At 46.2% G+C, this 121,896-nt stretch overlaps 9 protein-coding genes across 12 annotated transcripts in view; 4 read left to right on the top strand and 5 right to left on the bottom strand.

Annotated features, from left to right (window-relative positions):
- The first annotated feature begins 2,843 nt into the window (after positions 1–2,843).
- ube3a (ubiquitin protein ligase E3A) lies at positions 2,844–11,353 on the top strand. The gene is made up of 11 exons (XM_084444950.1): positions 2,844–3,027; positions 3,634–3,675; positions 3,832–4,142; positions 4,284–5,506; positions 5,613–5,757; positions 5,902–6,107; positions 7,055–7,219; positions 8,731–8,886; positions 8,980–9,053; positions 9,172–9,315; positions 10,126–11,353. Coding segments are annotated over exons 2-11 (2,547 nt in total). The 5' UTR covers positions 2,844–3,027; positions 3,634–3,673; the 3' UTR covers positions 10,247–11,353.
- Positions 11,354–13,683: 2,330 nt separating this feature from the next.
- cnga3a (cyclic nucleotide gated channel subunit alpha 3a) lies at positions 13,684–17,688 on the bottom strand (the record flags this gene model as incomplete). Its single annotated transcript, XM_084444806.1, has 6 exons — positions 13,684–15,074; positions 15,186–15,292; positions 15,374–15,475; positions 16,925–17,098; positions 17,277–17,396; positions 17,591–17,688. The coding sequence occupies 6 exons, from the start codon at positions 17,686–17,688 to the stop codon at positions 13,684–13,686; spliced, it is 1,992 nt and encodes a 663-aa protein (XP_084300932.1).
- A 3,125-nt stretch (positions 17,689–20,813) lies between these two features.
- Positions 20,814–37,318, bottom strand: LOC311313758 (von Willebrand factor A domain-containing protein 3B-like; the record flags this gene model as incomplete). Its single annotated transcript, XM_084443938.1, has 20 exons — positions 20,814–21,124; positions 23,236–23,364; positions 25,181–25,187; positions 25,488–25,625; positions 26,052–26,176; positions 26,444–26,570; positions 28,846–29,038; positions 29,330–29,451; positions 30,390–30,546; positions 30,766–30,826; positions 31,236–31,305; positions 32,061–32,243; positions 32,476–32,574; positions 33,199–33,330; positions 33,438–33,576; positions 33,675–33,829; positions 33,956–34,100; positions 36,656–36,906; positions 37,004–37,092; positions 37,258–37,318. The coding sequence occupies 20 exons, from the start codon at positions 37,316–37,318 to the stop codon at positions 20,814–20,816; spliced, it is 2,694 nt and encodes an 897-aa protein (XP_084300064.1).
- Positions 37,319–38,761: 1,443 nt separating this feature from the next.
- On the top strand, positions 38,762–66,407 carry tmem131 (transmembrane protein 131; the record flags this gene model as incomplete). The annotated part of the gene is made up of 41 exons (XM_084444815.1): positions 38,762–38,897; positions 42,807–42,868; positions 43,432–43,472; positions 48,764–48,832; positions 50,507–50,627; positions 51,330–51,446; positions 51,566–51,688; positions 52,740–52,820; positions 53,160–53,310; positions 53,434–53,490; positions 53,912–53,973; positions 54,068–54,176; positions 54,556–54,664; positions 54,807–54,960; positions 55,081–55,251; positions 55,615–55,725; positions 55,839–55,973; positions 56,251–56,355; positions 56,470–56,556; positions 57,007–57,159; positions 57,254–57,329; positions 57,768–57,882; positions 58,501–58,636; positions 58,725–58,834; positions 58,922–58,994; positions 59,259–59,410; positions 59,876–60,018; positions 60,504–60,690; positions 61,572–61,757; positions 62,593–62,748; positions 62,864–63,339; positions 63,467–63,651; positions 63,873–64,003; positions 64,109–64,233; positions 64,341–64,496; positions 64,809–64,962; positions 65,084–65,199; positions 65,327–65,399; positions 65,498–65,601; positions 65,865–66,016; positions 66,138–66,407. Exons 1-41 carry the CDS (start codon positions 38,774–38,776, stop codon positions 66,405–66,407), a joined length of 5,418 nt encoding a protein of 1,805 aa, XP_084300941.1. The 5' UTR covers positions 38,762–38,773.
- Positions 66,408–67,533: 1,126 nt separating this feature from the next.
- Positions 67,534–71,291, bottom strand: LOC311314455 (inosine-uridine preferring nucleoside hydrolase). Its single transcript, XM_084444812.1, has 6 exons — positions 71,245–71,291; positions 70,792–70,992; positions 70,062–70,244; positions 69,847–69,958; positions 69,610–69,746; positions 67,534–69,121 (listed from the first exon to the last, which is right to left on the bottom strand). The coding sequence occupies exons 2-6, from the start codon at positions 70,972–70,974 to the stop codon at positions 68,759–68,761; spliced, it is 978 nt and encodes a 325-aa protein (XP_084300938.1). The 5' UTR covers positions 70,975–70,992; positions 71,245–71,291; the 3' UTR covers positions 67,534–68,758.
- A 282-nt stretch (positions 71,292–71,573) lies between these two features.
- LOC311314453 (basic immunoglobulin-like variable motif-containing protein) lies at positions 71,574–75,194 on the top strand. 3 transcript variants are annotated; one of them, XM_084444808.1, is made up of 10 exons: positions 71,574–71,706; positions 72,196–72,770; positions 73,263–73,392; positions 73,603–73,698; positions 73,820–73,924; positions 74,021–74,115; positions 74,209–74,341; positions 74,487–74,570; positions 74,667–74,763; positions 74,870–75,194. In XM_084444808.1, exons 2-10 carry the CDS (start codon positions 72,287–72,289, stop codon positions 75,176–75,178), a joined length of 1,533 nt encoding a protein of 510 aa, XP_084300934.1. In that variant the 5' UTR covers positions 71,574–71,706; positions 72,196–72,286; the 3' UTR covers positions 75,179–75,194. The 3 variants fall into 3 exon arrangements, with proteins under 3 accessions (XP_084300934.1, XP_084300935.1, XP_084300936.1); XM_084444809.1 differs by having other exon boundaries at positions 71,615–71,646; XM_084444810.1 differs by having other exon boundaries at positions 71,643–71,706; positions 72,303–72,770.
- Positions 75,195–75,622: 428 nt separating this feature from the next.
- LOC311314456 (homocysteine S-methyltransferase YbgG) lies at positions 75,623–79,989 on the bottom strand. Of its 2 annotated transcripts, XM_084444814.1 has the most exons (9): positions 79,752–79,989; positions 78,129–78,196; positions 77,860–78,032; positions 77,406–77,509; positions 76,983–77,144; positions 76,606–76,811; positions 76,304–76,380; positions 76,115–76,211; positions 75,623–75,670 (listed from the first exon to the last, which is right to left on the bottom strand). In XM_084444814.1, the coding sequence occupies exons 1-8, from the start codon at positions 79,845–79,847 to the stop codon at positions 76,129–76,131; spliced, it is 969 nt and encodes a 322-aa protein (XP_084300940.1). In that variant the 5' UTR covers positions 79,848–79,989; the 3' UTR covers positions 75,623–75,670; positions 76,115–76,128. The 2 variants fall into 2 exon arrangements, with proteins under 2 accessions (XP_084300940.1, XP_084300939.1); XM_084444813.1 differs by lacking the exon at positions 75,623–75,670 and having other exon boundaries at positions 75,998–76,211.
- Positions 79,990–85,922: 5,933 nt separating this feature from the next.
- Positions 85,923–87,689, top strand: enc3 (ectodermal-neural cortex 3; the record flags this gene model as incomplete). The annotated part of the gene is made up of 1 exon (XM_084444807.1): positions 85,923–87,689. One exon carries the CDS (start codon positions 85,923–85,925, stop codon positions 87,687–87,689), a length of 1,767 nt encoding a protein of 588 aa, XP_084300933.1.
- Positions 87,690–111,283: 23,594 nt separating this feature from the next.
- The window catches only part of arhgef18b (rho/rac guanine nucleotide exchange factor (GEF) 18b), a gene marked incomplete at both ends in the record, with an annotated part of 62,485 nt that continues 51,872 nt past the window's right edge, over positions 111,284–121,896 (bottom strand). Inside the window, 5 exons of the mRNA XM_084443937.1 lie at positions 111,284–111,516; positions 112,090–112,230; positions 112,761–113,145; positions 119,803–119,952; positions 120,314–120,446. Of these exons, the coding sequence (XP_084300063.1) occupies positions 111,284–111,516; positions 112,090–112,230; positions 112,761–113,145; positions 119,803–119,952; positions 120,314–120,446 (1,042 nt within the window). The remainder of the gene's footprint in view (positions 111,517–112,089; positions 112,231–112,760; positions 113,146–119,802; positions 119,953–120,313; positions 120,447–121,896) is intronic.

Raw genomic sequence — 121,896 nt, 5'->3', positions numbered from 1 at the left:
AATCATAGAGCATTAGATGTAAAATCCTATTTGATTCATTTTCTCAATTTGAGGAGCTTTTCCCATCAACCAGCACATCTGCTCAGGTGTCCTGATGTGAACTGTCGGGGCCCCATGCTGTGGCCAGAGAGACCACTTATTCTGACACACGTCAGATGGTCAGTCAAAGTCAGAGTGTCATGACATGACAACATCTGTTAATGTTTACGCTGCAAACCAAACAGCATGCTGGGGGATTTCTGACATTTGTTTAGTCTCTCCTCCAAAGATCACACACACACACACACACACTCTCTCTCTCTCTCTCTCTCTCTCTCTCTCTCGCAAATTAATGAAGACCCTCAAATTAAGAAAGGGACATTGTGTTATGACATAATAGTGAGCAGTGAAATGTGATTTAGCAATTTCAAAGCAATTAAAAATGGACCTAATAACTATAAGATTATTTTTTCCTAAATATGCTTTGCAAAGCAAAAATATTATTTCTAACATCAATCTTTAGGGAGAAACTGATGATGCGGGTGACTTGCCAGTGAGCTTGGAACAGCTCTTCCCTGTGATTGCAGAGACTCCCAGTGTTAGTATGGATAACTACATGTACTGTAGTTGGATGATTTACAGTACAGTGCCACGCTCAAACAAAGGGGACAAGGTTTTACGTTGTGTTCATTTGTCGTCTTTTTATTCTGCTCAGACTAAATGTGCGTCTCCCAGGTGATATGTTCACCCCTCTCTTATAATGTCATAATTAACAGGCTATTAGAGCCCTATCTAGAAAATGAGTTTTTGACTTACTGTCTGCAGAATGGCCCCACCCCAAATCACTTCTAATCCAATTGTGTGCTCAATTACACAGGAATTCTTATATTGTTGTAATTTCAATGTGAAATGTGGCATGCATCAAAACTGTGTTTTAACTCCCTATGACCTCTCCCATCTCACTGGCATAATGATTAAATGACTGAACCTTCCCTGTGTCTGTGACACAAGGGACTGATGGCGGCTGAAACAAATGCCACCGTAGATGTAAATCTCCATCTTACACTAGCTGGCACGCATACAGAATTATTAACATTTCCCAGCACCCTCAATGGGAGAGCAATGCACATTAAATAATGCATAATTTACAAGGCCCCGTTTCAGAGAGAGATGCCAAGGTTTGGAGCACCAGCAGCAACATGTCAGTGTTGATTTATGGCAGGGTTATGATTCTGATTGCACTGCCTCTCACTGGAGAGAAGCAAGGGAAATGTCTGTAAGTGTTCAAATATGATAAAACCATCATAAGCCTCTTAAAAATACTCAGCTGATAATCCTGTTCCATAAAGCTCTCAGAGCGGCTTAAGGTGTGAGCATTCCCTACAGCTATGCCTGTCTTAGCAGACACACAAAGTGAAACCTATTAATTTATGCAACAAGTGTGAGTAGGCGTCTTCTGTCAAAGACACCTATTGAAGCGGTTATCCCAGTCAAAGTAAAGGTGGAATTGTCCCTGTGGTTCTAGGATAACCCATGTTAAGGGCTTGCCCAGTGAGGTGGACACGCTGACAGTTGCGCCAATAGGGACATTGTTCTTGAAGGGACTGTTAGCATTCCTTACACTAGGCCTTATAATAAATCACTCGGCCATTCTGCTTAAGCCTTATTATCACACTAAAGTGAGAGGCTCTTATATTCTACAGTACCTAATATTGCACCTGTAAAGCTTTTTTTGCACAATCTTCAGCCATTAGGTTGTGATATACAGTGTTGATGTCACACTCTCAGGATGTAAATTAATTGGATGTGGGGACGTTGAGGCTGGGGGGGGGTGGTTGATTGATGAAAGGTTGTTCGTCAGTGCCATTTAACTAGATCCTAAAATTGATGGAGAGGAAAGGCATGAGGAATGAGCTGTCTACTGGATGCATGCTTCAACAGCTCAGCCACTTTTAAAGGGCTCGTCCTGACAAAATGTCCCCTCTGCTTCTGTCTCCAAAGATAAGATTGGCTGGCTTAAGTGAATTCTGCTTAACTGATAAAGGGACTGGATACCCAAAATGTGCAGAGTGCAAAGTGTCTAACTGTTTGCTCAAAAAAATCTGAAACGATCCTAAACATCTCACGTTTCATTTTACACAGATTTTACTCAGCACTTTTGACATGACTCAGCTGTTCAGAACGTCCAACTGAAAAGGTCTGGCCTCTCTATTCTCACTGACTAATGGTCAACAGTAACATTTTTCAACATTAATTTATTTATGAAGGAGAGAAAAAGGAATGGTGGGTTGTCAGAAGAGATTTCCTGAGGGAGGCTTTTGTGTCTCTTCCCATCCTCTGACCACAGCCTGATGAATTCTTTCAACGATGCCACCAAGATCACACGTAGTCAGGGGCTTTGCCAGGAATTTTGTGCCCAATGAAAAAGATATTCCACTGGGCCCTTTATGATATAGGCTGTATTCATCCGATTGAATTTGAAGCAGCATTGGTCATTACTCATTAGTAGCCACTGCCATCTGCTGAATATATGAAGTACTACAGATTGAGATCATGATCAATTAGCCTATTCTGAAATTAATTTTACGAATTCATAGGAATAGAAAATCTCATAAATATTATCAAAACATCTGGATTATTGCATATTTACATTATTGTAGCTAAATGTATATAATCAGGCTACTATAGGAAATTCCTGTCACTAATGTATGGTCAGGTTTTAATCAAATCAAAGGATAAATCCTTGGTCCTGACCTCCACTGCGTGTCATCGTGACATGATTTCTGATTGGACGTTCCTTTTTTGACAACCGTCGTGCGCTGCATGCTGGGATATCTTCGTGTTTACTCAAAATGGTAGGGGATAATTCGTGACTTGACAGTTCAGGCCCCAAAACGATATTACTATAATATATAAATTAAATATCTTTTATGTCAGATTGAAATAAAGTGAAATAGCAACCCGGATCGAAAGGACACTGAATCAGGGACGGCGGAGGACTGTCAAGGGGAGGAATTGCGCACCGCTACAGAAAAAGCACAGTGCTTGGTGAGCGAAGCTCCTAATTTGACAGCTCGGTAGAAAATAATGCGCATGGTGTAACGAGTAGTATGATCTATCTACGTGTGAACAGAAGAATGTTAAATTAAAACGATGCCTCCCATGTAAATATTTGTCATTTTTGTGCTTTGTTGTTAACGTTAAGATCTAGCCTGCCGGGATATCGCTAGATAGCTGGAAGCCCCCGATACTGTGCCCTTGCCCCCTGGTTGACAAATCATGCACGTGCGATGTAAACAAGTCCCTGTCAACATGGTTGCATCATAGTGGCAGCAGCATTAGGCAAGACGGCAGAATGTTGCCAGGCAAAGCTGAATTTAACAACCAGAATGACAGTGTAGTCAGTGCAGTGCTAACAGCAAGTCGAGAATTATTGGCTGCTACACTATCCCTAGGCTGTATTGAAAGGCCATCACCTCATACTGTAGTCTCAGAGAACCTAGTAGGACAGATAACGCACAGAAGCACCTAGTATCTAATTGGCCATTTTAACTTTACATTCCAATTGCTTTCTTCATCCTATTCATAAAGTGGTCATAGCTAGGACTATTATGATGAAATGATACATCTTGACTTGCTTCTTTGTGATTACAGAGGACCATAGAGTATTACTGGAGACTCTGAATCAAGCCGAATGTAAGTGTCTTCTCTGGCATGCTACTAGGCTACTACTACTAATCTCCTCACACTGTGCCTCAGTGCCTCTTCCCAGGACACTGCACCATGCCATTATTTCAGTTTCTTACAGGCCATACTAAATATTTCGACTTCCTATTTGAATGTTTTGTTCAGGAAGAGAGCGACTGCAAAGCATCTTATTGAGCGCTACTTTCGGCAGTTAACTGAGGGCTGTGGAAATGAAGACTGCACGAATGAGTTCTGTGCCTCGTGCGTGGGTTTCCAAGCCGTGGATAACAACTCAGCGGCTGTCCAGGCATTGGAGCTCTATAAAGCTAACGCCAAGCTCTGTGATCCTCACCCATCCAAGAGAGGATTGGACGCCGCTCGCCCAGACAACGGCGCCAACGGGATCCACCCTGCCTTAACGAGCAGAGACGAGATGGACAGTAAGGATCTGTTACCCGCTAGGGAAGAGTACAGAGGTAAATCTGTAAATGATTCTAAATAAATGTGCTACGTAGCCAAGCAGCCCTTTTTCCATGTATGACCTTTACGATGCTCATGGAGGCTGCTACAATCCATTCATTCACTTTACTGGCATGTGTTTGTTTTTTTTACCTCAGATGTGCATTACTTGACTGAGGACAATGTGAATGACATCCTGAGAGTTTGCGAGGAGAAGGGAGATTACTCCCCCATGATCCGGGTCATCGGCAGGGTCTTCTCCAACGCAGGCGCCCTGGTGAAAAGCTTCCGAAAGGCCAGGAGCCACAGTAAGGAGCAGCTCAAGGCCCGCACCTCGGACGAGGACAAGGACGGGGATGAGAGAGAGGGAACCACGTCCGGGGACGAAGAGGAGCCGGGGGCCTCCGCCTCGGCAGGGCCGTCCCAGGAGGAGAGCGGCGCCCGGAGGCCCCACCCCGACGACGTATCTGTGGACATAGACGCCGTGAGGAGAGTGTATGACAGACTGCTGTCCAACGAGAAGACCGAGTCGGCCTTTCTGAACGCGTTGGTGTACCTGACGCCTAACCTGGAGCTGGACCTGACCTACCTTGACATGTACGAGACGGACCCCAATTATTTAAACATCTTCATCATAGTGATGGAGAACCGCAACCTCCACAGCCCCGAGTACCTGGAGATGGCGATGCCGGTCTTCTGCAAGGCCATGAGCAAACTGCCTCTGCCAGCGCTCGCCAAACTGACCCGTCTGTGGTCCCAGTTCACCAGCGCTCAAGTCCGCCGGATGATGGAGACCTTCCAGCAGCTCATCACCTTCACGGTCATCAGCAACGAGTACGACGGTGACAACCTGGTCAACGACGACGAGACGGTGGTGGCCGCCACCAAGTGTCTGAAGCTGGTGTTCTACGCCAACGTCCTCGGGGGCGACCTGGACACCGGGCACAACGAGGAGGAGGACGAGGAGCTGGAGTCCAGCGAGCTGACCCTGCAGGAGCTGCTGGGGGAGGAGCGCACCCACAGGAAGGGCCCCCGGGTGGACCTGCTTGAGAAGGAGCTGGGGGTCCGGACCCTGGACTGCAGGCGGCCGCTCATTCCCTTCGAGGACTTTGTCAACGAGCCGCTGAACGAGGTGCTGGAGATGGACAAGGACTTCACCTTCTTCAAGGTGGACTCCGAGAGCAAGTTCTCCTTCCAGAGCTGCCCCTTCATCCTCAACGCCGTCACCAAGAACCAGGGGCTGTACTATGACAACCGGATCCGCATGTATAGTGAGCGCCGGATCACCGCCCTGTACAGCATGGTCCAGGGCCAGCAGCACAACCCCTACCTCCGGCTCAAAGTGAGACGAGACCACATCATCGACGACGCCCTCGTCAGAGTAAGCGAAGTGAAGCCGCAGCGGTACTAAAATGATTGGGATTGTGGGGTCTGCTACTGAGAGAGTTTGTACCGTCTTTCTGAACATGCAGGTCTGTGTGTTTCAGCTGGAGATGATCTCCACGGAGAACCCGTCGGACTTGAAGAAGCAGCTGTTTGTGGAGTTTGAGGGAGAGCAAGGAGTTGATGAGGGAGGAGTCTCCAAGGAGTTCTTTCAGTTGGTTTTGGAGGAAATATTCAACCCAGATATTGGTGAGAGAAAAACTGAAACGTGAAAATCTGAGACTTTCTCCGATTTATCTTATTTATCTTATTGTCCTTCTGTTCTTATTCTGTTGGTTTCGTACATCAATATTCTAAACTCTTTCCATGTTTTCTGTTATGTCTCCACCATAGGAATGTTCACATATGATGATGACACCAAGACCTTTTGGTTTAATCCGTCCTCGTTGGAGAATGAAGCCCAGTACACACTGATAGGCATTGTTCTTGGACTGGCAATATACAATAACTGTATCCTAGATGTCCACTTCCCAATGGTCATCTACAGGAAACTGATGGGCAAGAAAGGGACTCGTCTGGACCTGGCAGATTCTCATCCAGTACAGTAGCACTCTTTAATCTTGATTACTCTCAAATGGTACTCAGTTGATATTGGCACTTTTCAGGGTCAAATGATATTGAACCCACCCCTCCACACGCACACACACACACTAGGGCTGTCAACTGAGCTCAGAAATTATATACGATATTTGACTTTCTCTCTTAAATATTTTCTGAAAATCAAATATATTCGATTATTGGTATTATATAATTAAGCATAGAAAATTACGTATACAATGGAACCACTTCTAACCACAAGAGGGCGCTCGCTGCCTATTGTCATGAACAAGCATCAACAGAACTTTTGTGTCAGTCTGTGTTCACAGGATTCAAGTAATGCCAATACCCAGTCAACATGGGTTATATTTAGTGCAAACAGGGTCCTTTTATCAGGCCTATATCCTAGCCAACTGAAAAAAAAAACAAAGAATAGCCTATAGTGCTAGTCCACTTGATCATATTCAGTGCTTGTTTACAATGTTGCCTGCCGGCTGCCGAGAAGACATGCTTGGATTTTAAGGAAGTAAGGTATTTCCTCGCCACCTAGATAGATACTGTAGATACAGTGGTTTTGCTGTTTTTGGTCACGTTGAAAAGAATGAATACTAATCTAATGTGTTTTGGCATGATTAGAAGATGAGTCTGGGGGCTGTGTGACACGCGCTGCTTTGCGGTAGCCTACTATTGGAATCTGCATTTTGAAGATCGATTATGCATTTTTTTACCCCCAAAGTCGATGAGTAGTCGAAGTTCGAGTTTACTTGTTTATTAGTTTATTTGACAGCCCTAACACACACACACACACTCACACACACACACACACACAATTTATTATCTGTCTGTGGCACAGTGAGGGGTGCTTGTTGAAGTGTGTGTTGCTGCCTGTGTGATTGCTGATGAGAGGACAGAGTAATTCTTCTGACAGCTGTGTTGTGTCTCTGGTCAGGTTCTTTACAAGAGTCTGAAGGAGCTACTGGAGTACGATGGGAACGTGGAGGAGGATATGATGCTCACCTTTCAGATATCACAGACAGACCTGTTTGGAGAGCCCATCACATACGACCTGAAGGAAGACGGAGAAAAAATCCCTGTTACGAACGACAATAGAAAGGTGAATTAATAGACTCATCATATGTTATACAATACAACTTTACTGTCCCTTGTTACATTACACAGATAGATAGATAGATAGATAGATAGATAGATAGATAGATAGATAGATAGATAGATAGATAGATAGATAGATAGATCATTGAATTCAGGTGTTTCATTCAGTCCCATTGCCTCAGGTCTATAAAATCAAGCACCTAGCCATGCACTCTGCCTCTACAAACATTTGTGAAAGAAGTGTGGTACTGTAATAGGATGCCACCGTTGTAACAAGGCAGTACCTGAAATTTCTTCCCTCCTAGATATTCCCTGATCAACTGTAAGTGGTACATTATTATTGCAAAGTGGAAGCGTTTAGGAACCACAGCAACTCAGTCACAAAGTGGCAGACCAAGAGCGGGGTCGCCAAGTGCTGAGGTGCATAGTGCGTAAAAATCACCAGCACTCTGCTGACTCAGTAACTGCAGAATTCCAAACCTCCTCTGGCTTTAACATCAGCATAAAAACTGTGCGCCGGGAGCTTAATGACATGGATTTCCATGGTCAAGCAGCTGCATGCAAGCCTTATATCACCAAGTGCAATGCCTAGTGTCGGTTGTTGTAAAGCACGCCGCCACTGGACTCTGGAGCAGTGAAAACGTGTTCTATGGAGTGACTAATCACGCTTCTCTATCTGCCAATCTGATGGATGTGTCTGGGTTTGACGAATGCCAGAGGAACATTACCTGTCTGACTGCATTGACTACAGTATAAACTGTAAAGTTTGGTGGAGGAGGGATAATGGTCTAGGGTTGTTTTTCTGGGGTTGGCCTAGGCCCCTTAGCTCCAGTGAAGGGAATTAATACTTTAGCTTACCAAGATACCAACATTTTGGACAATTCTATGTGTCCAACTTTGTGGGAACAGTTTGGGGAAGACCCTTTTCGGTTCCAGCATGACTGTAACCCAGTGCACAAAGCAAAGTCCATAAAGGCATGGTTGAGTGAGGTTGATATGGAAGAACTTGACTGGCCCACACAGAGCCCTGACCTCAACCCCATCGAACACCTTTGGGATAAACTAGAATGGAGACAGACAGACAGACAGACAGACAGACAGACAGACAGACAGACAGACAGACAGACAGACAGACAGACAGACAGACAGACAGACAGACAGACAGACAGACAGGCAGACAGACAGACAGGCAGGCAGACAGGCAGGCAGACAGGCAGGCTGTTTCAGCAGTGAGAAAGTACATCATTAGGTTGGAATACGAATATACACAGTAGCGAATATACATAATAGAGAACAAGGAATATATACATAGTCTGTATAAATGTGTATAATAATACTATAGAGTAATATTTTGCAATGAGGGGAGGGGAAGAATAATTATCAAAGACATTGAGTTACCCAGCTCATTCACACACCCTTCTACAGTGAGTGTTGTGGCTCTAATGTATCTAGTGTTTTTGTTTCATGTTTATTGTTGTTTTTTCTTGCTAATTTTCATGTATTTGTCGTTACCAGGAATTTGTGGCTCTGTATGTAGAGTATGTACTCAACAAGAGTGTGGAGAGGCAGTTCCGGGCCTTCAAAAGAGGTTTCCACATGGTGACTAATGAGTCGCCGCTCAAGTGTTTGTTTCGTCCGGAGGAGGTTGAGCTACTTATCTGCGGAAGCAGGGTAAGGAGAATAATCTCAGAGAAAAGCAATTTTTGTTGTGTTTTTGCCTCCACTTCTGTGAGCATTTATTAACTACACCCATTGGCTTCACAGAATCTTGACTTCGAGGCACTTGAAGAAACAACAGAGTATGATGGCGGCTACAACAAAGATTGTCAAATCATCAAGTAAATATGTTTTTCAAATTTCTCTTTAATGTTTATTTCCATCATGTCTTAATATAACATTGATTTATTTTGTTGTTACCAAAAACATGGGGAAAATGTCTATGTTGTGTGCCTACAGAGACTTTTGGGAGACGGTACACTCATTTGGGGAGGAGCAGAAGAGACTTTTTCTGCAGTTCACCACAGGTACAGACAGGGCGCCAGTAGGAGGTCTGGGCAAGCTGAAGATGATCATCGCTAAGAACGGCCCCGACACAGACAGGTAAGCTGAGTCTAACACAGACAGATGAGCAGACACAGACAGGTGAGCAGACACAGACAGGTGAGCAGACACAGACAGGTGAGCAGACACAGACAGGTGAGCAGACACAGACAGGTGAGCGGACACAGACAGGTGAGTGGACAAAGAGAGGTGAGCAGACACACAGACAGGTGAGCAGTTACACAGACAGGTGAGCAGTTACACAGACAGGTGAGCAGTTATACAGACAGGTGAGCAGTTACACAGACAGGTGAGCAGACACACAGACAGGTGAGCAGACACACAGACAGGTGAGCAGACACACAGACAGGTGAGCGGACAAAGAGAGGTGAGCAGACACACAGACAGGTGAGCAGACACACAGACGGGTGAGCAGACACACAGACGGGTGAGCAGACACACAGACGGGTGAGCAGACACACAGACGGGTGAGCAGACACACAGACGGGTGAGCAGACACACAGACGGGTGAGCAGACACACAGACGGGTGAGAAGACACACAGACAGGTGAGCAGACACAGACAGGTGAGCAAACACAGACAGGTGAGCAGACAAAGAGAGGTGAGCAGACACACAGACAGGTGAGCAGACACACAGACAGGTGAGCAGACACACAGACAGGTGAGCAGACACAGACAGGTGAGCAGACACACAGACAGGTGAGCAGACACACAGACAGGTGTTGCCACTACAGGCCTGCCTTGACCCGATGAATGCATTGTTGTTGTTGTTGTTGTTGTTCTTCTTCTTCTTCTTCTTCTTCTTCTTCTTCTTGCTGTTGTTGTTTTGACTTTCTATCTCTCCTCCAGGCTACCCACCTCTCACACCTGCTTCAATGCTCTGCTGCTCCCAGAATACACCACCAAGGAGAAACTGAAAGAGAGACTTCTCAAAGCCATCACCTATGCCAAAGGATTCGGGATGCTGTGATAGACAGGTTACCCCGCAAAACACTTCCTAGCTGCAGATGTTTGTCTTTAGGAGAGGACGTTTTTACAACATCGCATACGGTGGAATTAATTGAAAGACCTGCAGTGACTCTGTGCCTGAACACTCCCAACAGTCAGTCTGGCCCCCCTCACTTATCCTACAGTGTGCCCCCCTCGCACCACGCCTCCTGCCCTATAACCCTCTCCTACTGCTTAGAGGTTTTCCAAAGAGTTTGATAAGTTCTTACTTGTTGCTTTTCTTCTTCTTTTTAATAGAGGTTTAGATTTTTGATGTGTAAAAACCTTTTTAGCAAATACGAAGCAGATTTTATCGCATCTAATTGTTGTGAAACTGTGAAAGTGCACTTACTAAGATACACAGAAAGTTAGTGACTGGTATATACAGTATATGCTATTTTGGGACATTGTCTTTGTTTTGTTGATGGAGCTGAGGTCTTCCCCGTCTGTTTTCTGTAGTCAAAGGCTGAGTGCTGTTCTAACCAGGACACAGACACTGATCCCAGAGGTCTCTATGTATCATGGTGCTGCGTCTGTTTTGTGACTATGGCGAACCAAGCTGCTAGTCTTGGCTGGAGTCCTGCATTTTACTCTAGCAAGCACTAGGTTCCCTGATGTATTGATTAGTGTACGATTTATTTGAAACCCATTTGTTTTTCTGTGTGAGGATTGTTTTACAGCACCGCACTAGTCCAGACAGTGTTTTCTATCTTGTTTTATGATGTCATAACCCGATTGATTTGACTTACTGTACACTTAACATCATACGTTGGTCGCCTCTCTATCCTCCCTGCACAGTTTATCAGATACCACTGTGAGGCTTTCAGAATGTGCATTAACTTAAAAACTGTACTGAAGAGACCGCTTCACATTCTTAGGAACTTTGTTTTTTCAGTTTTTTGGTATTATATTGTTTTTAATCTATTGTGATGATGATCATTTGTGTTATGCTTCCTCACCCTGCACAAAGAGACACTGTGTACACTTGTCATGACATGGAGATGTACAGTAGCTGTTTTATTTGGTCAAATGACATCTCAGGAGAGAAAAGAATGTGCATTTCAAACCCTGAAACACCTGTGTGTACAAATGCTGCAAAATGAATTAAAGTGACTTTGTAACTGTTGTCGAGTCAATGAGAGAATGAATGAGAACACTAATTGTAACCCAACACCATGCATTCTGGGATAGAGCATCACAATCAACCTGTCATGCAGTTTGGGGTTGTAGTCACTTTAATATTCACACACATAAAACATTTTAATAACACAAAGACCAACAGTGATGCCCAGGAGTCGGGACTCAAGATGCACTTTGCCAAACTGGGTTGCCAACCACAATAAACATTACAGGAGAAGAATATGCCTGTGATTCAATAAGGGTTGTTCCCCTGCCAGTTCCTCTCAACCAGGTTCTCCTTAGTGAGCAGGGCGCAGTACTGCTCCATGACCAGGAGGTCTGTCAGGACATCCCCAGAGAAGGAAGATTCATCTGGTCTCTTCAGAGTGAGGCTCCTGGAAGCTTCCTCCTTCCCCACCAGGACCCACTCCTCCCCGCATTCAAGGGCTGTATCTTCTCTGAGTCTGGTCCCCGGCTCCAGCCTTTGGGCATAGAAGTCCTCCAGTAACTCCCCCTGCTGCTGCTGCCTCAGTATATTCACTCTGTCTATGAATACACTCATCCTCTCACTAATGCTGTTTGCTTTTCTTGTGCTCTCATCTGTCCCTTGACGGGAATGTCCATATATGGAGGAACATTTCTCAGCATGGCTTAGAGGGTCACCGGCCCTACACTGCTGTGGCCTGCGGCTTAACATCGGGGACTTTAGGAGGGACTCGGTGACACTTCTCGAAGCTGCCGCTGACATCCCCGACCCCGGTTTGAAAAGGTTATCTGGGAGGAGAGGTGCCCCGGATTTAACCGACCGCGTTTGGAACTCGAACCTTGAGCGGGTCCTCTCCTGCCGGCTCACAGCCCTCACGCGTGACCGGTGATGACTGACTGGGTCAAAAGCCGCGGGCGTAAGGCTGACCTTGGACAGCGCAGAGGCACAGACTCTCTCCTCCCGCCGAAGTCCGCTCCGCCCGTGTGGGTCTGCCGTGTCCGTGGCAGACGGGACGAAGGTCTCCCGACTGCGGAGCAGCTGTCGGCCCCCTGAGAGCCTGCTGCCGTGGTCCACCTCCGTCCGCTGGAGCCTGGTGAGGAAGCGGAGGCAGAGGGCTCTCTGCGCCATGCAGAATGAAGCCTCCGTCTGCCTCCTCATCTTCTCCAGGGAGCTCAGCTGCTCCTGCAGCAGGTTGGCCTCCCTCCAGTTGTACAAGGTGACCCTCTGGGACAACTCTCCCACTCTAAACCCGACCGGCATAGCTGTCCTCTGCTCTCTCCTCTAGGCAAGTCGGTTATGAAGTCATGAAATCTAGAAATGCAGCCTTCCCCGTGGTAAGCTGTGTTGTTGACACCCTTGAAAGTCAAGACATGGACTGTACTCTCTGTTGTCAAGGAAGAAGCTAGCTGGTATGTGGCAACACGATTTAATTGGCTCCTTTCACCATTTAATTGTTTTGTCCCTAACAACCTACACACACACACACACGCACACACACACAGGAAGATATCACTACAACTGTATTATGTGCTTAGGCTACATTAACATTTCAGTTGAAGTAAATGAACTGACACAAGAACAGTGCTGTTTTTTGTGTATTTAATATTTTGATTAGATGGCCAGCTGTACCATACAACTGCACATTTCTGACATTGTTCAAACACTTGATCTTTAACACGTCAAGCAGCATGCTTTGATGACTCTGTACGTTTGTTTGTGATACATGCAGTACGCTGTTAGTCCTCGGTTTTGTCCCAACATAGTTAATTGAGTTTATCTCATTGTCAGCCTGCTGCCCTAGTTGAAACGGTCACTTACCAGCACATTGTGTCACCATGAGCATTGGTTCAAACATGCCACGCTTAGTGCATTGACAGAGAGTAAATTATGAAATTATACTATTCTCTGTGAAACACCACATTCAACACTAGACTCATGAGACATGAAAATAAAATAATATAAACCACTGAGGTTATCCAATGAAATTGCCCTTCACATATAATCTTTCTACTGATCAAATAAGTGTCTCTGAACATAGGTTTCCAGCAATTCTAAAGATGGTGCTTGTAACCTCTCAATCACTGCATACATGCAAAATGTATATGCACTGCATACACTGTGTAGGAATATTTTGAGACATTTTGACACAAAGAACAATGCATTATGCAAGTATGATCATGTACAATGTATAAATGGATATAAATGCGGCAACAGTTGAAAAATATCAAACTACCAATGTAGGTATTTTACAAAACCCCCCAATTTTTTTTTTACTATCAAGTCTCTAGGTGAACTGCACAAACTGCGGTGTGAAATTACTGGGTCTTTTTGTCCGCAACCACTTCTGACAGGTCCTCCGGTCGTACAGACCTGACCTGCGCCTCCATGTTGGTCATCCTCTGCTTGATCCTACTCTGGCTGGAGTTGAACTCGGCCATGAACTTGCCGAACTTGGACTGGATGATGTCCAGGTTGCTCTCCAAACGGACAATCTTCTCCTCCAGATCCTTGGGGTCCGCCCCGGAGTTTGCCACCGCCTCGTCGATCAGGTTGTCCTTCATGAGGATGGCCTTTCCCTTCTCCTCCAGGGCCTTCTTGGCATCGGGGTACTCAGTTAGGGCCTCCACCAGATCGTCTTTAGACAGGGCGAAGAGATCTGAGTAGCCCACGCTTCTGATGTTGGCTGTTCTTCTGTTGCCAGCCTTGCTCCCCTTGATGCCCAGGATGCTGATCTCGCCGAAGTAGGCCCCGTCGCTGAGCACCACGAACTGGGTGACGCCGTCGTCCGCCACCACGGCTAGCTTCCCCTCTTTGATGATGTACATCTCTCTGCCGATGTCCCCCTTCTTGCAGATGTAGTCTCCTGGGCTGAAGACCTGAGGCTGCAGCTTCAGCACCAGCTCGATCAGCAGGCCGGCTTCGCAGTCCTGGAAGATGCGCACTTTCTTCAGCGTGTCCAGATGAACGTTGATGGCGATCTCGGCCCTCAGCTTGTCCGGCAGGTTCTTCAGTGTCTCCTTTTCGTCGCAGGTCTTCTTCTCGGTCCACAGGTAGTCAAACCACTTGATGACCCTGGCCTCCAGCTCCTTGGAGACCTTTCGGAAGTGCATGTACTGCTTGATGGAGTCGATCTTGGCCTGGAAGTCGGCACGAGACTTGTTCATGTTGGAGATCATGGCGCCGACGTTACCGACGATTGTGGCGAAAATCAGCACACCAATGAGGAAGTCGGCGACCACAAACAGGTACTCGATGTCCCTGACCGGAGGGGGGGTCTCCCCGATGGTGGTGAGAGTCAAGGTGGACCAGTAGAGACAGTAGATGTACTTCCTGGCCAGCCGACCGTACTCGGGGTGACTGATGTTCGGATAGACCCAGGTGTCAGAGCCGAAACCAATGGTCTTGGAGATCGCAAAGAAGATGCAAGCGTTCCAGTGAATGATGATCAGGATGTAGAGCACGAGATTACTGATACGGAAGATGTTAGGGAAGTTGGTCCTGGTCTCTGTGCGGTCAAAGAACTCAGACAGTCGGGCCATTTTGAAAAGACGGTTGAACCTGAGCTCGGGATGGTTGTAGCCCACCTTTAACATCACTATATCTGTAGGTATCATTGCCATCATGTCATATTTGAATTGAGGGGTATTTCTGTATCTCTCTCTCAGTTTCTTGCCATCTTTCACAATCAGGCCTTGTTCCAGGAAACCTTGAAAGTCAAGAAAATTAGGCATGTCCAAACATGATATTGAATAACATGAATTCAAATTTTCCTTCAGACAGTACAGATGATGAATAAACTGACAGCACGGAACTGTACCTGTTCTTGACCTGACAAACGTGTCTGTCAAGTAGATAATATCTGAGGTGAGGTCCAGGAACATCCACAGTTTTGTGTACGTGTTTTGGAGATCATTGAAACAAGACCTAGAGAAAACACATTCAAATTGTAATCACTATATTCAAACCTGGTAGATAGAGCACCAAACAAATCTGAAGAGATCATACCTTGTTACAAGTATCATAAGGTTATAGAATACTGGTGCTGCAATGACGGTCAGCCATCTGTAGTACATGTCTGCAGAGGGGTCCATGATCCAGATTTCTTTCCTAAAAAAAAACTTTGGGTTAATTTGCTATACAGTATGAATCATTACTCTCTATGAATCATTACTGTTCACTGTTTAACAAAAGAGTTTAAGTGACCCATGTCTGTTTCTCTGTGTTATGAAATCACATGATGACCTCGATAATATTATGGCTGTTTATTATGTCAGGTGTGTTTTCTGTCCATTGACATACTCACAGGGGCTCCTCTTTCTTTTTATCATCTTTCTTATCATCCTTCTTATCATCCTTCTTTACATCTTTCTTCTCATCTTTCTTCTCATCTTTCTTCTCATCCTTCTTTTCATCCTTTTTCTCATCTTTCTTGTCTTCTTTCTTGTCCCCATCTTTTTTCCCATCATCTTTCTTTATTTCCTCTTTCTTGTCTTCTTTTTTGCTATGGACAACATGTTTGTTTTTCATGTTGTTGAGGACTGAGGTGGCCTACAGTACAAGGGGCTATTGGTGGAGGCAGAACTAAAAAAAACACAGTACTGGACAAGCTAGAGGGGTGCAGGAACTAACCAGAACATGGTGGAGGCTGGTTGTTCTAATCAAGTTCTAATCGGATCAGACAGTTTTAAATATGAGGGTGCAGGTTATACATGTGCCCAGTAGATGGCGACACAACTCAACTTGAGTGCATGCCCATTGCGATATATTGAACATTTTGCGCAATGGTTTCATAGGCGCAAAGATGTTTTTGGAGATTTTATGTTTTCTTGTTTTACACATAGGTGGCAATACAGTATAACCAGCAATGTAGTCTTAAATGAGACAGGGTCAAAGTTATCTACAAGTAAGGATTTGTATGGGGAACCTATCAAAAGACAACTTACCCATATCATTTGATAGGTGTTCTAATGCTACAATCTACAATCTCACACTGGTTTGTATATTAGCTGTTATATTACAGTTTATAGCCAGTGCTTTTGCTTTCTGCCATTGGTATCAACAGATTTCATGTCTCCTTGACAATAAGACATTCTACAGTGCTAGTGTCTACAGCGTCTAGAGTTTATGAATTCTAGCTCCTTTTCTAGTGTCTACGGTATATGAGTTCTAGTATGACTTATCAGTGCCACTACTGTATCGTAGTAGTTGACCCAGGATGGGCACACATACTTATCTGTATTGTTGCAGTTGTTTATATTGTAAGTAACCAGGGGCCAGTGACTGACAGCGCTTGGAGAAAGAGTGGGAATGTTTAGTTAAGTTAGTACTTACCATACCACAGAATTAAGTGATATATATGAACCTGACAGCCATTTTGACTCTGAATGCAAATTCCATTGTCCTCTAATGTCTGTTGTGTTATGACCCTTTTAAGTCATCTGGAGAGCAGTTAATAACATGATGAAGTCCATTCCAAGTCCAGTTGTAGCTTAACGTTGTGAAGGTCCAATCAACCCACCATTTTACACTGACCCTCGCAACTTTGCGGAGACTTACTTCCGCTTTCGAGGGCGGTCAGGGTGACCCAGTGACTGGGTGTTGCTCTCTCGGCTGGAGACCTCTTTGAGCTCGGGACCCCTGAATCGCTCCAGGAACGAATCAGGCCTCTCGACCTCGCGGTGCATTCTATGGGACGCCCAGTTCCGCAGCATGAACAGGAAGTGAGAGAGCCTAGGAGATCAGCAGGAAGTAAAGAAATTCACGGTAACAAACGTGTCTGGCGTTAGTCTTATGGTAATATGCACTGTATCCTTTGGTTGGTGTGAGTTTGATGGACACTCTCATCAAGCGAGTAACAAGCTGCATGAAGATCAACAACATGGCGGTAAAATGGCGTTCTGTTGGATACCTGGCCATGCCTCCGGTACGTGCAAATGAGCTTCTGCGAGACTCTTCAGGAAGTCTGCTTGTAGCAACTGACACGACCCCCTGCATCTCTGAGGAGCTGTCCTCACAAAGAGAGTGGCCCCTGGAGGAGAAAGAGTGGGAGAGGATAAACAAACGACAACAGAACCACATGTTACTTCTGAATGCCTTCATTTCCGATTCCTGATTCTGATTCTGATTTCATACACATCAAAGATTCAAATTGAGCACGACATCGTGAGATCACTGTACACATTCCGGGTTGACCCTTGGAGCGCATCCGTGTTGGTAGCAGACCTGCTGACGGCGTTTTCAATGTCGTCCAGCTCATCGTTAGGTGTGCGGATGGGCAGTCGTTGGATGGGATAAGACTGCTCCGTACAGATTTTTGCCATGCTCACTCGTCAGGCTCTGATGACCAGTGGCATCCGGCCTCTGAAACAACACTGAAGGTAACACCACAGTCAAACCTCACTGCAGGTAACACCACAGTCAAACCTCACTGCAGGTAAAACCACAGTCAAACCTCACTGCTGGAAGGAGTCAAGTATTTGTCGAGCCACGAACAGAGCAGCCATCCACTTCTAACCACCCATCTTTCAGTGTTCTTTGTTATGTTATGTTTTTGTTTTGAAAATGCAGAGGGCACAATGAGTGACAGTATAGAGAACAACTACTATTACTATAAATAATACTACTGTATACTGTACAATACTATACTATATTATCGTGAAGATTTGACTGAGGGCAACAGACAGTATGTCTAGGAAAATGTTCAGATGTCCTGTCATATTCTGTGAGGATGTTCTATTTCCCAAATCCTACTCTGGTCCAGGAATGTTTTGGTGCTCTTGGTGCCAGGGTACAAAGGTAGGCCCCTCTTCTAGCGTGCTATCTGTACTATTATGTTCCGTTGGCCTGTCCACCATAGCCTATAAGTTCCTCCTCAAGGATCCCACCCTTCTCTGTCTGTCTGCCTATGTGCAATTGTATGCTTCATACAATCTCTGTACAGACACAGGCCTGCTAATACATTTATCTGTATTAGACTTTTAAGTAAGCATCCATGTATTTCCCTTTCTGCAATTCTTCAATATCAGAATATCATCTTATCAACTACTGTATACTATACTATACTATACTATACAGCATGTGTGTGTGTGTGTGTGTGTGTGTGTGTGTGTGTGTGTGTGTGTGTGTGTGTGTGTGTGTGTGTGTGTGTGTGTGTGTGTGTGTGTGTGACCAGATCTCTTACTGTGGGACTGGGTGAAAATGTCAGGAAATGACACAGTGTAAAAGGATGACTGGAGATTGTAGACTGTGAGACATGTTGTTGTTGTTGTTGTTGTTGTTGTTGATGTTGATGTTGATGTGGTTCCTGAAATGTTCACTCTGATAATGTAGCCATCTGAGTGCCAAGCCTAAAAATACATCCTGATTATGTCTTAAACACTAAACAAGATCAGTGACCTGTCACTCAGAAAGATCACCTCAGCCTGACCTCACCTCAGCTAAAGTAACTAAGCCTATCCTTGCGTATACAAGTAAGGACACATAAGGATGATGTACACATTTTTGAAGAACAGTTTGTGATTATGTCCATGAATAATGTCAGGATTTGAACAGTATGGAAGAAATCTTATTCTATTTTAATTTGGTAGTGTTTGTACTGTGGATGTTACTGTATACTATACTGCCTACACGTGCTGTATTTGAGAGCCCTGCTCTGGTTCTATCAAACAATGCTTTGAGTTGTCTTGGTATGGGATTGAGTGACTTGCATTTCATATTTAGAACAGACAAATCATTTGAATAATTAATCATTGTAATAATAGTTGCCTGTAAATGGGTATATAGTACATGTACGTATCCAAAACATAAAGAAGGATAAGATAATTCATTAATTATCAGTTTGTAAAATTGTTTGCGAGCAAAAGGCCCTAAGTAACATACCCTAGCAGAGTACCCATGGACCAAGAGCCATATTCTTCTTTTGCATAATCTCATACTCATACTTCTCATACTCATACTTTTGATTGTATACTTCAATAAGGTATTAAGGTAAGGTAAATTGCCTCTTCTGACATATAATGTATTGCTCATTACGAAGGTGTTGCTGTCTGATTTGTATGTGTGTAAAAGATCACAGTTGCAACACGTGTACATGCAGATTAGCCTAGTGTTAATGCCGTGGGGTTAAGCCTCTAAATAAAGTCTTGGTTAGGGATATTTTATGGAGACAAATAGGCCTATAGCGCAGGGGCAAAGCCCTCTCATCAAATACGCTGGATGCCAGTGCCGTGAACAGAACACATTGGGGAACCCAACTCTGTGTTCTCACACACACAAACACACAACTATTATTTGCGTATATTCACTGGAAGTATCTTTTCTAAAAGAAAATACTAAAATAATTCATTTGAATCAAACAATACAAACTTTTGTCATTTGCACTAGCCTGTCTAAAGAAGCTCACCTGAATGTAGCGTCCTCACGCTGTTTTGCGTAAATCGACATTACATGTAATTCCTCTCATATTGGCGTTGAATAATTCCATTTTTAGAGTAGTAATCCAATGATCTGCTGATGAGTATTTCCTTGGTTCGTTGGGAAAATGTTCACCGTTCCATTGTTGAAAAAGTCTTAGAATTTGTGAGTGACTTTCGTATTCACCTTCACCCTGGGGAATCTCCAGCACCGCAGACACCGGACAGTTCACCGCGCGATCCCCACGAAAAGGCGGAGTCTGTTTCGATTGCTGTCCTGCACTCATAAATATTCATTAGCAAAGAAGGGAACGCTCTGCCCAACACTACTGAGGTGTGGGGCCTATTTGCTTTGCAGTTGTGGTTTCCGGTCTATGTGGAAACACAAGCCTACCCATAAACCTACGATGCGATGCAGCAAGAACTTCTTCTGGAATAGGCTACTTCGTTTAGTATGTCCATGTTTTATTCTAATTCGTTGCGACTGGCGAGACTAGGCTGCTGGAGACTAGGCTGCAAGCATTTGTGTGACATACATGTGACCTAGTTATCTGTTGCATTTTAGACACAATCACTTGACATTGATATTAATTAATCAAGCAGTCAATTAATGAATATGTGTGTATGTGTGTGTGTGTGTGTGCATTGCCGTCTACACTTGTGATGTGTGCGTGTGTCTCACTGTGACAAATAAAAATGTTTGTTGCTTGTCGTTGTTGTTTTGACAGGTCGGCCTACCTTAATATAGACTCTACAGTGAAAACAATTAGGCCGATGACCACCCCCACCGGAAGATTTATTTCAGTACATTGAATCATTTAAAAAACATTAAAAACATTCTTAAAGCACTAAATGAAATGCCAAGACATTAGAGAATCTGGTAGAGATACTCTCAATTATGTAAATGATATACACTATAAAACGGTTTGATTTCATAACTCACTAATACATACAGTAGAGCATAATTACATCACAATAGAGACATTATTGACGCACAAATAATCACTCTCTTTTAAACATTAGTTGTTTGTTTTTTATCTAGGACTCAACCCAGATGAACTGGTATCAGTTGAGAAGGCTAACTCCTCTATTTCCTCATCTATGTCCTCCTCTTCCTCCTCTCCAGCCCTTTCCTCCATCTTGTCCTTCCTCTCTTCTTCCTCCTCATCAGCAGTCGTTCCACCTTGCTGCCTGCTAAAAGGTGGGATGTGCTTGAACTTGACTTCCTGTTTGGAGTCTTCTTCCTCTGCGAGGCCGTCCTCTTTCTGCGCCTTCCTCAGCTCTCCATCCGGGGTCTGCAACAGGAAGCTGTCTTGGTCCCCCGGGCTCTCCGAAACCGCTGCACCTGACAGAACACACAACCAGCTGTCAACCGCACTCAACACAATCTCATCCCTCACAGCCGATTAACGGAGCCTTGGAAAAACCTGTCGGTATCATCAAAGAGTTATGATAAATGATCACCTGATTCTGAGGCTCTGGCATAACAACTGTATACACTTGGGATAGAGTATCTTTAAACATTTCGTGTTAATTCGGCGAGAATTCCTATGTGATGATGGTTTGTAACCTAATATTGATGGTCCAATATGATTTGTGTGTCTATGTCACTGTGTAAACTGCATACAGTATGTACAGTACACAGTAGGACCGTCTCTACTTTGATCACTGACTGGTTGTAGGTTTTCTGAGTTGCTATCCCCAGCTTGTGATGAGACAGCTATTTGGACGATTAGGAGCAGGATGAGAAAAGCACCATTGGGCTCAAGGCCCAGATCACAAAGTATCACCCAAGTTGTGGCATCAACACAGCAGACAACCCCCCCCCCCCCCCCCCCCCCCCGTCCTCCCAAAGAGTCCTGAGAAATCCCCCTGGCAATCTGCAGAGCTGCACCTGTAATCCCATCTTAAACCTGAGGGTTCCTTCTGAGCCTCCTAATGCTCTCCTCTTGGACGTGGTCACTCAACAGGGCCCCGGAGATCACAGCCCCGCGGTCAGGACGCGGTCAGGGATCACAGGACCACAACGTCCATCACAGGCTTGGCGTAGAGGCCGTAAATACTAGGTCTAGTAGTCGAGAATAGAGACAGTCCATCGTATACATTCCTGGACTCACTCACTGTCCATCAGACTGTAGAGAACGTTACAGATAACTTCGCCATGGACCTTTGACTGGATCTGACAATCCTAGTGTACAATATAATAATACCTTTACAAAATGTGTCAGTGCTCTCATCACGTGATTCTGAATTAAAATGTAGATAGTTTCTCAAAGCTTATCCCTATACGCCATCTGTCTCAGAAAGTACATTTCATTTGGGATCCGAAGATGATGGAGAAATGCTATCAGAGACCTAGAGTGACTGCTACAGTATGTCAAGTATTATACAACAGGTAGAAGTGTACAACTACTTCACCATCAGTTCTAAAAGCAGAGCCAGATAATGATTTAACTCCTTGTCCACAGTGTTCTGAGAGAGGAGCAAAAGGCTTAAGACCAGAATGCACTGCTTCCCTTAGCTCGGCGGGGATAAGCATCAGCTATTAGACCGCTGGTAATCTGTCAATGACATGTGACAGTAAATGAGTCTGGCACAGCATCTTTGACTAGACAAGGTGGAGCACTCTGCACCCGGTTAGACAGAAACCGTATAAAACTGCAGTACAGGGCCAATATCACCGGATAACCAATCAGAGGCCAATATCTTGCTCCATGCCTGATTCAGTATACTGTAGATATAGTCCATTCAATGTTGCCATGGTGAAATATTGAATCATGTAACAAACCACACACACTTCCCCTTTCCAGGCTCAATTGTCCAGGTGTATTGAGATGATACTGAAAGCCTCTTTACACAAGCAGCCAGGAGACAAATTGAATTCCCCTTGGGGGATAAATAAAGTTAATATCTATCTATCTATCTATCTATCTATCTATCTATCTATCTATCTATCTATCTATCTATCTATCTATCTATCTATCTATCTATCTATCTATCTATCTAATTACTTTATTCTAAACCAACAGCTTACTAGGGTGCAACACTTTGGAGTAACATTACTCCCATCACAGACCTCTCTCTCTCTCTCTCCCTTTCTTTCTCCCTCTCCCCCTTCATCAATCTCTGTCCCTCCCTCCCTCTCTCCCTCCCTCTCTCTCTCCCTCCCTCTCTCTCTCTCTCTCTGTTTCTAAATCGATCAGTGTCCCTCCTCCTCTGTAAACAGATGAGAAAAAATAGGTCAGGTGACATATACAGTACTGAGGGAGATTAAAGACTTCAAGGTGTGAAGAGGACGAGGCAGAGATGCTCTATCACTTTCACATTCTCCACTTTATTATAACAGCGTCAACGGCACTGTGATCATCACTGTCCTCTACCCCTTGAGAGGGGCGTAGGACATCCCTCAGAGACCCAGACTCAACCTGTGGTCTGTGGGGGGGGGGGGGGGGTTACCTAGAGGGTCGCCGTGGTCCGGGCGCAAGTCAGACGAGGAGCTGTAGACACTTGATAACTTCCTGCTGTGTAATCTAGACTGGCGGGCCTGTGGAGTGGCACCCTTTTCCTGGGCCTGGTCATCTGTGTCTGTGAATGTCAACACAAACTGACATAGGGTTTATTTATCACCAGACAGGGCATGTTCTTCATGGCAGAACGAGACACGGTACTAAAACCAAGACACCTGGATCAGGCAGCAGAGAGAAAACATGAGGTCTTCTCATTGGCCCACAGACCCAAAAATCATCAGTGTTTGAACGTCGTGGAGTGCATCAGAGTCAATCTTCAAAGACAGAACAAGATAAATCATCAAAACACTGGATCAAATGACACAGGAGGTGAAATCGCAGATGGGTGGAGCGCCAGCGACAGATTGGGCTTTTTTTTTATGGCAATTAATGTATGCAAATTAAAATTTCAAGACTTCAAAGGCATGAAGACAGCCTGGTCGAAACCTTCAGTGGAATGAGATTAAGAAAGACAGGTCCTTGTTTCTATGCCTCTTTTCAGTCACCGTGTGGGTCACTTGAGGCCCTGAGAGAGACCAGTCGTAAGAAAAAGAGGGGCCGATACTGATGAAATAGACACTCTGACATGCTCCTTTCATCCATAAGGTAAAATGAGCAAAAGATCAGAAGCTTCATTTGGATAAGAAATCATTTGTATTATCTTTTATTTATTTATCAATCTCAAGGATGTCCCACACTAACGTACGTGGACGTACGAGAGATAGAGGGCCGGAAAGTTCCGGCGAGCTAGACGGATGTGTGGAAGATGGAGATGACTGGAAACGCCGCCGGGGGGCTCATCTCAAGACGACCTGGATTTATTTTGTATATTAGGCAGCACAAGTCAATGCAGTGGGTGAAGGCGACACACCACACTATTGATCTTTTAGCCAACAGCCAGTGTCGGCGATTCTGGATTCAGCACCTGTTGTTGGTCTGCTGGATACCAGTGTAATGCTCCCAGCAAAGCCGTCCCAGCAGCATGTGATAGTTTGGGACTCTGGGAGGGGAGGGGCCAACTACTATAGAGTACAGTGCAGGTGCGAGCATACACAAAATCCAATCCATGCACAGAAACACAACCGCGTACACACAACATTTGAATGCAGACACACACACACACAGACATATACACATACAAAGTTCACGTTAAGCCAGAGGTTAATGCTCTACTGATCACATTACACCCTGAGCCATGGTGACTGATGACTGTGCTGTCAACAGGGACAGGGGCCTCACCTGGCATCTCCCTGCCAGCCTGGTAATCCTCCTGAGCTCACCTTATTGGCCGCTGGGTCGGCCAAGGATAGCTCATCTTAATGGCTGGACAGACTGCCAGGAATAGCTCCCCTATAGGGGGGTTGGGCTAAGGTTGGGTGGCTAATCTACAAAACTCCTACTCCATGGGTGTTGCTATGTGGCTGACTGTGTCTTGCCCCCAGCCTGATGTGTATGTCTGGGGTGTGTCTCTGGTGTGTCTCAGGTGTGTCTGGGGTGTGTCTGGGGTGTGTCTGATGTGTGTTTCTGGGGATCTGGGTGCATTGAAAGCATCGTGCAGCGCTGACCTGCTGAGTCCTGATCTCCCTGCGATGTGCTGCTCCAGGAAGGCCTCTGGCACCTCCAGGACCGCGTCTCTGGCTCTGAAGCAGGTCCTCTCTTTGACGGACGTTCAACCTGACTGGTTCTGGAAAAACCACCAAACAAAGCAAGAATAGCAAGGCCAACTTACAGATGATGTAACATGAGATGTGACAAAATTGAGAGAATCACAACAAAAAATAGCCAACTATACTTTTCCGCCTTGCTTGGCTGTGCTGCTAGGTGGCGCTGTCTCAGGTCCAGGCACGTTTGTGTGTACCTGCTCCCGCTTATCTTCATCATTTTGACCCTCTCACAGTGAACCTGAAAGTGGGCGGGCGGCAAAGAGAACACGTCACAGTCACACAACTCAAATGTCGAAACGAAGAAAGCCAAGGAGCAGGTCGGCAATCACATAAGATTACGGGCAGTCATGTGGTGGTGATTACAATCACACAGTAACGGGCATGCATGTGTGAATGTGAAATCTCATTGGAGGAGCCAGAGGACAGGCTCTCAGATGTGCCTCAGCTGAGGACGTGGTGATAAGTGGCCCTGCGGGGCCTCTTGTCCTGACGAGCGCCGGTCTGCTCATCAGGGGAACGCCTACGCGGACCCTCGTACCGTCTCCCGGCTGGACTTGAGGACCGAGAACAGCCTGTCTGCCTTTTCCAGACGACAGGGGGTTGCTATGACAACCCCGGGGACGAAGCGCTCCCTGGCGTCCGCTGTCCTGGAGACGACGAGGACAAAATCCCCTTCCTGAGGAGAGAGAAGCCGTCGGGAGGCCTTCAGCTGCAGCACGTCTCAGGCGTTTATGGAAGTCATAAAAAAACATGATCTCTATGCCCACCAGAGGATAATGGAGGATATGGATTATAAATACCTTTCTGCAAACTAGCAATGATCTAGCCGATGCTTCAGCATTGTTAATTGATGATGCCTGAGAGGATAGTGATCATTGTTGTGTAGGGCTATACAGAGGACAGGTGTGTAGCTGTAGAAGGAGGAGTGGGCAGCAGTGTGTAGCTGTGTCTAGGAGGAGGACTGCTGTAGTTGTTGTGTGTAAGGGCAGCAGTGTGTACTGTAGCTGTGTGTAGTGTAAAGCAGAAGTGTGTAGCTGTTGTTGTTGTTGTTTTGTTGTTTTTGTGTGAGGGCAGTAATGTATCAAAGCCAGGTTGGTCTCACCGTTAGTGGAGGGCACGGCTGGGCTCCTCCCACAGTGAGAAGGAACTCACGAGGAACTACCTCACAACCTCCCCTGGTGAAGTCCACCATTACTCTGTTCCCATTCACTTGCTTCCTCACCATACCTACGGCAATGATGAGATACGATAAGATTTAATGGCTATTTGCATGGAAGTCATTCCTGTGAAGCGAGCAATGCATCAAACACAACCTTAGACATACTGTCCTGGGATAGACATGCAGTACAGCATGTTAACAACAAACACAACACTCAACAATGGGATACAACCACAGACATCATATGAATTACAGGCGTAATATTGTGGTGTTCTTTATACAGTGCTGTTGTTTCAAGTTCCTGTTCCAGTGGGTCTAGGTCAGGGGTCACTCACCAGAGTAGTAGCATCCATCAGTCTCTGACCTGGCGATGACCCTTTGTCCTCTGAGAGGGTCAGGAGGTCTCTTGGGTGGTTTGCTCACAATTTGGGTGGATGAGCTCCCACTGTTGCCTTTTGGATCCTGTGTAAGCAGATATATCATGAAACAACTGATTCATACACATAACAGTCTTTTGACTGGGCCAGCTTAACACTGATCTTATCACACCATCCAACTCAGTACTTTGTATTGAACAGGCGTTATTGTATATTAACAACATCTTTTTTGAAACTGGATGTACTGTAAGGTGCACTTCTATGCAGATGATACAGTACTTTACACATCTGCTTCCTCATTAGAAGGAGCATTGTTTGCTTTGCAGACAGCTTTTGACTCTGTCAGCATTTACTTCTAGACTGTAGGCTTGTATTGGGTAGGCTTGTATTGTATTGAATAGGCTTGTATTGAAACCAAATATATATCTTTTGATCCAGTTTATCAAAAGATACTGGTTTAAAAATCTGCTCTTTGCATGGTTCTGATATTGAAACACTGCCCTCCCACAAATACACTGGGATATTCATTGATTAAAGGTTGTCTTTTAAAAAGCATGGTTGATGAGCTAACTAAAAAGTTGAGCGTAAAACTCTTCTTTTATAGAAATAGATCTTGCTTTTCATGTGAAAATAGGAAGCTTTCAGTACAGTACATTATGGTGACATGACATATACACCGGCCCTATCACTTTGAAACAGCTTGACACTGTCTATCATCAGCACTTCATTTCTATTACTGGTGATCATTTTAGAATGCACCACTGTAATTTGTATCAGGTTGACCGCCACTAGCTGCTAGCACAGTGCAGCACTAGCTCCTGTACTGTAGGTGTATAACGTTATCTTACAAAAGCTACCTAACATCCCGTCTTACATGACATTCAAGCAATTACCAGACAAGGTCTCAGGATTGGTTGGCTCTTGAGGTCCCTTGACTCAAAACTGAACTAGGAAAGATTGCTTTTAGTTGTGGTGCTCCTGGAGCATTGAATAGGTTTCAGGAGACTTTTAAATTGGATGCCTTAGTCACTTTGGACATTAAAAAAAATATTCAGGAATATGCGGTCGAGGTCTGTGTATGTATTGGATAATATTGTCATTGTATTTAAATGTGTAAAATGTATGAATGTAATTTTTGTGAATATTGAACTATCCTCGAAATGATGGCAGAACATCAAAATAAACCATACCTGTAAGCAGGGATGAGGGGGCCAAGAGGCAGTCTGCAGGGCAGACTCCATGGCAACTTGGTGTGATCATGCAAAAGGCATGGCCATAAACACTGGTAGAGGTTTTATGTGAATTGCAAAGAGCAAAGATTGGGTTTAACTGAGATATGACCTCGCTTCGATTGGCTGTGACCGGCGAATGCTTTTGAAAATTAAAAAATCCATCTGATAACTTTTGCGATGCTTGGTCTGAAGATAATCTTTGACAATTTTGGTGAAGATTAGAGAACAATTGTGGCCTGTGATTTTTTTTTTTTTTTTTGCAAGATACCTTATTTTTGATAGTATTTTTGTACTGTATGTTGGTGGTGCTAGAGTGTTTGAGGTGTTGAGACTTGGTGACAAGAGTCATGGGACTGTCCCAGATCAATGTGCCAAATTTCACAACTTTTCACCATACGGTTCTATAGGCTGCCATACAATCTCTATGGTGGCCTACGCAGCTTTGCTGCTTGGCCCCCAATTACTCTACCATGACACGCCAGATGGTTTTCTTAGCATAACCATTTAGGAACTCTCTATTGGAAACTGTTTGGAAAAGGGCAGGCACTTTCAAAAATACTCGGTATTACATAATACATCCAATTATCAAAGTCTATAACTTCAGCCTCTCTTCCTGCCTAGTGTAGCTTTTGTATTTCAAATTCCTCAGAACCAACACTGATTAGCGAGATCATTTTCTGATCTGCCACCAACGGATCTCTATGGAGGGTATCCAGACTGATTTGTGAGAGAAACAGAATGTAAGCTAGATAAATGTGCCAATTTCACATCCCCCACTGGGCCTAATTCTACATTCCACTTCCACATCAGTCTTCAATCACGAGTTGATTACACTGTGCGTGTGTGTGTGTGTGTGTGTGTGTGTGTGTGTGTGTAAGTGCATGTGTGTGTGTGTGTGTGTGTGTGTGTGTGTGATTGTGTGTCCATGTGTGCATGTGTGTGTTACCAAGTAGAGGCTTTGGTGATACACTGCTTGCCTTTGATTACAGAGCTGTAGAGTGATTGGATTAATAATCACCTCTCTTGACCCACTCTCAAGGTCAGACGAGGAGAACAAAGTAATCACGATGCAGTGTACTGCTGTCGTCCTGTCGTCAGCTGCACTAAAAACAATAAAGTAGATCTCACCGTGTGAGTGTTCCTGGCTCTCTGTCGGGCAGCTCCCTGCAGGTCCGAGGCCTGCTGGAGGAAGGAGAGGCCCGTGTGGATCTGCTCCTCCAGGAGAGCGATGTCCTCCTGGGCCACAGGCCACCCAAGGAGCTCCAGGGCCTCCAGCAGTTGCTCCCGCTGGTCCCTGAAGGAGACGGGCTTCCTGCCAAACCTCCAGGTCACAACACGCAGACAGGGTGACAGACAGTAGGCTCCTGGTTGGCTACAGCTCTCATCCCCCTCAGTATTGAGATTTTTGATCATGAGTCAGACTAACATACAGTGATTTACTCACTTGTCTCTCTCCTCTTGGGGCAAAGCTCTCCACACGACACTGTTCAAGCGTCTGGTGAATGATCAAGAAAATGTTAATACATGCATATGCGTTCTCTTTGAGAGGACCAAATAAAGGTAATAACTTTACAGTGTTGAGGTATTCACAGACTTGTATAGGTGCTATGACCTTTCATAGGTGTTCAGGGCCTTCTCTAGCTTAGCCTTGTAGTCCTCCAGGTTCAGAGCCAGAGGGTTGATCAGACTCAGGTGTTGCTTACTGCCATTGCTGAGGTGGACCAGAGGGAAAGCCTAGGAGTACAAAAAAAAACAAAAAAACATACAGAACACACATACTGTACACACATAATCCCAGTAGTGAACATCTTAACAGACGAGTGTGTGTGTGTCCGCGCGCGCTTATCATAGTCAAGTTGCCATGGCAGCCTCTTTTGTCTCTTTTGTCTTGTCTCCAAACCATTGGGTTTAGAGTGTTGTACAACTGAGATCATTATTTGACATACTTGTGTTTTGCTTTTTAAAGTGCACTCATTTGTGGCAATTCTCTCTGCCCAGGCTGAAGGAGAGATATTCATCTGAATAAAAAAAACGTTCAACAAGGAACGCACTACAGCAGCTCCTCTTATTGCTCAGTACAATGGACCACTGGACAAAGGGAGAGCGGAGGAACTAGGCTGCTGCAGCGAACACCTGCCAGTTCAATATTTCAGTGAATACATAAACATCATCATCACAATATAGGCATACAGTATGTCTGTACATACAGATGGTCTGCCTCTTGTTGCTGGGTATAGAGTATGATGTACATACAGAATGCAGAGAAATAGAGAGGGAGCTGTTTCGCCAAAGAAATTCAATTCTAAAGATGTCAGAATGAATCATATGAATTACGGTAAGAGAATATTTGTATAATTGAGGGATTCACACCAATATGATCATGCTGGCCTTGAAAAATTTCCCCTCTAGGCTACTCTGCTTCCTGCTCAGCTTCCTACTCTGGTATACTGAGTAACCGTGGTGACGGGACAAATATTATTACGTTTCTGCCCCCTGCAGGACGCTAAATGTAATGCAGCCATGTAAACCATACTGTAAAGAATGACCTTGTCCAGATTTTACTGCAGTAAATGAACCATGAACAGATCATACAAAAGAATAGCCAACAGTATACTATAATATTTATGATCCTATAATTTGTAAGCCATTAAAAGTCAAATTATACAATGTACCTCATCAAACACCCTAGAATATACATGCTTCTCTAGTAGAGGTACTTCTTTGGGACTGTGAAGAATGGCAGTGGGGGCCACAGCATCTACAATGGTGAGTCTCCTGGCAGCGAGGCTATTCGTCCTGAGCCACTGAGCAGAGGAAACTTCCAAGGACCTGAGGCACAGAGGACACTCGTGAGGTTTAGCGACAGATCAGTAAAGACTCTGCACCATTGAGGTGCACGGTGTATCATTCCAATTTGAATTCAGATTTAGAGGAAATTTTGGAGCAAAGCAAAGACAAGCAGTCATGATGACTAGCGGTAAAATAAAATAAATAAATAAATAAATAAATAGATAGATAGAAAAAAAACTATGATGACACAACACTCACTCTTTTGGTACCCCCCTTTTCTGACTCGTGTGGTTTCCATTTGAGGATGCCAGCCTCATCTCTGCAAGTCAGACAAGACAAAAAAGACCATATTTATGCACTAAACAAAATTGCACTCCAACCTTGCACTCATTGACAATTACCGCTCATTATACTTCAATGGGGGCTCTGGGGACTGCTATTTCAAAAAAAATGAGTGAGGAATCAAAATTCTATTGTCATCTGATAAATTTAACCAGTGAGAGGGCTCCTGGGTATTGCAGATCCTGACTGCAAGCCATAGAAGACACTTGTAATCAGTACCTACTTTGTCTAGTAGCCTAATCCCCCACTCGCCTGCCTCTCCTCTTAGACTGTCTAGGCCCCACGCCCTTGACATGAAGACAACAAAATGTTTCTTAGAAAATACATTTAGTTGCATGGAAATAAATGGCCTTTTGGGCTTCTTAGTAGACAATGTAGAGACTCACGTTGGAGGACATGCCTCTGCTTCTCAGAGTTCCTCTGGAGGAGCTCCTGTGTTTCTGACAGCACCCAGGTCTGAGACGTGGGACTGGGAGAGTCGTCACTGGGGAGACTGCGGTCCTCATCACACACTGGCACACTGCTGGTCAGAGGTCTCAGACTGGCCTTTGTTTGCCCTTGACAAGGTAAACAGACACTGACACTGGACTTCTACAGCTGAGGACTTTTGTCATGGATACATATGAGCATCATGTTGGATGGTTACTGGTTAACAGTGTAATGACCTGCATGTGTCTTCGATTTCGACAGGTGCGGCTCCTGATCAGCTCCTATAATAGCAGCACTTCCCTGTAAATTGTCCTGCAAGTGCTTGGTGCCGTTCTGCAGAATGGGGGCGCTGTAACACTTCTGACGAGGCCTCCCCCTGAGGAAACAGCGAGAATCTCTTGCCTGCATCCTAAATCACCCTGTCTGGTATCAAATTAGAGGAAGTAATCAGAGGACAATCTCACCTATTGGTTCCTTTATTGCCTCCATGGTGGAAAATGTCCAACATTATACAGTCAGCATGGAGGCTCCGGGCCATCTGAAGATCTCTCTCCCCTCTCTCAATCTCACATTTCAGAAGCTGGATGTCCTCACTCTTCATTGAAAGATATGTTAAGGAGAAAATGTCAAACTTGTCTCAAATATTATTCTTGTAATCTTTTGAAAAGGTTCCGGTCAGTGTATTATCCAGCATAGTACAATATATACAGTAATACAAACATTGTTCAAGTGATATTTCTTTGATGAAGGGACATCAGGCAAGCATGTCTCTTTTGGCTAACCTCATTGAGCCAGGAGAGAGGGGAGCCCTGAACCATTGGATGATAGCAGTGGAACCTGCCATTGGTCTCTCTGGCCAGGTCATATAGGAAGCAGTTGGCCTCCAGGTCATCATAGTTGAAGGAGATTGTGTGAACTGGTATGAGAGTCCAAAGCTGAACCTGCTCCAGAATGCTCCTGATTGGCTGAGGGGTGTTTGAGACAAAAGGGTATGAGCACAAAGGTTAAAAACCTGAGGTAAAACTATTTTGGCCATTGAAAGAACTGAAACGCTGTCACTAAAGTGTCAGGTCAATTGTCCACTATATGAAAAGAATCACTGATCAACAGTAAAAGGGGTGTGTTTGAACTTTGACCTTGTCCTAAGATAAGCATTTACAAAGTGTGATCTTTGACCCCAGTGAGATTAGGCCATACCTGGTCAGGCCTGCCGTCCGTCAGGAGGTATACAGCCTGTGTGTCATGGTCTGCGAAGGCTTGTCCTAATGCTCCCAAAGTGTTGCTTGAGCCTTCAGCCTAAAGAAATTTACTGTTAGTCCGGGAGCCATAGTGTTAAACCTGGTATTGTCAGGGAACGTTTTTTTTCTCTGCTTATTCTCTGCTTCAAAATAGATGATAGCCCTTGATCCTTTTCAGATATTAATATTCATTAGTTTGGAATCAAATACATTGTACAGTATAAGATTTCATTTACGAATAAACATTGGAGAAAGCAAATGAGATGCATTTGATTTGAGTATTTTTCATGAAATATTTTTGGTGCTTAAGCATAAAGGGGTTAGTATCTGAAAATGCTCAAGGGATATCAGCGGGCACCCTCCTATATTTTGAATGGGTACCCCCAAGCTACAAGTCTCCTGGACTATTTTAGCCAATGGATTGCAGTCATATTATTAGCAAATTATTTAGTTCTTCCCTCCCTGAAATTCCATCAGCCTCGAGGATAGAACTCAGTATTTCCATATTATCTTCACATATTAGCAATGTAACAATTGTTTCACTGTTGACAGTCAAGCATAGGCTGCATTGTCTCCATACATCACTGTGAACCCACAGCATTACTAACTATCCTTTTGGATGATCACAAGGCTTTAGACTAGAGGATTCACAGTCCCTGTTCCAGAGCCTGTCCCAGCTTACCTGCAGCCCTTTGACCCACCAACTGACACTTTCCAGACTTTGAGCGTTCACATCTGTGAGGCTACGTCTCCAACACGACACTTGTGACCCAAATGCCACCATGTTGATTTTTGTCTTATGGTGAAGTTGTTCCTAAGGGAACAAAATTCATATGAACAGGCACTGATCAACAACATAATGATAGGCTAAGGATTTTCACTTGAACCATGACAAAGAGGGCAGAGATATAAGATATTCACCTGTATTAGTTGATGTATCTTATCTTTGAGGCGAGGCAGTTGGTCTCTCATCGACTCAGAGGTATCAATGAGGAGGTAAAGCTGATCTTCTAGAACAGTCCCAAACAATTCTCTGCTTCCACTTCTCAACCACTCTATCCTGAGCAGAGACAATAGGACAATAAAAATCTTTCTGCTAAGATGGTGGTCTGCTATGACAGATGGTGGTCTTATGAAGTTTATTACAATAACCATTACCTTCTCCTGATGTTCTGAAGGGCTGTGGTCATCCTCTCCTCATACCACTGGAGCTTCTCAGCAGGGATATAGACATGGACAAGAGAACCATCCCTCCATTTCATGTGAGCAAACTCCTCACAGTACTTGGCATTGACCAGCTTCTTTCTCGTCCCCTTTGAGAAAACGGCCAAGTTAGCTGCATAGTCAGGGAAAGGGACTGAGAGAATAATAACAAGCCATTTTAGTCAGACTACAGTATAATAATCATAGACAGATCAACAGCTGCAGAATTCTCTCACAGCATTTGATTGGATGGCCTCATCCGCTGGCTTGTATTTGATGTCCACCACGCCATCAGAGTGGCGGAAGGCGCAGTCCGTCAGGGCCCCATAGACATCCATTTTCTGAGCTTTCAACCCAAACTCCGACAGCCATACTCTGGAGCTGGTACCCTCAGCAGGTGAACACTCAGTTGGACACATGGAGTCTGTTCATATTGAATAAAGATGGTTATGACAGCACTTATTCATATCTGTCTGGTCAGACTTGATTACTCGCTTAACCAATGGCACTGAGCTCTCACCAGGGCGCGGCTCTGGCGTGCTGATCTGTCGCTGGATGTCCTGAAGCACGTCTATGGCTCGCAAAGCCTCTTGCATCTCCCACCACACTAGATACACGTCCTCTCTGATACCACCACCTCAAACACACACACACACACACACACACACATTTGAATCATTTATTTATGTCCACATAAATAGAAATACAAAGGACATAACAATGCCGTCAGACATGAGGAGTCAGTCAGTTTCATAGGCCCCTAGTTGACAATCACATTGTTACATACCGTACACAGATGACAATGACAGGTCACAAGGACACTGTAGCCTACTACATGCGTACAGAAAACAGCGCCTCCTCCATTTTGAGTGGTCCCAATAATTCAATAACCTTTATTTAAACTCGAAGGACACTGAGGTTGCCCTCGTTTACAGTGACGACGAGTAATGATCTGAAACTGAGCAGTACCTCGCTAACTGCTTGGCCCTTCTCCACCACCACCTCACACACACACACACACACACACACACACTCACACAGCAGTGTATCATCAGATAATCACTTACGCTCACAATTTTGAGTCAGAAAACTAAACTTGATTTATAATGACTCAAATGGATCTCTGCCTTGATGGCCTAAAAAAAAACAGCTTCAAGGACAGCCACCAGTCATGTGTCAGTCCAGGGGAGCAGCACTACCTGGGGGGTCATCTGCAGGCTTCAGAGGCACCACAGGACCCACGCTGCTGCTCTGGCTCCCTGCAGAGAGTAATGGCTTGTCTCCGCTATCTCTCCTGCTCTTGAAGGCATGAAATCTAGAGGATCGAAAGAGAAAGGTTGATGAGCGTCTTCCACTGTGGTTCAGCTGGGTGACCTTCTGAAGCCGACTGTAGAGTTCCTTTCATGGGTTGATTGATGAGTTTGCTGCTCTTGTGGTACTGCAGTAAATCTACACTAGGAGATAATCTTGTTGAGGCAGAATGCTTTTAGCTGGAGAGCAGCCTTCCCACTACTTCCCACTATTGGAGTCAATACCAGTGATCTGATTGGCTGACCTGTTTTGTAAGTATTGATTCCTGGAAATTTGAGAAACATACTTTATTGAATTGGATTGTTACTGATGGATTTTCTACAAAAAATCAGGAATGGGAGAGTACACGGTGCATGCAGATAAATAAACAGGAAGACATCGCATAAATCCTCGCTCATAGATCAAGAAATGAGACAGGTCGCAATGTGGCAGCATTCTGAAGGAGTCTGGTAGAGGCTTGTTGCTCACCTCCCAGCAGTGAGGTAAGATAACCGTCTCAAGGCCGAGACGGTTCCTTCCTCTTCGGAGTGGAATGATACTGTATGGATTGGCTGCAGACTCCCCAGCAATCTGTCTTTCAGCACGTCTGTAACATTTTCTTTGAAATCCCCAGCAGCAATCAAGTAGACTGACTGAGTCTGTTGGAAGATGGTAAAACTGTTTTAGGAATATACTGCATGTTTCAAGTACCACTTTGGTATACAAATATAGTTGCTTGGGGACAGTGTGTCTCCTGCAAGTAAGATTTATATTGTCTATGTGTGGCGACCCTCACTGTAGTATCCTCCATAGCTCTCAGCAGGGCATTGGTTGTGTTGACCACAGTAGACTGCTGCGGTGGTAGGACAAGCAGCCACTCCTCAGCAGATGAGAGGTTGTCCTCTGTGGTACTCACAGCTCTCTTTCTCCATGCCTTCACAGATCTTCCTGAGCTGTGGACACCAAGTAATAACCATCAACGTGCACAAGGCGGTGTAATTAAACGTAATTACACTCTTACGATAGGGATATAAATGATCCTCATGTAACCTTGGAGTTTGACGCAACAATCATCTTGATATTGATCTGTGAGAGTAAATGCATATCAGTGAGGGAGGTTTGAGTGAATGGTAAATGGACTGCACTTATATGCGCTTTTATCCAAAGTGTTTTACAATGACCTCTCATTCACCCATTCAATCAATCAATCAATCAATCAATCAAAGCTTTTTTTGTATAGCGCATTTCATACCCAGAGGCAACAGAATGCGCTTTACATTCACACACACATTCACACACCAATGGCGGCAGCTACCATGCAAGGTGCTATCCTGCTCATTGGGAGCAATTTGGGGTTCAGTGTCTTGCCCAAGGACACTTCGACATGTGGACAGGAGGCGGGATACGATCATTGGATGACCTGCTCTACCTCCTGAGCTACAGCCGTCCCATCAAAATAAAATGTCATACACGGTGAAGGTCATACTGTATACTGTGTAGTCCAGGGTATACAGAGGTGGAGTCGGACCCACTTCTTTTCCCATGGACATACAGTGTACCTCTTACAGTGTACTTCTTAACCACTGCTGATGTGAAAACAATATTTTGGGGGGCAAATTATCTTTTAGAGTACACCCACTACTCACCAGACCAGGTTGAACTTAGTGATCTGTTTCACCTGCTCTCTGATGAGCCTGCAAACAGCTTCTTTGCCCAGCTGGTGCTGAGACCTCATGCCACTGCCAAAGTCCAGAATCAGGGTGACAGCATTCTCCTGGATCACACCAAAGATCTTCCTGCTGCCTGTGTTGAGCCAAACCATCCTACGATGGTAGAGCTGGGCTTTCTCCTCTAACCTGCAGCATAGCTCCTGCAACCGCTGTGGTGTAGCTGTCAGCTTTGGGGGAAAAACAGACATAAGCGACATGCAACAACGCTTGTCAATTAGATAAAAATATAGGTATGGATATGTATGGATATGATAGTGCGCCTACGTTGTAATCAGCTCCGTCCTTGGAGAACTGTGGAAACAAACCGTCTCCATACTGAGAGGACACAGACTTTCTCAGAGCCTGGACATAATCTGGGGGGGCAACACAAGAGTTGAATTTGAATAGAATGTATTGATATAATAATTGAGATAATTGGTATAATGAATGAATTGATATAACAGACAAAGACAAGGGCAGACTGCAGCGCATCATCCGCTCCGCTGAGAGGGTGATCGGCTGGAGACTGCCAACCCTACAGGACCCGCACGCCTCCAGGACTATAAAACGATTGTGGCTGACCCCTCCCATCCCGGACATGGTCTCTTTGACCCACTCCCCTCTGGCAGAAGACCGCGGTCTATTGGGACCCGGTCCACGTGCCACAAAAACAACTTCTTTCCCCCGGCCATGAGACTCATTAACAAGGCTTGTGTTCCCCCACTGACGCCCCCCCCCCAACACTGTTTTTATACCCCTGTTCCCCTACACGACCTCTGCTTGTTCCTCAATAGCACACACATTGCACATAGGCCTACTGTATACATAAAACATCGCTCATCTATCACACACACTGTACATACACTCACAACACTCCAATCTCTATATATTACGTTAATTTCATTTATGCAGCCCTTTTTTTAACAGTATATCGTATTTAACATATTGCACTGTATTTTGTTTGCATTGTATTTTCTATTTGCACTGTTTTTGTATTGCTTTTGCACTGTCATGTATTTGCCCTGTCCTGTCCTGCACCCTGTCCTGTCATCTGCAAATGGTAAATGGACTGCACTTATATAGCGCTTTTATCCAAAGCGCTTTACAATGAAGGCCTCTCATTCACCCATTCACACACACATTTACACACCAATGGTGGCAGCTGCCATGCAAGGCGCTAGCCTGCTCATTGGGAGCAATTTGGGGTTCAGTGTCTTGCCCAAGGACACTTCGACATACATGAACCACCGACCCTACGATCATTGGACGACCCGCACTACCCCTGAGCTATCAGCCGCCTAGGCTATACCCTAGACAAATTCCTAGTATGTGTGTACCATATACATGCCCAATCAAACGGATCTTGAATCATGAATAATGAGTTGTAATTTACCTTCACTGTGCCTGAAACTGATTTGCATGATGATCTTAGAGAGGCTTAGATTGTCCTGCTTTAGTCCATGGGTTCTCAACCACACAGATGAAGAGGTCATCAGCTCCACTTGCTCCATGCTATGATTGTTCATCCTAATCAATCTCACTCAATGATCAAGCATCATACGAAGTGGTTCTCTTGTATCTTAACCACACTGTGAATTGTCACCGAAAAGCAGGCTGCAATACAGACAAGCTTTTGTTGACATAGTAACAGTGAAGTTGCTAGGCTTTGTCCAATTACCCCCCTCCTCTCTCTCACGCACGCTCGCACGCACGCGTGCGCGCACTTGGCATAAATGTCAGAAACCCCCAGAACTAGCATTTTATTTCTTAGAGCTTGACATATTTCTGATGGCATCGACGTTGAGAAATGACACAGGCCGATGTAAGCATTGTCTTAACTAAATTGAATTAATTCAAGTAACAGTCTACATCAGTGTGGATATAGAAAACTGTGCACGGATCCAGACTGTGGAGCAAAGCGCATACTGCCAGCATAGCGCAGAGCATTGTTCAGAGTTGTGCCATTGGTCGGGCCGGTCGGGACGGTGCCGTGTTTATAATACAGGCATGCAGGCAGCCGCAGCAGCACACTGATACCAGCGACCGAACAGCAGCATGGACAACCAGAGAGGAGTACAGAGTTTACTTCAGTCATCAATAACATCCAAAATATCATGGCTTGGATTCCTGCGGATTTTATTTATTGCTTTCATCCATGCGGCGCAGGCGAACAAACAAGGTGTGTAACGTTATGTTGAAAATAGTCTTCATTTCCATTTTCACTCTTGACGTGTGCAGTTAGCTAACGCTTGCTAGCTTACTCAACAGTCTCAACTGGCTAGCTAGCTTGCTTGTCATAACCAGTAGCTAGGCTAGCTAGAAGTCTATACACTATCTCTAATTAACGGTAGCTGGTGAATTGAATGGACAACCCGGCTAGCTAGCTGGCTAGCTATGTAACTATGTCCTAACTTGAAAAACATTTAGAATAGCTAAGTATTTTACAACAAACCACTTTTTTTGCTAGCCAGCAAGCCACGGCCTCTCAATGAGCAGCATTCGAGCTAGCTGACTAGCTAGCTAGTAGTTTTGTTTGGGGAACAACACAGCCAACATGGCTAATAGCTCCGCTATAACGTCTACTCCAGCTGGAGCTCGTGCTTAAATGTCTGATTCTAGCACGTGTTTCCGATTAATTTAATTAACGTTACTTTGCTATGTAGCTAGCCTGCTCATTTATTTGAGCTACATGGCTAACGTTAGCCGGCTAGCAACATAGAACCTTCCATAGAGTGTTTTCGTCCCAGGGAGTAAGTCTGATGAGAGTCTGTGAGACGGCTAGCACCAGCTAGTTCAGGCAATAAAACATGTCATCATCTTTGAAATGTTTCAAGCAGGCGTCTCGAGACATTGGCGTTTGTATCTGGGCAGCTCTGTGGTCCAAACATTGCCATTTGGCAAGATACCTGGCAGGACCGGCCAGTAAACCCATTAAGTTAGCTGGCTGGCTAACAAGCTGAGTGGCCGCCTGCATCACCCGGTTGAGCCATTCAATTTAAAGCCCCGGCTCCAATGATCTAAGCAGGCCCAAATGTCAGAAAGCAAGCACAGTCTGTGCTTCAGTTTACTATCTCCCTTACTGAAAAGACTGCAGTTTAAGAGAATCAGCTTGCTAAATGTTCACTGTAATTGTAAAGCTAACAATGATGACAAACTGCTGAGGAATAGATAATACATATATGGCTGATAGTAGATAAACTCCCAAGTACTGTATGAAGTTGAACAAGTGCTAAAGGCAGTATAAATCTTCTGGAACAGTAGTGTGGGCTTTATATGTCTTTACGGAGAAATTAACTCCCCACTGACCCCAGAGAGTCAGCCAGAGAACTGGACGTGACTCTATTGCCTAGAGGCCTATATTTTTCTCTCATACTTTATCAAATTCAGGTGTAGCATTATCACCAAGGGAAAGTTATCTTCGCCAGCAGTGTCCCGTTAAGTCAACGTGATTTGCCTCTCTTGTAATGACCAGCACAAGGCTTTGAAAGATCCTGTCTATGTTTTGCTCAGATGATTCATACCATGCATATGTGTATGTATTCCTTATTTACTGTCTGCTGTAGTTACAATTGTATTCATTGTTAGTACTGTCTGCTTCAGACAAGGAATGGGGTGTGATCCTTGACCTAACTACTGTCACTTTGTATGGTTTAATCCTCCCAGGATTACTCTGGTTGTGACTCATGTCCACTTTGAGGTGGCTTCCTCTAATCATAGCCTTTATGGAGGTGTGTCTTGGTCCTGGATTAGTCTTTTTGTTGTTTTCAGATTATTAGGCACAATGGTCATATCATGAAGCAAAACGTTTACAGAATCTAAGACCAATGTATTCTCAGATGTCAAAGCTGAATTTCATGATGGTGTGACCGTAATTATCTTTTGATATTGTTATTGGGACCTAGTGATGCACCCCTATCTATTCTCTGGCTTTGTCAGTGTGTAGGCTATAGTCAGCAGTTAAACTAAACACCGGAGAGACTGCTATAATATAGTGTTATAACATATGATTATAAGAAATTAGCAATTATTATAATAAAATAATGTATTGCCATTCAGACTGCTAATTGATAAGCTAAATCGAGTTGTTAAACCCCAAGGGCCCCATTAATGTCTGTGGTGTTCCGTGCAGTTTGTACAGCAGAGGCTTAGATCTAAACCACTCTGTGTAGTGAACAAGGCCATGACTTCCTGTTTCAACTGAACTTCATTTCAATTTCAAACCTTTATTTTAACTCGTAAGGCACTGTGTTTTCCCTCATTTACAGTGAGGCGTGTAAACAAAGACATAGAAATCAGCAATACATTCAATAAACAAAATAAATTGGAATAAACAATAAAAGTCTAAAAGAGCTACAGTACAGTGATGGATGAACCTCCAACGTGAGTTGAAGGACATTCCATGCGTTTCAAGCGTCAAAGGAAAAGCGTCAAAGTTTTCCAACTTAAGTGCACGCTTGAGGGATCCTAAAAACAAGCCAGTCATTGGATCAAGCCAAGTAGGGTCTGTGTTTCTACTGTAAGTAGGCTACAGTTAAAATATTTGAATTATTTAGGCTAGGCCTTATCAGTCAGGTAATGTACAGGTGCCTGATTATTTATGCACAATACCGTGGGAGTTCTGATGTTTGTGATGTTTGTTATCTCTTAAGTGTGCTGAGAAATGGCTTCCCTCTGTAGGTACCTGCTGATAAATGCCAAGCAACAACGAACTGTAGTGGCAGTTTGTGGTGTTTTGCAGATCTCAGCACATGGCCCACAACCCACACGCTTCCTCTGCTGCAAAAGAAAATTGTGCATATTGCAGAGAAATATATTTGTTGCGTATATCTTTTTTTTTCTTGTTAAAAAAAGTACGAAGTAAAGTAAAGTCACATTTTACAAGTCACCTGGGCTAGAAAGGCTAGATAATTCCTAATTGCACGCACAATACTTGCCTGCAGCTTAAAGAGGAACCTTTGATATTGGGTTAGCCTATCTGTCCTGAGCGAACGTGGTGTGCTTATAAGGAGGATGTCTGATAAACCCACAGGTTAGGTACGCTAATGTGATAAAGACCCAAAGTACGTATTTCCTGAGAAGGAGCCTTTAAGACTGAAGTTTCTCCATTTAGTGTTACTAAAAAAGTGAGAACCGAGTCCTAGTCTAGCGGCTTGAAGCAGTAATGTCTAAATGTGATAATCAAGTCAACCACTACCAACATGTGAAGACAATTCCCTAGATGTTTGGCTTTCTAATGCTTTATCAGTCAAGTCGATGTCAGCTTTTTCTTTCATTTCCTGAATGGAATCTTGATGTGTTTTATATCAATTTTCAAACTTGACTGCATCCATGGTTACAAGCAGAGAGATCACAACCCTGGTGGAGTATGATTTTACCTGACACTGCTACTGCTCTGTCAACTCTAGTATTACACTCTCTCTGCCTAATAATAGCTACTGCAGTGAGGTCTGAGAGAGAGAGAGAGAGATGAGTGTGATCCCTTCACTGGCACAATTTAGAGGACACAGCTTTTGTAATTGTAGTCAGCTCACTCACCTCACGTATCAGAAAAGACGCTGTATCTAAAGCCACAAGTCAGGGCTACGAAGTGAATCTGGTTTCAAGTTATGTAATTGAGAGCGCTGCAAAAAAATATACAGTTTTATTTATACTTATTATACGACCACATGTTAGTTCTACAACAAACACAACTTCGGTGAATACCTCTCTGGAAGTACTGAATGAGAGCTTGTTGTGTTTCAGAAGCCCCGGACCTACAGTAGGCCCGACTCCTAGTCTGAGATTGATTTTTTCATTGTGTTTACCCATGCAAAGCAACTTCACTATTCTCACCCACAGTACTTAGTATAGAACGAGATGACATCATGCAAACCATCCTGAGGCAGTATGTAATTGAATTATTGTCTCTTTTTCCACAGCAAACAGTTCAAATAGGCTGTATTATAAGGAGCAGCTAATCATGAATGTCCATTTCAGATCCACATCCAGAGGATTTGTTTCTGTCCAAATTGCTCCCCCAGGAACTCCATATATCTGGCATGTAGTCTGACCCTAATCTCACAAGACATTTCTGTTCTTGTCTCCACAGCATTCATTCAGTCAGATACTATTCTAGAAGTGCTACACTTTGGTGAAGGTGGCCTCTTGCAGGTAAGATGACACAAATGTGTTGATTTCTTGTTGGATTTTAACCAACCAAATAATCCACACTTTTAATCTAAGGATGTCATTAGCAAGCAGGACCCTTAGATAGTCTGTTTGTTGTACTAGTGCAGTGTTTATTAACAGAGCCAGCAGCTCTGCCTGTGAGGATGTGCTTCTGTGCTCGTGGCAGGGCTTATTATAGACCCGCTGGACTGGTTTTTGCTGAACCCCGCTTGTAGGTGGTGTCTATAGTGTTTGGCTCACTTGGCACTGGCAGGTTGATGAGGGATTGCACCACACACACACACACACACACACACACACACACACACACACAAGCAGCCACAAACCTTTGCAGATGTCTTTGGAAGCCAACATTTAGTCATGGATTTGTTATTGTTAGGCTACTTCCCAAATTATCAATATGTGTTTTCCATATAACTGAATTCAATCCTTTGCATATCTGTGTTATTGATGTAGTCTAACACGTCTATTGCAGTGGTGAATAAAATTGTTGATTCTGTATCTAGTCTTTTCACAACTTTCACAATTTTACTTTCTTCTTGCAGACAGAGACCGACATTGATCTTAGTTTATATCATCAAAAAAGGTATGTCTCTGTTTTTAATTGTTCAATACCTCCATTAACATTTTTGTTTATGTGCCATCAGTATCTGCTTCTATCCATGTCCTCTATTCTATTTATTCGTTTATTTGTCAGGGACAATGCAGAATACATTGTACTAAGTGTAACAGGTTACAATAACATGAAACAGATGTGTTGCATTATGGGATTTCTAGCCCAAGCTAATTTGTGACCCCTGTCCATGGTTAGGCTTTTGTTCTTTCTTTAAAAATGACATCATTACCAAAAATATGTTTACAATGAGCACATAGTAAGCAGTGACATTTTTTACATACAATAATTACATCACATTACAGCCATTTACATTTGTCATGTATGTGTATGTGCACACATACATGCGCACGTGTTTATGTTCTTAATTTATTGCAATATACAGTACATGTATGTGCACTATGTTTATAGGTTTGTGTCCGCGTGCATGCATGCGCACAGTCTCTGAGTATGTATTATCTGTGTGTCTTTTCCTCATCTGTGTGTACATGTGCATGTGTGCGTGCACAAGTGGACATTGAGTGATTAATGATCACAGGTTAGGATTTTTTCAGCCAGTGATTCACCATTTTATTAAATGTTTTCAGATTAATTTGTGTTTTCCTTTAAGTTGATGGGGCATTCCAAAAATGCATCCCTTTTACACAGAAACATGACTGACCAAAAGTGGTTTTGCGCTGTGCCACCCACCCTGCAGTTGCCATTAGCTGATCCAATAGTGGCAATTCTATTGCTGTTTGTTTTTGTCACATATGGACAAAGTACAGCTGAGGCAAGATTGTTCACACATTTAAAAATCAATAAACTTGATAAAGCTGAACATAACTGAACAACTTATACTTTATCATTTGTTTTTTGATCCAACTTTATTTTCAGTGCTTGTTTGTACAGTGATGTAATCTAATACTTCTGGTGTGAATCAACAATGATGCAAATTGGACGTGGCCATTTCCTGGTTTGTAACACAGACTACTATCAGTGCACTGTCTGCAGGGCTTGTCTGCTGATTTTTACTTCCTCAAGCCTGGTAAACAGCCTGCTTTTGACGCCCATTCAAATTTCTTAACCAATGACCTGCCACCATGTAAGCGCTGGCTCTCAGCTGTCAGTAGGCACCTGCTAAGTGTCCTGCTTTGATTGGCTAGCCTGTGCTGTGCTTGAACTTCTGTGCAGCCTGATATAGACACGCCCAAAAGACAGAGGCTCTCCAAAAGCGGTGACTTCCACTGCCAAGTCAGCAGAATGAGTATTGAGGAAGTGACAGCCGTAGCCATGCCTTTATCTCTTACATGATCATAAATAATGGGCCTGTTCTTTCTAGATTTTTGTGTTTGTGACACATGCCCTTGAGCCAGGCACTTAACCCTGATTGCTCCCATAGGCCGCTCTGGATAAGAGCATCTGCTGAATGACTACATTTTAACACTAGTGTATTGGGCTATACAATAAACACTGACTAAACACATTGGGCCAAATCCACAAAAGGATTGTGTGGCTTTTGCACCGGCAAAACCCGTGAAAATGCGACAAAAAGGAGCATCCAATCCACAAAGCACACGCAAAGGGTGAAAAGTATTTCAAACTGCACCGATCAGCAAATAGCTTCACGGCTGCACCAGACTCATTTGAATGTATGTAAATTGGGTAATTCCGTGCTAAATTGGACCAAATAAGCCTTGTGTCTGATCAGACCATAAGCTAACTGCCACACGGGGTTAGAGAGGTGCAAATACTGCTTTTGAAAAGCTGGTATTAACTGCAGCAGACAGCGCACACTCTCTCCTTCTGTCTCTCCTCAGAACTTGTGAGGTTTGAATGATATTGAATTGATATTGGATGATATTAAGGGTGAAACATACATGGAGGGATTTAAAAATAAGTTCAGCCAGCTGTGATGCACAGCAACAAACAAGATATTTTCTGCAAAAAGTGCAGTCTGTCGTTTTCATTATGAACCAAGCTGTGTCCTGAAATATGGAGAAAAGCTCAACACTGGGGAAAGATCCCACTATTCAATTTATATTTGGGCTTTCCCTCTCTGCCATTGCCATGGATATTGGCACAAGGCCAATATTTACCACATGGCTAATTGCAATCATGGGCGTAAATTGCACACGGGTAGGAAATTTGTGGGCGTGTTCGCCTGGGCATGTCATTAGAGCAAAATCTTTTATGTATATGATGCTAAACTGGAGCAGATTGCTGTTGCAATTGCTGTGCAAAATATTGAGGAGCTATCCATTCTTTGTGGATTTGGGCCATAGCGTATTGTTTATTCCAATATATTCACTCCGTCATAACCAGCCTGCATCAGCGCATTGGTGGGTCTGTTCTATAGATCTGATGCACAGTGTTTATCTCACATGGTTACAGTGTGTTTACTCCCACGCCCAGCCTGGGGTGGAGGCCTGTTGCTGCAGTGCCTCTCTGGATCATGAGTCTCTCACTCTGCTGTTGGGACAGCAAGGCTGAGCAGATCCTTCACAGCATGATGGAGGCTGACGATGAGGTCGTCGGGGGGGGGGGGGACTTTTCATGAGGCGGGCTCTGGAGTCGGGCTCATCTCTAGAGCCAGACAGGCCTTGTTACTGTTAAGCTGTTATGCGTCAGTCTTAATTTGGTGCTGGTTTTCAGAGGAAGATGAGTAGATGAGCAGATGACCTTCTGCGTCAGCACCAGTGATCTTGTCCTGCAGTTCATCTATATCTCTCCATCTCTCCATCTCTCTCTGTGTCAGTTGAGACTCAGGGAAGTGGTTTGTGCCAGGAGGTGGATACTGGGCTTGATACTAGCATGTCAGACCGTCTTCCTCTCTATGTGGTTTCACACTCCCCACCCCCCTACCTGAAATCTACTCGCAACACCCTCTTATCTGTCCAACGAGGCGCTCGCTCTCTCTCTCTCTCGCTCTCTCTCTCTCTCTTTCTCGCTCACGAAGACAAACCTAAAGCTTTAGCACGCGCGGTCTGCCTGCCTGTTCACTCTACAGATGTTTTTTTTTTCACTGCCCGATTAGAGAATGTGTGATGTGTTAACCGCCCCCAGGTTACTCTGTTACCCGCTAGCACCCGTTTGGGACGTTCTTGGAACAGAGCTCACAGCACCTGTCTTGACCCCCCCTCCCTGACAAACTTGCGTCATAGCTCTGTGAGCATGACAGCCCCATCCCTGTGTTTGGATGGCTGGCAGGCCGTGTGATTTACTCAGCCATGCCACAGGTCAGCTTGACACTAGACACCGCAGACACAGAGCACATGCTGGTCAGGGGTCAGGAAACAGGATGGGGCTTGGATAGGAAGGCCCTCCCCGCCGACCGCTCCTGTGGTCCACTGGGGGAGACCTCCGGGAGCTAGCTAGCTACTGTATGAGGAGCTCAACAAGACCACACTGAAAAATGGCTGATCTACACCCGAAAACTCATTGCTGGAAAAAAAAAAACTAAGAGAAATTGAATCAATGAGCCATTTTCATGCAAGTGCATGTTCCATCACAATACTCCTGAACATGGAATCGGTCTTTATCACGGAAGTCACATTTTTTCCAAATGAATGTACAGTGTTTTAGAGTGAAATATGGGTGGTGATTCATCATGGAAATGTCACCATAAGCATAAGAAGATTCTGGGAAGGTGAGCTGAGCCGAGCTGTATTAGTCCTGACCTTTCATCAGACTCGAGGGCTGTGGTCATTGGTCAGTGTTGATGAATATTGAGTAAGGAAGTTCTCCTCCAGATGACGGTGTCAAGACTAGAACTAAAAATAAAGTTGGTTCAGCGCCGCCTGTCTACAGTCAGCTAGTCTAATTCTCAGATGTCTACACTAGCATTAATCGACCACTACAGCAGGGGGAAATTGTTTTACAAGCGTGACAACAAAGTTCAGTCAAGTTTCCCAGAAAAGTAGTGTTCAGCCCAACTCTGTTTAATACTGTAAATGGGATACACCCCTTAATGATCCATTTGTCAATGTAAAAGTTTGTAGTAGGTTTAATTGATGATGGTTTGTTGTTGAAAATAAAGTTTTGGGAGCATTGTACTTAAGTTGCGGTCCCTCTTTAAAGAATTGAACGCCATTTGTCAATGTAACCATGGCATTACATTTCGCCACTGAACAGTCTGAAGAGCTAATGTTCACCCTTCTTATCCATCACTGGATGATTTGATCACTCAGTCAACCTTCAAACTCAAAAAAGTCTATAGTCAGCTCAGCCTGTCTATCGTCCACTCAGCTGGTCTTCAGTCAGCTCAGCCCATAGTGGAGGCTGTCTTTGTCAACAACACCTCCTCCCCCTACACGGCAACTTGGCGCTAAACTGGTAAAATGATTCCTTGTTAGCTAAATTGCGTAACCCCAGGGCAATGTCGGAGTAATTATGTTGGAGTGAGCTGTGCAGGGAGAACCTGAGCCACCGGTAGTACATCAACACCCATGCAAAGAGACAATAATTGGGAGGATGAACGGTATCAAAAATATTTAGGTGTGACTTGTGACACAGGCAGTGATGAGAACACTCCTACAGCCATGCACGTTGACTGTTTTGGCACCATTCTTCGTCAGTGTGACTTTCGGCACGGAGTCTGGACAAATCGACTGGCTTCGTTCAACTCCAGGCGTACCTATTCCACATTGTTCACCGTGCTTTATTTGCATGACAGATTTACATAATGGGTTAGACAGAGATCTCCGTGGTATGATTTTCACCTCCCCATTCAGTGTTGGCCCCCGGGATGATTCAGGCCTGGATGAGGAAGGGCTTGTCTCCCGGTTGAAACACACACCTGTTGTCAGGCGGGTTTGGTAGGCCCCCCCCACTGCCTGTTCCCTAAGCTCACACCTGTGAACCTGATGCTCACTGTTGGTTTTGGCCTGCTTACATGTGAGAGGGAAACACTACACTCCAGGTTGTGACTAGGGGGAGAAAGAGAGGGGGTGTGGGGGAGGGATGGGGGCGGGGGAGTGGGCTCTTTTGTCTGGCTGCTGTCTCACGTCCATGGACCCGCGCAGAGCCTTTCCACGTGGAAGCCGCGTTCCACAGGCGACAGGCTGTTCTCCGAGTTTCCCGAGCCACGGCCGCGTCTTTCTCGGAAGAACGGGGGACGAACGGGGAGGGTGGGGGGGGGGGGACATGAACAGAGTTGATGTCTCCGAGTGCGTCCGTGTCGGTGTAGCGCGGGCAGACTAACTGACCATGGACCCCATGCTGCTGCTGCCCTCGCTGCTGCTGCTGCTGCTGCTGGTGTCTCACTGCCCTCTCCTGTGTTGCAGTGCGTCCCCACACCGAGGGAACTGCAGGCCGATACGCTTCGAGCCGCCCATGCTGGACCTCCATGAGCAGTGAGTACTTCTCTCTCTCCATCGCTTCTTTTTATTATTATTATTATTATTTTTTTTAATTTAATTGTATTTAATTTATTTATGTATAGCCTTTATTTAACCAGGTGAAAGCCCATTGAGACACTGGGTCTCTTTTTCAAGGGTGACCAGGCTAAGAGAGCAGCAGTCAGTCATAAAAAACTAAATGCAATATACAGCTCAATAAACACGATTAACACTTCAATACATCAATACAGCAGACCCAGCCTAACAGAAACAAACAAAAAGCATCAACAGCAGCAGAATCAGCTAGACGAAACATTTACACTCCTCCTTAACAGAGCCCTGAGCAAGACTAGCACTAGTGTCCCCTCTGTGTCCACCCCGTCTTCCTTTTTTAATAAGCGGTTGTCACAACCTACTGACTGTGATGAAGGTTTTTTATTTGTACGTATTTTCTTTGAGCCGTGTTAAAAAAAACAATCGCTGTACAGTTTCCAATTTTAGCGTGAAACATTCGTCTTAATTTAACGTTACTCCCCGTTTTCAAACTGTTTACTGTACCTGTCCATGAAGAATAGATACCGAAGAGGGTGTAGCCTACAAATGGTTGGTATGAACTGAAGCAACACATGTATTAAAATCTACAGACAACACCCAGGTTAACAACCAGATTCATTATGGATTTTATTCCACATTGACGATGGCAGCGCGCCACCCATGTAGTCCCGCAGGGTAGCCAGCCCTGTCAGAGAGTGATTCAATGTCACAGAGCAGGGACACACAGGCCCCCCCCCCCCCCTTCACCCCCACCACTCCAACCAGCCCAGCTGTCTCAGCCTGTGTCTCCGTGCTACTTTCTCAATAAACAACCCCCCTTATCAGCTGTGCTTGTTTGTAAGGAATCAGCATGTAACGTTGAGAAATTTACTCTTCGGCACCGACTCACAGCAACAGAGGCACAGTTAAAGTAGCGCTACCTGAATAAATCTGCCCGCACGGGCCAATCTCCTGCAGATACGCCTGCTCTTCTCTGGTCTGGAATAACATTAGTGAGCTCAGAGGAACCTGGTTTCTGGTAGAAAGAGAATTTAAAAGAGTGTTTTTTGGATTTGCATCGCAGCAGCCCTTTAGGAGGTTGGGGGGCATTGAACCTCTTTAGTGAGTGTCTGCATAGACCGTGCCCAGATTTGAAACCAAATACCCTATCGCTGCTGATTACAAGCCACTGGAGGGAGGTTGGCTTGGACGTTTCAGCCAAGCCTCCAAGCTCCTTGTCAGATGGTGAACAAGATTATAGAACCTTCTGGTGCTATTTCACACCAACACTCTAATGATGTGCCCGGTTTTAACATCTAGCAAGTCTACCTCCACAGACTTTCCCAGCCTGTCTTGATGACCGTGTCGTTGTCTTTCCTTGTTCATGTGCTGCTCATCCTGAATTCACCTTAAATAGTTTTGCTACCATGTAACCCTACTGCTATTGATTAATCTGTGTTGGTCTTTGTTCAGTGACTACTAGTTATTCATAAATGCATACCTACCTTTGTCATCTGTATTTGCAGTATTGACTGATTTATAAGGGGACATTATGTGCATGATGTGATAAGGTTAACCCTAACACCGTCTAATGCAGACACCCAATCAGTCTCTCTTTCTCTCTCTCTCTCTATCTCTATCTCTCTCTCTCTCTAGGCCTGTTGGGATGCCAAAAATGGAGAAGGTTTATTTGCATAATCCTAGCTCAGAAGAAATTAGTTTGATATCAATATCAGCAACAACAGCACATTTTCATGCATCCTTTTTTCAAAATAGGGTAAGTATTTGTATTTGTCAACTGTTCAAGAACCACATGCCTAACATGTAACTATTTTGGGCATTGAGATGCTTGATGATGTCACATTTCCTGTTATGTTAAAAAAAAGCTTCCGGAAGGCTGAGCTTCCTCTTGTGAGACTTCATACCCTTTAGATTGCTGTTGGGGTGTGACCCTTACTTATATAACTGTTACATCTCATCTTGGAGTAGAGCAGGGCTGCACAAAATATCATCAGTACTCTTATTTCTTGGATAAAGAGGAACAAATGTTTTGTTGTTTTCATTTTGGAGTAAAGAACAGAATCAATTCCTCCCATTCTATAGCGGTGAAGGGCAGCCAGTAAAACAGCTAATTAAAGGGGGCCAGAGCCGTGCTTGCAACTGTAATAAATTAAGCACTTCACACACCTGTTCCTGACACCCTCGTAAACTGCAGCCTCGGTGTGCTCCTCAGGTGGGGGCGGTGTAGGGGGGGGGGGCTTGAAGTCTACCCTCCATTTACCCTGCTGTTACGTCAGGATGTTTTACCCCACATTTAATATGCCTATTGCCCCATGTCCTTATTTACTTCCACGGGGGTAATCTCATGCCCACACAATTCTGTTACTGTAGAAAGAACCTTGAGAGGTTTCCCAGTTTGCATCATGTGGTCTTTGATCACGCGTAGTCCTCTGATGGTGATCTTCCCTCTCTTCTACAGATAATCCCACCGGGGGGAAACACGTCATTTGATGTTGTGTTTCTCGCCCGAGTAGTAGGGAATGTAGAAAATACTTTATTTATTAATACATCGCATCATGGAGTGTTTACATACCAGGTAGGTAACAAATGTTTTTTTATTGTATTATTTTCTATTATTTTAATCTAAACTATTCCCTCAAAACGTAATGCTAATTGAAGTGAACTAATGTTTTTCATGTCTCCTTCCTGCTCCAGGTTTTTGGTGTGGGTATACCAAACCCCTACAGACTACGGCCCTTCATAGGGGCTAGAGTCCCAATAAATAGCAGCTTCTCACCACTGATTAACATCCACAACCCACACAGTGAACCACTGCAGGTAAATCACTCATCTACTCCAGCATTGGCATTAGAAGCATGGTGACTGATTAGAACATTCATAGCCCCATTTTGAACGCATGTAGGCAGTCAAGCTAAGCCCTTTTTATTTCAAAGAGACAGGCATTCATTTATACTAAAGCATTATGGAATGAGAAGCTGTGGGATGTCACGGATATTGCCACGGCTAGCGGGAGTGGTTAGGCACGACGCGCAGCGGAGTGCCGTTACACCCCGCTAGCCGTGGCGATATCCGTGACATCCCACGGCTTCGAGTTCCATAATGATTTTATACAACGGTTGCCACATTTATTCGTCAATATTTCAAAAAGAAAGACAATACGAACTTTAAAACGTATTTTTAATGGAACTATTTGTTAATCATTTGCGGATACTTCCGCTGAAAAAGGGAACATTGCCAGGCAACGACAATGCTACAGCACATCTTTGGGTGCGTTAAGTAGCTGAGCGCTCACTCTTAGAATGCTCACTTTGAGCGCTGAGCGGTTTTTAAAACCACATAACGGTCTGCTCTAACCGAGTGCTGAGTTGCTAGGAGACAAGAACTTTTCACCTGTTGTCAATCATGTGTGATTAGCGAGCAGCGTCCCAACGATTCCCAAGCCAAAACGTGTTTTTTTTTTTTTTGCTCAGGTGATGATGATTATGACGTGGTGTTTGGCTCAAACAGATCATAGTTCAAAATTGCTCACTTGTGCTCTGAGCAGATCAGTCTGAGCGTAACTGAGCAACCCGTTAAGTGAATTCTGATCACTGAGCGCTCACTGAGCGCTCAGCTACTTAACACACCCTTTGTAAACATTGATCTGGACACTGCCACGGCTACTAATAAGAGGTGGATTGATATTAAAAGATGTGCGAACATTCCATTTTAGCGTGGGGATATATCGTGGTTATCGCCACGGCTGGAATGCAAACTGACCAATAGAGACAATGGACCGGATCTATACCGTTGTATAATAAACGATATGGTACTTTTTGTCACGGTGCCTGTTTAATACACATTGGGTACTACTTTCATCTGCCCCCAGGTCGTGGAGATGTACTCCAGTGGTGGTGACCTGCATCTAGAGCTGCCCACGGGACAGCAAGGGGGCACCAGGAGACTATGGGTTAGTTTGTTTTCACCCATCCTTCCTCAGACCAGCCCTGTGAACTCGCTGTCGGAAAGATGAGGCTGTGGCTTTCTATGCAGCAGGCTTGGGGTCAATTTGTTAATCGAGATCATTTTAGAACGTAAAAATCTAAAAACGTTTGATGCAGTAAACGCTGTAAGTCGCTTTGGTTTGGATAAAAGCATCCACTAAATGTCTAAAATATAAAAGGAAACACCTGATCAGTCCCATACACAAGCATTTGAAATATAATTAATTTAGGGAATTGTTAATTCATGTGAACTGACTGAATTGACAACCCTGCTAACTGTCTATGGTTCCTGACTAACCTCTTAGGAGATACCCCCGTTTGAGACGAAGGGCGTGATGAGAGCGAGCTTCTCGTCGCGAGACGCAGACAACCACACAGCCTACATCAGGATCAAAACCAACTCCCCCAATGAGGAACAGGTCATCATCCTCCCCATGGAGGTGGAGGTCTCCTCAGGTTGGTCACTTTTGACCTCTGACCCTTTTGACCCTCCGCCCTGCACGTGACCAGGATGTAGTGGTGGAGTCTCTCTGGTTTGTGTGGCTCATCTGCTCTTTCTCTTTGGTCTTGTTGTTTCAGCACCTGGTATATACTCCTCTATAGAGATGCTGGACTTCGGTACGCTACGATCACAAGGTAGCTGGCCCAAAATTAATCAATCAATCAAAGCTTTATTTGTATAGCGCATTTCATACCCATAGGCAACACAATGCGCTGTACAGAGAACAAGGGAGGTGGGCATACGACCCACTCTCTACATATTCCAGAGGGAAGCAAAAAAACAGTAATCACCCGGGGACCAGATAAGTGAGCTGTAAAAAATTCTCCCCTGACCCCTCTCAACAAGGCGATCGAGCAAGCTCCTGGAGTATGTTTGTCTACCGGCTAAGAGCATTTATAAAGCAATACATTACATTCAATTACATTTCAGAGTAAGAGAGGCCACAAAGAGGATGTAACCCATGGAAACATGGATCACATAGGCTATTGACTAACCCCCATTCCCTCTGTCCTTCCTCCTCCTCTCTTTCTCCTTGTCTCTGATCATTTGTTGCAGATCGTCCGAAACAGTTGAATTTACATCTTCTGAATTCAGGAACAAAAGATGTTCCAATCACGGTAAGGCTGACTTTGCTCTGGCGTGTTTTGTGGACTAGCAGAACCATGGCCTCGCCTGCTGTAGGGCTAATTCTGTGTTTTCTGTACTTTCCAGAGTGTACGGAGCACACCATCGAATGATGCGGTTACAATAGATTTCAAAGCGATCACGCTAAAAGCGGGAGAGAGTAGATATGCCAAAGTTGCAAGTATTAGTTTTGATGGTAAGTTCATCGAATACCGAAATGTTGAGCAAGTGTATTGGGAAAAGTCCTTTCTCAGAACATGACTTGGATGCAGATTTGAGAGTTGAATTATTTGATTTGCAAATTGCTAACTTGATGAGGATCACATAGTGTAAATCGTATTAAATTATCAGATGGTGACCTTTCAATTGGTGTCATGGGTTTGATTAACATTGGGGACTTGGTTTGCTCAAATCAGAAGCACTATCTGAAAGCTGTCCTTGTTTCTCCAGCCTGTCTTTTGTGTCTTGTTGTTATGACTTCATGTATAGACTGACTTCATGTATAGACTGACTTCATGTATAGACTCCCCATCAGTCAAGGGATCAACATTTTGTTTTTCTTGTTTTTTTCCCAGCTTCAAAAGCACGAAGACCATATCAGTGCACTGGTAAAATAACAGTGAAAGCAAAAGAGAAAAGCTACTCTAAACTTGAAATCCCATACCAAGCAGAGGTTTTAGAAGGGTAAGTTAGTGTGGTAATTATAATTTGAGCATTAAAATCCAAACTGGTTCAGGGTGCGGTTCTAATACATTCCTGTGGAATGGAAAGGCTTTTCCTTCTGATGTTAAGTCCTGTCTGGTGTCTTCTCTCCTGCCGTCGGTAGATACCTGGGCTTCGACCACACGGCCACCTTGTTCCACATCAGGGACAGCCCTGTGGACCCTGTGGACAGACCCATATTCCTCACCAACACCTTCAACTTCGCCATCCGCATACACAACATCTCCTTGCCAGAGGAGGCCAAAACCATGTTCAACGTGAGTACGGCGACCTGCTGACGCCTAACAGAGGTTGTTATGAATCCTAGCTCGGGACTAAAATGGTTTATGGGACGAGCAGCAGGATGACGGTTCTGCCTCAACGTCTTGCTGTGTCAGGTGCAGAACTTCAGCGCGCCCATCCTTGTACCTCCGCACGAATCCCGGTACATCTTCTCACTCCTGTTCCGCCCAGTCCGACCGTCCATCCACATCGACAGCAACATCCTGCTCATAACCAACGCCTCCAAGTTCCATCTGCCCGTCCGCGCCTACACCGGCTTCCTGGAGGTACGGTACACATGGGGCAAGGCTGGAGTCACACACACTGTATTTACAGTAGCTGTCCATGAAGGAACATACCGAAGCAAGCTAACGTACAGTACCCAGCGAGGGCTTCCGGGGGTTCTCATTACAAGTCATGGATTTGGAAAACGGTTATTAGGCATAATATATTAGGCATAATCTGCCTTACTGTACAGCCATGTGAAAACAAACAATCACTTTGAGAACAATAAAGATCTATCTGTCTTTATCTACTGTAACCAACCATCCGTCCGTCCCTCCATCCATCTGTGTGATGCTCAAGACGCATCCAAGGCCGCACTTTCTAACGTGTAGCCGTCTGTCTCCCATGTGCGTGCGCCGGAGCAGCCCCTGGTCCTGGCGCCCAGCCTGAAGGAGCACGCGCTGGACTTTGGGGTCCGCAGCGCCACGGACACCAGCAGCATCGTGTTCGTGGTGGTCAATAGCAATCCCATAGAGGTGAGAGCTCTTCACCGGACCCCCCCCCCCCGGTCAGCATGTCTCTGGCCTCTATGCCCCTGACCAGCTCTAAGTGACCCCTCTCTCTCTCTCCCCCCCTCCCTTCTGTCCAGCTGGAGGTCAAGTCGTGGCTGGTGACGGGGGAAAGCCTGTCCATGGAACTGCTGAAGACGGAGAGAGGAAACAGGACGGCAGCTCTGGGGCGCATCAGAGAGCTCCAGAACACCTCTGCCTCCCCTCACAACACTGTGAGAGCACACACACACACACACACACACACGAAGAGTGATTCATTTTGTCTCAAAACCGTGTGTCCCCAGCCAGAGGTCATTTGACTCAATGTCCCGTGTTGTGCTGCGTAGCAGCTGTAGTAAGCACGCAAACTGTCGCTGTCAACAGAGCAGGGCGGAGTACCTCAGCCCCCCTATTTGCATAAATTCAAAGTGTATGGAAAGTATGTTTTTTTTCGCTTATGGCGCAAAAAAAAAAAAACACAGGCTGACGTTTTGGCGTTTTTCTCCTCAGGTGATCCTAGCGTCTGGTTACTATGCGGCATTCCGTGTGACGCTAGTGGCCAGGGCCCTGGAGGGGACGTACGACGGAGCCGTGCACATAACCACAGACTACGAGGTAACGCGCCTACGCGCTCGCTCACGCTTTCCCGCATTAGCGTCCCCCCTGTCCCCCCCCTGTAGCCGGCCCTCACCCACGCCACGTCATTGACCGTGCGTCTCTCCTCCTCAGATATTAACCATCCCGGTGAAGGCTCTCATTGCCGTGGGGACGTTAAACAGCTCACCCAAACACATCGTTCTGCCTCCCTCCTTCCCAGTAAGTACAGCCCCCCCCACCCCAACCTCCTAACATCACGTGTTTGGCATGGCTGGACGGGGAAATAAGCCGCACGTGTTTTTTGAATGACTCGAGGGCGTGTGCTTGCGCCTTGAAAGCCTCTCCCTGAGTCCGTCTGTCGTTGTGGATGATTGTGTTGGCCTCTATGCGGAGAGCCTTGTGACGGCGGTCCACCTGTTAGATGAGTGAGGTGTCGGTAACACGTCCTGTGCTAACAACAGGAAGATGATCAGATGTCACACAATAGTAATACTGTACCGTCACACAATAGTAATACTGTACTGTAACAGAACATTCTCACCTGAACATTCTCACCACAAACAATGGGCCCTCTCGTTGTTTTGCACACCGTACACGTGAGAGAGGCTAATGTGTGTGTGTGTGTGCGTGTTTGCGTGCGTGTGTGTGTGTCCTCTTCTCTGTCCCCAGGGGAAGGTTGTTCACCAGAGTTTAAGCATCCAGAGTTCGTTTTCTCAGAGGGTGCGCCTGCAGCAGATCCGCTCGCTCACAGAGGACGTGCGCTTCTATTACAAACGCCTGCGCAGCAACAAGGACGAGCTGGAGCCCAGGAGGAAGTCCAAGGTGAGGCCGCCTGTCCTGTCCCACAACCCCCTGGGCCTCGCCGCGTTCGCTGTCGGCAGTCACCTAAGAGTGTTTTTTCCCTCTGTATTTGCAGGTGGCAAATATCTATTTTGATGCCAGCTTACAGTGTGGCGATCACTGCTATGTGGGTTTGCCGTTCGTCCTGAAGTGTAAGTATCAGTCTGATCAACCAACAGTAGTATTCATTGGTTCACCACACCCCCAACCTCCAAGCTCATCTCACACAGACACGTTTACATTACTTTGGTTGCAGCCCACCAGGCTTTGGTTCTGCTGTATTCTGACTTGTTGTATGAGATCTATTGTAGTGAACCTGATACCTTGGCCTATAGTCAGAGGCAGTGTTGTGTTAATATTGTGTTGCCTGTGGAAACAGCGTCAGCGTCCGAGAGGCTGATACAGTTGAAGCTGTAAAAACCTAAGACTTAAGGCTGAAGACATAAAATGTAAACATGCCATGTCTGTCCTTTATACCTTTAGGCTGTGTTATGTGTTCTATATCTAAATGTTTTCTGTCAGGCACTTGGAGTAAAGTATGATAAATAAAATGCACTATTGTTCATGTTGACGTTGAGCTGTGTTTCCAGCGGAGGCCCGGCCCCACGGCCTGGCCCTGCAGGAGGACATCTGGGACGCGGACGTGGACCTGCACCAGAAGCTCCTCAGACGCTGGAGAGAGCTGAAGGAACGCTCTGGCCACCAGTAAGTCACCTGACTCCCGTCTCTGAAGTCCAGGAGATTTTGGGGGTCGCTTGATCCGATCCGATGTCGGAGTGTCTTATGCCGGTCTTACACCAACCGACTTTTCAACCGATTCCAATGTCGGAATAAAATCAGGGGTTTTGCTAGAGTCGGATCGCACTCCCGCCATCTTTATCGTTTGGTGTAAGGTGGTAGTCCGAGCTGTCTTAAGTCAGTCTTTTTCTCGTCTTGACGTTCCGATAAAACAAGTTTAATTATTGTACGGTTTTAGTCTTGGCTCAAGCATGACGTGAATATCGTCAACAACCAGGTGCTCAACTCATCTCATCAAACCAGATAGAGTAACGCGACAGAGGGGAGATGGGGAAAAACTGGACAGAAATTGCTGCAGCCCTCGAAATGTAGGCGAGTCTTGATCCTGCAAGATCCCAGTCTTTGCGAAATCTTATAGTCTGTGACTAAAAACTCATTTTAGATGTGAGAGGGTGTCAGACACACAATCTTTTCAAAGTCTTCTAGTGTATGGTAGGCATTAGTCGTTCCGCTGTTTGAAACGTTTGATTAAAAAACAAAAACATCATGGGATGCTTTTTATTTGTTTTTGTTTTTGTTTTTTAGAGTTGAGGCTGTCTTTGAAGTCAACACAGATCTGCAGAAGAACGTTCAGGCTAAGATCACAGCACAGCTGGCCTGGCCCTCGCTGGTCAACTCCTCCAGAATTATGTTCCCCCTCACCAACACCAACAGCTCTTCTGTGAGTAAATAAACAAACAAACACAAATATAAACACAGGCTCTCTCACACACATGCCAAACCCTAACACCTGTATGTGTGTGCTGCAGGAGGAGGAGGTGGTTCTGGAGAATCCAGCGGATGTCCCTGTCTATGTGCAGGTTGTCCCCCTGGCCTTGTTCCCCAACCCCTGCATGTTCGCAGGGCAGCTGGCCGAAAGGTAGGAACCCAAACCCGCAAAAGCCCTTTCACTTTGAAAGAGACAAAACAATGGGTAAATGGTAACTCTCTTCTCATGCCTCCCCAGACTCCCACCAGGAAAGTTGTCTAATCTCAACATTGACGCAAATACACTGGAATTCCAGGTCCACAGAAACATAGTAAGTACCACTGACTGTTATCCATTGTGTTGTTTCGTTTAGATATATTTCATTCAGAGTAGCTATCTGCAAATACAATAGTTGGCTCAGTTAGGGGTCAATCATTGTCAGTATGTTCAAGAATTCTTAGAATCTGCTAGATGGCATTTAATTTAGTGCTTAGCCAATTTAATTTAGTGCCTGAATGGTGCAGCTGAGATGAGGGAGCCGTCTGTCTGTGTCTGACCTATTTGTGTGCACGCGCGTGTGCGGTGTCCCTGGCAGAGTCCAGTAATGAAGAGCAGCACAGGCTTTGTGGAGGGATCAGCCAGACCCTTTGTCTACAACCTCCTCCTCCAGCCTGGGGAGGTGAGGTCCTTCAGCCTGAGGTTCACTCCACTCAGCAACCGCAGTGTCGCCTCGCTGCTCATAGTCAGGTATGTGCAGTTGTCACACACACGCACGCACGCACGCACCTGCAGGTCACACTAAGCAAGTTTTACAGGTCACACAAAGTAAGCTACACTTCGCTGTACTCACAGTTACCCCTGACTGTTGACCTTAGGCTGTGTTCACACAAAGCTTCTTTTTTTGGGTGGGGGGGTATTAACCGCAATCACCCTTTTGCAATTGATATCAACGGGGAGTGGTTGCAAGATAATAAAACACTAAAACGCCGTGCCCAGCTTGTTTCTCGGGGCGGAACGGAGAGTTTTGTTGTAAATAGTTGAGCTGTTGTTGTTGTCCAGGCCTCGCTCGCCTCAACCTTCTCCACAGAAAAACACCATGGCGCACACAGCCTCAGGCTGCCTTTCATAACCAAGCTTTTGTCTCAAGACCTACAGATTGCAGAGCGGTACAATATGCGTCGTCTTCTGACTTGTGAAAATGCGGTTTGGCAGGAACAACTTGACGGTGATGGACATGATCATGGTGCACGGCCAGGGAGCCACAGAGAGCCTGAAGGTGGCTGGGAAGCCTCCTGGACCGGGCAGCTCGCTGCGCTTCAAGATGACCGAGGCGCTGCTCAAAGAGTGCACCGAGAGTGAGTTTATCTCCCGACTTATCACTGAGGCCCCGCACAACGGCTCCACACACACACACACACACACACACACACGCACACACGGAGTGCTGCGCAGACAGAATGAGTTTCCCTCCAGCCTGAATGAGGCCTCTAGTTAAAGACTGGGGGGATTGAGTTAATAAAATGCCCCCCGGGGGGGGTTCCTGATTTCCAGGTACACAGTAGCTCCCTTCAGCGTGCAGTTCCATCCCACCCTATTGATATTCATCTTGGTATGCAAGTTATCCACACAGATATGTTCTTCACAAAGACTAGCTTAAGGGACTGTTGTCGCTGTGCTAACTTGGCCCTTAACCCTGCTAAAAAAAAAACACAACAAAAAACGGCTAAACGTCGATGAACACATTCCAGTGCCCCTCCTTCCTAGTTCCTACGCTGCTCACAGCAGTGAGCTGACATGACATCACTGAGCTGACATGCCGTTTCCTTCGTCCTTTGCTCAGAGACTAAATCGAAGGAGCCGAATCTCACTCTCAGAAGGACGTTCAGAGTGGAGAACACGGGCTTGCTCCCCATCTACATCCGCTCGGCCCAAATCAACGGACAAGACTGCGGAGGATATGGATTCAAAGTTCTCAACTGTCAAGAATTTGCGCTTAAACCAAATTCTTCAAAAGACCTTGTCATATTGTAAGTGAGTCCCCAAAAGAAATGTCATGTGTTGCGTGGGGACGCTAAGATGTCTTCGTGTTGATGCATGAAGATAAATGTGTTGCCTTTGGCTGGCTGTGGTCTAAGTAGGTCAGCATCGGAAAGTGGAAACCACAATATTCCGTGCAAAGCGGTGTGTGTGTGTGTGTGTGTGTGCGCGCACACACCTGTGTGGGGGTGTTTGTGTGCGTGTCTGTGCGTGCCTGTGTGTGTGTGTGTGCGTGTGTGTAAGCTCTCAGTAAGACGATGAATCGGCCCTCTGTTCCTCTGCGGCCTCTCCTCACCCCACACTGCTCTCATTTTCCTTCAGCTTTTAAACCCTGAATATGAACTCCTGCCTGTCAGGAGCAAGGTGTCTCTGGAGGCCTTGGATGAATAATTGCAATTGAGATAGAGATGTACTAAGAAACAAACTTGTGTCATCAATGGCAAAACAAATGGCTCTAATCATTTCTCCGCTTCACTGTAACAAGTGCTTGTCAGCATGAATAATGACAAGCAGTAGTCTTGTGTTTCCTTCTCTATAAGTCAGAGGATGAATGTCAAGGAGCAGTCAGCAATCATTTTAGTGATTTGTAAAACTGAAAAACCTATAATATAAGTTAATCTGATCTAGCCCTAGAACAACCTAAACGACAATTTCAACTGTCCTTAGAGAGGCAGTTCGTGTTGCTGCCTACAGTACAGCAGGAAAAAAACACAAGGTTAAGAATAGGTATCCACAACAAATACAATAGTGAAAGTAATGTAAAAGTCTTAGCTTGCGTCTGTAGCATAACATTACTTTTCTTATCACCTGTGTGTAGGCCGGCCATGTTGCAGCCAGTCACTCAATGCGTTTCTCTCTCTCTCTCTATCAGGTTTACACCTGATTTCACCTCGTCCCGGGTGATCCGGGAGCTGAAGCTGGTGACAGCGGGGGGCTCGGAGTTTGTGTTTGTGCTGAACGCCTCGCTGCCCTACCACATGCTGGCGGCCTGCTCCGAGAGCCTGCCCAGGCCCAGCTGGGAGCTGGAGCTCTACGTCATCGTCTCCCTCATCATGAGGTCAGCATCAGTTACAATTTGGTCATTTCAGCGGATGCTTTTATCCAAAGCGACTTGTTTTGTTCAAGGACACAATGGCGTCAGCCAGCGTAGGGATGTAACAGTATGAAAATTTCATACCACGGTTATAGTGACCAAAATTACCGCGGTTATTGGTATTGTCATGTTTGTTTGTTTGTTTTTTTAAATATGCTGAAAATGTTCAAGTACTGATAGGCAGTCTGGCATTTCAACAACTTTTATTTTTTAAAAACACAAATAACATAGGGAAAGCCAGGCCTCTCAACGGTTGAGAGGGCATCATGTCCTTTGCTATGTAACATGGAAGGGCTGCAGTGAGGTATTTGGCATTGGATGTGGGTGCGTAAGCGTATCATTTCCTCTGAAGTGGAAACTGGGAATGACGTCGGACTGTATGTCTATAGCCTATTTACCATGGTTATTCAAAGCACGGTAATCGAACACAGTTTTAATGATAATTTATTTTGAAACGGTAATACTAATCGTGGGGAATTTTCACCGTGGTTTACCGTGAAACCGGTAACCATTTCATCCCTAAACCAGCGTTCAATAGACCACAAAAATATTTTGGTCAGATACTATAACTGGGCTACCTACTTCGCATACCTGCCCAAGATGTCCATATGCATAATATAATACACAACGTCAACGTATATAATAGTCCCATTTTCCACAAAGGAGCTCTTTCTACCTCACTGGTCCGATGTTCAATACTATATCCTGCAGTTGTGTCAGGTCACTTGTCCGATGTTCAATCCTATATCTTGTGGTTGACAATGCCGGTGGTTAAGATCAGGTGTTTCTCTCCCCTCAGCTCCATGTTCCTCCTGGTGATGGCCACAGCCTACCTGGAGGCCCAGGGGATCTGGGAGCCTTTCAGGAGACGCCTGTCTCTGGACTCCAACACATCCATGGAGACGGGGAGACCCTTCGATCTCAGGGATATAGTACGCATTCAGAGTGACACAAAGTAAGTCTGAGCGAAACCCCCGTTTTATTCATGAGAAAAGGAAAACTGTTCTGATTGAGTTTGTTGTTTGACTGTATTTGTTCAACAGAACTTTTTCCTCCACGTTATGTTTCAGCTTGAGTGACTTCGGGGACCCGCACCATAACTCCACACGAGGCATGTATGGGTCTGGCGGCGGCGGTGGCGCCGCCTCTCGGGTCACGGGCCGGCAGGGGTGCGGCCGGGCCTCCTCCGACCCAGACAGCCAGAGAACCAGAATGGGCTTCGGCCGCTCCACTATGCAAGCTGCCTCCTCCTCCTCCTCCTCCTCTTCCTCCCAGCTCGTCAGGGGAAGCGCCGTTCCAGGAGGTCAGGAGAGCGCCGCGACCGCCGCCTGCCAGCTCACCAGCCGGAAGGCCCGGGGCTCCAAGCCGCAGCCGGAGCTCCAGGGTCAGGGCCCAGCGGTGACCTCTCTGTCCAACAGAGGCCTCTGCCCAGACGACGCAGACTACGCCAGCCTGCTGGGCGCTATGGACAACGACCTGGACCGGCCCGAGTCCCCCCCTCCGGACGCCTTACAGGAGCACGGCTCGCAGTCTACACATAGCAAAGGTACCCGCAACGGTCGCCAACAGGACCGCTGTCGGCCCCGTCCGTAGCGGAGGGGAGTAGGCCGTCGCGAACTGCGGTCGCAAAAGTCCTGAGAGGTCTCTGTGTGTTTGTTGTCGTTTATCCGCAGTGCTGGAATTTAAAGGGAAACTCCGGGGGAAAACTAAAGCCCAGAAGAAGAAGGAGGAGAAGGAGAAGAAGGCAAAGGGGAAGCCTCCGGGAGACGAGCTGAAGGACACGCTGGCCGACAACGACGACAGCTCCTCCACCACCACAGAGACCTCCAACCCTGACCTGGAGGCCGGCATCAAAGAGGTGCATACCGTAACAATACCGCCACTGTGCTCAGGGGCCACAGCGAGAGTACCGCGTACGAGTTAGAATCACGTGCTCGCTTACAGGTAGCATTTCATTGTACACGCGGCTACCTGTATGTTGTACATGACAAGTAAACATCCTGGAACATAGACACGCGTCTTTCTCGCACACTCACTCACGGCACATGCGGTTTGAATGTCTCGTGCCCCCCCCCCCAGGAACCAGTGAAAAAGAAAGGAAGAACATTAACCCTGGAGAAAGAGAAGGAGGAGGCTTCTGCCTTCCTCGCCAAACCCAAGAACAAGAAACAGGCGACTACAAAGAAAGAAACCCAACCTGATAAATCCAGGTGTGTTGACCTACTAACAAATTGCAGCCATGTTCTCATTCACTCTCAATGCCGTCCCATTGACTGAGGTGGTGCCCTGCTCACTGTGGCCCTTCTTGTCCCCAGTTCCCTGGAGCTACCATACGTCACTCCCCTCGAGAACAAACAACGCAAGACCTTCACGTCCAAAGCCCTGACCCACCCGGCTCTGCCCAGTGTCCCCAAAACGAGGACCCTGCCGAAACAGAGACGTGAGTTTCAGTTCCGGTCTCGCATGCTTTGACGTTGAGACGTTTTTTTTTCCGACGGAGACGCATTTCAGGCTTTTGACACAGATGGTCCTCTCTGTCTGTCCCAGTGCCTTGTGGGAAGCTGGAGGATGGGCGTCCCTCCCCGCTGGCCAAGCTTCTGTGTAACGGCTCGGTCCCGGAGCTCGGCCACAGCAGCAGCTCGGAGGGAGAGAAGGAGTTCGCTGCTCCAGAATGGGACATCCCGCTCTCCAAAACCTGCAACCGTGAGTCACACCGGACCCCTAGACCAATCCCCCATCTTAATGATCCATATTCATATGAGCCTTCATTCTGTATTCTCCGTTTGGATCCCTGTTAGTTGCACCTTTTACGGGCAGATACAAACACTAGACATGACGGATGAACGCGAAGAGCATACAATAGAAAAATATTTTTGTTAATGTGTGAAATAAAACAAAAGTTACAGATATTCACACGTGACCGTCAGATCCACAAAAGACTCGCTGTACAAACATACTGTAAGATGTATGACAGCCTCTTTCCTAATTCTTTCCTCTCTTCTCCTCTGGTTCCAGCGGCAGACAGCCTGCAGCAGATCTCACTGCAGACCATGAACGCAGACCCCTTCCTGAAGAGATCCATCTCAGCTAGGACCTGCTCCCCCCCACCGCCCCCCTCCCCCTGCCTGGTGGCCCGAGGCAGCTACAGCAGCGTGGTCAACGCCAACAGGTATCGTCCGTCCGTCCGTCCACGCTCAAAACACAACTTCGACCACCATTCTGGAAAACCATGGCCATGGAGATCAGTCCACACACGCCTTTTAACTCCTCTATATATTTTTCATTTGCAGTGAGACAAACCTGAAGAAGGCCCCTGGGAATAAGATCGCTAAATCCACTAATCTCCCGGGCAAAAACGGGAACCCTACGTTTGCGGCCGTCGCTGCCGGATACGACCGAAGTCCAGGTCAGCTGCCGACCGAAACGTCTCTCACTCTCTGCAGCGTTTCACCACGGGTAGCGTTGGCTGAACACCACCTGTGTGTTTGTGATATGTTTGCGAGCTATAAAGTTGTTGTTGTTGTCGTCGTCAGGTGGCTCCGGCCCCGGTAAGGCTGACAAAACTCTCGCTCACATGACGTCGGTGGAGAGCGACAGCTCTGACAGGTAACATTTCCGTGTGCCTCCACACTACGTCGAGTGACTGAAACGGTGGTAGAGCAGCACCCATCAGTATGCGATTACAAATCATCTCTCCTTTCTAGCTCTGGATTGTGGAGTCCCATTGACAACACCAGCAGCCCGAGCTTCAGCTCTGTCAACTCCTTCTCCGCGTTTGGACCCAACAACTCCTTTAACCTAACCGGAGGTTAGTGACTGGGAGTCACGAGAGAGCGTTTGTTTACGCAGCACACTATTTATTATTTATTGGATCCCCATTAGCTGCCACAATGGTGACCGCTAGTCTCCCTGGGGTCCACACACACACACCATACATGAAAGTCCACGACTGTTGCGGTTGGTTTATTGGCTGCGTCTAGATCGGATCTACCTGGGGGGCCGCCTCAGTCTATTCACCTCCCACCAGGATTCAGGCCTGTTTTCCCATGGGTTCTCTCTTTGTCTTTTCAGTTTTCAGCGGAATGACGTTTCCCAAAACCGCCGAGCCCCAGCACAGCTGGCCCGAGTTCAGCCCCGTGTCCTCCTCCATCTGGGACACCCCGAGCAGTGACCCCCTGCCCTCCTGGCCCCCCACCTGCAGTCCTCCCACGGCCCCCACCACAGTAAGCCCTCCTCTGCAATCGCTCAGCGCTAGATAGCCATCTATGGAGCTAAATGGCAAAAAGAAGTGGCGCTAATGAAATCCCTCCCAAAACTTTGTCTTATTTTGTTTTTTTTTCTCAGTCCATTTTGGGAAACACGCGGAACCCCTGGTCCACCACCACGCCTTTCAGCAGCTCCATTTGGTCCACCGGCGGCGACTCCGCCCTGCACTCCTTCACCCCGCCCGCCAGCTCGTCCGCCCTCACGGACCTGGTCAGCAACCAGTCAGCCCCGCCCACTCCCGCCCCCACCGAGATGAGCCGCACTTACAACCCCTGGAACATGTGGCGTCCCACGCTGAGCAGGCGGAGCTCCGAGCCCTGGCCCAACCCCTCCGACAGCAGCAACTGAAGAGCAATAGAACTCAGAACTCAGCCTCACTCCTCCACGGACGGACATGTTATGGTTTCGGTTACTCGGTACTTTGTATACACTTGAACATAGAACTCTTATCATTGAATCCCCGGATGGAAAGATTATTATATAAATGTGACTTGGTTGCCCGAAGGTAAAGGGTACCAAGCCCATGTTTTGTTCCCTGCAGTGAGTTCCCTGCAGTGACAAAATCTTTATTTGGGTTCATTTTAGCAACGGCCGTTAATATTGGAGCATCTTGATAATTTGGAGTTGTCAGCGCAAGGCTGTCTCTCCGATTTCAGATGATTCATGTTTTCTGGGTGAGGCTGCACTTGTGTGTGGAAAGCATGTGGCTCAGTTCAGTACTGTTTGAATGGGCACATGCTGTAAACATACTGTGTTTCCATTTTTTATATATTTCTGGCACCAGTGTATTTTGAAAGTGGGTTACATTCAGGACAACTTTTCATAAAGTATGCCGGAAATAACATTTTATGACCAGGATATAATTTAAGAATTGGGAGTTTAATGCCCTCTAAGTTGTTTCCAGGATCGCCCACGGCAAATTTAATTTTAAAATTGGATTCTGCTGAGAGGAAAAAAAAACTTGTTAGAATTGATTTTAAGTTGGTCAAGTTAAAAGGGATTAAATTAAAGAATACTTGATTAAGTTTTGAAGTTTGGGTAACACTTATTCTTAAGTGCACATTAATTGTCTAACTACCTAGCAATACCTGTATGAACAATTGTTACATAGGAACTGCTATGTAATGATGTGGTATTAGGGTTTAGCGTTATAGGTTACTGCACAAGTGTACCAAGGTATAGGGGCGCAACAGGGCAGCTGAAGGTTGTTACCTAAACAATATTAGCATCCACTTACCCCTGGTTCACTTGTGTAATAACCTGCACCTCTAAATCATACCATGCAGATCCTATGTAACTACAATGTAGTTACTACAAGTATTATACTACTAGGTAGTTACAGATAATTACTGTTAACTAGAGGTAAAGTGGGACCAAAGTTTATACTGTTCGCTGCTTACATTTGTCACCAAATTGAAATAAAAGGCATCAGACAAGTGAAGTGCATTTTATTAGCCTAATACAACTGAAACTGACATTCTTAAAGGAGTAGTAAAGGGAGAAATCATGTTTAGCCCTGTTTTAAGGTTACTTATGATCATATACAATGGTTCAGATCTGACATCAAATTCGCCGCAAAGTATGAATCCTGTAGGGTTTTATTGATCATTTTATGAAATCCATTGACTTGGATTGAAGCGACAGTTGTAGATGTGTAGATCAATATGCAGAGGGGATTCAGGAAGTGGAACTACTTACGGTAGCTACTGTTATTGTTTATGTTGCTAGGCTACCTAGTTTGCAGAAGTTTACACCAAGGCTCCGAACCGGTTCAAGGAACAGAAACAAAAAACGAAAACGAACGGTTTTACGAGGAACAGGATCGAAAACGAAATGGTCTTTAATTGTTCCAGAACAGAAACATTAATTAGAAATCTTTAAAACCGTTCTTTGTAGTAGGCCTATATAACTTTATTTGTATTTTTTTAAAGAAAAAAAAGCTGAGCCTTTTCCCGGTTGTATCGTTCCCCCGCGGAATACTGCTACCCGATTGGTTCGTGGAGCGCACGTAGCCGCGCCCTGACACAGAGCCGAAGGCTCTGCTATAACTGTGGGCTCTGCCCTGACTGACATTGAGTCCCTACTGGCTCTCAGAGAACGGCTTTGCCCTCGTGGGCCGTGGCTAGCCTGGCTCGGCTCGCAACAAGTGCGGAACGGTGAACGGAATGTTATTTTTCGTTCAGGAACGGTATGTTGGTGGCGGAACACAAGAACAGAAACGTTAAATATGCTGGTTCTGCTCGGAGCAAACAGATTTAAAAATAATTTCGTTTTTAAGACCTGGTTTACACATGTATGTGCTGCGACTAAATAGTTCTATGCTAAACATTTAAAAAAGCCTTTCCAGATTAACTAGAATCTTACTTAATGGCGAATTATATGTCAGAATGCCAACTAACACCTCAGTGAGTTTCTTGTCTTTGAAATTGAGTTTGACATGTTTTTTGAATGATTTTTCAAGGTGCCCACCCACATCCATTGTATGACCAAAACGGTGGTAGAGCAATTATCACACTTGTCAACTTTTTGATCTTGTATATGATCATAAGTAACCTTAAAGCAGGGCTAAACATGATTTTTCCCTTTACTACTCCTTTAACATAATTTGCATTGTGTGGATTAATCCTGTATGGCATATGGCACATAACATGGCTCACAAAGTCTAGTGTACTACACTGCTACAACTAATCCTTGGTACACTATTTAAAAGGTAGTCTGAGAGAAGCCATGAGTAACTGACTGAACTTGGCAAGATCACATTTCTTCATCAGAAACACACGGTTGCTCTTCTTCAGCGTGTTAGTCTGATCCACTACCATCATCCCCCGGGAGAGCGCCCCCTGCAGCTCCACACGGACAGCGCACTCTATTCTCTCCGTAACCACACTGCTGTCGATGCATGCTGCCACGGCATAGGCGTCATAGGAGACGAAGCCGGGCCCAAAGTACACATCCCTCTTGTTCATCATGGCCTCCCTGGAGTAAGCCCAGCACTTAGAGGTGATTTTCTTCATTAGCCGTGCTGTTGGAGCATCCTGGTTGATCAACTCCTCAAAGAATTCCTACTCAACGCAACACAGACATGAGTTGGTTAATGATTATTGGTGTGCCTGTCTGCACAGGGTGGTGAAGTAAGCAGGTTTATGAGCAATCTCTACTGCCCTCGGCTGGTGTGCAACGGTATTGGTCTAAATCTCTTTCTACGAACGGACACACATGGACACACGTCCCGATGAGGCTGCACCGTTTAAAAGGGTTTTACATAGACCATTTGTAAGAACCCTTAGGAAAGAAATGTTCCTTAATATTCCCAATAGAACCTTTTCAGCTCTGTAAGATGCTTTTTGGAACCATAAAGGGTTATTTCTGAAAAGGGCTCTACAGTATATGAAAATTTATAAAAGGTTGTATATGGAACCTTTTCCCAGAGGTTTCTATTGTTACAAAGGGTTCTATCACTCTTATTTTTAGAGGGTGTCATTCACAGATGTCACTGTTAAAAACCTGTGGTAAGTAGCTAGCTACAGTAAGTGTTGATTTTTTTGCTTACCCATGTAAGTTTATTTCTGCAAGAATATTCCCATGATGCAATGTGTGTTGGGCAGAGGAATTCTTCCAGTACAATGTAGGCAGATTCTGGATCCATCACAAAGTTAAATTCCCCGCATAATGTCACATTTCCTTTCCCTGCAAGGTGAAACAGTGAACATACTGTATGCAAGTCTTCTGGAGATGGTGACAACCTTACTTTGACTGTAATTGCCGATGTTGTAACTGCTGACATTACCTTCCATGTTGCCTCCCATGATGAACAGATCCTTCAATTTTTGAGGGAATGTAGGATCCAACCTGACAGCAAGGGCCAGATTTGTGAGAGGGCCAAGTGCCACCAGAGAGACCTGGAACAGAGTGATGATCAAATCAGTCCAAAGAAAGTAGTGAAATTATTACTTTGCCCACGAGAATACGCCATGAAGATCATAAGTCAGACTATGCACCTACCTGTTTCTCGTTGTCAGACACCAGTCTGATCAAGGCGTTGACGGCATGCTCTCTCTGGATCTTCTCCTTCCACTGCGCATCTCTGTCCACCAGAACATCTCCCAGCCCGTCCGTTCCAAAGTGATCACTGCAGGCCTTGGTGGCCCCAACCAGAGGGCCTGCAGAACCCTGGAAAACTGGGATCTGTGGCAATCATACAACTGCTGCATCATGTGAACAACACTAAGTGGACAGATACATGCCTAACCCTTGTAATAATTGACTAACGGTAAAGATTTTATAAGAAATTGTGTAGCCTTAACCAATGGAATCAGGGGCATAAACTCCAGTTGGGACAGAGGACATGTAGCCTATGTCCCCCCTCATATTTTGAAATTCACATTTTGTAACCTATTCTTTGTATAAGCTTCGTCTTTGAAATCGAGAGTTTAACATGTTTTTGAAAGATTTTTCAAGGTGCCCATCCACATCCATTGTATGACCAAAACGGTGGTAGCGCAATTATCAGACTTTCTCAAAAGTGCTAGTTTTGTCAACGTTTTGATCTGAACCATTGTATATGATCATAACCTTAAAACGGGCTAATTGCATTTTCCCTTTACTACTCCTTTAAGAGACAAAGGTGAGGCAGCAGTCAAAAGTACAAAGTTCGTCCCTCCGACCTGCCCCTAAATTGAATACAGCACAAACTTTAGAGCAGATTTTGGCTGATGGTTAAACACCGACTCACCTGCATTCGTTCACAGACAGAGAGCACGGTCAACACATTCTGACAGACGTTCTCCACCCCCGTGTTCCCGAAGCAGCAAGTGATGCCCAAAACCTGCACGTCCTGAGCTGCCAAGGCCATCATGATGGCCTGGGCATCATCTATGCCACAATCTGTGTCAATGATCATCAGCCTCTTCGCCATGGCGCACGGTATGTGTCCCTGCAAAGGGAGAAAGTAAGCTCTTGATCAAAGTCTCTTGGCAAAGTGCATTGGCAGGGCACTTCAGGATTGGACTGAGGCCATTATGCTAACTTGAGCATATGCGCATTGACATGAATCATTGACGGGCTTTACAGTTGAAACGGCTATATGTGTGCATCAGAATCAGAAGGGTATGTTTATAGTTTTGCAACTTAAAACCAGTGGTAAGCTAAAACGGCAGTCGTGTTGAAAGTGGTGTCCGTGCCTCACCTGAGAAAGTTGTTTGACTAAACTTCACTGCACCCTGTGACCGCAACGCAGACGCACTAAACGCCTACGTAACTGTCTCGCTGTGATTGGTTAAGGATGGTTGGCTAAAGCAGGCATAACTGTAAGGTTACATATTTGGATAAATGTAGCATTTCCTTGTATATATGAGGATGGTAGAAGCTAGTATATCGAAACAATTTTGTATAAGTCATGCGCGGTTTGTGATCAAATCATGGCCCCATGCATTAGAGAATAACAAACAATGTTGTTGGAAACACATATTTAGCACCCCTATTTATATCATGGTACAGCCCCGTCAATGCCGTGCAGCGGAAGAAGATCCGAGACGTCTGAAATTCAGCATCCCATCGTCTGGTTATCTTGCTTGGAAACTGATATCTGGTGAATGCGTAGCGCTTTTTAACTGTCTGTCTCGATGTAATATCAGCGAATCAATGCAAGGTATGTTTAACATATACATGGACCACGTTATCAATTTGATATGCATACGTGTTTGATTGCCTCACCCGTGTGTGTCATCAAAGCCAGTCCTGTGTGCACCGAGTTGACAGGTCATCTGAAATGGTTGTCGTCAGATAATCTGACTTGATGAGGAGTAGAATTCCTGCCAGCTCCTGTTATTTTTCCCTGCAACCCTAGTATAACAGGGGTGATCTTGACATAAGATAAAGTCACTCCCACCTTGAGAGCTGCTAGTAGGCTACTGTAGGTACACACCCCATCAGGTGTGCACCCTTCTACAGCTCATGTTGTGGTGGGTTGAATTGTTTACGTTACATTCCGTGTGAAAGACATTGCTGTACAATCAGAATTGTTTATTATTGAGCTCATATCATGTTGCACAATGAAAATGCCTTTAACATGGACTCCTACTGTCAATACTATAGTGCAGGCTAGCCCTGATCAATGTTGTTTGTCTCTCCTCTGCAGAGTAGACAACCCTTCCCTCTTAAACAGATATAACTTAGGCCTTCACTTCAAACAAAAAATTCTCCCTTTCAACATCCAAGTGTTCTGTCCAATGCCTAACAATGCAGAAGGCCAAGAAGCGAACCAATCTGGGCCCAGTGAGCAGGCCCGGCCACAGCAGCCCCCCACCAGAGAGGATGAGCGCAGCCCGTTGGGTTCCCTCACACGGGACTCCCAGAGGGCCCGCCGGGCTTCCAGCGCAGAGCTGAGGCTGCCATGGACCTGCCCTGTCACTCACTCGAGAGAGAAGTTCTATACCGTCTGCTCCGATTACGCTCTCCTCAACCAGGCCGCCGCCGTCTACCGGCCCGCCAGCACCACCCGGGAAGCAGCCCCCAGCAAGCAGGACGGCGTAGCCCCCTTTGTCAAGTCCAACACCAGCGACTTCTCACCGGTTCCACCCAGGAGCCCCGACGAGGCTTTAGACGAGGACTGTGACATGGAGGAGGTGCTGTCCAGCAACGGCAAACCAATCTTGGCGTGGGAGATTGACACGACTGACTTCAATGCTGTGCTAACTCGAAAAACTAGGACAAGTAAGCGACATCATCATACAGTGTTCGTTTCTAATTCACTGCGAATATTACTGAGGGAACAGCCTAGACTGATTGGAGGCAGAAAGGCACATGATATCGTATCTTTTTATTCTGCTGCGAGAACTGCCAGAAATATGAGAACTGACCATCTGCTCCTCATGACACTTGCAGTTACATCAGAGATGTTCAGAGGGCAGGGATGATGAGTCGATGCGCTTGATGAAATCCATCTCATTGTTCCATCGTCACTGCTGAATCATCCACTAGACTAAATCTAATTGATGTATTTTAGTTTTAAGAACAAAGGGGGATTGGCACAGCAGATGTGGGCCCTACGTAACATATTTTGATAACCAACATGTCAGTGTCCGGTGTTAATGTACTGAGATCCAGAGATACTGCTGCTGAATTAAATGAAATGCTTTTTTATCGCTGTGGTAAGGTATAACAGGCCACACAAAACCACTCTCTAATTTTATGTCTTCTCTCTAGGCAACGGAAAGAAATTCAGTTCAAAGAAGATGAAGTCTTCAGACAGAGCCAGCAGGAATCTGCAAGATGTTCCTTCACATGCCTCACTAGAGGACATCAAACAGAGGAAAGTTCTGGATCTCAGAAGATGGTAATGCTGAGCTTGTTGTCCTAATAATTGAAATGATGATGAAGCAGATTGGTTAATTGATTTAATTTACTGGACAACTTACACAACACATTCAGCCAAAGCATCATGGTACATTAAAATAAACTGTCATGGTGACATATCCTCCTAGACATCCTAAAACATCTTTAGTTATATAATAATCAATTCAAAGCCTTTCTCTCCGTGCTGTAGGTATTGCATGAGCCGCCCTCAGTACAAGACGTCATGTGGAATCTCCTCATTGGTGTCCTGTTGGAACTTCCTGTACAGCACACTTGGAGCAGGGAGGTATGTTAGAGTTGCCCCTTTTGTTATTACATTACATAAATACACTTCATACTTTCCTGCTTGATTAATGCGGGAGTAAGATGCTTGGAACAACAATTGCATGTGTTGTTTATGTTTTCAGTCTTCCACCCATCTCACAAGAGGAGGCCCTGCATATTTTAGGGTACCAGCCTCCTTTCGAGGAGATCAAGTTTGGCCCTTTCACAGGGAACGCCACTCTGATGCGGTACTGGGAAATCCTCTCCACTTTATTCACTCTCCTAATTTTCCCTGAAAACAATGTCCATATACACGTCTGAGTGTTTTCACCCTGTTTAAACAGATGGTTCCGGCAAATTAATGACAACTTCAGAGTCCGTGGATGCTCCTATATTCTATACAAACCCCATGGGAAACACAAGACAGCAGGAGAAACTGGTGAGCAGTAGACATCTAACCACGGTTATCTCAAACTGGATGTGGGCTTAGTGAACAGTGCTAATTAATGGCTACCTGTGAACTTTCTTTTAGCTGAGGGGGCATTGTTGAAGTTAACCCAGGGACTGAAGGATGAATCCATGGCTTACATTTACCATTGCCAGAACCACTACTTTTGTCCTGTAGGCTTTGAAGCAACCCCCTTCAAGGCAGCTAAGGCCTACAGGTGAGTTCTGATCTGTCTGTTTTACTTGTCTCAGAAGGTCATGTATAGGATTGATAAGATGACACAATTTATTTTTACCGGTATGTTGAATTGTAATATTTCATTTGCAGAATCCATGTGTTTTCTTGTTTTGTTTTTTTTCAAGGGGAACGCTACCAACAAATGAAACGGAGCACTGGATTCTCATTGGTGAACCAAGCAGGAAAAATCCTGCTATTCACTGTAAAAAGTAGGTGAAATCTCAATCTGCATGTTTTTTGTAAGACGCTAGCTATTTATTTTTATTTTTTTTACTGTTGTTTCATTGTGCTCATGTCCATTTTAGATGGTTGGATATTGTCACAGATCTCAACACACAAAACCCAGAGTACCTTGATATTCGCCACACAGAGAGGGGTATCCAGTACCGTAAAACCAAAAAGGTACAGTTCACTCAACACGCATCATTTTACTCATACCATTTAGTTGTTTTACCGTTGCTGTTTGAGTCCTGTCATGCTACCATAGAAACCTCTGTTTCTGTGCCAGGTGGGAGGGAACCTGCACTGCCTCATTGCCTTCCAGAGGTTCAACTGGCAGAAGCTGGGCCCCTGGGCCCTGAACCTGGAGAACCTGCGACACGACCTCCACCACCAGGGCCCCGACAGGGCCCAGGGAAGCTCCGCCGAGAGCTCAGAGGACAAGACCTCCAGCTCTGCCAAGCACCTGGCTCGTATCAGTCACTCGCACAGCACAGGGAACCAGAAGGAGGTGGCATGGAAACGCCTGTCCAACACCTCTGAGCACAGACACAGGAGCTCCCCAGAGAGCGACCTGGAGGAGGACGTCACCGACTGAAACTCATCATGCTGTTCTTATTAAGATATCAGGAGTTCTGAGATGCTGACGGTTCTCAATTTAAACCCACAAAAGTTGAGAAAACGTCTTACAGTATGTAAACCATGTTTTAGAACCATCTAGACTTAATTAGCTGCACATGGATTTTCTGGATTATTCTAAATTACTAAATAATATGACGCTGTGCAACAAGAACCACAAGTCTTTTTAGTGTGTATTGCATTTAAAATTTCAGCATTGTTTGTAAGACCACTATTAATAACAACATTGTTGAATTTAAAATGCAAGACGTAAAAAAAAAAAAACATCCTTGTATACATATTAAAATCAAGATGTGTGGTGTTTGAAAATGTGACTGACATGCAGTGACTAGTAAAATGCTGTCCAGTAAACCAACCCAGTGGCTGTGAGAGCAGCTGACATACCGCGATGCCCCTGTGAACCCTGTGGTGAGAAACGCAAACGCCATCTGTTCCTAATGACCTGCCCGAGCTGGAGAGGAGAGAAATATCAGGAATGAATAAGAGAGAATGAGAGTGAGTGAGTTTTTTATGTTGGTATTAATGGACGTCTGATCTAAGAAAGGATCCAAAAAGATAGGATTGCATGTTTGCTTTCATATTCTGTGTATGGCCTCAATGTGTTGTTCCACCTCTGATGAGCGTATGCGAGCCATGTCTTCACTGATCCCAACTCTGCTGTAAATGTGTCATTAATGTGGATTTGATTTTTTTTTTTTTTTTTTTATAAATTAAGATTTCTATAAACACTACAAGCTTTAAATAAAGTGGCTTTATTTGGCAATTAATTTATCGTTGCATCAGTAGACTGAACTGTGCTGTCAGGGTTGATGTGTGCGACTGTATCGCAGTAGGAGTTTGTATTCACATTTGAAAAGATACAAACACTGCTTTTATCACAGTGATTTGCACATACTTTCAATCAGACAGTCATGGGGTACGTGTCTCCAGATTTCCTCGTAGCCATTGGCTTAACTCTGCTATTTGAGCAGGGCTGATACGACAGCACCCTCCTGTTGAGGAACAAAAGATTGGAAACAAAGAGTCAGTACACAAAGATGCCTGAGTATTCATGATATGAAAATATTTGGGCTTCTAGGCTTACCTATCAATGACGCGCCCTGTTTCACCCACTCAACACTCAGCTCTGCGATGGATTCCCTCTTCTTTGATGTTCTCCACCTTAACACAAGAGGGTTGGTAGAGGTTTGTTAAGTAAACAGTGATATTCATGTCATATATTTCCAGGTGTATTTGGGTACGTCCAGCCTCTAGTTACGCAGCCAATCAAAATGCAAATCCTAGAACCTGAATACTTGGATCTATGCGGAGGATGGCCACGCGAGACGTGGTATTACAGTTCATACAGTACCAGGAGTGAGACTGCTGTGATTTTGTCAGACTCACCCAGACTCTACATCCCACTCCTCCCCGCTGTTGGGGTACGCCACCCAGCAGAAGTCTGGGCTTTTCTGTGCGCTGGCCGAGTCCAGCAGGGGCTTGACCAGGGCTGGGGAGCAGCAGTTGACTCCGACAGCCACCACCTGTCTAGATCTCCTGGCCACCTGGACAGCCTCAGTGAAGGCTCTGCCATCGGACACACACCTCTCGTCCTGTGTGTGTGTGTGTGTGTGTCAGTATTACATTTCAAATTAGTGTTTGTCCCCTATGTCTCATATGCAGCATGTAGACAGTACGCTGTCGCACTCTTTTCAGGTAACTGATAACTTAAAAAATAATCAACCAAAAACTAGTTAATCATGAGCTACAAGGGTAAGAATTACCTTACAGGAGAAGGAGAGCCAGGCCACTGCGTTGGGAAACTCCCTCAGCAGCTCCACAAGGGCCTCGGCCTCTTTGACACTCGGGACGGTCTCCATGGCGATGACATCGGCTCCCGCCGCGACCAGGCAACGGATCTGAGGCCGATGCCAAGCCTTCAGCTCCTGGACAACAGGAGTAAGACACGTCACCGTCCACCCCACTAACTGCTGTTGAATCTGTTGGGTATGTTTAAGGTGATGAATGTGTTATAATATCACATAATGTCTATCGGACTCAGAGCCTTTCTCTCAGTGGTGTAATGGTGACTGAATAAGTGGGTGTACCATAAAAGCTAAGAAATGTTAGTTTTAGTTAAAAAGTGGGTATGCTGTGTCAATGGAAAAAGACCCATACCTCTACACTGACTACACTACTGCCCTCACCTCAATGCTCATCTCCTTTGCGTAGGCTCCTGTGTACTCAGAACCATCGAGCAGAAACGCCCCGTAAGGCCCAAGAGAGCCCGCCACCTTAGGAGCCTTCCGGTCTTAGAAAACAAGACAAAATGTCAGGTGAAACACTTATGTCATTATTACACCTACCTACAAAACCTAGCGCTGCCACATCACAAAATAATAATAATAACTTTATGAAGACACCAACCACCCCCAGCTGCCACCTGTTCACACCATCTCACTGGAGAGATGGAAGATGGCTGAGCATAAGGACCGCGAAGGAGAGATTCCACTACAGCTTCTTTCCTGATGCGGTGCACAAACTCAACAACCAACCGCTGCAGTAGACTGACAGTGACCCTGGTCAGTTCCCCCCCATGACCCCTCTGCCTGGACAGTCCCTCCCTTCAATAGTGATGTATTAACTTAAGCAGAAACTCACCTGGTGAAGGATTATCAGTTATGAACTGTTTTACTGCCTCTCTGGCTAGATGTACTCCTGACATCATCAGCTCGCTGGCCTCATCAGAGGTCATGTCCAGATGTCTAATGAATCCCTCAATGCTTGCCTGGTATGTGGCTGTTGTGATAACATCAGCACCACTACAGAGGAACCTAAGGAAAGAAGCAGAGCCTCTCAGTAGATGAGGGAAATGGAATATCCATTATATCAACAAAACTATATTATTCTTCAGATTTTTTAAAACTCACCTAGAATGAGCATCTTTCACAGCCTGTGGATTAATATGCAATATTCTTGCACTCCACAAAGGATCACCCTGTGCAAAATACATGGAAAGAGGTCATGCATGATGCAGACCTGCAAACTCCCGAGAGTGAAAAAGGTGACAGATCCGAACCCAAGTTATGGTAGGGGGGTCCGGGGGCATCCTACATTTTTAGTGATTTTAATATGCAAATGACGCTTTTTGGAGTGTAATATATATAATTTCTGTGTGCGAGTAGGCATACATGGCTCTTGCGAGGCGCATAATATATCCATCCCAATTACAACCCCAAATACAATTATGTAGATATCCAGATTCACAGTTGAAACATTTTAATCAGAATTTCAATGTTTCTTTTTCCCTAAAAAGAGAGAACAGATATCTCATAAAAAGTTGGTTATTTACTTAAGCAACCAAACAATTACTTTTTTACACATTATTCTCCCTGTTGCCTCTCAAAAAAAGACAACCAACCTCCATTGCCTGAAATGCAGGAAAGAATGAGACAGGGAGACATGATATCTTTTAGGGATGCTCCGATCTGATTTTTTTGGGCCGATACCGATCACCGAATATTTTCCTCAGGATCGGCCGATACCGATACCGATTTATAAAAAAAAAAAAGACAAAAAACGACTTCTCCTCTTAGAATGGTCTTACCCATATTATTGTATCGATATGATGACACTGTCTTTGCTTGCATATTTTTAGATTAAGGTTGCCCATTATTATCACTTATAACTGATGAATAGGCCCTCCAAATATTATTCTGTATATATCAGATTCAGTAGACTTCATACTTCAGTATACAGTATACCATTCGGACCAATGCCAAGTGAGTAAAAAAAGAGTTTTTTGTTGAGTAATTGTTTTCCGTGACCTTTATTTTGGAATTCCTTGAAAGAAAGCTACCGCACATAAGTTTCGTTTCTGCTTGAAGGGCAACTAGTAGTGTCCTCTATCCTAATTTTAAACCGCAAAAATATCCAAACTACAGCTGATCAGAGATTTCGTTAACAAGTGATTAGCAGCAGCAGCTTTGGAGATATTTGGGCTGTATGAAAAAACGCTGTATGAGGAGATCCTGGGAGAAAACTCGCGCAATTGGAGTGGATGTTGGACGCTGTTGACATGACGTTTACGTTATTCACCTGGAGATCAAGCAACGTTACATCCAACAACAGGATCTGTATTTATACCCTCGTCTGCTGTGGCTAGTCACTATTTCACGTTCTGAATTGACCCACCACTCTATAACATTTAGCTTGTAGCATCCAAGTTTGTACTTATATCTATGCCAAGCTAACCAGTTAGTATTATCCAATACGGTTTATTCTAGCCTGAACATCAAACGCAGTCACTCTCCCCTCACCCCCTTTTTGGAAAACTCCCCGGATCTGCACGATTCATATGAATGACCCAATTCAATTGACACAAAAAACGGCGATTGTAGCCGAAAGGCGACTAGTTTGCAGGTATGATGAGGACATATGGTAGCCTACTGTAGGCTACTTGCCCGGATAGCTGGCTGCAGCCCATAATAACTAGCCTAATTTAAGAACAGTCGCCCATCTGAAGAGATACGCAACGAGATACGTTAATTTACCTGTAGTTTAAAACCTGTTGCCTCTAGTTCCGTTGCTAATCCACCATCCAAAACAAGTAGTTCCTCATTCATCCAAGATGCTTCATGAAGTGCCATGCTCGCTGACAAGCATTACAGGCTACTTCTTGGCATAAATGTGAGTTAACTAACGCTACGCGTAGTGGTCAATAGAGCATGAGATGTGGGCTTGTCTGGTAAATCCGTTCTCTTAATACATCCATGGGTAAATCAGCCACCTTTGCACTGCACCCTCAACCCATGGATGCCTCAACCATAACAACACGGACTTCCGGTATCTTATTTTCCAAGTATTTCAAAATAAAAGTGAGGCCAAACAATCGTACATTTTTTGAGTGAGAACGTGTAAACGCTTTAAATCACAAATACGGCACACAAAAGTTTAATGATAGCAAGACGTTTGGAATATTATTTTAAAAATCAAACTCTCCATTTAATTCCAAATTCACCAAAATCAATTGGTCACCTAGATTATTATTGCAAGATGCTTATGGTATTGTTTCTCCATCTTTGTTTGTCAAATTGTTCGTCGATCGCAATGTGAGAATGATTCAGGGCAGACGTGAAGTGAGAGGAATCAGAATATATAAGAAAAAGTTCATGTTTTTATAGCGTGGCGTTTGTTTCTTCCATTATATCGCTAGATGGCAATGTTGGTCTGATTGAATTGCTGATGTGTCCATGGCCTTTTTGACATTGTTACCATGGAGGCAGGCAGCACACGGGATATGTTCTGAGTTTCAGCCTCACAGGGCCATATGGCAGATGCTGAGATACCTTTTCTTCTTATCAGGTTCCTTAGCTACCTGCTGAATCCTTCACAGTGCTCACAAGTTTAGTGTCTTTTTCATTCAGTTTGTTCATGTTATGCCATAGGCTAGTGTCTCCTCAACAAGACCACTAAATAATGTGAATTTTTCAAAATGTGCATTATCGTGGAGGTTTGAGTCTTAATCTTTTAAGCTTTCGTATGACATTCACATCATACAAATGTATCTGTAAGTATGACTAACCTTGTAGGCTACCTAACATGTTGCTACACTCTCTAATGGTTAGAGTATTGGCATCAAGTCTTTCACTTGAGTAGGCTGTTTTAATAGGATTAGGTCTACATCTATTGCTTAACCAGAGTTGATCATTGGCCTAGATTATGTGGTTGATAGTGCTGGATGGTATTGGTTTCGGCACGTTCTGTTTTAATATCTGTATTGTTTTTATGGCTTTGCGTGCTACTAACCCTTTTCTGCCTCCCCTTTCCCTAGTGCCTCTCTCTCTCCCTCCTACCTTCTAACCAGGTTCATTGGATGCCCCACTGTCACCAGCAGACCACCCTGAGTCCGATAGATACCCCTGTGTCTGTTGTGGATGTCCAGTACAGCCACTAACCCTGTCCTCCTCTCTAGTGTCTCTCCCTCATACTCTAAACAGGTCCTGTGGACACCTCCCTGTCCCCTGCAGGCCACCCTGTAGCAGGTCCAGTAGACAACTTGTCTGTAACTATTTGTACACTCTACTGTTAGTCATGTCTCTCTTATGAAGTATTTAGCCCATGTTTACTGCTCTGTATATGTTCTTAGCCAATAGACAAACATTTTCCAGGAGCTTGCTAGATCGTCTCGTTGAGAGAGGTCAGGGAAGAATTTATACAGCTCACTTTTCTGGCCCCCGGGTGAAACTGTTTTTTTTCTTCCCTCTGGAAAATGTAGGGGAGGGACCTATGCCCACCCCCCATTGCTCTCTGTAAAGCGCATTGTGTTCCCTCTGTGTATGAAATGCGCTATACAAATAAAGTTTTGTTTGATTTGATTTGATTGATTATCATGTATAGATTACTTCATTATTTCTGATCCACAGTGGATCCATAGTAGGTTTACTTTGGGTAGTTTTTCATTTTTTACATATTGACGTTTTCAATAGATGTTATCATTGCAGATTTTTCAATATTGAGGATTCTCCTCACTGGAGGAGAATTAAAAGATGTTCTGGTGGGAAAAGAGAGCTCTATTTAAAAACTTCTAATCATCACTACTATACAATATCTATACAAAACCTACTTGTTCCACTACTTGATTGCTATTTATATGTGTAGCAAGCTAGTAGTGATTTATGTAGTAATTTCAGTAGTAATGAGTAGAGAATTGGAATTTATCACTACTGATGAGTACTACATAATAGCTATCTAAATCACTACATGATTATTACTTAATTACTTCTGTCACTATTTAGCTTTTGGGAATGACTACATAAAAAATGACTCATTCCTTCACATTTATTATTGAATTACTACACAATGCTTACATGTTTACTACTGTATGCCTTCACAATCCCTATTGAATTACTCCTTCCTTCTGTAGTGGTGTGTAGTACTGATAACTATTTAATTTATTTTCACAATGCTTACACAAGTTACTGTTGCCTTCACAATTCCTATTGAATTACTACTTCCTTCTCTATCACTACTGATCACTATTGAATTGTCTTTCAATTTCATACACCCTTTTGAATTACTATTGAAAACTGACACATTTACTACTATTTGCCTATTCTGTATCATGCTATAAAAGTGCATATCAATTTGTATCAAACAACAATGACCTTACACAAGCTTTATTTCAACAATTTATTATTATTATTATTATTATTATTACCTCCGTCCCAGCAATAGTGCAGGGCAAGAGGTAATGTTTTCAGTAGTGTGCGTGCGTGTGTGTGTTTGTCTGTTAGCAGGATTACGCAAAAACTACTGGACCGATTTTCACGAAACTCGGTGGAAGGGTGTACCATGGGCCAACTTACAAGATTTTACATTTTGGAGTGGATCTGAATCACGGGTCGGGTCCACGGGCCACCCGAACACAGCCAGACTGCCCATTCACTTCCATTCATTTTTTGGACTATGATTACGCAAAAACTACCAAACCAATTTTTATGAAACTCGGTGAAGGTGTGTATCAGGCCACTTTAGAACCCATTACATTTAGGAACAGATCCGAATCACAGGCCAGATCTACGAATGAAAACAAAACTTTGAACGAAGCCAGCTCCCTGTCTGGGGGTGCTAGGTCTCCAGACACAGGGTTTGGACTAGGGTGTGCGGGAGGAGAGCCCGGCCGGGATATCGCTAGGGTCAAAACTCTACCAGAACAAAATAAAATCAGAACCCAACATTTCTTGATATGGTGCTACACATTGGCAGTGGTTGAGATTCATTAATCCCCTTCATTTCAGCATTTCTCAGGCAATGACCTTTGTGGCCTTTCAGTTCAACTCTCAGGTGATCCTCTGTCATCTCTCTTTGTACCCGGGCTGCGCCCTGGGCTGATGTAACAGTTGGTTGGGGGACGCATTATAAATAAAAAATAACATAACATAACATCTGAGGGGAGCACCCCTGTATGTATTGTAATATGCTGCCCAACAGATGGGGTGGTAGTGGCATCGCTCCACATGAATGCATCACATATTTTAAATGAAGAGAGGACATTATGCATCAACACTCCAAAGCAAATTCCTCGGTAACGCTTTAGAATACTATTAATTACTATTAATAAAACATTTATAAAGCATCTGTTCATAGTCTGATCAAAGTGTACTAATCAATATTACAACATAAACGTTAGTAAGATATTTATAAATTAGTATTTATGTATTTATAAACATGTTTCAAATGATTTTCTAATGGTTCATAAGATCATTTATAAGGTATGCTCACATTTTACCATAAGGTAATGGTCTGCTCACATTTTAATGAATCATTCTGTAGTAATACCTCAGTTGATGCTTAATACAGGTCCTTAGAAACCATTTATTCATCATTAGTAAGGTGTTTTGCAAGGATTAATCTAAAGCAGACACTATCTATACTTTATGGACATTTCTAAACGAGCCATTTTTGCCAGGGTTATTCTAAAGCGTTACCAATCCCTCGTATGTATGAAAACCTACCTGGCCCCCCAAAAAATCTAATGATTGAAGCTTCTGAGAGGTATCTGGATGGCCACTAGAGGGCGCATAGAGCCCTGTAATGGTCATATAAATGGGGTTTGAGGTAGATTAAGCACTCATATGAGCTGGATGCCTAATTGATAACTTGATATATTCTGGTCGTGCACTTGTCAGACGCGAATATGATATTTACTGTTGGCTACATGCTGCCCTGATGATAATATAGCATCTTACGAAGAAAAGTATGGAACGTGCCTTACAGAACACAATCCTGAGTTGGTGGGGTCCGGGGGAGTTGGTAACCCCCCCCCCCACACACACCTCCTCCAATTCAGGATTGCAAACCTTATATAATACATCCATGATTGCAAAGGGTGACGATGACAAACTTTGCAGGACTTAGAATAGAGGTCATTAGACAATATCAGTCACCTGCCCACGCCAGTCTAGTAGATCCTTCATGCCATTACTGGGAATTGTGCACTGATACGGCTGAACTCATCTCACCCTTCCCATTCAAGTGGAATATGATCTCACACACCTTCTGTGATCTCTCAGTAGTTTGGGAGATTATTAAAGACCATGTTTTGTAGCCTACATGATTTTCTAGAGTATATTTTTATATCGGCTACGCGAATTTATAGCGGCTACCTATGAGGGCCCCCCTGAATCACTACCTACTCAGAATTATCTCAACTAATTCCGACAGCATAGTCATGAGTAGGAGGAGCGAGCTGGAACAGGAGCGCATAGTACCGCTCTGCTCTTTCATTCCGTAGTGGTGAACCACGGTGATCAGAAGATACGCCGGCAGTAACGGCATTAGAAGAAATTAGCGAACATTTGAACTTACTATTGAGGTCAATATCTAAACGAATGAAACAGATGGGTCACCAGTTTTCCAACTTGCTTAGATTTAATCAGCTGTTACCGACAAAGGAAAGTAATTTCATCGACAGTGTGTGAACCACCAATAACTGCTGTAGAAGTTTGACGTCCATCGGTGCCCTGATCGGATTTCTGCTTTGCTACAGTGATCGATTTTAGGTAAGGAGATCAGAGAATGCGTGGGTACCTCGCTTAGGCAACACCCGATCCTTTGATCATGCAATTGTTGGTTGTAGGCTATGTTTGCCAGCCTGCTAACTTCGGAAGAAAGCTGAGCGCAAGCATGCTGGCCATGGTTAACATTTACTGCAAACGAATTGGATTTCACGCTGTGTCCTGTTTGGATCCCCCTTCGGAAGTTTCAGCTTTCAGACCGGCCGCATTTATTTGAATTCATAAATGCATGCATGCATACAAGTCAGCCTATATGCATTATTTTTGTAATATATTCTGGTCTCGATTATAAAGTTGATATCTATCCTTTGTATAAAATGTCCCGTTTTCAAATGTTATTTATTTAATCTGTTTTTAAATAGCCTACTGCTCATGGAAACGTGGTGCATATAGACTGCAATTCTTCAGAATTAAATTACACAGGGTGTAGGCTAGACAAGTGAATATCATCGTTTCTTATGTATTGCACAATTCCTACTGTACATCAATTTGGCTTCAAGGAGTTGTTCTGGGTGGTGTCAGATTTTATACCAGAACTTGAAAGCGTTGCCTTTGGCCCCGTCTACTAAATCAGCTAGGGACTAGAATGATGATTAGGCCTATATGTTCAAATGCTGATAAAGTTTGGGATAGGAATGTGCACACCCAGGTGCTTTCAAACTTAAATATCATCAGTCATGAAAACAGCCTTATAATGTGGTTGTTATACAGTTTGATGGGCATTTGACCATGAGATGATTTGATAATTTGTGGTGATTGCCGTGCCAAAGAGAGTGCGGCATGTTTTCATAAGCGCCCCTTTGTGAATGGAGCAGTTCATTCTTATCAAGTCTCCTTTCATCTCTGTCAAGTCCAGAGTTCATTTCCGGTTTCGCCCAGCTTGCTGGTGATATAATAGCTCAAGTTTTATGGCTCTGAAGCCTGTCTATTTACAAAGGCTTTATGTTTTTTTTTCCCACAATGGGAGTGTACCGTAGCATTAATATGTTCAGTGTTTGCATTGTTCAAGAAGTCATGCTTATAGGGGCATTGTTAGATAGCTGTATCTAGCAGCTTTGTCTTGTCTTCTTCCATTGAATCATTAAGTGCAATCCCAATGACTCAACTCAACGACTGTCTTTCATTGTCGTTTGCACAGATCCCAAGATGTCCGTCAGCAACCACGAGAACCGGAAGTCTCGCTCCAGCTCGGGCTCCATGAACATCCAGCTGTTCCACAAGACGTCCCACGCCGATAGCCTTCTGACCCAGCTCAACCTGCTCCGCAAGCGCAGAGTCTTCACCGACGGCGTGCTACGCGCCGGGAACCGCACCTTCCCCTGCCACCGCGCCGTGCTGGCGTCCTGCAGCCGCTACTTCGAGGCCGTGTTCAGCGGCGGGCTGCGCGAGACCCTCGATCGCGAGGTCAACTTTCACGACTCGCTGCACCCCGAGGTCCTGGAGCTCCTCCTGGACTACGCCTACTCGGCTCGCGTCATCATCAACGAGGAGAACGCAGAGTCGCTCCTGGAGGCCGGCGACATGCTCCAGTTCCATGACATCCGCGACGCCTCCGCCGACTTCCTGGAGAAGAACCTGCACCCGTCCAACTGCCTGGGCATGATGCTGCTGTCGGACGCCCACCGCTGCCAGCGCCTCTACGAGCTGTCCTGGAGGATGTGCCTGGCCAACTTCGCCACCCTCTACAGGACGGAGGACTTCCTCAGCCTGCCCAAGGACAAGGTCAAGGAGCTGGTCTTCAGCGAGGAGCTGGAGGTGGAGGACGAGAGCCTGGTGTACGAGGCGGTCATCGACTGGGTGAAGGCCGACGTCGGGCGGCGGCACGGCGACCTGCCGGAGCTCCTCCGCTGCGTTCGCCTGGCGCTGCTGCCCGAGACCTACCTGCTGAAGAACGTGGCGTCGGAGGAGCTGGTGATGGGACACAAGGTGGGCAGGGAGATCGTGGAGGACGCCGTGCGCTGCAAGACGAGGATCCTCCAGAACGACGGCATCGTCACGGGGTTCTGCGCCCGGCCGCGCAAGGTCAACCAGGCGCTGCTGCTCCTGGGCGGGCAGACCTTCATGTGCGACAAGGTGTACGAGATCGACCAGAAGACCAAGGAGATCACGCCCAAGACCGACATCCCCAGCCCACGCAAGGAGTGCAGCGCCTGCGCCATCGGCTGCAAGGTGTATGTGACGGGGGGGCGGGGCTCCGAGAACGGCGCCTCCAAAGACGTGTGGGTCTACGACACGCTGCACGACGAGTGGTCCAAAGCGGCGCCCATGCTGGTGGCGCGGTTCGGACACGGTGCGGCGGAGCTCGACCACATCCTGTACGTGGTCGGAGGACACACCTCTCTGGCAGGGTCTTTCCCGGCGTCCCCATCGGTGTCGCTCAAACAGGTGGAGCAGTACGACCCCCAGACCAACAAGTGGACGCTGGTCGCCCCTCTCCGAGAGGGCGTGAGCAACGCCGCTGTGGTGGGCGCCAAGAACAAGCTGTTCGCTTTCGGCGGCACCAGCGTCAACCGGGACCGGTTTCCCAAGGTGCAGTGCTTCGACCCGTGCCAGAACCGCTGGACGGTGCCGGCGTCCTGCCCTCAGCTCTGGCGCTACACGGCGGCGGCGGTGGTCGGCAGCCAGGTGGTGGTGATCGGCGGCGACACAGAGTTCTCCGCCGGCTCCGCCTACCGCTTTGACAGCGAGACCTACCAGTGGTCCAGGTTCGGCGACGTGACGGCGAAGAGGATCAGCTGCCACGCCGTGGCGTCCGGCAATCGCCTGTACGTGGTCGGCGGCTATGGGGCTCAGAGGTGTAAGACGCTGGACTGCTACGACCCCTCCACGGACACCTGGGACAGCGTGACCAGCGTGCCTTACTCGCTCATCCCCACCGCCTTTGTCAGCACCTGGAAGTACCTCTCAGCCTAGTAGCCCCCCACCCAGAGAGGGACTGCTACAGATCATTGGTGAGTATCATCAGGGCTGCTTACCGGACACTCTAAAGCACACATATTCATATTTTGATCTGCTGAGTTGGGGTTTATAGGTTCCTCTATTGATTTTTTGGGGGAAATGACAGCAAGTTAGCAGTGACTCACGTGCACATCATGCGAATCACAGCAGCAGTGGGGCAGAAAAGAGAGCGCACGAGAGAATGGAAACCACATATGTCCTCTGAGTCGACCGAGCAGTCTCATTAATCAAGGATTTGGGGATGGGGGGGGACACAGCAACAGGGGTTGTCCAGCTTTACTCCCACTGGCTACGCTACAAAGGCCTGGCCGGGGATATGGCTCTCAGAGCTTTGTGTTGAAGGTTGAGGGGCTACCGTCCTGTTCATTGGCCAGGCGGCTCTATTATTCGCCCTGGCCATTGTCCCGAAGAGAGTCTATCTCCTGACAGCCAGCTGAGATCAGTCAGGGAGGAACCTCGTTTTGGTTGTCCCTCCTTGTTGCTGTCCTGTTCTGTTGCGCCGTGCTGAAAAGGGGCCCAGCCAGGTGAACGTAAATGTCCAGGACTCCAGGACAAGGACATTTAAATACACTGACTGTTGTCGTGGTTGCTAGGGGTTACGGTTACACATTAACGGCGGCTGCTGCTGGGTGTTGGGTAAACACACAGAGTGAGAAAGAGAGAGAGAGAGAGAGAAATAGAGCTCACGGAGCCTGAGGAATGTCGGAGGGAGTAATTACAGAGCCAGCAGAGTTGCCCCGGAGCTGTGCCTCTGACAGCAGGAAGACAGGGGTCAGGTCTGGGCTTGTAGGCTAGGCAAGGCAGTTCAGGCCCCGGTTCCTTCCCAACGGCTGGCTGGCTGGAGCGTAGCTGACCCGGCCCCACTGCCAGACAGGCCTCAGGGAGACTCCTCCGAGAAACGGCAGATGGCTGGTTTCACAGCGCTCCGTCGTATTCGCAGAGATGAGAGCAGGGCCGGCCCGAGGCATAGGCGAAATAGGCGGTCGCCTAGGGCGCCAAATGGCCAAGGGGCGCCTGGCCAAGGAGCACCCAAAAAAATTATTTTTTATTTTTATTAAAATAATTTCATTCCGTAATCCCTACTGTCTCTATTACGCTTCGCAATGCGATGCGGCGCCTCCGCCCAGCGCCGGGCGTCTCCCCCGTTAACAAATCGCGCAGCAGCACCCCCCCCCCCCCCCCCCCCCCCGTCAACAAATCGCGTAGCAGCACACCCCCCCCCCCCCGTCAACAAATCTCGCCTAGAGCTGCTGAAATGCTAGGGCCGGCCCTGGATGAGAGACATACAGTACCGTTCCCTGCAGTGTAGAGTTTCAGGTGAAGGGAAGAGGGGGTAACGCGGCCTCCGAGGGTGGTATTGCGCAGACATGTTTTGTTTTGCCGTTGGACTGGTGCTAAGGCGGGGTCAGGTTTCATGACTCTAGGCCCGTTCAGTCATCTGGCTGCTGCTGACCCCACGCTATGTCACAGAGAAAGACTGAAAAAACGCGATTCTGTTCGGTTCTTTGTTTACGTTTGGGGACAATGTTTTGGCTGTTTCATACCCTTGTTTCCATACAAGGGTGACAAAGGTGAGCCTGGTGTGCGCTGTATGAATAGACGGTCTGTGCGTTCATAGAGAGGGCTCTGTCCTGGGGATTGTGACTACGATGTGAAAGAGTCCAAAGTGCAGTGAATGCCATAGAGCCCCAGTCATTCAGCTTTGAGAAAATAAACAGCAGCCCTGGCACCATGACTGGGGTCAAGGAAAACGTGGCGCCAACACTTGTCACCTGTCGTGGTCGTCGAGCTCCGACCGAGGTGCGGAGAGAACACATGGAACGTGTCTGCGGAGATAGTCACCATCTCCTTCGTGAAAATGGAGGTAGAGTAAGAAGAGGGCTCCTTCGATGTTGAACGTGAAACAGATGTGTTTTTATTATTGTGGCCGGAGGGACGCGAGTGAAGCTATTGTTTGCCGTCTTTAGTAGGCTAGCCTACACAGTGCACAGCTGTCTGGTGCTGTGGCCTGGAGGACGAGACAGACAGGCTGGCTAGGGGAGAAGCCTCCTGAGCCCGCAGAGTTAGCTACTGTAGCGAAACTGCTGCCCGACTCCCTTTATGTTTTAATTACAGTCAAGATCATGGAAAAGGGCTCCGATTTCCAGAAGCTTGCTCTTTTAGCATGGATCTTAGCCTACTGCTGCTACAGCGCGGAGACGCTTGTCTGTGTCTATCTCTGTCATGTGAGAGGATGGGAGGAGGAGCGGGTTGGCGAGGACACAGAGGGATTTTTTAGAGAGAGAGAGAGAGCGAGAGAGAGAGATGCATAGAGAGAGAGAGACAACAGAGGAGGGAGAGAGAGAAGCTAGCCTATAGTGAGAGGGGTGGGAGAGAGTAAGAGAGGGAGAGGCTATATTTTGCACTATTTGGCAGCTTAAGAGTGCCCAACTAAAAATACCGGCAGCTCCCGAGGCTGTCGACTTTCAGCTGGGGTCAGAGAGACCAACACTAGAGAGCTGATGTCTCCATGTTTATGAGCAGTCCAAAACCCTCCCTGGTTAGTTAGTGTTGTAGTATGTGTTTTAATGGTTATGAAACCATGAATGTGCTCCTCGTACTACACCCTCTCACACACGCACACACACAAACACACACACACACACACACACACACACACAGGCATCGCATTGCTGGCATGGCTCCCATTTAAAGAGCACCATCCTCATCCTAATTTAGGGTGGAATGAGGGAGTGGTTTGGACCTCCATTAGTAGTGGTTTGTTAATGCTATGTGGTTGAGATTTTTGTCGTCTTGGCACTTTGTGTGTGTGTGTGTGGGTGTTTGTGTGTGTGTGTGTGTGTGGGTGTTTGAGAGAGGGAGAGTAATTATTAGCTCTTGTTGTCGTCACCTCATCTTCAGCTCACTCTTCCCCAGAAGTGTCTGCCCTCAGACATGCTGGCCAGGAACGTCTGCCAGTGGAAAAATGTAAAACCAAGCATCATAGTAAATAAACGGTCACTCCAGATGAGAGTGTGTCTAACTACCAAAGACTAGATAGAAGTTCTGATGGATGAGACTTTTGGCTTGACATGCATGCTTCTTGGGTGACGGGGTTGGGGGGAGAGGGGGGGGGGGGGGGGCTGTTTCGGGCGGGGGATAGTGGGAGCAGGGGGCTGCAGCTACCGTTACTGGGATGTGGGGTGTTGGAACATAGACAGGACGTAACTGGAGATCTGTGCTCAGAATTCTCCTCCCCTCTCCCTTGTCTAGTCCTCTTCTCTTTTCTCCTCTCCTCTTTCCTCTTCTCCTCTTTCCTCTTCTCTCCCCACTCCTTGAGGTCTTATGATGTAGACGTGGTCCTGTGTGATAATAATAATAACTAGGGCTGCGAGCAGCAGTGAGCGGGCCCTCGCACCCCACGCGGGTCGGGGTGTGGCGCAGTTAAAGGGTGTGCTATTTCGGTGTCCAGTACTGACAGAAACTTCCTGTCACCAGTAGGTGGCGCTCTAAGCGTGACTCAATACCGACGCATAGATGTGTTCAGGACAGTACCTTGATGAAGCGTGAGAAATGTTGTGTAAATCGGACAAAGTATGTAGGAGTTATGAGGACTTCCTGTTTCACCAGTAGGTGGCGCTGTAAGTGTGACTCAATACCGACACATAGATGGGTTCAGAAGGCCACCTTCATGAAGCATCAGCAATTTGGTGCAAATCGGATGATGTATGCAGGAGTTATGAGGACTTCCTGTTTCACCAATAGGTGGCGCTATACGTATGACGCAATACTGACACATAGATGTGTTCAGGACAGAACCGTCATGAAGCGTGAGATATATCGGACAAATTGGATAATGTATGGAGGAGTTATGAGGACTTCCTGTTTCACCAATAGGTGGCGCTATAAGTATGACGCAATACTGACACATAGATGTGTTCAGGACAGAACCGTCATGAAGCGTGAGATATATCGGACAAATTGGATAATGTATGGAGGAGTTATGAGGACTTCCTGTTTCACCAATAGGTGGCGCTATAAGTATGACGCAATACTGACACATAGATGTGTTCAGGACAGAACCGTCATGAAGCGTGAGATATATCGGACAAATTGGATAATGTATGGAGGAGTTATGAGGACTTCCGGTTTCACCAATAGGTGGCGCTATAAGTATGACGCAATACTGACACATAGATGTGTTCAGGACAGAACCGTCATGAAGCGTGAGATATATCGGACAAATTGGATAATGTATGGAGGAGTTATGAGGACTTCCTGTTTCACCAATAGGTGGCGCTATAAGTATGACGCAATACTGACACATAGATGTGTTCAGGACAGAACCGTCATGAAGCGTGAGACATATCGGACAAATTGGATAATGTATGGAGGAGTTATGAGGACTTCGTGTTTTATGGCGAAATGTCAAACTTTGGCGGGGCGCCACGGCAAGGGTGTTTGGTGAAAACTCAATTTTTTTGATAACTTTTGATCACAAAGGTCTTAAGATGAAGCTGACCGAATAGGAAGTTGATCGGATGAAATCTGTAGGAGGAGTTCGTTAAAGTACGAGGCATGGAAATGGTAAAAACAAGGGGAAAATGGCACATTAAGAGCAAAATTGCGGACTTCCTGTTGCATGTTGGGTATAGCCCTAAGAGACATTTTAGTGTGTCTCGATGAACTACATATGCCCACCGAATTTCGTTCGCCTACATCAAACTGGAAGGTGGGGCTCGCCATTTTAAATTTTCCAGGGGGCGCTCTTGAGCCGTTTTGCCACGCCCATTTCCGTCACCCATGAATTATCAAATTTTTCACCGGGACTGACGTATCTGCAAAGTTTCATCCGTTTTCATCGATGTTTAGGCCGCCAAAAAGGCATTTGTTTTGGAAGAAGAAGGAGAAGGAGAAGGAGAAGGAGGAGAATAATCCTTCGAAATACAATAGGGCCTCGCACCGCCAGTGTGCTCGGGCCCTAATAATAGCTTTTATTTGTGTGTGCACTTTACATTTCAGTGAAACCTCAAAGTGCTATAAACAATAAAAAATACATACATGCACATGTGATGAGGCGCACCTGGACAGGGTCGGAGGTGAGGGGGGGAGCGGGAGCGGGCTGCAGTGGGCCTCCAGGAACAGCTGCTGTTGGGCAAAGAGGTGGCGGGGGAGGTTAGGCCCGCCACTCAATGCTAGTGTTTTATTAATGCCTGCCCTCAGAGGCCACCAGGAACTGAATGAGTCTTTTATAGTGGCATCTGTGTACAACAACATTTCCCTCTCTTCCTCCAGACACACACACACACACTGTTTCAATTCTCCAGAGTAATCAATCTGCCGCGTTATGGCCCTCGGCGGGGGCTCATTTGCATAAACCTAATAGAGTTTTTATTGGCCGTTTCTTCACGGTTCCAACACAAAAGAGGAAAAGGAAAAAGGTGATTAAGATGGTTGAATAATCACCAGACTTTAATTTGATTATGTCTCTTAAAACGGATCGGCCGCCAGTGCCACAGCCAAAAGCCTTTCCATCGGCCACCGGCTACGCTGGGTAATTAATTCGGATTACGTCACATTTATCCCGTCAGAAGTGGTGGTGAAGTGGGTCTTATCGAGACACCGCGGCATTCTTCCCCCCCCCCCCAGTCCCCTGCTAGTTTCCACCCAGTGCTGAAGAATAATGTTGTTTTTGGAGTTGGAGGGGGGGCGCAGCTGACAGTAAGACCTCATTGTTCTTCAAGGACCGTTAGACCCCATGGTCCCACAGAGACAATGTAATTGTCTGGCTAATGCAAATTCATAAGGTAAATTAATGGGCCTGTCCTGCAGTGTGTTGTGATTTTACGTTTGCCAATACTGAGCGATTAGCCCTGGTTATTAGTGAACATAGCGGAGGTCTTGTTGGACACCAGGGACGGATAAATGTACAGGCTTCACCTTGGTGTGGTGCATTGTGGGTAATTGGGTTTCCTGAGCTCTGATGAGCAGAAGTGGTCAGAGGGTGCGATTGGGAAATCCGAAGTGTGTGTGCGTGTCTGTGTGTGCGTGCGTGCGTGCGTGTGTGTGTGTGTGTGTTCGAAGCATGTCTTATCAAAATTGTGTCCGTGGAGGTGATTTCCCTCCAGTCCTCCATCATTAATCATTGACTAGACTGAGCGACGACTGCCAGGTCACCATATGAGAGAGAGAACCAGTAGAACTGAGCTCAACCAATCAGGTGGTAACTTACTAGTCAGGCCCTGTGGGACATGGCATGGCAATGCAGTGTAGCCCCAGACTTGCTCTGAATAACTGGCATTCCAGTCCCAAGACATTGTTTTAATGTTCTGAATATGAATTCACAGTTCAGGAATTCTATTCTTCCGTCCTCCCTGTGAGAGCAGCAGCCTAGCCAGGCCCTGGTCATCCTGGCTGGAGTGGACCAGAGGCTGGCTGGAGGGGAGGGTCTGTGGGGGTTTGACCGGTTCCTAGCACAACAGGATCTCTGTTGTCTCAGACTTTAATTTGGCTATGCCTTAATTTGATCTACTGCTTTTTATTACAAGGATATATACATTATTATAAATGACCACCGTAGTTCTAGTCAAAATCACTAGGACCTGCAACTTCTAAGTTGAGTGATTCCATGAAATCAAGTTACCCCAGTCTTTGAAATCGAGAGTTTAACATGTTTTTGAATGATTTTTCAAGATGCCCATCCACATCCATTGTATGACCAAAACAGTGGTAGAGCAATTATCAACTTTCTTGAAAATGCTAGCTTTGTCAACATTTTGATCTGAACCATTGTATATGATCATAAGTAACCTTAAAACAGGGCTAAACATGCATTTTCCCTTTACTACTCCTTTAAGGGGCATAATGATACTTATTTAGTTAAATTAATTTTATTACCTGAAAACGTTCCATATAATTCCAATGGTGTCGAGTAACACCGTGAGAGATTGCTCAGGCTTGTAAAGATATAAAATTATATCATCCGCATAAAGCGATGATACTTACTCCATAGATGGAAGGGTGATTTCTAATAGCGACTGCTAATGGCTCAATAGTCAGAGCAAAGAGTAGAGGAGAGAGGGAACACTCTTGTCGGGTCCTGCATGTTGGAGGGATCTGCAACGAGATGTTGCCGTTGCTCAGAATTTGGGCCATAGGATGGTGATATAATAATTGAACAAGATTTAGGCTACAAAGTATGGTCCGATGTTCATTCTGCTTAACGTTTCAAGTAGATAAGCCCATCCAACTTAATCAAAGGCTTTTTCTGTGTCGGGAAGCCACAATGATTGGGTCTTGGTCATGCTCTGCATGATGTGTTGTTGAGTAGTCTCCTAACATTGTCTGATTTTTATTTTTACAAAGCGTGTTTCATCCATGTCCACCAAGCTTGGGAGGACATTTTCAAGATGAGAGCCATGAGTTTTGCAGGAATCTTATAATCAGAATTTAGAAGTGAAATCGATCTATACTTAATTTGATCTACTGCTTGACAGACAGCGTATGATAGTGATCTGACCTTGGGACGTCTAAAGTGTGTGTGTGCGTGTCTATCTGTGCGCGTTTGTGCGTGTCGTGTCCTCCTCGTCTCAGGTCAGCAAAAGCCTTTCCATCGGCCACCGGCTACGCTGGGTAATTAATTCGGATTACGTCACATTTATCCCGTCAGAAGTGGTGGTGAAGTGGGTCTTATCGAGACACCGCGGCATTCTTCCCCCCCCCCCCAGTCCCCTGCTAGTTTCCACCCAGTGCTGAAGAATAATGTTGTTTTTGGAGTTGGAGGGGGGGCGCAGCTGACAGTAAGACCTCATTGTTCTTCAAGGACCGTTAGACCCCATGGTCCCACAGAGACAATGTAATTGTCTGGCTAATGCAAATTCATAAGGTAAATTAATGGGCCTGTCCTGCAGTGTGTTGTGATTTTACGTTTGCCAATACTGAGCGATTAGCCCTGGTTATTAGTGAACATAGCGGAGGTCTTGTTGGACACCAGGGACGGATAAATGTACAGGCTTCACCTTGGTGTGGTGCATTGTGGGTAATTGGGTTTCCTGAGCTCTGATGAGCAGAAGTGGTCAGAGGGTGCGATTGGGAAATCCGAAGTGTGTGTGCGTGTCTGTGTGTGCGTGCGTGCGTGCGTGTGTGTGTGTGTGTGTTCGAAGCATGTCTTATCAAAATTGTGTCCGTGGAGGTGATTTCCCTCCAGTCCTCCATCATTAATCATTGACTAGACTGAGCGACGACTGCCAGGTCACCATATGAGAGAGAGAACCAGTAGAACTGAGCTCAACCAATCAGGTGGTAACTTACTAGTCAGGCCCTGTGGGACATGGCATGGCAATGCAGTGTAGCCCCAGACTTGCTCTGAATAACTGGCATTCCAGTCCCAAGACATTGTTTTAATGTTCTGAATATGAATTCACAGTTCAGGAATTCTATTCTTCCGTCCTCCCTGTGAGAGCAGCAGCCTAGCCAGGCCCTGGTCATCCTGGCTGGAGTGGACCAGAGGCTGGCTGGAGGGGAGGGTCTGTGGGGGTTTGACCGGTTCCTAGCACAACAGGATCTCTGTTGTCTCAGACTTTAATTTGGCTATGCCTTAATTTGATCTACTGCTTTTTATTACAAGGATATATACATTATTATAAATGACCACCGTAGTTCTAGTCAAAATCACTAGGACCTGCAACTTCTAAGTTGAGTGATTCCATGAAATCAAGTTACCCCAGTCTTTGAAATCGAGAGTTTAACATGTTTTTGAATGATTTTTCAAGATGCCCATCCACATCCATTGTATGACCAAAACAGTGGTAGAGCAATTATCAACTTTCTTGAAAATGCTAGCTTTGTCAACATTTTGATCTGAACCATTGTATATGATCATAAGTAACCTTAAAACAGGGCTAAACATGCATTTTCCCTTTACTACTCCTTTAAGGGGCATAATGATACTTATTTAGTTAAATTAATTTTATTACCTGAAAACGTTCCATATAATTCCAATGGTGTCGAGTAACACCGTGAGAGATTGCTCAGGCTTGTAAAGATATAAAATTATATCATCCGCATAAAGCGATGATACTTACTCCATAGATGGAAGGGTGATTTCTAATAGCGACTGCTAATGGCTCAATAGTCAGAGCAAAGAGTAGAGGAGAGAGGGAACACTCTTGTCGGGTCCTGCATGTTGGAGGGATCTGCAACGAGATGTTGCCGTTGCTCAGAATTTGGGCCATAGGATGGTGATATAATAATTGAACAAGATTTAGGCTACAAAGTATGGTCCGATGTTCATTCTGCTTAACGTTTCAAGTAGATAAGCCCATCCAACTTAATCAAAGGCTTTTTCTGTGTCGGGAAGCCACAATGATTGGGTCTTGGTCATGCTCTGCATGATGTGTTGTTGAGTAGTCTCCTAACATTGTCTGATTTTTATTTTTACAAAGCGTGTTTCATCCATGTCCACCAAGCTTGGGAGGACATTTTCAAGATGAGAGCCATGAGTTTTGCAGGAATCTTATAATCAGAATTTAGAAGTGAAATCGATCTATACTTAATTTGATCTACTGCTTGACAGACAGCGTATGATAGTGATCTGACCTTGGGACGTCTAAAGTGTGTGTGTGCGTGTCTATCTGTGCGCGTTTGTGCGTGTCGTGTCCTCCTCGTCTCAGGTCAGCAATGCCTTTCTACCTCCCAGTAAGGTTCTACCTCCCATTAAGGTTCTACCTTCAAGTAAGGTTCTACCTCCCAGTAAGGTTCTACCTCCCAGTAAGGTTCTACCTTCAAGTAAGGTTCTACCTCCCAGTAAGGTCAAAATGGGGACCGGAAGGCCAGCTGGTTCCATTGCAGTGTAGCCCAAGCACATCATTGGTTCCAGTGCAGATCCACTCTACTTTCTCTGAATAACTGGCATTCCAGTCCCAAGACATTGTTTTAATGTTCTGAATATGAATTCACAGTTCAAATTCTATTCTTCCGTCCTCCCTGTGAGAGCAGCAGCCTAGCCAGGCCCTGGTCATCCTGGCTGGAGTGGACCAGAGGCTGGCTGGAGGGGAGGGTCTGTGGGTCCTGGTCATCCTGGCTGGAGTGGACCAGCCTGTATACAGTAGCTGGTTGGAGGCGAAGAGACAGACACAGACTCCTCTCTGGTCACAACAGCATCTCTGTTGTCTCAGACTTCAATTTGGTTTATGTTTTAATTTGATTTGGTCCTTGACAGACAGCGTGTTGTCACTCATAGTGATCTGACCTTGGGAAGTCTAAAAGTGTGCGTGTGTGCACACGTGCGTCTATGTCTATGTCTGTGTGTGTGTGTGTGTCCTTGTCTTGGGTCAGCTTTGCCTTTCTACCTCCCGGTAAGGTTGAGAAATGGGCAGTGGAAGGCCAGCTGGCTCCCTGTGTTGTGAAGCCTCTTGTGAGCGTAGACCTGGAGGACTCTAAATCGAGAGCCTTGCTGAAGGGTGAAACAGTGATATGGATGCAGGCAGCAGGGGACATGTTGTTCATCAGGTGAAATAGGAGAGATTAAAAACAGCAGCAGACACCCCTTCTACACACTCACACACACAGAACACACACTTACAGTGGAAACTTCCATGTGGTCTGGCTTGGTCTTTTGATACACGTGCGCCAGAAGACATGCAGGCCTGCAGTCTGTCCCCTAGCTCTATCTGTTGAGACTTGGGCGGGCTGTAAAGATGTGTGTGTGCTTACTGTAACAGTGTAACGGGCTGCTTTAGAGTGTGTGAGTAATCCTACTTTAGCCTGTAAGTGTAGCCCAACCCTACTGTAGTCTGCAGTGTGTGCAGGCTATTGTTGGGTGTAGTTGTACTGTAGCTCAACCAACACTGTTTGAAGCCCAGTGCATTGTTTCTGTCTTGTCCAAACTCACTGTAGTGTATTATTTGTGAAGCCTAGGCTATTGTACTGTATTGTATTGTGTGTGTGTACTGTATTGTATTGTGTGTGTGTGTGTGTGTGTGTGTGTGTGTGTGTGTGTGTGTGTGGCAGATGCTGATGGATCAGAGGGTTCTCCTGTTCTATTATCTAGTGGAGGCTGCTATGCTAATGAGCTCTCATTAAGCTACCCAAACAAGCCCCCAGCAGAGTCTGTCTCTAACTGTCATTTCTGAGTCTTTTTTAAAGAGACAGACAGACACACACATGTGCACACACACACACACACACACACACACACACACACACACACACGCATGTGCACACACACACACACACACACACACACACACACACACCTACACCTCACTTTGACAAGGAACTGCTTTCAAATTAAGAGGAGCGTTATCACCAAAATGCGAATTTGAGATATTTCTTGTTTTCCTCCTCCAAACAACTCTCTGAACATTCCATCTGAGCAGATTCTAGAACCTCTCTGAACGTTCCATCTGAGCAGATTCTAGAACCTCTCTGAACGTTCCATCTGAGTAGATTCTAGAACCTCTCTGAACGTTCCATCTGAGCAGATTCTAGAGTCTCTCTGAACGTTCCATCTGAGCAGATTCTAGAGTCTCTCTGAACGTTCCATCTGAGCAGATTCTAGAGTCTCTCTGAACATTCCATCTGAGCAGCAGTGGGGGGAATTAGATTCCTGGAGCTCTCTGAGGCTGCAGAGAGAGACAGTGCCAAATGAGAGAGATTCCTGCTTAAAAGCCCAGAGAAGTCACTACAATGCATGCACAGATCTGCTGCTCAACAGATTTTTGTCTCCAAATCTGTCCAATATCATACAATGAGACAATGAAATCACAATGTATAAATTACTTGGACTGCCTTTATAAATATAGGCTAAAGGTTTGAGAATGGTTGGAAATAATGTTTTTTCAATACATTGAAACCTACCAGAGGTGATTTTGCTCTCGTCCTAGTACATGTATCTTTTCAGACATATCGGAAATGCTTTAGCCCAAAATGCTAGGAGGATTTACGTATAATAATTCCCAGTGTTGTTACGCATGGTTAATGGAATGTTGATAAGCATGATAATAACAGGGCCAGCTGATAAGCTGCCCACTAGTCTGGACTGAAGCGTCTGCATTCCCCCGTCTCCCAGAATCTACAGGCCCTGATCATGTGGTGGTTCTTCACAGAAATGTGAGGGGTTCTCTTGGCCCGACTTCTCAGAGTTCTTAACATGTCTGACTAACTTTATACTCTCTCTCTCTCCCTCCCTCTCTCTCTCTCTCTCTGTCCTTCTCTCCTTCTCCAGATCGGTGGCGATGTTTTGGAATGCCGCCATGTGTCTCTTCTGTGGCCGTGGAATGCTGTGGGGGGGGGGGGTGTGGGGGGATATAATGGCTGGTTTCCCCCCCCCCCCCCCCCAGCAGTCAAATCACATGGCTCCAGCACAGACAAACGGATGGGAGCGAAGCGGAGAGGAGGACCAGCATGGCTGAACAAGACCTAGGGCGGAGGACTGTGGAGACGCCGCTGGTCTGGCGCTGGTCTGGCGCTGGCCTGGCCCTGGCCTGCCCACCTGATCTGTTTATTCTGTGTCTTGTGTAACTTTCCCGTGTAGCGACTAGTCTGAGCTGCACCAGCGCACTGTCTGAACCACTCGGAGAGGAAGATGGGGGGGGGGGGGCTGGAATGTCTGGCTAGCTTTGGACTGCTATCTCAGAAGAACATGGCTGCCTCCTCTCTGTCTCAGTGTCCTGGGGCTCATAAAGAGATGCAGGTGCTGCTGTGCAGTCCAGCTGGATCTGCCTGTCTGGCCCAGGCACTTGTTCTACACACTCCTCTAAGGGACTCCTCTGAGGAACTCTTCCAAGGGACTTCTAACTACAAAGGGACTCTTCTAAGGACACCTGAGTACCGAGGGACTCCTCAAAGAGACTCCATAAGGTCAGGTGATGATGTCACATCCAACTGATGACTCACTGTACATCACTCTGGCTCATATAGGTGTCTAGCTAGCGACCCTGGCTGGCTGGGCACTGCTGTGTTGCTCAGGCGTTATTTATTGGGCCGGAGAGGATCTGGAGATGGCCCCCATCTCCGGCTGGTTTGGAGTGCTCCGGAGAGCATTCATTCTGCTAAGTGTATGATTTTAGCACTCGGAACAATCTCCCTGGTATTTTTAGATTTGGGCTCTAGCTTCCCACAATTTTGGTCAACTAAATGTGTATGCTCTTCCTCAACTGAACAAGCTCAGCATAGAATGTGAACCACGATTGAAGATGGGTTTTTATTTTCTTCTCCCAAGTTGCAATTTTTTTGTATGAGTCTTGTATTTTTGTACAATGTGTCTGTTTTTATATGCCGCTGTGTCTCAGGGTTGAGGATTTGAAGTTATGTATAGTTTGGAAGTGTCCCTGTTGCTAATTCTGTGTCCTTTCTGTTGGTCCCAAAGAATTTGGGTGGCCTCGAAAGATTTTTGAAATGTCCAGCTGGATCGTCTGAATGTTCCACTGATAGAACATTAACATGGACAATTACCTTGAGCACACACCTAAAGATCTCTACAACCAACTAACTAATGCTTTGCCAAATGACAGCATGCCAGCATATAGCGCCTTTACATTTCAGTCTTACCAAAATAGATCTGGAACATTCTGTTACCTTCCACTGCTATCAGGAGTAGTCTTGTCCTGAAGCTCACTGATGAATACACACAAGTGTCTCTTGAACAAGTGAAAGTTTTGTGTTTTTTCTGGGTTTAGCCCTGTCAAGGTTCACCAGCACGCTACTCTGTCTTATCTAAAAATGAATAATGAATCCAGCCTTTTGAGTGTTTTGCTTATTATGTATGTATGTTAGAAGCCTGATTTGCACATAATTTGTATAAAGAAATCTTTGTCTTAATTTTTATTGTTGTCTTAGCTCATTCGGGCAGCGTGAATAATCTAAGCCTTTTTGTAGCAAAAGTTTTAATTCTCCCTCTTTTTGCAGTCTGCTTTTTTTCAGTGTATATAAACATTGTGTTGGCTTCACATGGACCAAAACCATGAAAACTACTGTTACTGATGTCATGAATGGTTTTCTACATTGTGATGACGTGCCACATGTTTCAAACTATTACGCGTTTTCCATATTTTCATTGTTCATCAATAAATCTCATCCGGTTGGAAAAGGAAAGGCTCGGGTGTTTGTCCTTTCCTGGAACGCTGGGAATTCTGGGAAGTCGTGCCACTAAAGTATTGTTGGCAGCCATGTCATCACACAAGCACTCAGAGCATGTCTGGAACACAGTCCCAACACATTCCAGGAGGTATGGAGGTGTTTAACAGGAACGCCTGTCTCCTCCCTCAAGTCACTCTGGCTGTCTCACCATCCATCATCCATCCATCCATCCATCATCCATCCATCCGTCCATCCATCCATCCATTGGTGCACTAGTGTTAGTAATGAGGAATAGTTGCAACTTTAGAATGACATCCCAATATGGTCTATTAACTATTGACATGGTCTTAACAAATATATTTACTAACCTTTACATAATGATTTGTTACTCACTTCTAACATTTATTTATTAAGGCCAGATGGGGCCAACTGTAGATGGATGAACTATTAACAAGTACAAAATATATATATATATTTTTTTTAAATCATTAGTAAGTAGTTTACTAATCGCTTGTTCATGATCTATTAACTATTTACAAAGTGCAGTTTTAAATCATTAACCAATTATTAAAGAACATTTAACAAGTCATTAATAACTCATTAACACTTTGTGGATGATCTCTTGACTATTTATAAGGGATAGTTATTCTAAAGTGTTACCAGAAATTCTCTATTTTCTACAAATAATCAAATTTTTCCTTCCAAATCTTGTTGTGCACAGCATTATTCAAAAGTCTTGTCCGGAATAGCACAAAAAACCCAGAGAACATTCAGATATCAGTGACATAATCCAACAGCATCATTACTGTAAAGCCGACAAAACTTCAAGGGCTTCATAATTACATGTCAACAACAGCGGAACAAAAAAAGTGCATCCAGTGAATATGACATCACTCCTACTAAATCCTGTCCATTCATGCATGCACCTAGAATGCTCCTAGGCCATCTCCGTGCCAGAACTTTAATTTATGGATTTAGAGACACAATACACACTATGTCTAAAAGATGAAACGTCTCTTTCTCCAAAGGAGGTTTGGCGTGGGCTGTCCGGATGGGCAGGGACAGTCAATAGGCCTATTGTCATGCAAAATGTGTAAACGCAACATTTCAAACAGATCCTGCCGAACAACACAATTAAACCGCCACGCAGAAAAACATTTGAAAGTCGGCCGGAGACAAAAGCGATTCACTCACTGGTCATCAAAAAAGGGAGGGGGGGATAAAGGAAGATAAAACAGGTTAACCGTCACCCCAAACTGGACTAAGGGGAGGGTGTGTGTGTGTGTGTGTGTGTGTGTGTGTGTGTATGTGTGTATGTGTGTGTGTGAGAGAGAGTGTGCGTGTGTGTGCGTGAGAGAGTGTGTGTGTGCGTGCATGTGTGTGTGTGCGTGTGCAGAGGGAGTTACTGCTCCTTGTTAACCCATAAGAATAGAGGCAGTGAGCTGGAATGGACGCAGTGGGTGGATTCCGCCTCTCCGCTCAAACCCTGGCGTGTGTCTGCCGGTCAGAGACTCACAGCTGGGGCGCCTCACACACGCACAAAGGCCCCCGGTCTGTCCAGAATGGACCGCCACTCCTTGTCTCCCTCGAGGGCCGGGCCCCTGCTGGCCGGGCCAGGAAACCCCAGGGGAGAGGGACGGTCGAAGAGCCCTTATGGCTAAAACCAAGCAAAAGAGTTAATGTGTTGTGGTGAGACAGTGTGTGTGAGTAGGGTGTGGCATGCTGAGCAGGTGAGTTGGCTGGCAGACTAGGAGAAAATAGGTGGGGATGATGATGATGATGATGATGATGATGGTCAGACCACAGGGATTTCAGCCTGCTGGCAGATATGTAGATTAAAGGGGGGGGGGGGGTAGAGGTTAGGGTTCGGATATTGGGTTTGGGTTAGGGTCTAGAATGCTAGAACAGGAGTAATACAGGTTACAGATCAGGGTGGAAAGATAGAGAGAAGCAATACATTGTTTGTGTGTATGTATTTATGTGTGTGTGTGTGTGCGTGCGTGCGTGTGTGCGCGTGCGTGCTTGTGTGTGTGCCTGTGTGTGTGTGTGTGTGTGTATGTGTGTGTGCGGGTGTGTGTGCGCGTGCATATGTGTGTATGCGTGTGTGTGCGTTTTCCCAGAGATTTTCCAGGCGTGTTCAAACGGCCTGCCGTCTTCGCCACATGCGCTGCGGAGAGGAGACTATTTGGGACGGCGCTGCGCAGCGGCAGTGGAACGGAGCGGCCTTGTGAGCGGCGAGCACTGTGACAGGAAGACCGTCTCAGCTCACGGTAATGGCTGTTTACACAATGGAGTAATTACTGTAGGGGGACAGAGAGAGGGCTGGGAGAGGAGGCCAGAGGAGAGAGAGAGGAGGGAGAAAAGGGGGAGGAGGCGATGGAGAGAGGAGAGAAGAGAGGGATGAGAAGAGGAGAGAGGGGACATGTTAAGAGAGGGGTGAGAGGAGAGGGGAGGAGAGGAGGAGGTGAAGGGACGGCCGTGGGACCGGGGAGGGAGCAGAGGGCCAGAGCTGTGCTGACAGACGGACGTTTTGACAGGGGGTTTATTGTTCGGGGTCCCGGCTCTTTGATCAGCCGCGCTGCGCTGGGCTAACGACCCCAGGTTTGGGCATGGCTGCTCTTAGCACACACACACACACACACACACACACACACACACACACACACACACACACACACGCACACAAATGCAAACAAACACACACACAGACACAAACGCAGACACACACACACAAACACACAGACACACGCCTCGCACGCACGCGTACCCAAACACCCCAGCTATTTTACTGCAGTTTTCTCTGCAGATTCACATTCCTGCAGCGGCCCGGCCCGGAGCCCGTCAGAGGTGTTTGCGTTACAAATCCCCCATGCTGCTCTGTCAGAATGTGGCTTCTTCATGCCCGGCGCATTCTGCAGATAGTCGGGCCCACCTCTGTTTGCAGAGGCAGCATTGTGTCATGGTGTCAGACTTGGGCCACATTCATTCATGGGAAGAAAACGGACAAAGGGTTGTGTCCATTGACTACCGAGGTCCAGCTGTGGTGGTCAGACAGGGTGGACACAGCAGACGCTGCCAGCGGACATTCCAGACACGCCTGGCATCGCTCGGGCGCATGTGACACACAATATTTCTCGGCCCGTTCGTCACAATTCATCCCAAAGCCGCAGCGGAGGTCTTTGTTTAGGGAAGCAGTGTGGGCTGGTAATTGACATTTCCACCCAGTCTCCCAGGTTCATTAATAAAACAGGGACGGGTTCCCATTGGAGCTGGGGGGGGGGGGGCACAGAGGGAGCGTTCCCCTGTCACACACACACACACACACACACACAGCCTGGCGGTTTGATCCGAAATAAAAGAAGAAGAGAAAAAACGCATCAAAGGGGGTGCCTGGTCTGGCAGATGTCCCCCCCCACCCACCGACCCACCCCCAACCATGCGCACGTTGAATCTGTGATGATGAAAATCTGCCGTTGACTGACTGCAACGCCTGCTCAACTGAAACATTCAAATCTCAACTGACAGCAGGATGAATTATGCAACAGGACACAGGGAGAGGTGGGTCTGCAGCGCCTCTCTCTCGCTCTCTCTGGGGTACGAGTCTTCCTCCAGTGTAGGGCTTAATGAGGCTGACACAGGGGGTGCTCCCCTTCTCAGCATAAAAGTTAACCAGGCACGCTTTGGTGTCTGACTGTGTGTGTGTGCGTGTGTGTGTGTGTGTGTGTGTGTGTGTGATCCATGGAAGCCAGCGATGTTACTCTTGATCATTTTATTCAGTCTACTGAGACAAGAAAGACAGCGGAAAGGATGACGGATGAGAGAGAGAGGGAGAGAGAGAGAGAGAGAGAGAGAGAGAGAGAGACTTACCTTCACTCAGAGCGCGGGTGTGCGTGGGCCCCCACGGCTTCGCTTTTACCAGCAGCAATAGTATAAGAGACGAATGTACCATAACACATCTGCACCTTTTCGTAAAAAAAAATATGGCAAAGATCTGGTCTCTGATCAGAATGTTGTCTGATTATTGTTGTGCTGTCCTCTGAATATGTCTGATAATCCCCCCCCCCCCCCTCTCTCTCTCTCTCTCTCTCTCTCCTTTCTTTTAGTTTGTGGACACCAGACCAATCATTTTTGGGGGGCAGCTGTGGCTCAAGAGGTAGAGAGGGTCGTCCAATGGCCACAGGGTTGGCGGTTTGATTCCCGGCTCCTCCTGTCCACATGTCGTAGTGTCACTGAGCAAGACATTGAGCCACAGATCGCTCCCAATGAGCAGGCTGGCACCCAGCATGGCTGCTGCCTCCATTGGTGTGACGGAAAAGCGTTGTAAGTCAGTCCATTTACCACTTACCATTTGGGGGATCTACAGTCACACCTTGCCAGCCACTGTCAGGTTAGTAGATGTGTTTGTTTTTTGGAAAACGTACTGTAATAAGGACTAAACCATTTCTTGTAGGGGGTAATTTATAGTTTACATATTTTACCACAAAATATTCTCATCACATATTCTAATCTAAGTAATTATATTATAATGACAGTGACTTGGGCAATGAAAGGTCAACAATAATTTATTTTAAACATCAAAGTTGTTTCAGAGGATCTTTCACAAACAAGCGAGAGACAAAGGCACTCGAGAGAGGAAAAGGTCTTATTTTATCTCAGCTGGGGGAAATAAGCAACTCAAACTGCCCACATGTACAGATTATCTGGAGGAAAGGGTTTTCCTTCTCGGCTGCCAGGAGGATGTTTATTTTGGCATGCTCTGTGCTTGGCTGAAGGTACTGGCTTGTATTTTTTTTAAAATGCCTGTGTGTGTGTGTGTTTGTGTGGGTGTGTGTGTGTGTGTGGGGGGGGGGGGGGTTCCATCCTCTGCCTCACTGGCCACAAAGACCCCACACACAAGGAACCTAGAAGGAATTAGATTCTCAACAAGCATGAAATGAAAATTTAAAGCGGAAATTTTTCTCAGAACACTGGGAGGTCAAGGTGAAGTCAGGTGAAGTCACATGTCCGGCGCGCCCTGGTAAATCTCTCTGTGTTGGTCAGTAAACAAGGTAATCCCAGGTGGACTTCCCAGGTGGATCGCACAATAGCACCAACGTCCTGTGGTTGACGTGAATGTGACTAACGAACTAGACTAACCAGCCGAGTACACTGAGCACCTCCGCTGACTGCAGAATGCAAATCACGTGTACACACACACACAAGCACACAAACACACACACACACAAACACATATACACACACGGTGAGTCAGTCAGAAGCACCCTTCCCTCCTCGATGCTCTTCCCTTTTCTATTGTAGTGCTGCTGTGCTACATCTGATCTGATCCGTCCCTGGGCGCCGGTGTGCGGAGCCACAGCCAATCAGAGGAGGCCCCCCAACAGGCCCCGCCATTGTGTCCTGCGATCGGAGATCAGGTGAGCAGGTTAGAAGAACAATGGCATCCTTTCATACCTAACCCTGTCTGTGGCTCTTGCCTCAGACCGAGCCGTAACGGACTCTCTGTACATTGACCTGTTGCACCCAACAGCCATAAAAAGGTAAACTGCACAATAGTTTTCAAGGGAAACATACAGTACTCTAAAGCAAGTTTACAGCACCCCTGATAATAAAATAATCAACGCTTCAAAGTATCACCCACTTCAAAGTACCATACCGCCCACCCAACTGCCTTTCCTAGAACAGGACACCCCTCCAGCTAATCCGGGTGGTTATGTAAACAGAACCTGGAACTATCTCTGCTGGTCGAGCGGCGTGTTCTACAGCTGGTTATCGCTCCGAATAGTCAGCTCTGTGTCGCTCAACAATGGAGCCTTTGTGTGTCACCTCGGGCCAGCGACATACCTCTTCAGAACCCCAGCTGAGAGAGATAAGACTGGAACAGAGTTGAGTCACGACAACACCGAGGGTCCTCTGTTGCAGAGCAAAGCACAGGCTGGGGTCCTAGAGCACGGGACGCGGAAGAAGGCAGCAGCTCAGCGTGGGCCTGTATGTGACGAGGAGACCGTAAACTGGCTACATTCATCCTCAGTATGAAAGGTCTGATTCAGCGTCTGCTTTGTGAGCTAGAACCTCACACAGAGATCTGTCTGGTTCTGTGGTCAGAATCCCCATTTTTGAATTATTACTACCATGACTCCTGACTTCCAACAACAGCACACAAAACCAAACTGTGGAAGTGTGTGTACTGTATGAGAGAGAGAGAGAGAGAGAGAGAGAGAGAGCGCTTCAGATGCCCTCCAAAAAAGACAGACAGTCAGTCAGGAGACAGAGGAGCCCACTAATCATACCAGACAGTACGATGGCGGCACTAGCAGGATCTTCCCCCTCACAATAACAAACAATAGCAGGAAGCCTGGCTAGCCCGTCCTAGCCTCCTGGCCTGGGTAATCCCAGCAGCGCGGATCACCACACCTGGAAATAGCTCTTTGTCTGCCCCTAGCCTGCAATTAGGAAGTCTTAACGTCACGCCAACAGGTCTCCTACTGGTCGATTTGTCTCTGTTCTCAGCCAGTAACATCACACATAGAGCACTGGAACAGGAACTTCTGGGGTGGTCAGCGTGGTTTTTAACGTTCAACGTGATTCACATGGAGGGCTCTGCAATAAACAATCCAAAAAGATGACGCAGTCCTCAGAGTCCAACTGTGGGAAAACTTGGTGTGTGTGTGTGTGTGTGTGTGGTAAGGGGGTAAACTAGGCCTGTTAAACTCATTCATTGAGGCCATGGAAAAAAAGAGGCCAAAAAACATTTGCATATTTTGCTTCATTAAGACATTTTATTACTAAAGTTCTGATTTCTCTAAGGCAGCAGTTGTGTCCACAGGGGTCTCTATGCAGTGAATAAAATACAATGGTACAAAAATCATCCTTGCTCTCTTGTGCTACAAACTTCATTAGACAGCGGTAAATAAAAGAACACAAAGACAACAGCATATACACTACATCCACTTTCACCTTCAAGTATGCTTCTATCCAAAGTGACTAGTGGAATTGGCCGCACACGCACATGCATGCGCACACACACACAATACACACACAATACACGCACAATACATACACAATACATACACAATACACACACCTCATGGAAACAATAGTTTAAAATGACCTTCGGTAAGGAATGTCCCATATTATCTCTACAGCTCACGCACACACCTCCAATGTTTAAGTAAGACTTTTAGCAAAGATTCAAGCAGTTCAGTGCAGCGAAAGGACATTAAAGACGAGTTGTTCCGTCAGCATCCTCATCGACACCTTTCATGTGAGATTAGATGATTTAAACACAAACGCTTCTGTCCGATGCCTCTTTGGTTAATCAACTGAAATGACAGGATCAACTACTGCTACACAACGCTGACGACATCAACAATGACTGACAGGAATCATAGGAGTACCGGTCCCTAAGCAAAAGTGCACCTTGTCATTATTTTGAAAACACAAAAACAACACAGGTTAAGAAATTAAATAGTTGTACCTTCAGTTGGAAATCACAACATCTCATATGTGTGTGTGGAGTCAATAAGAGTCTAGACTAGGCACACACTGTATTGGCTGACTGTCATATCGTGTTCATATATAGACTGGAGAATCACGGCCCAGTATCGTGTGTGTCCAACTGTTGGCGCGTACCTCAGAGATCACATATGTACAATATATACATAGAAATATCAGGTCAACCAGAACTATGCTTGTTTGAAAGCTCACACTTAAAACTAGTGATCGAAGCTCATGTACCAAATAAGATTTTCCAATCTTACATGGACAGGAAACACAATCTGGACAGACATGGTGGTCCTGCATCTTTACAAGTTGACACCAGTACTCAGGGACACACACGGGCCGTGATTTATACAGACACACACGTATATATCCATATCACTTCACTACATAAAAGCGCCCGGTAAAAAAAAAACCTCCAACCTCCTCTTCTCATGGGCCCAGCTCATCACTAACGTGCCGGTCTGTCTGGACGAGCGGAACCCTTGTGATCCAATGAGCTACGATCCCAGACCTGCCTTTGAAATGTCAGTTGCAGACACACAAAGCCTGAAATGTCTGTGAGTCTGTGAAACCAGGACCAAGCAGTAGTTGCATACATCTGCAGTACACTGGCGTAGAGTACTTGGGTTTATTCAACGGTTTGGATGGGGTGACTGGTCTCATAATCATGATGGTTGGAACTACTCTGTAGCACTGAGGGACAGTCCTGGCTGCTCAAGTTCTTCTAGCACAGAATATTCCAATTGCATGTGTTTTTTGTTGTTCTGAATGAATAAATGAGCAGTTTATCAGTCGTTCTCTATCCACATGTGCAGTCCCGTTTCCAGGGTTTCAGGCGGAGGTCTTCCCTGGTCCCCCTTGCTAGGGGTACCGCGACCTAGAATGATCTCCATTCAAAATATCCTCCAACACAACAATGATTGGTTGTGTTTATTACTCATACTTGGTTGTAATTCACATTCATCTAAAATGGAGCCTAATCTCTCCAAACACTGAAGCATTTAAACAGTCAGACAATCGAGACAAAATGGTGTGAAATGTTGTGTTTGTAGGAATAAAACAGTCTTGAGACTTATGATTTCTGTCTCCATCAGCAACCATAAGACCAAGTCATCACTTGATACCGGAACAGCGGCAAACAACTGCAATCCAGTGTTTAGTCTTCTGCAATAACATTTACAAGATTAAGAAAATAAAACATAATAAAATTACCCTTCATATTAACTGTACCTTCAATCCATACAGTAAAAATCAGTCTGTCTATGTACAAGCGAGTATTTCCACTGTGCAAAACACACCTCACAGACTCAACCAGGTGAGAAAATGTCCTTGACATTTGTACTGTACATGACATTACTTCCTGTCATTGTTAACTCACTTCCTGTCGATGAAGGCCCGTCTCCTACAGTGACTCTTCCTGACTACCATTATTCCTTCTTCAGATGACAGTCGTCAAATCATCCTGTGCTTCATTTGGTCCTTCAGAATTAATGTCTTTGGATTGTGAAGAACATTCCCCTCCATGGCCTCCTCCCTAACGACAAACTCAACAGTGTTCCTGTTTCCTTCTTTATCAACATTTCTTTAAATAAAATAAAAAGAAAAGCTTCTTGGCCTTCATTAGGATAAATACCAGGGAGTAAAATATCCTCTATGAAAGAACAAGTCTCTCAAAAGAACAAAAACAAAAGATAAAAGAACATTTTCACAGGAAATGTTTCTTTGCCGTGAGCTCCATTTGCAGGTTCACAGGTCTTCCTGTCCCTGTCGTGGCCCACAATGCAGCGCGTCAGCGGAGGTGAGCGAGAGAGCAGGTTTCTAACCACAGTCCTGGACCCCAGACCACAACCCCAGGTCCACAGTCCTGGACCCCAGACCACAACCCCAGGTCCACAGTCCTGGACCCCAGACCACAACCCCTGGTTCGCAGTGGGGGTGCAGGCGACAGGGGGCTACAGAGGCCGGTTGGGGACCGGACGGACCTTGGGTCTTCAGAAGAAGATGACGTCCTCCTTGGCCAGCTCCTCTGTGACCGTGTAGGGAGGGGGCAGACTGTGGCTGTGGCTCAGGCCTGAACTGTGCATGGGGGGCTGGGCTGGGGGGTGGAGAGGGGCAGGGGCCTGCATGGGGGGCTTCTGGGCACTGGCAGGGTGGGGGGTGGTGGCATTGGTGGGGGTGGCGGGCGTCTGGAGGTCCGGGCCACCGTCTGGAGGGCTGGCGAGATCTGCGCAGACACGGTTTAATCAGTCAGCCAGTCAGCTGATGACAGTAGATAAGATCAACTTAACTGCCCTTATTAACGCTGGCAACAACATAACTCAACAGGCAGCTGAGCAGACAAAGAAAGCATTCAGTAAGCACATGAGCCGTTGAGAGATGAACTGAAGCATATGTACACAAATCCATAAAACGAGATTAAAACAACACCAACAACAGCACTGTCCTGGCATGAAGCCGCTGACAAAATAACAGTCAGCAGTATGACAATAATTACAGGGAAGTAGGTGGCAGATTAAGAGCTGTTTACACAGGGAGAGGCTGAGGGTTGGTAGTGGTTGGCTTTACAGGGGAATGTGTTTGGGTGGGTAGGGTTGGGTTTGCCCAGGTGGAGAGTCTGTGTGTGTGTGTGCGCACGTGCATCTGTAGTGTGTGTGTGTGTGTGCATGCGTGTGAGAGTGAGTGTGCGTGCTAATGTGGGGTGTGTGTGTGTGTGTGTATGTGCGCACGGCGTGTGTGCGCGCGCAAAGGTGCGTCTGTGTGCGCGTGTGTGAGAGCGAGTGTGTGTGTGGTGTCTTACCCGCGTGGAGGACGTGGGAGGGGGGCAGGGAGACAGAGGGGGGGTGCTGCTGGCTGGGGCTGACGGAGCGCCTGGCTCTCAGACTGCTGTCCTCTCTGGACGACAGCTTCATGGGCAGCATCTGCTTCATATCCACAGAGGCTGAGACACATGCAGGGGGTGGAGAGAGAGAAGGGAGACAGAGAGAGAGAGGTGGAGAGGAGGGGGGGGGATGGCAAGAGAGAGAAATGGAGAGATAGGGGGGAGAGAGAGAGAGAAGGGAGACATTGATTGAGATGGAGAGAGAGGGGAGAGAGGGAGGGGAGATGGAGAGAGAGGGGGGAGAGGGAGGGGAGAGAGAGAGAGAGAGAGACCGAGATGAAGAAAAGGAACAGAAGGAGAGAGAGACAGAGAGGCAGATAGAGAGAGAAGGAGAGGGAGGGAGGGGGAGAGAGAGAGAGAGAGAGAGAAAGAGCCAGACAGACAGACAGAGAGATAGAGGAGAGATTTGTGACAGATCACAGCGTGTTACATGCATTACAAGGCTTTATTAGATCTGACTGCCCACTAATGTGATCATGAGGAGTCTCTGACACCCCTTAAACCGGCCCGGCGGTCGAGCCGTCACATAAACCGAACGGTTCAGCCCGCTGCGGCACGGACACCGGGACCGCCCCCGAGGGTGTTCTTACCGGCGCTGTCGGTGCGGTGCGAGGCCTTGCCCCGGCCGCCCTTCTCCTTGCCCCTGCTGAGGGCGGCCAGCTTGGTGGGGATCTGCTGCTGCACGCCCGCCTGCTTGTGATGCTGGTTGGTGGTGCTGAACAGGTGGAGCGGCACCTCCGTCTTCGGGGCGGCGCCGGCGGAGACGCCGCCCGCCGCCGCCGCCACACCACCGCCGCCGCCCTCCCGACGCGGGACCGGCTCTGGGCGCTCCGTGTAGTCGGCCGGCGCCACGGACATGCTGGGCCGCAGCGGCGCCTTCTGTGTGGGAGGGGGCGGGCCGAGGTCGGGGGCGGGTCCGCCGCCCAGGCCCATGAGGAGGAGGTCGCCGTTCAGACTGCCGGAGAGCGGCGCCACCTAGAAGGTGGAGGGAGGGAGGGAGGGCGAGAGAGAGAGATCATGAGACAGAGGTCATGAGACGGAGGTCATGAGACAGACAAGTTCGGAGAGCAGCCCGGTCAGATCTGATCTGAACCCTTCGGCATGAGGCTGACCAGCTCATGATTAGTGAGGACTTAGACATCTGTCCTTATGCTCCAGTCATATGTAGCCCAAAAATTTAGGCTAGCTAGTGGAACTCGGTATAGTATGTATTTATTAGCTGAGTTAGGGATGTTAACACACACACACACACACACACACGCACGAATGCACGAACGAACGCACGCACACACAATCTGTAAACTAGCTGAAAGCAGGCCAGACGCTCTCTTTGAACACAGCTTCCAAAGGGCACAGACAGCCTTAGCTCAGCAAAGAGGGGAAACACACGCACACACGCACGCACACATGCACACACGAACACACACACAGACACACACTTTGTGTATATTCAATCATACAGACTTGGAGCCGCTGTGCTATTAAGGAAACACAATCTGTTGGAGTGAAGTGTATTTATGGGATGAAGGGAGAATCAGAAACACATGCTGCTCTCTGCTGAGCATGCATCTTTTGATCTGTTCTTAGAGGCTTAGGGACAACACACACAACACACAATCACACACAAACAAAAAACGTGCGCACACACAAAACACAATCACACACACACAAGCAACCAAAACACGAGCGTAGGTGCAGACACACACACACACACACACACACAGTGCGTCTTGCTAAGCTCCACCAGCAAGGCTTCTGTCGTGAGATTACTGGAGACCCTAGGAGGAAGACCCCCGCTACAAACGTTGTCTCTGTAGGAGGGGGGCACACCGTCGCCTGCCATACTTTTTCCCCCGGACTACGGACCTTTGGAGGTAACTCGGTAACTCACCCAAGGGGTCAGGGTCTATGGGCCGGTTTGCGGGGGACTTTCGACCCCCCCAAAATGACCCCGCTCGTGAGGTAGTGCTCTTGCCGTGGGGGAAAAGTACTTTGTAGGTGAGGCGACATTTCTGATTGGCTGAGTGGTGAGCCTACAGGCAAAGTTTTATTTCAACGCTGCCATGGTTAAATTCACTGCGCAAAAAAGCTTCCATGGTTAGCGATCACGTTGATTTTCCAAATTTATTTTTTCTCTCTCTCGCAACTGCCTTGATATAGCAGCTATAAAGCAGGCGGGTCCCTTGTCTCTGCACCACGCAGGGGGAGAGAGCTTCTACCCCGCTGTCTGAACGCCATCTACATGGGGAGTTCTCTAGCGAATAGAGTTCTAGGGGATTTCCCCCCGCTGGAAAAGTACAGGGGGATTTCTGGTGGGAAAGCGCCTACAGTGGTCGATGGAATCCTACTTTACTCTATACTTTGACTCTACTCTCATCTCACCCTACTCTGGCCTGCCGTAGAGCAGCTCTGATTGATGACGGCTACTTCCTCCTGCTGATGGGGAACACTTGGAGGAGTGTGTACCCACAGGGCACGGGGTCGGATGGATCCAGCTGTGTTTGTGTGTGTGTGTGTGTGGAGGCTGGGGCTTCCCCAGCTGTTGTGACAGGGCATGACGAGGGGCAGCCTGGGGCAGAGAGGGGCTCTGTACTGCACACACACGTGTGTGTGTGTGTGTGTGTGTGCGTGCGTGCGAGATAGAGAAAGAAAAAATGGATGAAACCGGGGCTACATGAGGTCATCACTTGATACATGTTCGTCTCTCAGACATTATCCCCTCATTTCTCTCTCAACGCTCCCTATCCCGGCAGCAGACAGATGTGCCATTGTTCCCACCCCGAGGTGCCCTGGTCTCCCAGCCTCTTCCCAGGCAGGCCTGGTAGGCCAGGAGCCGGGAGCATAAAGACCTGACTGACGGCACATAAACAATTAGAGCTGGCTGGCGTCCAGATGCTGTGTTAATGACAGGGGGCTTCTGGTTAATTATACGCTGTGGTTGCTCTCATCCTTGGACTCTCCTTGGTTACTTGACAGCAAATATTTTGGAACACAACACTTCGGGGAGGAGGGGAGGGGGGTCTAACTCCATCTCTGCCTCAACCTCTGGCTCCTGCCTCAACTTCTACCTCCTGACTCAAACTCCTGTCTCAACCTCTGCGTCAATCTCCTGCCTCAACCCCTACCTCAACCTCTGCCCCAATCTCCTGCCTCAACCCCTACTTCAACCTTCTGCCTATACCTCTACCTCCTGCCTCAACCACTACCTCAACCTCTGCCTCAACGCCCTACTTCAACCTCTACCTCCTGCCTCAACCCCTACCTCAACCTCAACCTCTGCCTCAATATCCTGCCTCAACCTCTGCCTCAATCTCCTGCCTCAACCCCTACCTCAACTTCTACCTCCTGCCTCTATCTCAACCTCCTGGGTCCGCCTCTCCCCCCGCCAACACCCAACGGTCTGCTCATGTTGTTCAAGTTCTGAAACATAGTTCAGTTAGAGCCCACATAGCTCAACGCTAGCTCTGTCTGTGGCAGTGGGGCCCTGCCCAAGCATATAATATACATGTGCACATAGTTACAACAATCATGGAACAGTTCACGTGTGAATCATACTGTATGCACACTACAGACTGAGTAAAATGGCTGCTAATGAGATGCTGCTGAGAGATTGACTGGACTAGCCTGTCCTCTTCCCACCCCTGACGTCAGCAGTCCTGGAACTACCAACCCTGGTGGGAGGGGCTGCACTACGATTGGATGGAGAAGAGGAAGTGACTCGTCGTGACTAAGCGCAGTTCTCCCGGACCACAGCCACCCTGTCAGGCCCGGGGGTGAGAGAGACCAGGGGAGGAAAACGACCACTACCATGTACAGCAAGAGAGCTCCTCCTGTGAGGAGAAAGGAGAAGTGTACCAACACAGCCTGGTTTTCCAGATCCCTTCTGTCTTGTTTATTTTCTCTTCTCATTCTGACCTTGCCAGTCTGCAGCCCTGCATGTCAGACCCAAGGCCTATTCCTGTCTACACTTCCAACAAAAGCACATGCAGTTCTGGCCGTGGTGTGTGTGTGTGCGTGTGTGTGTGTGTGTGAATGCATTCCTTCAGGAAGGTAACACTTTCGCAACAACCCTACACCCATTCCCTAGGCCCCGGGGGTAATAAATACATCCACCTCGCCCACAGATGCTGTTGCAGTGTTGTCTGGGTGAGATAACACCAAGAGCCTCTTTGAAGTCAGACAAGTGCCTGTAGAGACGTGCAATATCTCGGCATCTTAATATCCATCGACATATCAAACCCTGACAGTTCTCCGGTTGATCACGGGGGCAAATTATAGCTGAGGTTTGGGAGAGTCGTAGCAGGGCTCCTGATTAAAAGCGCAGTGATGCCAGGGTGGCGTGAAGCCCAGAACAGCACGGTGCAGCTACTGACTGACAGACTGAGGTCATAATCACTGATGTCGTTAGCCTCCGAGCACAACCAACCGCCCCAAAACAAGCTCCAACCAGAGCCAAAAAATTCCCTGCAAACCCCCAACACCACTACACAAAAAGTATGTTCGGTCCTACGTATTTAAAATGAAGGTCTTGGCCTAGAACACAGAAGACACAGTTGTGAACACCAGAAGGGGAGGGGCCCTCATAGAGGAGGAAATCTTTCAAGTACCTCGGTGCCTGGATCTCATCCTCCCTAAAGGACCTTAAGAAGGAAGTCTGAGCTCAGCTGGAAGATCAAGCGCAACCTCTTCATCTCCACTGTTGAATCCGTCCTGCTGTATGGGGCATCGCGGAAAAAAAGTCTGGACTTCCAGCCGCCCAGAACGATTTGAGTTTTCCCAGAAAATGCGTCACCAATCAGGAGACTGCATTTTAACTGCTGTTCCGCCCCCAGTCCCTGATTGGCTCCCATAGATGATGACGAGCAATACAACAGGAGTCCGCTAGTAGAATGAAACAACGGAACGGTAGCGTTAACGTTAGAAGAACACTACACGTAAGTGTAGTTATTGCAGAAATATACTCAATAACAACAATTAAAGAAGAAAGAGTGTACACTAGAGGAGTTTCTCAGCGGAAAAGATGTTTTCGCCATTTGTCCGATTGGAATTGGCAACAGTTTGTTACGTCTATGTTTTGTTACGTCGCTGATTGGCTGAAGGAGTAAGTCTGTCAAGGCAAGTATTCCCGCCCACTAAAATCGTTCTGGGCGGCTGGAAGTCCAGACTATCGTGAAAAAATAAAACTGCGATGAGTGGTTTACCAGGCCAGGGCATCGCTGGACAGGTGTGACACCAGGATGCTCCGTATAGCCCAGGACGTCTGGTGGATGGAACACAGGAGCAATGCTGACCTCTACGCTGGTCTACCGCTGGTGGTGACCACAAAGATACGACAGCGGAGACCGAGGCTAGCCGGCCATACAGTAGCATACGCCATCCTGACCTCATCTCTTCAAACCTTGTCCTCTGGGAACCCAATCATGGTAAAGCCACACGTGGTGCTGGAAAGATAACATACATGGACAGGCCGAAGAACCCTGGCTACAGTGCTGATGAACTGCAGATAACATACATCGTGGACATGCTGAAGAAGGACACTGGCTACATCAGTGCTGAAGAACTGTGCTCTGGCATGCTGGACCAGGTGTGGAGAGGTGTCATCCAAAGAGCCTGAGTTGCCCCTAGTGTCCTTGAGATAACAACATGGAGCCTATGGGTTCCAGGAAACTTTTTTTTTTCACAGGGTTATTCCATTGTTACAGCTTGGGACAGAACGTGAATACATGGTGTGTCTGGTGCGTCCTCCTGTCTACAGTACATGCCCTGGTCTCAGACTAGCTCTGCTATCTCCTACCCCAGCTCTAACCTTATTTAGATGCCTATCAGGCTTATCATAGCAGCATTACTCAGCAGAGTCCAGTCAGCCCGTCAGCCAGGGGCGGCCCTGCCTTCCTGGAAGGACTGCAACAGAACCTCCCAGACAGTCCCAGTCGGATTGAAAGGCCTGCTTGTCACATTAACGAGATGATGCGTGCTGTGCTGTAGCAGGTCATTTCTGTCAGCTGCCTGCTCGCTCAACCCCAGCCCTAAGCCTGGGATCTGGGAGTGATTCATGAGGTTGTCACTACCATAAACAGGCAGACACAAACAGACAGAGGCATGCAGACTCTCCTGAAGTGGTTGAAGGGCGTCTCAAATCGAAGTAATCTGATAAAGATGAGATAGACATGCCCTGCCGGTGTCACAAAGGACCACGCTCATCCAATCAGATAGCAGACAGGCGTCATTCAGCCAATTAGGACCGGCAGAGAGCGCCGCGAGTGACGCTGATGATATCACGGCCACATGGCAGTCAGCTCAGAGGGAGACGGACTCAATCGGGGGGCCAATTTATACTTCCGTTGTATGATGTTTTTGAAAGTGTCGACAGGCAGAAATGTCACTGTCGATACTTTTTTGTGTCGGACAGGGGTGTCTTACACCTACCAAACTTTCTGATGTCGCAGACGCCGTCACTTTTGTCACAGCTGTGATTGGATAGCTAAATAGAAGGCACGTTCGTTGCCATGGATCAATCAGCCACACGTCTCCAAGTTACCATGGAGGTGATCAGACACTTCGCTGAAGTATAAATGCTAAAGGTCTGTCGACAGACATTTGTAGTACGACACTTGTCGACTGAGTATAAATTAAGCTTAAGTCCATCAGCCTCGGGCTGACCAATCAGAAGGCCAAAGATCAGCAGGTGCTCAAGGTTATCAATATACATCAAACCTTAAGCTCAATCAAACCTCAATTTATCTGATTCCACTTGTCAATCTCACAGGGGGGGAAGATGATAGGCTTAAGTTTACTCAGGTGGGCTACTATTTGCAATGGTTAATAGCTATAGCTGGAAAGGAACTTGTCCTTGTGTGTGTGTGTGTGTGTGTGTGTGTGTGTGTGTGTGTGCACTCCCATTCTACCAGTGTTTTCTACCAGTGGGCAAACAGCAGTACACCTTGGCAACAAAGCTGTATACTCCTCGTATCAAATGACCAATAAAAACCCCGTTTGAAATGTCTCTCCTCCTTGACATGTAGGAGAACAGAGAGCGGAGCTAACCTGATCCTCCATGTCACCAGTCTCCTGGACACATCTATTAACACGCTGGCTGAAATTACAGTAGGTGGCTTCCTTAAAAACGCCTCTTCCCCTCAAACTCACAACAATACCATGCATTGTACTGTAGGCAGGGAGAGAGGGCAGACAGAGAGCGAGAGACACAGAGAGAGACAGACAAACTCGGAGAAAGAGAGAGACAGTATGCGCATGGTAGAGACTTGCTGGGTGACTGGTTAGGTCTGTGTTCGGATGTCAGGGTGTGTGTTTCCATGTCCGGTTCCAGGTTATCAGTAAACACAATATGAGTACCAGCAGGGCTGATACAGGAGCTTGTTCCTCGGGAACAGGAGGCTGGTAGGGTTGATACACGCCCAGGGACGGAGAAAAGGAGAGAGAGAAGGAGAGAGAGATGGAAGGAGGAGGAAGGGGAAGAAGAAAGAAGGGAGGAGGAAAGAGGTAGGCAAACGTGCCTTGTTGTTCAGGCGTCCTAACTTCAGGTCTGCTGACATTTAGAGATCTGATGACGTCAGAGAGGGTGGGAGGGAGGGATGCAGGCAGGTCATCATCATTATCATCATCATCACCCACCTCAATGGTCTTCCTCTTGATCTTCCTCTGGTGCTCCAGCTTCTCCTTCTCTCTCTCCACGGACCGCGTGGACTCCCTGAGTCTCTCCAGGTCCTGCTGGTAGGTCTCTCTCTGTCTCTCCAGTTCCTCTCTCTCCTCGGACAGACGCTCCTGCACACACGCGCATGTACACGCGCGCACGCGCACACACACACACACACACACACACACACATCAATAACGCTACCCTCTGAGCATACGGCACACTACTGTACACATAATGCACACTACACAGGTTTAGCTACTACAAGTAATGCCAAAACCTCTGGAATTCTATTAAATGACCAGCCTCATTAAATTGAGGTTAGATAAAAACCAAACTAATTCCACAGGAGAAATATCTGGGAGCGGGCAAATGAAAATGTTTTTCATGGGATCTGGATCTGTTTCACACCAGCTTATTGGCGGTTAGTACACTAAGGGTTTAACGGCGCCAGTCAGATTGCTGATAGAGACTCCTCCTCCTCCTCACCTCCAGCCGGCGACACTGCTCCTCCCTCTGCCGGAGTTGAGCCTCGGCGGTCTCCGCCTGCAGACTGTGGCGCTCTCGCTCGCGCTCCCAGCGGGCGTGCTCCTGACGCTGCTGAGACTGGAGCTTGTGGAAGCTGAGGAGAGAGAGAGAGAGAAAGAGGGACAGAGAGAGAGAAAGGGAGAGAGAGAGAAAGGGAGAGAGAGAGAGAAAAGGAGAGAGAGCGAGCAGGGGGAGGGAGAAACCGAGAGAGAGAGAGAGAGAGAGAGGGAGAGGGAGCATCAGAGGAAGACCATTGAGATGTAGACTTACGAGTCAGTCTCTAAACTCTGCGCTCAACTAGAGACTGAATACATTCTTCCAGGTTTCGTTGCTAGAAGAGGGTAGAATCAATTTGAGAGATTGAGAAGTTGCTAGCGCCAAATCTGCTTTAGAAACCTTAAAAACATCAACTAGACTCCACAACTGTGGACCTCCAACATCTCTCCTCTGCAAACTTTTCATGAGCCAGTGAATCAGTGGAATTTTACATAAAACCCTGAGCAGTCTTCTGGATCTTCACGCCCAAAACTCTAACTGTCACCTTCTCATGTTCAGCCCCCTGGTTCACCTGCCGAAATGAAGGCAGCTGGGTGTGTCCTTGAGCAGCGTCTCAAGAGTTCCAGGGCTCACTCGCACAGACTAGCCTATCGAGAACACCAAAAGGCCTACTCAAAGTCCCTCAGAGATTGTCACAGTTATATTCCAGCATCATCAACAACAATCCTGCCAACTCCAAGAAGCTTCTCTCCACTATAAACCTCTCTAAAAAAAAAACTCCACTATAAACTTCTATAAAATCTCCTCAAATCGCAAACGCTCTCACACATAGAAACCACAGAAGAGCAGTGCAATCATTTTAAGGTTTTTTTTTCAGAAAAGTTGACACCATCCACTCTCGTCTCTGAGGACATCAGCAGCAAGACGAAATCTTCCATCTGTGCCATAAGTCCCCTGATCACCAGGCTGGCCATGTTCCATCTGCTCTAAAAACTGCTGTCATCAGACCCTCAAAAAACCCACCCTAGACCCAGAAGTATGCCAACTACAGGTCAATTTCCAACCTCCCATTTCTATCCAAGGTGCTGGAAAAAGTAATTGCCGCTTAGCTTCAGGACCATCTCAAATTCAATAACCTGTTTTGAGAAATTCCAGCCTGGCTCCACTCCGCCCACAGCACTGAAATAGCTCTGGTCAGGGTCACAAATGACCTGTCGATGCTGGCTCTCCATCTCTTCTCATCCTCCTTGATTTGACTGCAACATTTGACACTGGTGACCATGACATCCTCCTCAAATGTCTACACTGCACCATCGGACTCTCTGACTGCCATAAACTGGTTTCAATCACACCTCTCCTTGGGAGGTGCAAAGCCCCGGACACACCCTGTCATCTGTGGTGTCCCTCAAGGGTCAGTCCTCGGCCCCACCCTGTTCACACTCTACGCTCCCCCTCAGCCCTGTCATCAGACGGCATGGAATCTCATTCCACTGCTACGCTGATGACACACAACTAGACCACTACCCTCTGCAGCCTTGCCATTGTCG

This window comes from Borostomias antarcticus (genome assembly GCF_949987555.1).
Source record: "Borostomias antarcticus genome assembly, chromosome: 10".
Taxonomy (NCBI): domain Eukaryota; kingdom Metazoa; phylum Chordata; class Actinopteri; order Stomiiformes; family Stomiidae; genus Borostomias; species Borostomias antarcticus.
This window is presented reverse-complemented; position numbering and strand designations above follow the sequence as displayed.

Excerpts from the sequence above, each read along its gene's own strand:
- ube3a (XM_084444950.1), top strand. Across the intron at positions 5,758-5,901 it reads AATATTCAACCCAGATATTG|GAATGTTCACATATGATGAT; the intron begins GTGAGAGAAAAA and ends TCTCCACCATAG. Across the intron at positions 7,220-8,730 it reads TTACGAACGACAATAGAAAG|GAATTTGTGGCTCTGTATGT; the intron begins GTGAATTAATAG and ends TGTCGTTACCAG.
- LOC311314455 (XM_084444812.1), bottom strand. The coding sequence starts at position 70,974 with ATGGCGAAGAGGCTGATGATCATTGACACAGATTGTGGCATAGATGAT. Across the intron at positions 69,959-70,061 it reads TGTCTGACAACGAGAAACAG|GTCTCTCTGGTGGCACTTGG; the intron begins GTAGGTGCATAG and ends ACTCTGTTCCAG. Across the intron at positions 69,122-69,609 it reads GCAGAAATAAACTTACATGG|GAATTCTTTGAGGAGTTGAT; the intron begins GTAAGCAAAAAA and ends TGCGTTGAGTAG.
- LOC311314453 (XM_084444808.1), top strand. The coding sequence starts at position 72,287 with ATGCCTAACAATGCAGAAGGCCAAGAAGCGAACCAATCTGGGCCCAGT. Across the intron at positions 74,571-74,666 it reads CCTGCTATTCACTGTAAAAA|ATGGTTGGATATTGTCACAG; the intron begins GTAGGTGAAATC and ends TGTCCATTTTAG. Across the intron at positions 74,764-74,869 it reads AGTACCGTAAAACCAAAAAG|GTGGGAGGGAACCTGCACTG; the intron begins GTACAGTTCACT and ends TTTCTGTGCCAG.
- LOC311314456 (XM_084444814.1), bottom strand. The coding sequence starts at position 79,847 with ATGGCACTTCATGAAGCATCTTGGATGAATGAGGAACTACTTGTTTTG. Across the intron at positions 77,145-77,405 it reads CAAAGGAGATGAGCATTGAG|GAGCTGAAGGCTTGGCATCG; the intron begins GTGAGGGCAGTA and ends CCTGTTGTCCAG. Across the intron at positions 76,812-76,982 it reads GGCTCTCCTTCTCCTGTAAG|GACGAGAGGTGTGTGTCCGA; the intron begins GTAATTCTTACC and ends ACACACACACAG.